This window comes from Setaria viridis, chromosome 6, assembly GCF_005286985.2.
Source record: "Setaria viridis chromosome 6, Setaria_viridis_v4.0, whole genome shotgun sequence".
NCBI lineage: Eukaryota > Viridiplantae > Streptophyta > Magnoliopsida > Poales > Poaceae > Setaria > Setaria viridis.
The window spans coordinates 7,705,134-7,826,094 of NC_048268.2; the positions used below are offsets into that span (position 1 = coordinate 7,705,134).

Below are 120,961 nucleotides of genomic sequence, written 5' to 3' on the forward strand. Positions count from 1 at the left end.
AATTCTGGCAACAACTCAACTTTCCTCTTAAGCAAGCAAGGATCCAGCTGAGATTTGAGCTGTCTGGTTAGTGGAAAACAGATACCTGTTCTTGGATTTATATAACGAGAGATGGATAATTTCTCCAGAACTTGAGATGTCAAAGACATGTGTAATAAGTTAAACTGCCGTATGCGGATCTTGTAGTAGAACAGTAAAAAAGTGTATTGGGGAATGCAAGTGCATGTGAATTCAGCACCGGACCTGATGGAGAGGGATCGGTCGGTCGGTCCACTCCGGCGTGCCGTTCTGCTGCGCCTGCTGGAGTCAGGGTACGATCAGTCATGTGTGTGAGGCCGTCCCGGGGCAGCGAGGCCAACCTGTCAGCCAGCGTTGTCGTGAACATGGACTGGGGCCACCTGTAGTTGTCTTGTTCCTTTTGGCTGCCACGTGGGCTGCTGGGCTGGGCGCGAGCGTCGGTGCCGGCTCGGAGATCGTTGGGCCGCGATTGCGACTTGGACCACCGGACGCGGGTTCGGGAATTTTTATATTTTTTTTATTTTGCAAAAATATATATCCTAATAAAATTTTTTTACAAATCTATAGCTATACCGCAGTTTGAAATGGCTATAGCCAAATGAAACGGCGGAAGGTGCACTGTAGTAACTTTTGCATTTCCCTCCTCTGGGCAGTACACTTTCAAATAATTAAATTTTAGATCCGAAACTTTTATCAATTATTTGAGCACCAACATGGATCAAATAAAAAATGTTTAAAGAGCTACAATTTTCATATAAAGCTTATCTCCATCCGAGTTCATATGAGTGTGCTGCAAAGAGAAGTACATTCCGCCGGTTCAACTGGCAGCTGTTTCGAACGGTGGTATAGTTATAGATCTGTATTTTTTTATTAGGACATATTTTTGTAAAATACTAAAATAAAAAATAAAAAATAAAAAAAATCCGGGTTCGGCCGTGTCCGATGAGCAGCGGCGTCCGAGGTCAATTGATGTGCGTGTGCCACGCCGGAGAAGATTTTACTGCTAGACTTTCAACTTTCATCACTGTGAAAAAAGAAAGGGTAGAATTCAACTCTGCTTTGACCTGTGAATTTGCTGTGTCTGTACGAACTGAACCAGTTAATCTAAAACCACAGCAAAAATATTTGTAGAATTCATAGGATTTTCCTTTTTTTGAAAAGGGACTTCATAGGTTCGTAGCAGGCCTGGCAGCTACATAACGTTCGTGGCGTTATCCAGCAATTTGTTACGCTCGTGGACCTTCCTCGTACATCTCTTTTGGCATTGGCGATGGCCCATTGTTGGGGGAACGAGAGCGAGCAGGCCCAATCTATTAAGTGAAACACGGCCTCGATGGGCCTCATGTTGAATACATATAGAATGAGGCCCACGATTTCTGAACTCTCTATCCAACCCAGATTTGCAGCGTATGACCGTGGCGACTATGGGCTTGATCGGTTTCCTTCTCTGCTGAGCCTGGCTCGTTTCCAGTAACCAGGCCCCCGCTAGCCTGGCTGAGCTGATGCGAGGGAGCTTTGATTGGATAGCAGCTTGCATGCATCCTAGCTAGACAGAGCCGCTGTTCGGTTGCTTTGATTGCAGCACGCGCATACTAGTTTTAACCGCCGTGCATGCACCCACGCCGCGGGAGCCTGGCTCCGTGGAAACGAAGGATCTGGCCGCTCCCGGGAGTCAGGCTCCAAGCGCCCTTTTGCCGCCCCGGGAGTCAAGGCTCCAAGCGCCCCTTTGCATGCTGCGGGTCAGGTCCAGCAACAAGCTCAGGAAATCATTAGCCTGCGACACATTCTGATCCTCAAAATAGGAAATCATTTCTCCCTCGACCCCGATCGCCTCTCCTGTGTGCTGCCACCCCCCGACTCCTTCTCCCATCGACTCCTCGAGCGCTGCGCCATGGCCCCCTCCTCCACTTCCTAGTGCCCCCTCCTCCGCCGCCCCCTCTTCCTCTTCGTGCTACGGAATCCTCCCTACAGCATGGCAGCTAGGGTTTCCTAGTGCCGAGCCGTTCTCCTCCTGCTGCCGGAGCCAAGGCCAGGCGCGGCGAAGAAGACAACGTCAAGCATCACCAAGGCCAGGCGCGGCGAAGAAGACAACATCAAGCATCACCAAGGCCAGGCGCAGTGAAGAAGGTGACGCTGAGGAGCTCCAGGGGCGGGCGTGGCGAGGAAGGCGGCGTCGAGGATCTCCAGAGCCAGCGGCCCCATCTACCTCGCCGCCATCCTCGAGTACCTTGACGCTGAGGTTCGTGCAACATCTATTCTCCTCCCTGATTGCACTTCGCTCTTACTATTTGTGCCTTAATCTGGTTGTAGCATGTTGTCTGATTTGAATGTCTAACAACAATGGAGACTTCATTTGAATGTCTAACAACTCCATGTGTTAGAGAGAGAGCTATGCTAGTAGCATGTTGTTCCATTTGAATTTCTAATCAACCAAACCATATTTGGAATCTAATTCTAAGAATTAGTTTCTTTGTACATCCAAATAAGAAAATTGAAATGAATCTGATTCTATGTAATTTAATTCCTATTGAATCCAATTGCTAGAATGAGATTCAATTCTGACGAAACAAACACGCCTTAGGTATATGCACTTTGAAAACAGCAAAAGCAAAATGTCTCCATTGAGAATAGACTTAGTGATACCACTAAAGCTAATTAATTTCATGGACCATCTTCAAGGATTTCTTTAATTACTTTTATTTAGGTTTCATGTGTATATAAGACGAAGAAGAGTCATGGAAGAGCTATCAACAAATGATTAAGTTGTCTTATTTTGATCTCGTTGAGAAACTAGCGGAAAATATATAACAGATAGCCGTGTTATTGTGTACATGCTAAAAGATAGTTGATTTGGCAAAGTTTGAGTGGACTTTAGTGGCGAGAAGAGAAGTTTTTTGTTCTTGGAATGCGTCCCTTAGGGCTTACAGGATGCCTAGCACGATCTCACCTTGGTTATTGAGCTGGGCCGCATGCAGGTTGGGATGTGATCAGTCGCAAGTCCCTCTGCAGTACGGTGGAGAGAAGAGGCTTGTCGGCAGGAGAAGAGGTTCCTTTTAACTTTGAGCTTCTACCTTTGAGTCACTATCATGCGAGCCTCCTTGCATTTGAGCTCACATGGCATTAACTCAAAAGCAGAGGGATCAATCGTTCCGTCAGCACAATACTCTTGAGGACAAACTGGAGGCTCATTGCGTTCTTGTCTCTCTGGTATTTGTAGTGCCTAGTCAGAGTTGAATTATCGTGCTAAGGTTACATTTATGCCGATGTATTCATAGAGCCATGTTTGAGACATCATCAAGTGCTGCATTAGTAGAATTGTGACATCCGCGGAAGGAATAACCTGAAACGTTCAACAATTTAATCTGGGGCATGGCATGGGTTGGAAGCTTTTGATTTGGTTATTGTCACGATTAATAGATGGATGAATTGAAATGATCATGCATGTCTACCAATGCAAACTGATGGTGTCTTCTATTTTCCTCAAGAAATCGTAGTTGATCTTGGTAGAAACTTTGCATCGAAGTGCCCGAGTGGAGTAGGCATTTTGACTATTGATGTGGTCGGGGGTAAGTGCCACGTTAGACTGGAGACAAAATGGAATGACGTAGGCCCAAACTGGCACTGTGTCCTTCCTTGAAACAGCTAGAAATTTAGAATTTCTCTAGTTCGTGTTCAAATCACTTCGTAGCACGGCACTAGAGCTTCTGTGAAGTATTTTTTTAGTGAACAGAAAGAATATGGTCCAGCAACTAGCAAAGAATTCATGACTTTGTAGCATGGTACTATTAGCTTGTGTGAACTATTTGGTGAAGATGTTGCGCGCGACGCCCTGGCAGCAACTAGCAAAAGGTGGTGGTTGGGTTGAGAACGAGCACGGGACGGAGCGAGCCACCTTCCGCGTACAGCGACGCCGGATTTACGATCGAGACCGTCACACCGGCGTGCCCTGCAGTGAGCCGAAGACGTCGGATCCAGTCCATGATGCTCTACCCCCAGCCTGACCAGCACCCTTTGCCCCCCAAATCAAAGCTAGGGATGACTGGGCACCGCCACATTGCCCGACGAAGCATGCCCGGAGCGGCACCTAATTAACCTGCTCTCGTCCCCCGAATGCATCCGGTACGGGACTAAAACGCCGTTGCATTGTCAAGGGGAGGAGTAGCGGGATGTGTACGCGAAGAGGTTGTCGTGACAGCTGCCGTCTCGCGTGGTCGTCCGAACGTGTGGAAGGGATCAGGGAAGCGTGGTCGCACGCGCAGAGCTGTTACGGGTTCCCCTGTGAGGCGAGCGCCCTCGTCCTAGAGCTGCCGTTTTGCCGAGCGAGGACGACCAGCTGGCAGCTGTACGGAATGGACGCTGCTAGCTGCTGGTACCACCCGCCATGGTAGCTTTCCCCCTTGGCATGCACGTACGGAATGGACGCCGCTAGCTGCTGGTACCACCCGTCGGCCGGAGACTATCCAGGCCCTTGGGGCATGCAAGTGGCCAGCACGTACTCCAACACTCGATTCTTCAGAAAATCTGTAGGCTGTATCAGCCGACACTCAAGTTGCTGATATGGCTTCATCAAATCATCATGCAACATGCATGCTGCTGTTTCTCTTGGGTGTCAAATTGGCAATGCAACTTGTTCAATCGCCGGTGGATGCAAGTGCATCAGTTTCAATAACACTTGAACCACAATCGCCACTGCTTTACTCGTGCTCTGCGTTCCAGAAAAGAAGACAGGTTCAGGCCGAGGTCAAGTTGACTACGAGCGAACTTTAAACATTTTTAAACCATCCACTTTGTTTATGGATAATTTTATTCTTTATTTTTATTTTCATACAACTGACGATATAGTGTAGCGTCATACACTCGCATGCGCTGCTCTGCTCACAGCCGGCGTACTTCTCTCATCTACGGTCTAGCTGGCACACGTACGCAGATGACGCGGCGGCGTCGTGAGCTCGATCGGTGCGGGCGGCGATGGATCCAAAGCCCGTGACGCCGCACGCCAGTTGCTACGAGCCAGCTCCCGTCCAGGCCCCCACGCGGCGCGCGCACCACTGTCTTGGCGTACCGCGCACGCACACGCACACGCCAGGACGGCACCATCTCCGACTCCAGTTCTGTTTTGCACGACAAGGGATCGACGCCGTGCGCAAGCGCCGCAGTTTGGTTAATTTTGTCCCACACCGGGCGACCTCGAGCGACAGGAACACCTCAAATGGCGTGCCGCTGCGCCGAGAGGTCGCCGGGCCTCGTCGCGGTGGCCCACGTCATTCCAAGCGGAGGCAAAGGTGATGGCTCGGCGGGGGCATTGCACCATGTACCGGAACCGACACCCACCCTGCAGGTCCAAACGATGTGACGGTCAAGGAGAAGCGGAGCTGGTGTGACGGTGACGACCGTAAATCCGGCAGCCGTGAGGGCCAAGATCGTAAATCCGTATGATCCTGCACTAAGTGGGATGGCTCGCTCCGTATCCGTGCTGTGCACTCTAAAGAACCACCACCTTTTGTTCACCGTTGCAAAATCATTATTTTGTAATTTTAACATTCTTTTATACTTACAATTATACATTTTTTAAACACAAATATTTCGGTTTCCTGGTTTGTATTCTTGGAAAAGAAGTAACCATTGATCTAAGGTGCATCGGCTATTGCTTCTACTATGTTCAGCTTTTGATCTTCCCTTATATTTACAAGCAATAATATACTTCGGATCCAGGTACTACTGCAGGAATCGTTCTTTCCTTTCTCGAACACATTCAAAATATAGCAAATTAATGTCTAATATTTGAAACTGGGATACTTTTAAAGCTAATTTGACATATTTAAAGAGAGAAAATTCCCTATATGGCACTAGATAAAAATCTGGTTCCCTATATGACACTATAAAGTTTTGCCTCCCTTATTTAACATCGGGATTTATTTTTCATTCCTTTCTTGATACTTATGTGTTGGCGCTAGAAATCGGCTGATCGAATTCCCAGCGTCGGACACACGACCCGGGAGAATCTGCTTAACTCCTGTTCGGGTGATCGCCCTGGTGCGGTTCGCGCGGCGTGCCAGCCAATCTGACCTGTTGATTGGCAAGGAAAGAAACGTGTCAGATCCCAGAGGTTGCGATCGGCTAAGGTTCCGATCTCGAGATAGCTTATCAGCGAATCGACCGATTTGCTGTAATAAAGAAATCGGCTATAATGCAGCCGATTACCGAGCAACGTTAATAAAGAAGACTGCTGGAGTAATCTAAACAACGCTACAGTAGCAACACTAGGAACAGATCTAATCGGCTATGCGTAAAACGAATAGATTAAATAACAAAGTACAGGAAAGCCGAAGGTTCCAATTCCTAGCTGGATAACTGGTGATAAAACTAGAACAACAGGTAAAACCTAGAATTCTAGTGAATATCAATAAATGGTGAATAAATCTAAACGAAACAACAGCGATGCGCCCGAAGTTAAAGCTTAGAGACTATTCGATAAGCGGAACTTACAAGATCGGCCGGAGGTCAAGTTGATGCAGCCCCGCCAACCCGTATGAACTCGTGAGAAAGAAGAAAAGTATTGGCGAAGTCGCCGGCTTGAAAGTAAGTACGAAGAAATAGTAGTTTGTTGTATTGATTTGATGATGATTACAGATCTACAAGGGTGGCTATTTATAGCCTGTTACAAACGACTTCTTATCCGACTAGAACTCGATCTCTAATTTTAACAAAAAATGAATATTTATAAGTACGACTCGTACTAGGTCGGTTATCGCGCTCTTTATGGGCTGATTCCCTCTTCATCTTCATAATCCTCTTTAAGCCCACACCGGCCCAATCGCTCCAACCTCCTAATCGGCCGATTTCTACTCACTCCATCGGCAAGGGACAGCCGATTAGGGCCCACATGTCGGGGGCTCTGACTACTTCGACCCTGGGACCTAAGGTCAGGCGAGGCGCAGATCCTCCCTCGGAGGGTCGGGCGCATCCGATCCCAGGACTCAGGGGTCGGGCGAGGCGGAACTCCAAAGGTCAATCAGCCGATCCTCGACTGTAGCACCAATCGGCCGATTTCCAACCGTCACCCCTGTGTCTCACCGCATCTTCTGATTTCTTCCTTCCCTAATGCCGATTTTACACGTGTCAAAATCTGGCGTCAACACATGCCCCCCAGTTTCGGAGTAAAACATAGTCTTTATTTCGAAATTGTTTTCAACTTCCCTTCCGAAACAAACGTATTGAAAATATCCTTCCGTTTCGCGGTCTCCAGCTTGATGATTGCAATCTTTTCGAAACGGGCGCCCACGACAACCACTCCTCCCGAAAAAATCGAAAGGCCCGCGCGGTCAAAATTCCGCTTTTACCCCTTCTCAGACCACCTTTAAATATCAGCTCGTCCCGTACTCCCCTTACGAGCTCACATCTTCCTTCTTTAGCGTACAGGCCTTCTTCTTCCTCCGGCACCTTCCTCAGCTTCCAGCTTTTTCCCCGGCGTCTCTTTCCATCCTCATTTTTCCCTACTTCTCCAATGGCGGCACCTTCAGGCACTTCGCCAACACCCAAAGCTCCGGAGATGGCTCCACCGGCGGAAGTTCCAGCGGCAACGGCAGTGGCTCCATCGACAGGAGAAGGAACTCCATCAGCGGGAGCTGGGGCTTCAACCGAAATCCCATTGGCGGCTTCATCATCTGCCGCTCCACCGGCGATCCCGCCGACTACGATGAGCTTCATCCCGGAGGTCATTACCGAAACTTTCCTTATCAGTAATGCATTTACTTTAGATCTATTCTTACTTCCGCACCCTCTTTTTCCTTCTTTAGGCGGTTAGGCATCAGATTACCATTCGCCTTACAGAAACTCCCAGCCTTATCTGCCTTGGTCCCATGGGAAACCCAGATCCAACCGACTTAATCAATTTGGAAACCCATAGGATCCCTTTTAAGCAATCAACTATGGACCTAGATCATTGGTCGGGTACCTTCAGATCATGGCCGAATGAAACCCCCGGTTGGAGAGAATGGTACCAGCGGATAGCCGTCTCTAAGAGGGTCCAATGGGATGAGCGCAAAATCGGCCAGTGCATCGATCTATCTTTGTCCCAAATGGAAAGGAACGAGCCATTAGTGATAGCAGCCTCTTACTTCTGGTCCGATGCTCTCAATGCATTCCTCTTCGGACACGGACCTATGACTCCCACTTTGGTCGATGTGGTTATGTTAACCGGCCTTGACATCTCCTCCCCGGATACCCCTTTCCGTCTCTTGGCCACGACATCTCATCGGCTGGACACAAAAGGAATCGGGGGATGGAAGGGATTCATTAGATGCAATAGGAGGGCCGGATCAGTCAAGAACAGAGAGCACACGTCTTTCCTGATGATGTGGCTAGAGAAACATTTCTTCTGTGAGAGAGCAGCCGGTCCATCCACCAACACACAGGCTCTGGCCGAGGCATTATCGACAGGGGCCTCTATTCCCCTTGGAAAGCACCTACTGGGGGCAGCCTATCACATGCTCCACCAAATCGGCGTTAAATTATCCCAAGGGGAGCCGATTGGAAACCCCGGTGGGCCCTGGTGGTTTATCAACTTATGGCTTAACCTGTACATGAGCAAGATTTCTCAGCAGCGAGTGGAGCACATGACATTCCCCAACATCGAATCGGCAGAGAACCCCACTGTCCGACGCCGATGTACATCTTTCGGTGAAGCGGCATCGGCCTTTTCTGGTTGCTCGTACTCTGCTACCAAGGTGGCCGAATACTTCAGGTGTTTTTATAATGGCTTCAGCGAAGACGCAACCAACTGGTTCCCTTATCATAGGGATGACCCAATCTTTGAGCTCCCTTCTTGTTTTGACTCAACTACTGGCCGATTCGATGAAAACCTCACAGACGAATTAATCAAACCGGGAATCTTACCGGCAAACTTCTTCTCGGGGAAGGATGCTCCTACTTATGAGTTCTACAACCCCTCCATCGCAGCATGGCAATTCGGCATGGGTCAATTGCCGATTTATGCATACTTCGCCGGCCGAGCAAAGTTCAGAGATGAACTCACCAAGGGTCTTGACTATAATCGGCTGCGAGATTGGATTCCAGACTCCAGTACCATAGATCTGAATGAATGGATAGTAGCCCCTTTCGCCGTTCAGCAATTCAAGCTATGGTGGGCCGAATGGAAATAGTACCTGTTCTGCACTTCTGCATCGATATACTGCAACCTCCTGGATCCAGCCAACATCGATCCGAACGCCGAGGTACTCTTCTTTTCCCTGGCCGATTTTCATTTCCCCTTATTATTATTATATGGGTCGGAGCATAAGGATCGACTGCAGAATATGATAGACAAACACACAGCCGATACAAGAAAAAATCGCCTAAAGAGAAAACATAATCGTCCAAATCGGCCAATTTATTATTCGGTACGGACAATGGGTTACACGGCCGACGCAGTACAAGTCGCCCTTAGAACAAAAAATAATTAACCACGCTTCTTCTTAAGTTCTCTCTCAACCCGGCCTAGTTCTATCAGAAGACGGATGTGCCGTTCTTCTATGTCTTTCATCGCAGCTTCCGCTTCAACTTGACGGGAAAGAGGATGACTCCGGTTCACTGCCGGGCATGATGTCCCTGCCACTGCATCTTCAAGAGTAACTTGACGAGGAAGCGGGTGGCTCCTGTCGGCTCGAGGTCGCTTGTGGTCGTTACCATCGAGGAAGTCCCAGATCCGTCGAACATCGGCAGGGACGTGTTCCTTGAGTTCTTCACGATGAGCCCTAATTAGATCCTTGTCTTCTTGTGACAAAGGTTCATCAGAGTACACCAGCCCGATGGCTCGTTCGAGTTCGGGGCTAAGGCGCCGCGGCTAGGAAAAGAGACAATATATAACCACCGAAGATGAGATTTTTCAGAGGAATCGAACTGAGAGAAAGGCGGAGGCGGGTTTCTTACCTGGTTAACAGAAGAAAAAGAAGATGACGAAGAAGATATGACTGCAGAACACGCCGACGGAAACAAGTCAGGGGAAGAGAGAATCAAGTTAAACGGGTGCTCTCAAAAGTGAAACCAAGGCCTGTATTTATAAGTGGAGAAAGCATGGATGTTGGGTAAGACGCGTCCCATCAGAAGTAAAAAGGGTAATAAATGAGAGAGCGCCGCAAAGGACGGTCAAAGGGGGCATTAATGTTCGTACAAAGCTACCAGTACTTTTACAGGTCGCCCAGAAGGGCGTTGATAGCCGCAATCGCTCGACGCCGGATCTGATCGGCTGAGTCCAGGACCCGTTGGTCATCCTCTGCCGATCCCGGGACTTCTGACATGCGGCGGTGGAGTCTAAGGGCTTCGTGAGCTAGATGCTGCCTCTCGCGCTTCAAATCGGTGATGACGGAAGGAAGTTCCTGAAGCCTCTTTTCTTCGGCGGCTATTTCCTTGGTCACTTGCTCCATTTCCTTGGCAAGTTCCGCTCTTCGGCGTTTGAGGCGGTCTATCGTGCCAACGATTCTAGGGCGAGAGTCCTCCAGAAAATGAATCTGTTGATGCACCTCTTGGGCCTGACGTTTGTACAAACCTTCTTCTTCACGAGTCTTGGTCAGTTTGGCGCGATCGGCCATGTGACGCAGAGCTCTGAAGATCAGAATCCGCATTGACTCAATATACGCGGCCGGCGCCAAGGCTTCTTCTGCCTCTTCTGGTACTCGCCCGCTGACATCACCAAAGAGCTGCCGAATCGGCGAGGCATCTTCTACCAATCGGCCGATGTCTTCTCGAAGAAGGGATCGTATGCTTTCAAGCTTGGCACGGACGTCAGCAGGAACAGAGCTCAAAGTGACCTGACGGGAAGGAACTTCCTCATCATCAGAAAGTGCGACCGTGAACGAGAAGAGGCTGTTATTAGGGGTGTCCTGTTCCTGTAAAATAGTAAACGAAAAGAGGACAAGTCAGCCGATGGTATTAATGAATCGGCCAATTAAGGGCGGGAGATCTGTTATACCTCTTTAAAACGGATTTCTTCCAGCTGCGTTTGCGAAATCGTCATCCTCGATTCTGGGACTGGCACCATTGGTTCGTCGGAAGAAGAGGACTCAACGACAATCGACGCTCTGCTCGGGCCAGCTTCTTGAAGGATGGCCAATGGTTGATCAGGCAATGAGCTTAGCGTGCCGGTAACCTGTGTCAAAGTTAGTAAGAGCGTCATCCAAATACTAGAAGATCGGGTTGAAGGATCGTATACCTCAACAGGAGGGAGCACTGACATTTCATTAGCTGCTTGGGTTACCGCCGATTGCTGAGGGTTCACAAGGGAAGTCTGTGCAGCCTAATATAAGAGGAGTCAGTATGGAAATAGCAATCGGGAAGATCGGACAATGAGTTTACCTGCATAGCCTCCACCAATAATGACGCGGCGGCTGCTCCGGCTTCTATGGCGACTTGAATGTCTACCTCTTCACAGAAGGGTCGGCACGGCCGAAGTCTCTGCCATTATAATCATGGGTGGATCGTCCGATTCTGTACGGGCACGCACTCGGCGACTGGTCTTCTTGACAACCTTCCTCTGCGCCTGCTTCGCTCGGCTGGCGATGTCGTCTACAGAAGGGGCATGATAGCCGATGAGGGGGAATGTTGTGTATGGATAACGGTCCTCTATCGGCCGACCACTCCGGCTGCGTTCTGGGGAACACGACTTTCAGACTGAGTCAACAGCAAGAGTTAGTATATATGTGTAAAAATAATAATAATAATAATAATAAGGGGAAATGAAAATCGGCCAGGGAAAAGAAGAGTACCTCGGCGTTCGGATCGATGTTGGCTGGATCCAGGAGGTTGCAGTATATCGATGCAGAAGTGCAGAACATGTACTATTTCCATTCGGCCCACCATAGCTTGAATTGCTGAACGGCGAAAGGGGCTACTATCCATTCATTCAGATCTATGGTACTGGAGTCTGGAATCCAATCTTGCAGCCGATTATAGTCAAGACCCTTGGTGAGTTCATCTCTGAACTTTGCTCGGCCGGCGAAGTATGCATAAATTGGCAATTGACCCATGCCGAATTGCCATGCTGCGATGGAGGGGTTGTAGAACTCATAAGTAGGAGCATCCTTCCCCGAGAAGAAGTTTGCCGGTAAGATTCCCGGTTTGATTAATTCGTCTGTGAGGTTTTCATCGAATCGGCCAGTAGTTGAATCAAAACAAGAAGGGAGCTCAAAGATTGGGTCATCCCTCTGATAAGGGAACCAGCTGGTGCGTCTTCGCTGAAGCCATTATAAAAACACCTGAAGTATTCGGCCACCTTGGTAGCAGAGTACGAGCAACCAGAAAAGGCCGATGCCGCTTCACCGAAAGATGTACATCGGCGTCGGACAGTGGGGTTCTCTGCCGATTCGATGTTGGGGAATGTCATGTGCTCCACTCGCTGCTGAGAAATCTTGCTCATGTACAGGTTAAGCCATAAGTTGATAAACCACCAGGGCCCACCGGGGTTTCCAATCGGCTCCCCTTGGGATAATTTAATGCCGATTTGGTGGAGCATGTGATAGGCTGCCCCTAGTAGGTGCTTTCCAAGGGGAATAGAGGCCCCTGTCGATAATGCCTCGGCCAAAGCCTGTGTGTTGGTGGATGGACCGGCTGCTCTCTCACAGAAGAAATGTTTCTCTAGCCACATCATCAGGAAAGACGTGTGCTCTCTGTTCTTGACTGATCCGGCCCTCCTATTGCATCTAATGAATCCCTTCCATCCGCCGATTCCCTTTGTGTCCAGCCGATGAGATGTCGTGGCCAAGAGACGGAAAGGGGTATCTGGGGAGGAGATATCAAGGCCGGTTAACATAACCACATCGACCAAAGTGGGAGTCATAGGTCCGTGTCCGAAGAGGAATGCATTGAGAGCATCGGACCAGAAGTAAGAGGCTGCTATCACTAATGGCTCGTTCCTTTCCATTTGGGACAAAGATAGATCGATGCACTGACCGATTTTGCGCTCATCCCATTGGACCCTCTTAGAGACGGCTATCCGCTGGTACCATTCTCTCCAACCGGGGGTTTCATTCGGCCATGATCTGAAGGTACCCGACCAATGATCTAGGTCCATAGTTGATTGCTTAAAAGGGATCCTATGGGTTTCCAAATTGATTAAGTCGGTTGGATCTGGGTTTCCCATGGGACCAAGGCAGATAAGGCTGGGAGTTTCTGTAAGGCGAATGGTAATCTGATGCCTAACCGCCTAAAGAAGGAAAAAGAGGGTGCGGAAGTAAGAATAGATCTAAAGTAAATGCATTACTGATAAGGAAAGTTTCGGTAATGACCTCCGGGATGAAGCTCATCGTAGTCGGCGGGATCGCCGGTGGAGCGGCAGATGATGAAGCCGCCAATGGGATTTCGGTTGAAGCCCCAGCTCCCACTGATGGAGTTCCTTCTCCTGTCGATGGAGCCACTGCCGTTGCCGCTGGAACTTCCGCCGGTGGAGCCATCTCCGGAGCTTTGGGTGTTGGCGAAGTGCCTGAAGGTGCCGCCATTGGAGAAGTAGGGAAAAATGAGGATGGAAAGAGACGCCGGGGAAAAAGCTGGAAGCTGAGGAAGGTGCCGGAGGAAGAAGAAGGCCTGTACGCTAAAGAAGGAAGATGTGAGCTCGTAAGGGGAGTACGGGACGAGCTGATATTTAAAGGTGGTCTGAGAAGGGGTAAAAGCGGAATTTTGACCGCGCCGGCCTTTCGATTTTTTCGGGAGGAGTGGTTGTCGTGGGCGCCCGTTTCGAAAAGATTGCAATCATCAAGCTGGAGACCGCGAAACGGAAGGATATTTTCAATACGTTTGTTTCGGAAGGGAAGTTGAAAACAATTTCGAAATAAAGACTATGTTTTACTCCGAAACTGGGGGGCATGTGTTGACGCCAGATTTTGACACGTGTAAAATCGGCGTTAGGGAAGGAAGAAATCAGAAGATGCGGTGAGACACAGGGGTGACGGTTGGAAATCGGCCGATTGGTGCTACAGTCGAGGATCGGCTGATTGACCTTTGGAGTTCCGCCTCGCCCGACCCCTGAGTCCTGGGATCGGATGCGCCCGACCCTCCGAGGGAGGATCTGCGCCTCGCCTGACCTTAGGTCCCAGGGTCGAAGTAGTCAGAGCCCCCGACATGTGGGCCCTAATCGGCTGTCCCTTGCCGATGGAGTGAGTAGAAATCGGCCGATTAGGAGGTTGGAGCGATTGGGCCGGTGTGGGCTTAAAGAGGATTATGAAGATGAAGAGGGAATCAGCCCATAAAGAGCGCGATAACCGACCTAGTACGAGTCGTACTTATAAATATTCATTTTTTGTTAAAATTAGAGATCGAGTTCTAGTCGGATAAGAAGTCGTTTGTAACAGGCTATAAATAGCCACCCTTGTAGATCTGTAATCATCATCAAATCAATACAACAAACTACTATTTCTTCGTACTTACTTTCAAGCCGGCGACTTCGCCAATACTTTTCTTCTTTCTCACGAGTTCATACGGGTTGGCGGGGCTGCATCAACTTGACCTCCGGCCGATCTTGTAAGTTCCGCTTATCGAATAGTCTCTAAGCTTTAACTTCGGGCGCATCGCTGTTGTTTCGTTTAGATTTATTCACCATTTATTGATATTCACTAGAATTCTAGGTTTTACCTGTTGTTCTAGTTTTATCACCAGTTATCCAGCTAGGAATTGGAACCTTCGGCTTTCCTGTACTTTGTTATTTAATCTATTCGTTTTACGCATAGCCGATTAGATCTGTTCCTAGTGTTGCTACTGTAGCGTTGTTTAGATTACTCCAGCAGTCTTCTTTATTAACGTTGCTCGGTAATCGGCTGCATTATAGCCGATTTCTTTATTACAGCAAATCGGCCGATTCGCTGATAAGCTATCTCGAGATCGGAACCTTAGCCGATCGCAACCTCTGGGATCTGACACGTTTCTTTCCTTGCCAATCAACAGGTCAGATTGGCTGGCACGCCGCGCGAACCGCACCAGGGCGATCACCCGAACAGGAGTTAAGCAGATTCTCCCGGGTCGTGTGTCCGACGCTGGGAATTCGATCAGCCGATTTCTAGCGCCAACACATAAGTATCAAGAAAGGAATGAAAAATAAATCCCGATGTTAAATAAGGGAGGCAAAACTTTATAGTGTCATATAGGGAACCAGATTTTTATCTAGTGCCATATAGGGAATTTTCTCTCTTTAAATATGTCAAATTAGCTTTAAAAGTATCCCAGTTTCAAATATTAGACATTAATTTGCTATATTTTGAATGTGTTCGAGAAAGGAAAGAACGATTCCTGCAGTAGTACCTGGATCCGAAGTATATTATTGCTTGTAAATATAAGGGAAGATCAAAAGCTGAACATAGTAGAAGCAATAGCCGATGCACCTTAGATCAATGGTTACTTCTTTTCCAAGAATACAAACCAGGAAACCGAAATATTTGTGTTTAAAAAATGTATAATTGTAAGTATAAAAGAATGTTAAAATTACAAAATAATGATTTTGCAACGGTGAACAAAAGGTGGTGGTTCTTTAGAGTGCACAGCACGGATACGGAGCGAGCCATCCCACTTAGTGCAGGATCATACGGATTTACGATCTTGGCCCTCACGGCTGCCGGATTTACGGTCGTCACCGTCACACCAGCTCCGCTTCTCCTTGACCGTCACATCGTTTGGACCTGCAGGGTGGGTGTCGGTTCCGGTACATGGTGCAATGCCCCCGCCGAGCCATCACCTTTGCCTCCGCTTGGAATGACGTGGGCCACCGCGACGAGGCCCGGCGACCTCTCGGCGCAGCGGCACGCCATTTGAGGTGTTCCTGTCGCTCGAGGTCGCCCGGTGTGGGACAAAATTAACCAAACTGCGGCGCTTGCGCACGGCGTCGATCCCTTGTCGTGCAAAACAGAACTGGAGTCGGAGATGGTGCCGTCCTGGCGTGTGCGTGTGCGTGCGCGGTACGCCAAGACAGTGGTGCGCGCGCCGCGTGGGGGCCTGGACGGGAGCTGGCTCGTAGCAACTGGCGTGCGGCGTCACGGGCTTTGGATCCATCGCCGCCCGCACCGATCGAGCTCACGACGCCGCCGCGTCATCTGCGTACGTGTGCCAGCTAGACCGTAGATGAGAGAAGTACGCCGGCTGTGAGCAGAGCAGCGCATGCGAGTGTATGACGCTACACTATATCGTCAGTTGTATGAAAATAAAAATAAAGAATAAAATTATCCATAAACAAAGTGGATGGTTTAAAAATGTTTAAAGTTCGCTCGTAGTCAACTTGACCTCGGCCTGAACCTGTCTTCTTTTCTGGAACGCAGAGCACGAGTAAAGCAGTGGCGATTGTGGTTCAAGTGTTATTGAAACTGATGCACTTGCATCCACCGGCGATTGAACAAGTTGCATTGCCAATTTGACACCCAAGAGAAACAGCAGCATGCATGTTGCATGATGATTTGATGAAGCCATATCAGCAACTTGAGTGTCGGCTGATACAGCCTACAGATTTTCTGAAGAATCGAGTGTTGGAGTACGTGCTGGCCACTTGCATGCCCCAAGGGCCTGGATAGTCTCCGGCCGACGGGTGGTACCAGCAGCTAGCGGCGTCCATTCCGTACGTGCATGCCAAGGGGGAAAGCTACCATGGCGGGTGGTACCAGCAGCTAGCAGCGTCCATTCCGTACAGCTGCCAGCTGGTCGTCCTCGCTCGGCAAAACGGCAGCTCTAGGACGAGGGCGCTCGCCTCACAGGGGAACCCGTAACAGCTCTGCGCGTGCGACCACGCTTCCCTGATCCCTTCCACACGTTCGGACGACCACGCGAGACGGCAGCTGTCACGACAACCTCTTCGCGTACACATCCCGCTACTCCTCCCCTTGACAATGCAACGGCGTTTTAGTCCCGTACCGGATGCATTCGGGGGACGAGAGCAGGTTAATTAGGTGCCGCTCCGGGCATGCTTCGTCGGGCAATGTGGCGGTGCCCAGTCATCCCTAGCTTTGATTTGGGGGGCAAAGGGTGCTGGTCAGGCTGGGGGTAGAGCATCATGGACTGGATCCGACGTCTTCGGCTCACTGCAGGGCACGCCGGTGTGACGGTCTCGATCGTAAATCCGGCGTCGCTGTACGCGGAAGGTGGCTCGCTCCGTCCCGTGCTCGTTCTCAACCCAACCACCACCTTTTGCTAGTTGCTGCCAGGGCGTCGCGCGCAACATCTTCACCAAATAGTTCACACAAGCTAATAGTACCATGCTACAAAGTCATGAATTCTTTGCTAGTTGCTGGACCATATTCTTTCTGTTCACTAAAAAAATACTTCACAGAAGCTCTAGTGCCGTGCTACGAAGTGATTTGAACACGAACTAGAGAAATTCTAAATTTCTAGCTGTTTCAAGGAAGGACACAGTGCCAGTTTGGGCCTACGTCATTCCATTTTGTCTCCAGTCTAACGTGGCACTTACCCCCGACCACATCAATAGTCAAAATGCCTACTCCACTCGGGCACTTCGATGCAAAGTTTCTACCAAGATCAACTACGATTTCTTGAGGAAAATAGAAGACACCATCAGTTTGCATTGGTAGACATGCATGATCATTTCAATTCATCCATCTATTAATCGTGACAATAACCAAATCAAAAGCTTCCAACCCATGCCATGCCCCAGATTAAATTGTTGAACGTTTCAGGTTATTCCTTCCGCGGATGTCACAATTCTACTAATGCAGCACTTGATGATGTCTCAAACATGGCTCTATGAATACATCGGCATAAATGTAACCTTAGCACGATAATTCAACTCTGACTAGGCACTACAAATACCAGAGAGACAAGAACGCAATGAGCCTCCAGTTTGTCCTCAAGAGTATTGTGCTGACGGAACGATTGATCCCTCTGCTTTTGAGTTAATGCCATGTGAGCTCAAATGCAAGGAGGCTCGCATGATAGTGACTCAAAGGTAGAAGCTCAAAGTTAAAAGGAACCTCTTCTCCTGCCGACAAGCCTCTTCTCTCCACCGTACTGCAGAGGGACTTGCGACTGATCACATCCCAACCTGCATGCGGCCCAGCTCAATAACCAAGGTGAGATCGTGCTAGGCATCCTGTAAGCCCTAAGGGACGCATTCCAAGAACAAAAAACTTCTCTTCTCGCCACTAAAGTCCACTCAAACTTTGCCAAATCAACTATCTTTTAGCATGTACACAATAACACGGCTATCTGTTATATATTTTCCGCTAGTTTCTCAACGAGATCAAAATAAGACAACTTAATCATTTGTTGATAGCTCTTCCATGACTCTTCTTCGTCTTATATACACATGAAACCTAAATAAAAGTAATTAAAGAAATCCTTGAAGATGGTCCATGAAATTAATTAGCTTTAGTGGTATCACTAAGTCTATTCTCAATGGAGACATTTTGCTTTTGTTGTTTTCAAAGTGCATATACCTAAGGCGTGTTTGTTTCGTCAGAATTGAATCTCATTCTAGCAATTGGATTCAATAGGAATTAAATTACATAGAATCAGATTCATTTCAATTTTCTTATTTGGATGTACAAAGAAACTAATTCTTAGAATTAGATTCCAAATATGGTTTGGTTGATTAGAAATTCAAATGGAACAACATGCTACTAGCATAGCTCTCTCTCTAACACATGGAGTTGTTAGACACTCAAATGAAGTCTCCATTGTTGTTAGACATTCAAATCAGACAACATGCTACAACCAGATTAAGGCACAAATAGTAAGAGCGAAGTCCAATCAGGGAGGAGAATAGATGTTGCACGAACCTCAGCGTCAAGGTACTCGAGGATGGCGGCGATGTAGACGGGGCCGCCGGATTTGGAGATCCTCGACGCCGCCTTCCTCGCCATGCCCGCCCCTGGAGCTCCTCAGCGTCACCTTCTTCACCGCGCCTGGCCCTGGTGATGCTTGACGTTGTCTTCTTCGCCGCGCTTGGCCTTGGCTCCGGCAGCAGGAGGAGAATGGCTCGGCACTAGGAAACCCTAGCTGCCATGCCGTAGGGAGGATTCCGTAGCACGAAGAGGAAGAGGGGGCGGCGGAGGAGGGGGCACTAGGAAGTGGAGGAGGGGGCCGTGGCGCAACGCTTGGGGAGTCGATGGGAGAAGGAGTCGGGGGGTGGCGGCACACAGGAGAGGCGATCGGGGTCGAGGGAGAAATGATTTCCTAGTTTGAGGGTCAGAATGTGTCGCAGGCTAATGATTCGGACGATGGAAACTTGAGGAAAGACCGTTTCCAATTCTGGTGGAGCCAAACAAGCCGACTCTAAAAACTAATTCCAATTCCGCATGATTCCAATGAAACAAACAGGCCTAAAGAGGTTTTGGTTGATGAATGAAACAGGACCCCCAATGCATAATTTCAGTTTTGTGATTTTCATATATGCTAGCGATAGCATTTAACTTTTGCATTGTGTTGTGAAACGATTTGATCACAATGAGTTTCCTTTTTCTATTTTCAAGGCATATGATGGATTTTTTTCCTCACATAGGGGTTTTACGACTGCAAACATTTTGTACAAAAGAATCTTACAAGTGCAAAATAAATTTCTTACAAAAGGTGGTGGCTCGTTAGAGTGCTGGCATTGATATGGAGCGAGCCAGCCCCCTTCGTGCAGGACCATCCAGATTTACGGTGACCAGGACCGTCATCCTTGACCATCACACCGTCGGACCCGTAGAGCCAGGGGTGTCGGTTCCAGTACATGGTGCTCTCCCACCCCGTCGAGCCAACACCTTTTCCCCCAAGCTTGGGATGACGTGGGCCACCGCTACGAGGCCCGGCGAACTATCGTCGGAGCAGCACGCCATTTCAGCTGGTCCTCTCGCTCGACGCTCGCTGGTATGGGACAAAATCAAACTGTGGCGGTTGCGTACAACATCCTCGAGGACTGGCGCGTGCGCCTGCGTGCGCGGTACGCGAAGACACGGTGGCGCGCCGCGTGGGGTGCTAGACTGGAGCTGGCGGGAAGCTGGCAACTGGCAAGCATGCATGTGGGGGCTCGGTCGATCGGAGTCGGACACAGTTGAAGATGCTCACCGCGTGTTTGGTGTCCTGCAGCTGTGTGAACCAGGCTCACTGCATGCACCCTCCGTCTGTTCGGTTGCCTGGTCCCCCCCGCGAGCCAGGTTGTGGGCGTGCAAAAGAACCCCCGCGACCAGGCTCCGCGGATACGAGAGGAGCGGCCGTTTCCGCCGGGCCTGGCTCCCGCGGTATGACGGCGGGCGCGCGGGAGGCGAAAACTTGGCTGGCGGGAGCTCGCGCCATTTTGCTGGGGTTACCTCCCCCTTTCACGCCACTCACCGCAGATATATCCCCCTCCCCGCCGCCTCCGCTCCCACTCGGTCACCATTCGTCTTCTTCGCTAGATCTGAGGTGCTCCCCTCTCCTATCTTCCTCTGGTTTTCATGGATTCGGTTCATCGATTCACGTTGTATTGATCCCCTCCCTCCTTTGTTGCTTCCTAGTTGCTCTGGATCTGAGTTCTTGCGCAGGTAATCTGGTTCGCCTCCCCCCCCCGTGTTCTTGATCTCCTAACCCTAGATGCATCTCTCACTGGTTTGTGTTCAAATTGATGCAGGGATCTCAGATCCGTGTTCCCCGCTTGGTTTGAAGGTACGAACCCATGTTCTTGGTTAGGGTTTTTTTTCCTGTTTATTTCTTTCATTTTCCTAAGGTATGAATCAATGTTGCTTAGGGTTGTAACGTATGAATCCATGTTGATGGTGCCAGGTTGCAGATCTGCTGTCGGTTGTTTGTTCGTGTGCAACATTGTTTGGGTGCTTGCCGTCCTCGTTCGGTATAAGCAATCCTCCCCTCCCTCTCCACCTTTTCTGATGGTGCTATCGATGGTGATTGTGTGCGCTACAGATCTGATAATGCTATTTCTTCTGAGCTTATGTCCAAGTCAATGATGTTTTCTCTTTTAATCTGAGCATATGTCCATGCCATGCTGATGCTTGTTTTAATCTGAGCACTTGTTCAATGCTAATGATGATATGCTATTTTTATCTGAGCACTTGTAATTGTGCCAATGATGTTATCTCATTTTCCCTTTAATCTGAGCATGTGTTGCATGGCAATGAAGTTTGTCACCGTATTGCTGCTTTGGTAGTCATGGTAATTGTCTTGTTTGCTTAGATGGCTTTGGAGGACCAGCAACGCTTGCTGTTTGCCCGAGCTGCTGCTCTTGTCACGGCTATGTATGCATTCTTTTTCACTAGGATAAGAATGCAACGTAGTTCAAGGCCACAGATCAGGTAAGGCCCTTTGAGCGCCATGGATGAGGAACGCCAAAAGAACCTGGACAAAATTTACAATTGCACTGATATAGAGTGTGTTGCTATGCTTCGCATGAGAAAAGTACCTTTTTTTGCACTGTGCAACTTGCTTAGGGAAAGGCATTTGCTGTCAGATAGCCTTCATAGTTGTGTTGAAGAGCAGCTAGCAATATTTCTACACATTGTTGGCCACAACCAACGCTTTAGAGTTATTCACCAACATTGGAGAAGGTCAATAGAAATAGTGCATAGATATTTCAAGGAGGTCTTGTATGCTATTGGGGAACTTAGGCAAGAAATGATTATAGCTCCATCTAATGAGACACCAGTTAAGATAAGCAATAGCCCAAGATGGTACCCATATTTCAAGGTAATAAATTTGTCATGTAGTTTGTAGGTTATTGCTGCATACTTGGGTGCATATCATGTAACATGCATCTATTGGGTTTTCATGTAGGACTGTGTTGGGGCAATAGATGGGACTCATGTATATGCTGGAGTACCAGCCAAGATCCAAGCAGCATTTAGGGGAAGGAAGCACTACCCCACACAAAATGTTCTTGCTGATGTTGACTTTGATCTGAAATTTACTTATGTCTTAGCTGGTTGGGAAGGGTCTGCTCATGATGCTACTGTTCTTGCTGATGCACTAGAGAGGGAGGATGGGTTAAGGGTTCCACCAGGTAATTAGCTGAATTGGGTACCTAAATAAAAATTGTAACTTCATAACAATGGACTTAATGCATTTTTGTACTTGTTATAGGAAAATTCTACTTAGTAGATGCTGGATATGCTTGTCGTCCTGGATTCCTTCCTCCTTACCGTGGCACTAGGTACCATCTGAAAGAGTATGGTGCTAGGAACTACCCAACCAACCCAAGGGAGTTGTTTAATTTGAGGCATTCAAGTCTGAGAGTATCTGTTGAAAGGGCTTTTGGTGCTTTGAAAAACCGTTTTCGCATCATTGATAATAAACCATTTCATCCCTACAAGACACAAGTCAAGTTAGTACTTGCTTGCTGCATATTGCATAATTGGATACTTGGGCATGGGGTTGATGAGGTAGTTCCTACTGAGTTCTCATGGGTGCCCAACAATAATGATAGTCCTGGTCATGGGGTCCAGATGGATGACAATGTTGTTTGGGCTCAAAGTAGGGATGAATGGGCTCAACACATGTGGTCCAATAGGGGCAACTCTCACATCTAAGATGTATATGTTTTGTATTCTATGTATGTTGAACAATGTTTGTTACTTATGTTCTGAGGCATTGAACAATTGCAATGATGATTTTACTTATTTCATTACACAATATAGCTAAGACATTGGACATGTGCAATGATGTTACACCTCTTTTGATACTACACTAGACCTGAGGCTTGAGACATTTGCAGTGATGATTTTATTTTCTCTGATACTTCATTAGAGCTGATACTTCTTTTGAACTGAGGCATGAGACATGTGCAGTGATGAATTTTTATTCCTATTTTCCTCTTGAGTGCAATGCATATTGATGACATAGGCCAGATGACACATGCAATGATGTTTCCCCAACTATGATGTTCCTGTTTCTGAGTGGGGGTGTGGCAATTGGAAATAGGAATGGCTGAGGAGATGAATGCTGAGATCCTTGCTGCTGATGAGCTTGTGTTCCCTGGTGGGGCTGTTGGGGCTGATGGGGATGATGGCCCTGTTGGGGCTGTTGGGGTTGCTCCTGGTGCTGCTCAGTAGAGACCTGCTATGAGGTGGACAGATGTGATGTCTGGATTTATTCTTCACCGCATGTGCCAGCTGATTTCAATTGGTGTTAGGACTGATAAAGGTTTCAAAGAAGTCCACCTCAATCAGGTTGCCAAGGCTCTGCATGAGTTCAGTGGCAATGAAGTCACTGGCACACAGGTGTATAACCACTTGAGGAAGTGGAGGCAGAGGTGGGTTAAAATCTTAAAGCTGAGAGAGCTGAGTGGAGCCTTGTGGAATGGGGACAGCTCCATGATTGTCCTTGAGGAGGAGCACTACAATGGCCACATCAAGGTATGTAGTACTGTTGCTGTTTTTTTATTAAATGTTTAGCAGTTTAAGTATCTAACTTCAGTTGTGCTAATGCAGGCACACCCCAAAGATGCTGAGTACCTCAACAAGCCAATTGTGTACTACCAGGAGATGATGGTCATCTTTGGTAATGGTCAGGCAATAGGTAAGTATGCTATGGGGTCAAATGAGGCTCTTGGTAGTCCTTCTGAGTTTGCCTACAGCCCAATGAAGCATGACCTGCCTGAGGAGCTTACTCCTGGAAAGCCTGAGGCAGCTTATGTGTCCAAGTCAGAACCACCTGTTGGAAGCAAGAGAAAGAGGTCCATGCTGTCAGATGATGATGTCCTTGTGTTCACTGGCATGACTGATGCAGTGAACAATGTTGCAGATGCTATACGTTCTACCAAGGTTGAGGATTCCCACCCTGACTTGTATGGTGCACTGATGTACATGCCAGAGTTCAGTGAGGAAGCTCTAATGCTTGCATGTCACCTGCTTAACAATAAGGCCCAGGGATCTGCTTTTGTGCAGATGTCTCACTCACACCGTGTTCTTTGGCTGAGTACCTACTTGGCCAAGAACAACTACATGTGAGTGACTGGGCTTGGTTGTTGAGCTGTTCTGGTTGGGCAGTGATTTTTTTGGACGACCTGGTGCAGTTGTGGCTTCTTTTGTGCATACCTGTTGCCTGATCTGATGGTCTTTTGTGCAGCTGACAACTTGATGCATTCTTTTGGGATGGGGACTTGATCTTGTCTCCTGACTATATGGCTAACTGTAGCCTTCTACTTGCCCGACTTAGATAAGCCTACTATGAAGTCATCTTATTCTGTCTGAGTTAGATATTAAACTGAGCATGTGTCTATTGTGCCTATTGTGTCTGTTGTGCCTATTGTGTTTTAATCTGAGCTCATGTCCATGCCAATGATGATATGCTTTTGATATGCTTCTTGTTGATCCTCTCTGTCCATGCCAATGATGATATCCTATTCATATGGTTCTTCTTTATCCTTTCTGTTAAGGTATTTTATGCTGTTGTGCCTACTTCCTGCCTGTTTCATAAGTTGCCTGTGCCTCATCCTCTATGTTTCATGTTGTACTTGCTGTCTGGTCTCTTGATCTTTTCTGTCTGTTTGATGAAAGAGTTCCTGATATGCTTCCTGTGGACCTTTGTAACCTTATAATGTCATCCTTTGTAACCTTCATATGAAATGCATGTTTATATTTATATATGTTACTAATGTTTCATGAATTGAAGACATCTATGGCCTGGTATGTTGTTCATGTTGGCCGACAACCTGGAGTTTACTCCAATTGGGTTGATGCCCATGCTCAGGTCAGTGGCTACAAGGGGGCCTGCCACAAGAAGTACAAGTCAAGTGATGAAGCATTTGCAGCCTTCTACAGTCTTCAAAACTCGGGTTGAAAACGGTACGGGAAATTCCCGTACCGACCGACACCGTATACCGCATTAACCGATCGGATATCGTTTTTGCAGGAAAAATAGAAAATAGGAAACCGACACCGTATTTTAGGCAGGAACAGGAACGAAATCAGTTTAGGGGTTCTCCCGACCGTATTCACGGTTCCCGTATTTAGCAGGAAAAATACCGGCGGTATTCCCGTATTTTGCACAGCAAAATCTCATTTTCAGCCCATTTCAACTTGTAGCCCAGCACACTTCGACAACCAGGCAGTCAGCCGCGCGGCCCAGCCCACCAACAATCCACAACCAGGCAGAGGCAGTCAGGCTCAGGCACTCTAGCGCGTGCGCGACTGCGCGAGGCCTAGCGCGAACCGCCGAACCCTAGCGCTAGCGCAAACCCGTCCGTCCGCCGCGGCCCGTCCGGCCGCCGCCCGTCCGTCCGGCCGCGGCCCGTCCGTCCGTCCGCCGGCGCCCGCCCGTCCGACGCCGCGCGCCCGTCCGCGGCCGGCCACCCGCCCGTCAGCCGCCGCCCATCCGGCCGCCGCCCGTGAGCCGCCGCCCGTCCGGCCGCCGCCCGTGAGCCGCCACCCGTCCGTCCGGCCGGCGCCCATCCGTCCGTCCGCCGGCGCCCGGCCGTACGACGCCGCGCGCCCGCCCGTCCGACGCCGCCCGCCCGTCCGCGGCCGGCCGGCCGCCCGTCCGCCTGCGCCCGCCTGTCCGCCGGCGCCCGCGCGTCCGCGGCCGCCCGCCCACGGCCGGCGGTCGTCCTCCATCGGCGCGTCCAGGCTCCCACGGCCGGCGGTCGTCCTCCATCGGCGGAGCAATGTCGCCACCGACTGGGGGTCCTGCCGCCTCTGCTGCTGGCTCGTCGGGATCCAAGCGACGGCTCATCCTGGAGCCGCCACTACCCGTGGTGGTGCATAGCACCATGCTTCCTACTCCAACTCCAACCTCAGGTGGTGTATTATCCTTGTAAATTGTAATTGCTTCAGGAAGTTGTATTGCTACTCATAGAATCCAAAAACTTTCATATTTTACTCAACCTAGCTATATTTTACTCAGGTGGTCTCTGGTCTATATGATCGTGTTTTCTAATTGCATAGGAATACAAGTATATTAGTGCAACCAAAGTTATTCATGTATTTATAGTCTCTGGTTCTTATTCATGTATTTCTCCTCGCAGGATGTATGATGTCAAGGTCAACAAGTGGTTTGTGTCTGTCTAGTGCAACTCCAGCATCTAGTCCAGCAACTGATGATGGGGTTTCTTTGCTAAGTGGAGGTGGCATTGGTAGTGACAGTGGTGCTGGTGCAGCTGATATAGGCGGCAGTGGTAGTGACAGTGGTGGAAATGGTGCTGGTGATGGAAATGTTGGACAGCAAGGTCTGCAAGGAACAGATACAACAAATGCCATCATTATTGAGGGTGATGAGTCTGTGCCTGCTGAAGATGATCAGCGCAGTGGGAAGAGGCAAAAGAGGTGCACATCTGATGTATGGCAGTACTTTACCAAGAAGAGGGTGGTCATTGAGGATAATGGGAAGACATATGTTCAGGTCTGGGCTCATTGCAAATGGCCAAGATGCAAGCACAAGGGCAGATGTGAGAGTAATTACGGAACAACTGGATTTTGGACCCATCTGAGGGTGGCACATAGTATAGTGAAGGGCCAGCAGCAGCTCAAAGTGGAAAAAAATGGGAAGAAAGACATCACTGCTGTGGTACCATATAGGTATGATGAAGAGGCTAGCTTGAGAAAGTTTTACCTAGCAATAGTCATGCATGAGTACCCATTTAATATATCTGAGCATGAGTATTTTGTTGAGTTCATCAAATCCCTGCGTCCTAGCTTTCCAATCAGATCTCGGGTTACCATTAGGAAGGAAATTATGAACATGTTCTTAGCTGAAAAGGAAAGGTTGTATGACTACTTCAAATCTATCTCTTGCCGATTTAGTGCCACCATGGACATGTGGACTTCAAATAAAACAAGTCATATATGTGTGTCACTGTACATTGGATAGATGACAATTGGTCTATCCAGAAAAGGATTGTTAACTTTGTGCATGTAAAGGGCCGTCATACTGGTACAAAGCTGTCGGAGACATTTACTGAACTTATGGTTAAGTGGTATATTGACAAGAGAATGTTTGCTCTGACCTTGGACAATGCATCAGCAAATGAAGTAGCAGTCAAAGACATCATCTCTGATCTAAAGGCTAATGCTAGTGCAACGTCTTTGATATGTGATGGAATATTCTTCCATGTGAGGTGTGCTTGTCACATACTGAACCTTGTTGCTAGGGATGGTTTGAGTGTAATCACACCCACAATTGACAATATTAGACAACTTGTTCTTGCTGTCAAAGGATCTCCATTGCAATGGGAGGAGCTCATGAAGCGTGCAACCGAGTGTGGATTGGATACAAACAAGGGCCTTTCACTTGATGTGTCAACCAGATGGAATTCCACATATTTGATGCTTCGAGATGCTTTGTACTACAAGAATGCATTCATGAGGCTAAAATCGTCAGATCGCTGTAGGTATGAAAAAATCACTCCTTCTCCTAGTGAATGGGTCATGGCATTTAAACTGTTCCAATGCTTGAAGAAATTCTTTGATCTCACTGAACTATTGTCTGGAACTTTATATCCCACTGCAAATCTATTCTATAGAGGGTTTTGTGAGATAAAGATTTTACTACATGAATGGTCAGTTTGTCAAGATACCACTATTAGTGCAATGGCAAGTTCTATGAGTACGAAGTTCGAAAAATATTGGAAGAAATCATCCACTACACTTGCTATTGCCTGCTTTCTAGATCCTAGATATAAGAAAAGGCTTATAGAGTTCTACATGAGAAAATTCCATGGTACCTCACCTCAAGTTTATGTTGATGAACTTGTTGATGTCATCAAGAAACTGTACCAGTTCTATACTACTGCTGAACCTTCATCCTCGAGGCCTAAACGTGGGTCAAATGATGTTAAGGATATAGATACAGCTGACCTATTAGTGGACAGTGGAGATGATGAACTAGAGAACTTCTTATATGAGTCTAGTGGGCATGATGCTAATGATATGAATGAGCTGGACAAGTATATGGCAGATCCTCCTCTGAGGCTTAGTGGTCAGTTTGATATCTTGGCATGGTGGAAGAACCAGACCGATGAGTATCCTGTTCTGTCAAAAATAGCTCGTGATTTGCTAGCTGTACAAGTCTCAACCGTCGCTTCTGAATCTGCTTTTAGCGCTGGTGGACGTGTTGTTGATCCTTTCCGTAGCCGTCTTGATCCTGAAATGGTTGAAGCTTTGATATGCATGAAAGATTGGGTTGCTGCAGGCAGAAGAGGTTAGAAAAGTATCTCAGTTTTAGTTATTGTACAATATTTTATCATAATCATGTTTTCTAATATATGTGTCTTGGCTAACTATGATTTTCAGATAGAAAGATTGCTTCAATTGTAGGTGATCTTGAAGTTATTGAGGCTCTTGCTTCGAAGCTGAAGATTGAGGTCATTTTACTGTCTAGTTTAAGTCATTTTCAACAAAGTCAATGCTACTGTAACTTTGTAAGATTGATGCCTCCTATTTGTTGTAGGATGACGATGTCGCGGACAGTGATGAAGAACATGGGCCACATGAAGATGATCTGGACCTCTTTGACATGTAGAAATGTAGAACTTGTGTTCTGTTATTTGTGTACTTTTGTTGGCTCGCCGCTTGCCTGGTGGACTGAGGACTGGTGGTGGTGGAGGTGGACGGCTCGTCACTGACTCACTGGTGCCTGCCGTTTTTTTTTATTTTGGACCTGTCAACTTGTGATTTGTGAACGTTATGATTTATGAACTTGTGAGTTGTGGTATGTGGACAGCATGTTCATCTGTCGAGTGTGGATTATGCATGTTCAACTTGTCAGCATGTTCGTCTTGTGGCTGGTATTGACGTATTGTTTACTTGTTTGCATATGGATTATGCATGGTTGCTATTGTTGCATCGAGCTCTCTGTTTCTAAGTGGTTACATATATCTATATTTCTGATTTGTGTTACCGTTTCCCGATCGTAATCGACACGTTCCCGTTCGAAATATTCCGTTCTCGATATTGTGTAATACCGGATCCGTTTTCCCGTCCGACCTTCCCGTTCCCGTTTCCGTTCCCGGCCAAAAAAAATATAGGAGAGGGAATGGTTAAGATATTTTCCCGACCGTTTTCAGGCCTATTCAAAACAAAGACGTCAAGCCAACAGTCTCACATGACCCTCCTAAGATGGAATTATGGAATGTTAAAGATGTAATTATAGTTGTTCAGTTTGTAATCATTGCTTTTTTGCTTTACAAGTTGATGTAATGTCGATCATGTTTGGAACTGTCATTGTACTTATGGTTACCTCCTTGTGCTGAACAAGGCAGTGGTATTCTTACCACTGCATGCAGGGGGTAACCTCATACAATTGCATGCGACTAACCAAACACCATTCCCTACATCTATTCTTTCAAATTTCGAGTACATTCAGTCAACCAAACAGCGTATCTGCGGAGCCTGGCTCATTCCATGCGCTCAACCAAACAAATCGGCCTTGCATGCGCGCGACCTGGCTTAGGGGAGCCTGGCTAGCTAGTACGAGCTAGGCTAGGGTCCTCCAGGACACCAAACACGCTCTAATCGCACGGAGATCGCACGCGGGGGGAGGAGGATGCAGCAAACCAATTGCACCCTATACGTCGCCTATGCGATAGGAAACATTTTGTCAACTGCACGACTAGAGACGGATTTCGAACCAATAGGCCCAACTGATTCGACTTGCCTTTTTTTTTCTTGGCCCAACTAATTCAACTCAACCAGCGCAATACACTGGTAAATATGGCAAAAATACCACTACACCATTCATTCATTTGTGACTACATGCAAATTAATGACCCATTTAACAATCTAACTTTTCTTTTTTCCTTTTTCTCTCTTTTCTTTTCATTTTTCTTTATTTATTATTATTTGTTTCCATCTCAATTTATTTTTGTTCACGTGGCATTATTCATTTATTTCTTATTAACTTAATTTATTTTGATTCTCTTTATCTTCTTCTTCCTCCTATTCTCATCTTTTATTATTTTATTTTACCCTCGTTTTCCTTTTTTATTTCCGTTTCTTGTTCCTTTCCTTTATTATTTTATTTTTTTTTCATTGTTCCTCCACTAGCTATTTTATCTCAAGTTCATAATAATTATTTATTTTCTGCCTTTTGTGTTATTTTTTATTTTTTATTTGTTTTCTCCTTGTAGATACTTATACCTTCCACTATGATTGTACTATTCATTTAGACTATATTTTTTTCTTTAATATATTTTTGTGTGTTCATGATGGTTGAACTATTCATTGGCGGAACATAATTTTTTCTTGATGTACAATATTTTGTATAACAATTGGTCTTTGTTACCATACATGTAGAATTATATATTCGCATGTTGAGTCATGTTCGAGATGCAGACTCATTTTCCTATCAATTTATTTTTGTTTGATGTATATAAATACTTGTTCTATGAGTTCATACAATTTATAAATATTTTGTTCCATGAGTTCCTACAAATTTTTATTCGGTGAGTTCATATAATTTGTTCTAGGTGTATAAATACTTGTTCTATGAGTTTCTGCAATGTTTTCAAGGTATATAAATCTTTTGTTATGTGAATTCATATAATATATTTGATGCGTATTACTATTTTGTTCTGAGAGTTCGTATAATTTGTTCCGGGTGTATTTATTTTTTGTTTCGTGAGTTTAATAACTTGATCGATTAGTATAATATTTGAGTTCATATAATTTATTCTAGGTGTACGTATCTTAAAAGAATCTTCAAACTTGATATTCATATTCTACTGTTTTATCTTACACAATCAAATTTTGAATCTTTTGTTTACTATACACTATTATATGTCTATTTTATTTGCATCATGCAATCTTTGTGATGTTTGGTATTTTTTCCTTGCTTATAATCATTTGTTCATCCTGTTTTTTTTCACATTAGATAATTATTTGTTTTGGTTATTCAAGTATTTGTTCGCTGCAATCAAATTTAATATTTTGTATTTAAAAAATATTTTTTTAAAAAAATTCATCCAAACATAGTCGAGTGTGATCTTATTTTAAAGCTCTTATAGTAAGAAACACAATGATATATCTTTATTCTGTGAGTTCGTAAAATTTGGTCGATATGTATAGTTGTTTTGTTCCGTGAATTCATATAATATGTTCAATTATAAATCTTATCCCGTGATTTAGTATAATTTATTCTAGGGGAATACATATTTATTATGCAAGTTCATATGATTTGTTCGGCAACATGAACTTATTTTCTCGTGACATTCAATATTTGCCTAACACAATAATTTCGTTCATGATTTAATTATTTGTGTTCGCAATGTATAATTATTTTATTCATCATGTTTAATTATTTGTTCGCAGAACATAATCATTTGTTCGTGATGTTCAAATTATTTGTTAGCCCAAATTAATTATTTAATATTTAAAAATATTTTTTAAAAATATATCAAAATATAGTCATGTGGGATCTTATTTTGAAGATTTTGCTGTAGTAAACATAATGATGCAATCAAAATTTAGTTTGGATGCTTGGTTTAAGATTTATAGTTTTTTATTTTTTGATTTGCATGCACGTGAGTTACATCATCATCTTGTCCCATGCATTTTTATTTTCTCTTTCTATTTTAAACTATATATGCATGCAGTGGCGTGGGATTTAAAAAAGCTGCACCATCATATGAAGAAGCAACGAACCGTGCTGAAACAGTCTAACGAAGCAACGAACCCCGCTGAAAACAGTCTAATTAATTAACCTGACCGCGGCCCACCGTGAGTGATTTCTACATCCCTGCGCGCTTCTTGAGGTGATTGTTGCACATCTGTCGCCTTCAGTGACAGTTAGCCGCGCCCGCATATGACTGCTGTTGTGAATTTCTGATACATTTTGTATTTCCCCCTGTAATGCAGGTCTCACTCACGTGTGCACATACTCCTACATCACAATCACGAGCCCTTCATCGTGCAAACTCAACGTTGCCTTTCATCCATTCATCTTATGGATGAGTGTACGTACGCGTATGTAAATGTCCGTATTTGTACTATGTGATTCGAAAAAAAAATCCTAAGAACCTAATTATCACATCTGACACGAGATTCCCAGCAGGTTAAAATACACGGTAACAGTCAAAAGGCGCAGGGAACCGTGCGTGTCCATGATGCACCTGGATCGTGTGACATGCACCTTGGATCTTGCGGTGGTGTGCATGTGAACCGTGAAAAAGCCTCGCTAGTCGCTACGTACCACATGTGCGCCTCATGTGGGGGGTTGCCACAAGCCTACACACTGTACCTGGGGACACTTGTCTCATGCCCTGAGCTGGCCATGTTACGCCTTCCCTACCCCCTCAGGCCTCCGCAGTCTCCTCTCAAAAAAATTTAACCTTTTTTATTTTTGGCCAAGAAGTACTATACACCATTAAGCGTTCAGAATTATTCAGATTTAGTACCGCAAAAGTCTCACATTTTTTACAAATTGAGAGAATCGGCACAACAAGCATCTTTGTGAGTTTGCCTCTCCTCCTCAAATGGAAAAGTCGCTTCCAAATGCTTCCTTTTTTCTATGGAAGTTTGCTGCAAGCGCAATACTGGTAGCTTGTGCTGGCACGTCTTGCCGTTTCAAGAAAAGGTTACCTTTCTGCCGTTAGCCTCACATCTGAATTAAGGCCCCGTTTGGTAGAGCTTCGGCTTCTTATAAAACGGCTTCGGCTTCGGCTTTTTCGATGGAGTGGCTTTTTTAGTGAAGCTGAAGCCGTTTTGCAAAACATTTGGTAAAACGGCTTCTCAATGGCAATATATGTAATTTTATGATCACTTAATGCTTGGAGAGGGAGGAGAAGCCGGTGAAGCCACTTTTTTCGGCTTCTCCTCTCTAGTGTAAGCCGTTTTGCGGCTTTTCCCCGGCTTTGGTGGTGAAGACGTTTTGAAATTGACCCTTTGGTAGAGCTTCACCAAAAGCCGGTGGAGAAGCACTTTGAGAAGCCCTACCAAACGGGGCCTAAGTAACCGTTCTGTTGCATTAAAAAAACTGCCAATTCAGCCGCTTCAGTTACATTTTAACAGTTTATTTAGTTGCAGCAACCAAGGTTAGTTCAGGTGTACAGCACCATCAGTAGAGGCATTACTCTTTATTATTAAAAAAATGAAGTAATTATTCACCATGCCGGATCTGTAATAAACTACTAACCTTTCGCTCTTGGCTCTGTTCTGCTCGTGAAGCTTTCTCGCTTCCCAAGTTCCAAAAACATAACCAGAGCTGGTATCTGCCTATCTGGTGTCTGCCAACAATGCCATCTCTGTATTTTTTTACTACACAGATTGGGGCAGGCAGGTTGCCATGCCATCTCTGTATTTTTTTTTACTACATACACAGATTGGAGGAGGCAGGTTGGGGCAGGGCCCAATGCATGTGTGCAAATTTCTAATCACCTGCTGACCTGCACATTGCCATGGCTACCTCTACCAACAGTCCTGAGTTCCTGACCCCTCCATTTTTGCAAGAAAACAGCAGCTACTACTCATCCCTCTCCATCATCAGGCGCATGCACCGCCCGAAATCGATCAAAGAATCTTTCCGAAAAGAAGTCTAGAAAGTGAATAACAAGCAGCAAAGGGGATGGCCAAGAAAAGAAGGGAAAGTGCATGCCATTCTTCCTTTCTCAGCTTTTCTTGGCACAAGAGTTAATTTAGCCTATTGATTTCACTTCTTTTCCTAACAATTGCCTAGGTACAAGATCCATGGATATATGCATGGATGTCCACCAAAAAATCACCTTCTACCTACCTACAAGGGTACAATAATAATAAAACAAATCGAGCAAAAAAGGAAAAAATCGATGCCCAAAATTTCCCTTTTGATTTCTTTTACGTGATTTGCAAGCTAAGATTGCATCGTGTACGTGGTGATTGGTTTGGAGAAGGAAGAATGGATGGCTACGCTAGGCGCCTAGGCGCTAGGGATGAGCAGCGGACCTCTTCTTTCGGAGGATGACCTCGGTGTCGAGCCCGAAGGCGTCAACCTTGGAGACCCTGACGACGTCGCAGCGCCGGAATAGCCCCACGAGGCCCTGGACGTCGAGCAGGTCGTTGGCGGAGTACTTGTCCCCGCGGCGGTGGACGGCGACGTGGAGCACGGCGACGCCGCCGGGCCGCAGGGTGCGCTCGATCTCGGCGGCGAATCGGTCCGGGTAGAGCGCGTGGTCGAAGACGTTGGAGAACTCGAAGTCGAAGGTGGCGTCGTCGAACGGCTGCGCGTGGAAGTCCCCCCGGACGACGAGCGGCGGGGCCGGGGCGAGGTCGATGCCGACGGCGTCCGCGACGCCGACCTGGCGCAGCGCGGCCACCTCCTGGCCGAGGCGGGCCCCGACGCAGAGCGCACGGGAGGCGTTGCGGAGGAGGCCCTGGCGCTGGAGGGACGAGAAGGCGCGCGCGAAGGCGTCCACCTTGCGGCGCCAGTCCCGGGTCGCCCACACGCGGCGGAGGCGCGGGTCCAGCGTCTTGTTGAGCTGGTGACGGAGGTAGTCGTCGTAGGAGCGGAACCGGGCCGCGCGCATGCGGATGTGCGGCGAAGGCGGGGATGGCGTGAGAGGCACCGCGGCCGTGGTGGAGGTGGAGGAGGCGATGGCGATGGTTGCCGCCGCTGCGGCGGAGGGAGAGGAGGAGGAGGTGGGGGAGGAGGAGTAGACGTAGAGGAGGAGGAGCAGGGAGAGGAAGGGGAGCGCGAGGAGGAGAGGGCGCGCGGGCAGGGCAGCCGCGCGCGGGGGCTTGGGGTCGGCGGGCATGGCTGCGGCGGCGGCGACGCGGCGGGGTGGTTAGGGAATGCGGACGCGAGCTGTCGTGAGCTGTGCGCGATGGGGATGGGTAAGGGGGATAGCGGAGTGCGGTGGGCCCAGTGGCCTGCCCAATGTAGGCAGCTCAATCGGCAACGGTGCACGCCGGAAGTGGGCCGGCCGGCCGGGCAACCCATGTTCCCTTTGTGATTATTTCATGGCTTATTACCTTAATCGCTGCCATTGGTGCTAGTTAATCATCAATTAGTATCAGTTTAATAAGAGGACTGTACTATGACTAATCAGATCGTGTCGATGTCCGAAACATTATGCTTCCAAGAAAGAGTAGCGAACTAGCGATGCGTTGTCTCGGTGCACAGTTTTATTGTACAGTTACCAAGATAGAAAACTTGATAACTGTGTCAGATGAAATTCTTCTCCCATCTGATGAAACTTCTCTCATAATAATTTTGCCAAATCAGTATTTTACTGACGTGGCAACCGTTGACATCGGATTTTAATCGATAAAATCCCATATCTAATTGAAGAGAACTCGTCAGTACAATGATTAATTTGACCTGATGGGATCGGCTAATCAAGAAGGGATAAGCAGGAAGACAGTGCATGCAGGGAGGATAGGGTCAGCACGCGCACGTGAGAGTGATCAGAATAAAGAAGTCCATGTATGGCTAATACGCGCATACAGAGGTGATTAAAAGGGAAAGGGTACACGGAAGCTTGATAGAAATAATTGAAGCACGAGAGCTCGGATATAGCCACGTGAAACCCTAATCTAATTGCCTTGGCCGAAACAAGGAAAAGGAAGCTTCGTCAGCAAGGATTCTACATAATTAGCCAGGATTCTACATAAAAAAAATTAGTATCCATATATCTTAATAATTTCTTTTGTTTAGATATTTGTTACGCAAGTTTTGTACAGTTCATTATCATAGCTAATAGCTAATCAGGAGTCTAGGTAACCTCAAGGGTATAAATATGTGCACCCGAGGCTTGTAAAAGTTTATCTCTCGATCAACATATCAATACAATCTACCTTTTTCGCCTAGCGCCACCCTTAGGAGTAGGAGTAATATAGCTTCTCGACGAGTTTCTTCTAGCAAGCGGGGTTGCATCGACTTTGATCTCTGGCAAGCTCTAATATCTGTCTCTGTCGGCATCTTCTTTGACAAACATGGCTGTGTCACCTCGACCTCCAGCTTGTCTGCAAGCGTCGTCATTACCAGGTGTTCTAGGCTTTAACTACCGGACGCATCGCTGTGGTTTCGTCTAGATTCATCTACCAGTTATCTTGCCTTGATTAAGATCTAGCGGCTAGCTTATCTTCTAGGTATGTTACATTACTTTAATTGTCATATTATTAAGAGATTAACAGAGCATAGCCGGTAGTTTCTTATTCTTGACCCCTCGTATTGCTAGCCGCCGGATCCTTAACGTTAAAACACTACCTATGAGAGCTGATGCTTCAGTTGGATCTTATCCATATGTCTTGGTAATAGGATGACGTTACCGAGTTGATAGCTGAAGCATCGAGACCTTGTTGTTGCTAGCTTGTTTGTTAGGTTAATGGGCCGAAGTTAATACCCTCTCACCGTGTTATCTTGTCTAAGTTCCATTACACTGTCATGACATTGATTAGGATTCCATTAGCTTAATTAGCTTGTAAACGGTAGGCAAGAGGTCCTTGTTTGCTGTGTTCTAATCTTTTAGGTTAATAGATTGATGTCAATGCCCTCTCATTCGTGTTACCTTGTCTAAGTTCAATTACACTTATCAAGATATTGACTAGATCTGTTAGTCTATCTGATACGCGCATGGTAAGCAAGGGCTCCTTTTATGGCTACTATTATTAATCCTTGCATTGGCCATCGACTGTCGGCTCATTGCACTTCAATACTATCATCCAGCCGACAGGCCGTCAATACATCTTACTTGACCAAGTATTGTATGGGCTAAGCATCGTTGTTCTATTAGCTGGCCGATACAATGTCATCGTACACCTTGTCAATTGATGGTCAAACTGATTGGCACACCCCAAACCTCAAGAAACTCAGGACCTGTACTGGAGTTAAGCAGATCTCCCAGGAGGCCTTCGTGTGCGATGCGCGAGAGATCGCCGGCTGATTTTTCACGTCAACAATAATAAATTTAATGCTTATGAAACTTTTATAAAACTCCCGTTGAGACTGGCCTTAGTTTCACGAAGAGTTTTATGAGCATTAAATTTTATGCCATATCAACAATTTTGCTGACTTGGCAATGTCATTTATGAGGGGAGTTTCATCAGATGTGAGAGAAGTTTCATCCCCATGACACTTCGTTGGTACAGGTATCTAGTTCTCAATTTTGGTAACTGTGCACTGGCCTTGTCATCCCTTGTGTTAGTCCAAAATTCCAAAATGGACCTGATAAAGCTAATCTTTGCTGGGCTTGTTGAAGAGCCGAGAATCGTCTTGTGTGTGTACAGGAGACACGAGACGATCCACACAGTTATGGTTCAGTACACGGACGGACCCGTGCAGCCGTAGAGTATTCACACTCCTACTAAATTTTGCGGTGCATGAGCTGTTGCATTCAAAGTAGTACCCGGTGACGTGGACTTGGTTGCCGCATGCCTCCTACACCTGCCAACAACCATTTTTCGCAGCTGACTATCAACCTGTAGGAATCCATTTTGCAGTGCCCAGAAACACTCAAATGTCACTTTGTAGCTAGGCTAAAAAGGTTTCTTTGTACACAGTCCACACCCTTCCATCGTATATTTAAAAATAGAGGGAATATAAATGAGAAAACAGACACAGACCTTCACATTCTCAATAAGTTCAACTTCTAACTAGTAAGTAGTAACAACAATCTTGAAATTTACAAAACTTCCGATTTCGAAAAAAAAAATGTTCAACTCCTAACTAGTATGGACAGCCTAGAAGATTTCGAAAAAAAATAACTCAAGGACGTGAAGAGAACGGCGTCCCTGCTAGTCATCGCGCAAGGGTTTCAGGTACGGGTAATCCTCCTTCAGCTCTCTTCTGAGAGCACGTCGTTCTCTTGCTGAGGAGTCTACAGGACATGAATACCCTGAAACCGAAACTTGTGATTTGGAGCCGGATGAACAGAAACATATTATAGCATATAATACTCTTAACGAGAGATTAATAAGCTTTCAAGGCAGGCTTGCTGATGCTGCCTTGAAATGTCAATCGTCCGTACGTACCCGAATTTCTCCTGCAGGAATAGAGTTGAGCTTTCCCACTACTGCTTCTAGATCTGCAGAGCTTCTGACTCCGGGGAACTGCAGTGCTCCTTCCGCAGCGATCAGAATGGTTAACTGCAGACTTTGGGAATGTAGCAAAATCAGTCGCCAAGTCTACATGTTTCGTCAGGATTGAAACCGAAGTTTCTGAATGTCCAAACTGAATAGTAGCATGAAATGCGAAAAAAGAGTTTTTACTGTGAAAGATTTGTACAATGCAGTATACATTACCACTGTATATTCGTTTTTGGAGACGCCTGTTTTCCTCGAGTAGCTTCTCTTGCTCTTGATCCCATCCAAGTTGCTGAATGTTTCCTCATCGAATTTGCTCCTCTCTTCTATGGAAATGTTGTTGAAATGCTCCTTCCTATAATCTTTGACATCAGCCTACAACAAATGGCACGGGAATGGAATCACAGAGTCTTTCCAGTTAATCTAGTCACAAAGGGCAAGACGATATAGCAAATCTTGGATGCGCTGTCAGTTTGCAAAAGGGTCTAATACAGGATATGATCCTTACCGACAAGCTTGAAGAGATGCAGCTATCCTTGTGGCGGCGCAAGGAATGTATGGTCTCTGCAAAATGGTAGGTCATCGGAATATGATGGTATGAATCTCTCGATGCACGGGAAAAAAAATGTAAGGAAGTACTAGATGCCAGCAAAAGTTAAGGCAGTTGTGAAATTTACTTAATTAAAATGTTATACTGACAGTAAAGATATATGAAAACAGCCATTATGCTAATTTTCAACCAACATTTCTATGAATAACTACCACATCAGGTACACACCTTTGCCCTTGATATAAACACTAGAGGAGTACATTGGGTTCTAAGAACAAATAGGCTAGTCTACATAATTTCTCTTCATGTATATGTGTCTGTCAACTACTCTGTAATCGATGGCCCAAATGCAAACGAAAAGTAATGATTCCAATGGTTCTTTTAGTTTCACAGTACTGCTACATCATTTATCTCTGAAGTTTGAACTTCACATTGTACTTTAGACACAACTATTGACCTATATTATTATCCCATAATGTACTTCGGCAACGGTTAAGTCAAGTATCATGCATAGAAATTGTGCAGAAATAAGAGCAGGACTCAGAAAATGCTATCAGAGTGTTGCTGTTGTTCAACAACGAAAGCATGGTGAAATCAAAGACCAATCAAACTCGAGGCACAAGGAATTCACAATGGGCATTACATTACCAGTCAATATGAACTCGTACCAGCGCTGGTCAGAAGCCTGAACCTTCTCAGCGATCTTGTTCAGATCCTTTTGGAACGACTTCGCCGCAGCCACACCGCGCAAGGCAACCTGAATTACGGCAGAATCCAAGGACAGTTTTAATCTGGTTGAGCGAGCACCTACCGATGAAGAAATTTAATCTACTTGTGAATTGTAACCAACTGATCAGGAGAATCAGCAGCCAGGACCTGGAGCTTGACCACTGTCGTCGTCGGCGGGTCATGGTGCAGAGCAGCCAAGACGAGGGCAGCGGACGCCAGAGCGATGCCTCCCCAGAAAACCATGTCGTGCCGCCGCTTCGCCGCGGGGGAAAGCTCCACCGGCGCGGTACCGACCGACTCGTGGGTCGCCTCCTTGCCCTCCTCCTCCCCCGAGGGCGACGACGACGGCGAGGAAGACCACCACGAATCGTCGGATGAGGAGAAGTCGCAGGTCGAGGAGGAGGAGTCAGAGGAGGAGCTCCCGCCCATGGAGCCCCCCGACGCGGCGAGCGCGGAGCGAGGGCCCGCCGCAGCCGCGGCGGCGGCGATTAGCTTGGCGAGATCCATATAGGGACTCTTGCGGCGGGGCTCCGGGTCATCGGTGGTCGCGCTTGCGCGCCGCCGCTCGAGGCGGTGTCGCTGTGGCGCACGCGCGACGGGCCGCGGTGGTCGAGTGGAGGAAGAGCGTCGTGCGTCGTGGCGTTCTCGAGAGGGGAAGGAATGGGTGGTGGTGGAAGCCGGCGGTGGCGATCGCCATGGGAAGTGTTGGCGGAGAAGGCTACTGGGAGGTTTTGGCGTGGAGATCCCGGTGGAGACGGCGCGGGCCTTTTTGGAACCGGTTCACTCCAAAAAAAAAAAAAACTCCAAAAGCAGAGGAGTTGCAGAAATTTTCTAGAGCCCCTTTACCTAGAATTTTTTTACTTTTGTGGACGAAGCGAGCATGATCAGCATTAGCTAATAGTGATCACATTTTAGCCATCCATTCGCATGTTGAGGTTTTCCATTTGTGGCGCGGTACCTTTTAACTAAGGAAATGCTTTGAAGTTAACCATATATTTAAAAGTTTTCCATCCGAGTGATTTTAACTTCTGGAGCTCAAACGAATACTCAAATTGTATTTGAATGGTTGTCAATTGAATGTATCAGTACTATTTTAACAAATATTTGCTCAACTCGAAATATATGTCCTCCTGGCAGAGCAACCCAATCGAAATTATGAAATATCCACCTTCGCTTTGCTTGACCATGCTATGATCCTTGGTGTGGATTTTAATAGGGCCCCAATAGATGATGGGATTGAAGGGTAAGTGGTTTCTAATGGGGTCGACAATAGATGGTGGAACTGAAGGTTAAAAGCACATTTGGTCTTACATTAGGAACATATTTAGTTATCAATTGGAACATTTCATCAAGCTACAGGCAGTAACTAGAGCAAATGAAGCAAGATTTTTATCATAATAGCCATAATTGTAATATCGTGTATCTATGCTCGTCTTCTCTTTTTACATATGCCATAGGGTAATTCCATTACCAAAATGGAGTATGAACCCTAAGATGAACCTTCCTTGACATCTGTAAATACAGTCAAAATTGAATTCCATGGCTAATCTCAAACCTCGACAAAAGGGGATGCGGTAAGACGCCACGAGCTATGGAGAACTGGCAGTGGCAGAGGGCGGCGGTGGAGCCAGACGGGTGAAGATGAGCGCAGGGGACTTGTGTGGCGGCAGGACTGTGGACAGGCAGAGGAAGAAGAAATGGGAAGAAATGGGAAGAAACCTTTGTATTTTAAGAACACCAGCCACCGGAATCTAAACTTGCTTGCTCGTTGAGATCCAAGAACATGAATGAAAAACCGTCCTAATCATCACACAAGGCCTTCAGATAAGGATAATCCTCTAGCAGCTTCTCTTCTGAAACAACGTCGTTCTCTTCCTGGGGAGTCCATAGAACTTGAATACCCTGAAATAACAGGCCCAGTCAGGAACCAAATTATACAGATGAATTGCAAGAGATATAGTAATACTTTGAAGCTCTGAAAAAAAATCAATGTCATTTATGACTAGTACCTGAATTTGCCTTGCGGGTATAGAGTTGAGCTTTTCCACAACTGCTTCCAGATCTGCGTAGTTTCTCACTTGAGGGAACTTCAGTGCTCCATCGGCAGCAACCAGAATGGTTAACTGAGCATTAGGAAATTATCAGAAAACAGTCTAAACAATGTGCGATATTTCAACAAAGAAACATGAGTTCAAAATAATTCTATAGATAATGAGCCTAAACAAGTTCATAGTGAAGAAAAACATAGGTAATGATGGTTTTCCTGGTAGGATTTTACCATGAGAAGTACACATACCACTATGTACTCATTTCTGAAGCCATCTGGTTTTCTAGAGTAACTTTTCTTTTTCTTGATTCCTTCCAGGTTGTAGAGGGTTTCTTCATCAAATTTGCTCCTCTCCTCGATAGAAATTTTGTCAAAATGCTGCTCCCATGAGTCACCTGTATCTTTCACATCAACCTAAAACAAATGGTATGGGAAAATTCTAAGATTTAGTGAGTTACCCTATAGGAGAGTGCATATAAACATAATCTATTCAACAGCAGGTTTTTGACACTGTACATGGTTCTTACCGATAAGCTTGAAGAGATACAGCAATTTTTGTTACGACGCAAGGAGCATGTGGTCTCTGCAAAAACGGCCATTTATCAGAATATGCTAAACAAGCTACTGCCTGGTATGATTCTATTCATGTGAAAGCTTATGGTAAACATACAGGTATTGATGGACAACTCATAGCAGTGGTTGATCTAACACGATTTAATAAGGATGATTCAATGAAAATATTTTATATGCAAGTATCTGATCAACATTATGTGGATTAGTGGATAGTCGTTTTCTATGTGTAAATTGTAGTGCATGTATCAGGGATGCTGTTCGATCACATTGGTTCTTATTGATAAACAAGATAGTTTCTACAAATAACATTTGCAATTCTTGAAATTATTTGTATTCACACATTTAAGCAGAATGTAAAAAATTATGGTCGCAGATATCTGTCAACCTCGCTGCCATCTCTGGACTAACTACAACTATGTATCAATGTGTCTAGTAATCCACCTTTGTATGCAGAAACTACAACAGATGTAGCTCTACCTCTACGGCTCCCTTTGTATTCCGGAGATACCTAATATACTATCCAAACTAAAATGTTCATGTTCTGCAGTATCAGCAGCATTGATTGAGAGTTCACAGTTCAGTATTAACTGGGAGCACGCACTTGACAAGAAAGGGTCTGTTCACCGAGTTCAAATCAAAAGGGTGACTTAAAACTAACAGCAAATAGAAACTAATCTTGCAATGAAGCGGCAGATTGTTAAATGTACATGGGCTGCAAGAACTCAGAATCTGCACTACCTGTCAATATGAACTTATACCATCGTTGATTGGAAGCCTCCACCTTCTCAGCAATCTCGTTCAGATCCCTTTGGAATGATTTTGCCAGACCCAGCAACGCAACCTGAATCATGACAAAATCATCATTACTCCATCGATTTGTATATTGAGTAGTCACGGATCAAGAAATTGATACGGGGAAAATCTGCAGGACCTGGAGTTTGACTACTGTCGTCCTCGGCTGGGTGTAGTGTCTGACGGCGAGAAACAGGGCAGCTACGCTGACGGACGCCGAAGCTAGGTAGCCCCAGAACCGCATCTCCGCGTCGCGTTGGGCGGCCGTAGCCACCGGGGGAGGCCGCGCCGTGCCGACGGATACGTGGGTCGCCTCCACCTGCTGCTCCGTCGAGGAGGAGGGCGAGGAGGAGGGCGTCAACCATGACGAGGCGGAAGTCGATGAGGAGGAGGAGGGACTCGACCATGACGACGAGGAGGAGGACGATGAGGAGGAGGGGCTGGACCGTGACGAGTAGGAAGACGATGAGGAGGAGGAGAACGAGGACGAAGAAGAGGATGTCGAGGGGGAGGAGGAGCGGGAGGACGACGAGTACGAGCGCCCTCCCATGGCGCCGCCGGACGCGGCGAGCGCGGCATGCGGGCTGACCGCCGCCGCTACGGCAGTAGCAGCGAGTAGGAGGGCGAGATCGAGCGGGCTTTTCCGGGGCTCGTCGTCGATGGGAGCCGGCGGCGCGGCCAAGGACGCGCGACAGGGGCGGAGGCGGCGCGAGTCGCCGAGACGGAGGGAGCAGGGGTGCGGGTAAGGCGACGGCAGTGGCGCGTGGCGGCGCGTCCTCGGAAGGGGAAGCGGCGAATAATCCAAGCCGCCGGTGATCGCCATTGGTGGCGCGACGACAGGGAGGGTTGAGCTGCCGAGCGAGAGGTTTAGGCGTCTTACGTCTACAAAATTCACCAGCCTAATTTTGAGTCGGGGCGCGTGGATTTGGCAACAAATTTGCTGGATTGACAAACTCAAATCACGCTAAATTTCCAAATTTGTTGCGCATAATTTTCGAGAGTGCAGACGGCCCTGATTGGAATCCGTAGCACATAATTTTTTGTAGCTTGTTCTATTTCAAAAAAAAAACAGAAATTCGTAGCACAAAAGTTTTGTAGCTTGTTTTATAGCTCGTGCTGTGCGTGCTCAGCTTTTGTGCAATTCAAGATGAATAAAACTCAAGACTAGCACGAGATCAGTAAACACCAAAATCAAGGACGAGACCAAAATCTGCCGAGCAAAAGGTCTTCGCAAAGAAGACTATTTCCAGAATGCAGCACACAGCATGCAGATGCTGAGATGCCGATGAAACAGCCCCCGCAAACATCGTGAACACGACAAATTTCTATTGACTGCGAATAGTAATATCTGCCTTCTCTGACGGACCCGTTCTTTAAACCAAAAATTTACAGCATCTCAATTTTCAAAAGCCATAGATCCCCATCAAACTACCAGTAACCTTAAGGAATGGCCCCTAGCTTGGCGATTGTACTTTTCCAGTCACAAAAGGCTTAAATCATCTCAAAAATACTTGTGTGGAACGGAGTCGAAGTCGTCGTAGTCGAATCTTCGGTTATCCCGCCCTGTCTGCATTAAATCCCAAACTTAGCAAACCAGATTGGGCAGGGACAAGAGAAAACAAATAAAAAACTCGTCTGAAACACTGAATTGAACTAACCTTCAGTAAATATGCAGGATCGCAAGCCATGTTCTCATCAATTGAAGCCAACTTCTTGGACAAAGCCGTCAACCTGGGGCAATTGTTAAATCAGTCAAAATTACAATATCAGGTGTTTCATGTCTAGTTCTAACTCAAATGGCGGCATAAACTATGTATCAACTTCTCTGAGAGGCTGCAGCAATGTGCAAGGTGCCAGAGACATGGATTTTTCACATACATATGTGACCACATGAGCTATCCAAATCATTCGTTTTTGAATCAATGGTGAGATGGATCATGGGTAGGTGAGAGGTAGTAGATCAACGGTTGAGGTAAGTCATGTGGTCACATGTACATGTGGTTTTGCATTTTCCAAGGTGCCAGGATTGGAACTACAATGCTAGCACTAGGATGGCTTTCATAAATCCGAGATTGCGATGACTGTTGATACCAACAGCAGTAGTAGGGCCTACACACCTCTGAATAGAAGTGTCGATATGATCCACCATCTCAACACTTTTATATTGTTCAGGATCTTCATGAAAGCTGACCATGCCATCCTTCTGGTTTATGGTTGCATGGATCTCTCCATCTTCAATCTGGACCATTAGGAATTAGGAAAGTAAAAATATGCCATTTTTTGGTATTCATTCAAAAAAGATGTAGAAAGAACACCTACCATGCGAAGTACATGCATTTCAGCATCCCTTGGTGTGTCAAGTTGAACAGATCTAGCAATATCTTCAAGTGACAGAGTTAAGTAGGTCTGGGTCAGCCTTTGGATGTTTCGTTTGTACATCGAGGAGAGCACTTGCTTCGCCAACCCTAGGTTGTTGTCCTGCCAGGAAAAGGGAGAAGCTGATAATTAGGGAAATCAATGCATGCATTATTTTGCTGACTTAACTTAGGAAGCATATAAATCTGACACGGTCAACAGGTAGGTAGCAACCACTGTTGCAGGTAAAAAGAAGATAATAGTACGGAGAATGGCAGCCAAAGTGTACAGAGAAATACTCACGGATTGAAACACTGCTGCATTTGATTCGACAAATGTCTCTAAGTCAGTGTAGCGACCGTTGCCATAGCATGTAGAAAGCTCAACATAAATCTGAAAATATTAACAGAAGGAGAATAACATCATAACAGTTCTAGACTACCTAAAATGTATGTCCAGGCAGTCAAAAGGTTGAGATTCTATCACCAATAAGAGCAAAATCTACCATATATGTTAGATTTAGAGCATGAAAAGTGGTAGAACCTAAAAGAAATGGCAGCACCTGATTATCTCTATAACTTACGAAATATCAGTTCATTATTAAAAGTAATAAAAAGATGCTAAAGATATCACCAGTGTCCTAAGTTAGGCCAAGAAACTGGAATGTATCAATGTAGCAAAATTAAACTAACAGTAACGAAAACTAGGCAGGGCTACTGCATTCAACATTGAATTCTAATATTATGATACCATAGCATATTTCATTCAAATGATGCTTTTGAAATTAAAATCGGGTGGAATGAGACCTGGGCATGATTTTTCATATTTCTTTGAGCAGTGGCAGATGTATACTTCGGAAATGATGGGACCTGTTACACAAATTAAATTACAGTCAATTTAACTTCAAACTTCTTCCTTGGAGTGCACAGAGACAAGTTGCAAAAAAAATTCAAATCAGATATCAGATCTATCAACACAGTTATTCAGAACATCCAATTCACCGAGTCAGTGATCTTTAGGTGTTTCTCTCACATACAGGTAAAACCACACCAACAAAACAAAGACAGACATTGAGTAGACTAGAAGATAAAAAAACAAATACAAATGTTGGTACCCTAAACTCAAATTATCAAGACTACCATGATTGGGAGAGAAAAAAATCAACTTGAATTCAGATATGAAGAGATATTCATTAAATTGCGAAGTGTATCTGAATAAACCAAGACAGAAATTTATTGATCACAAAAATCCTTGCCAATCCTGTCTGCTTTATGCATCAATTTGATATTTCTTTGTGTGTGAACAATAGATCTAATTTATAACTTAATCTAGCAAGGGGTGAAGGAACACTATAAGCTTAATATGCCCATAAAAACTTGGTTTCAAGACTTTTTAAGCTGTTCAAAATCTTGAAAAGAGTATAGAATTTGTAATATGAAATTGTGAATTGACCATATTTCTAATTGGCATAAAAGACCTACAATAAGTGACACAGAATGTTAGTTGAATGGCATCACTTCACCTTTTCACCTTAAAACTGATATGCTATTCACAACAGCTGGGAGGAAAATACTTGTTACATCAACAAATACAGGTAGTAATGGTGTCAAATTTACGTCTTATCGAGCCATTGCTACCGCACACAATCCTAGTGGGGAATAAACTTGCTATAACTGAAAATCAGGTTGGATTTTCCTGAAAATTGTGTCTTGTAGGTCTGCACTAGACATACAGCAGTAGAGAATGCAAAGCGGAAGCTTACCTGTCCATTCTGAATGAGCGAAACAAGGATGTACTTCTTGTAGGCTTCCACAGCAATCGCATTCAACGATGACATTGGGGCAGTAACAGCCTGAAAAACACCTCAGTAAGCATCAGATACAATCCAAGCATCTAACAGGGAACTGGCATAGGTCAAGGCCTCACATTGTGAAGAAGCTCCGAAGCTTTAGGAAACTTCTTGAGCCCAATGTATATCATCCCTCTGCAACAGAAGGCAAACTAGTAAGCAAAAGCCACATGAACTCCAAAACCATAAACAAAGCACATAGCGGTTCCAGTTCAGACCCGTAGTAGCAGTAGAGGAACAGGTCCTTTGGCTGATCGACTTCGAATATGTCATCCTCCAGGACGCTCAGGCCAGCCTTGTACTGCTTCGCCAGCAGGCACAGGAGAAGGTACTCGGCGTGGACCGGGGTCAGCTGCTCGGGCGAAGCCTGGATCTTACGGACTGCCGCACGCAGTGGGGCGATCCCCCTGATCGGGGTGTTGAGCAGCATGACCTGATCCTTGAACACCCTGCACACATTCAGGACTGCGCAAAAAGAACGATCAGGACTGCACAAAAAGAACGATGGTTAAATTTTGTGGCATTTCAACCCGTTGAAAAGCGATTCATAACGGGAGTTAGAGCATTGCGATTGGGAATCGATCTGGAGATGAGAACAGCACGCACATTTGTCGGGCGCCAGGCGTATCTGGTCCGCCGAGCACGCGGTGAGGAAATCGGCCACGGTGACGAGGAAGTCCGCGCCGAGATTGGCTCCCGAGGTCGCGCACGCCTCCCTGCAGTTGAAACAGGGGGGAAAGTTAGGAGAGCAGAGTTTGGGGGAGAGAGATGGCGATGGGTTCGAAGGTGGGGTTAGGGTTCGGCGAGGGGCGGAGGGAGGGAGGGAGAGAGGCAGCGTACAGGAGGTAGAGGTAGCCGAGGGAGTGGGCCTCGGGGCTGAGGTGCGCGAGGAAGGGGACGAGCGCGGCGGCGTGGGAGCGCAGGGAGTCGCCGTCCGCCTGCTTGAGGAGGCTGTGGAGGTGGGCCACCTCCTCGGGGCTGCCGGAGAGCCCCTGGATGTGCGCCACGAGGGCCTCCAGGGATTCCATCAGCGTCGTCGTCGCCGCCGCCGCCGCCGTTGTGCCCGCCCTCGCCGTCGCCGCGGCCGCCGCCGAGGGGTGGTGGTGGGGTGGGGGTGGGGTTTCGCGTTCGCCTTCCGCCTCGTTGGGGTTTCGGGGTTTGGTTTGCGTTTGCGCTGCGGCGATTTGCCTTTGGCTATGCGGTTTGTTTGGGTTGGGAGTTTTTTTTTTTAATCTTTTCTGATCTAAGAGCAATTTCAAGTACTTTGAAAAATTCTTCCCTAAAATTATGTATTAGGGTTCTTAAAAAAAATTCCCTCAAATACATATCAATCCACAGTAAATCACTAATAAATAGCCTACAATATTTTAAAACAGGCTACGCGCGAGTGTGCGGGAATCAGGATTGGGGAGAAATACCAATGCTAAAATATACGTGGTGGTATGCTGTTTTTTAACGTTGCTAAAAAATTGGGGAAGATTTGGGTGGACTATTGGAGTTCGTTTTTTCTCTTTTTTTTCCTAAAAAGAGTATTAGGGTAAGATTAGCAGCCTATTAGGGTTGCTCTTGAGTTTTTGGACTCTTTTCGTTTTCTCTCTAGGGGTCTCCGTGGGATCCAGGCCGTCCATTGGCTTGGGATTTAAGCTGCCCCGTCTATAAATTCACCTGATCCCTACCTTAGGGGGTGTTTGGGAGCACTCCACTCCACAAAAAATTGCTTCACTCCACCCACTCCGAAAATTTCGCAGCCAAACACGTCTAGCTCCAGCAACTCCGGCTCCAGGAAAAAAGGTGGAGCAGGGGGTAGATCCACGTTTTTTGTGGAGTACCTCAAGAGGTGCTCCAAAAACCCACTTTACAGACCTCCTCGTGAAGTTGGTGGGTATTTACCCACCATTGCCACTCGTTACACAAGTTACCGGTTCGCAAAACAAAAAAAGCCTCCCGTCCGTGCCTTTCCACCTCGCCGCCCGCCGGCCGCGCCGGCCACCCGCCGCGCCGGCCGCACCGTCCGCTCGCCACGCCGCGCCGTCCGCCCGCCCGCCCGCCGCGCCGCCCGCCACGCGGCCCGCCCTGCCTACCGCGCCTGCCCCCGCCTGCCGCCCCCCGCGCCGCCCATGCCGCGCCGCCCGCCGTGCGGCCACCCCTGCCGCGCCGGATGCCCGCCGCGCGGCCCGCCCCTGCTCGTACGGGAATAATGGAGAAGAAAGGGAGAACTAAAGAGACTGACAAGTGGGACCCATTCACATGGGTATAATGGACTTTACACAGCAAGATCTTCTGTTTTTGGAGCTGGATCTGTGCATTTTGCCAAACATGTGGACAGCTCTGGTATTTTTTTAGAGTTGGTGGAGTGGAGCTGCAATGTGGTGGAGTTGGTGAAGTGGAGCTCAAAAATTTGGAGTGGAGTGCTCCCAAACACCCCCTTATACGATCAGCTTGTTCTGAATCTGTTCGTGTTTTCTGAATCTCTCAACATTGATTTAACATTACAAAGTCCAACATTGATACAAAAAAAATGATCATGCTTAGACATCGCTCCTCACCGTTTCATCAACCGACTGACCTCTCCGTGATTGAGCCACCGATCGCTGATAGACTGAAGTTTGTCCTGACTGGCCCTTGCTTTCGCATCTGTTGCCAATCAAGGACTCTTGGAGCTTCAGAAAACCGTCCAGTTAAACTCCAACAAAATCCTCCTTCATTTTATCATCACATTGTCATCTTTCGCGTTCGAAATAGGCAATAAATATTAACATCGCGCACAGACCAAGACATCCGATCAAATGATGTGGACAAACCACAATAGAGCAAGAGAAGATAGCACAGGTGCAGAGCGAGTACACTTGCAATTGCAAGTCCAAAACTCTCGGTTACAACCATATAAGCGCGTCTGCAAAATCGCTTACATTTTATCTATATAGCAACAACAACGAACAAAAACGACATAGCCGACTGACTCTCTCACGAATCAGAACCCACAAACATAGGGATATAAGATATGCTGCAGGCAGGATGAACCCACAAACATAGGGATATTAGATATGCTGCAGGCAGGATCGAAACTCAGATCCTTAAGGCTCTACTCAGACATAGCATGAATTACTATTTACACGGTGAGTTTGTGCGGTGTTGGGGGTGCGTCCAGATGCTGGAGATGCAGTGCGGCTACAAGCCCCTGCCATGTTTCCCCAGGGCGAGCTGATGTCTTCAGTTCCACAATTTTTCTCTGTTGCTTGTAGTAGTCTTCCAGCAGCTTGGTCTGCATGATGAAAACTCCACATCAGAGATGGCCAAAAATCAAAATCTCATATTGAGACCATAATATGTTTCCAGAGTCAGAACAATAATAATGCAATACCCTCACATCATAAGTTGAAGAATTGTGGTTTTTTTGTTTTTGTGCAAGTTTGGAAGGGACAACAATAGAATCACTAGTCTGGTCACTTGGCCAGTATGGATATAGCTCTGGGCATTCTTCGGCATATAAAGCAAGGCTGAGACAAACGTTAACCATTACCTGCTTAGCATAAGTACGCATCCTCTCCAACCTTGAGTCTTCGAGGCCAAGAACACTAGCAGGCTCTACCTGAGAATGCCATGTATAACTCCTGACACAGGGGCTACTGTTTGTAGATGCTGAATTGCGGACATCAAAGAGCTGCCCACAGTGGGAACAGATGTCACCCCTTGACCGCGTCTTCATGAAACAGTCATCAGCACATTTGAAATTCAGAACCAAATCAACATCCACAATCTCATCAAGAATCTCCTGAAACATATGAAGTTATGAACATATCAGGTATGACTCTAGTCACACCATGCTGGAAGCAATTAGGCATCTCATCATCCGTGCTTGTCAGATGGTAAACAGGTACTTACAGCTTGCATTCGGGTGCGTGGTATCCCATCAAGAATGAATCCGGTTTCACCCTTGTTGTATCCCTCCTCAAGCCGCTTCGTCAGCAGTCCAAATATGATGTCCTCAGGCACAAGCCTCCCTTCGTTTACCGAATTTGCAATCTGTGCCATAAGAAACAAAGACCTAGCTCAGCCCATTTCAAAAACCCTCAAGCATTTCTTTTGATAATTTTAGTATTCAGGTAAATATATGCCTGTTTCTGGAATGATTCTAGTTCCTAAGTGTGGGAATTGTACACTACCGCATAGTCTGTTTAAGCGGTTGAGCCGTTCAAAGAGAAGCAAGAAAGAGACATATGCACAGTACAACAGGGGGGCAAAACGGGAAGGCTGCCTATGCAAGCTGCAGCCACCACAAGACGGCAGGATGGAATCTTCCACACGTCCAATGTGGAACCCTAGCTACACTAAATCCCCAAATTGCCCCCAACAACGTGTGGACAGAGACAAATTACGGGGCTGCCCCCGCAGCCGTCCAAATGTCCAAGAAGGCGAGGACGTGGGGAAAGACATGGCCGGCACGCTCCTCTCGGCACCATGGGATTCAATCATCCAATACTTGCCCCAGAAAAAAAAAACGTGGCCTTTATACAAAGACTGAGGAATGATGGAAACGAATGAAGTGCTTGTGCTTTGTAAGAAACATTGAAATTTTCGGTAAAATTGGCTGGTCCGAAAGAGAAATCGTGGCTTTGCACAACCTGAGGCAAATATCGCGGGGATCATAGGAATCTACAGGTATGTAACGAGAAATTTCCAGAAGCGCCCCAAAAAGCGGCCAGGAGACTACGAATTCAGACTACCTTTTGATCAATCAGGAAAATGATGCGTGAAATGGCTTCCGTAAACAGCCCAACACGCCTAAAGGGGGGAAAATCCCAAAATTGATGGAGGAAAGAGATCCTCCTACTGTGCTGGAGGAAAGCGCGACTTGGATCACTCGAATCGATCAAACCACGCGATCCAGCCATGCAGGCATAGTGCCCGCGAGCAGGACCCCGGGATCGCGAAATCACTCGAGGACTCAACGCAGAGCAACCTGATTTCGCACCAAATTGGACGGCAAAGACGCCACCGGACGAGAGCAATTTTCGAGAGAGGGAACGGGGCTGCAATAAAAATCCGACGAACCTTCCTGTAGAGCTGGGAGGCGGGGTTGAGCTCCTGCCTGACGAGCGTCCCCATGGAGATGTACGGGACGTCGAGCACCTCCGCGAGGCGCGCGGCGTGGGCGTGCTTCTGCGGGCCGGGACGGCCCATCACGACCCACTGCACGCCCCGGGGGCCCCCGCCGGCGGGGTCGGTCCCGGGGATCGGGGCCGAGGCCCGCGCGCGGCGCGCCTCCTCCTCCTCGTCCTCCCAGTCGGACCAGTAGTCGTCCTCCGCCAGGGCCGCCGCGGAGGACGCGAGGCCCCGGGCGGGGGCGGGCGCGGGCGCGCGGCGGGAGAGGGATCGGGCGGCGAGCCGCAGGAGGCCGGCCATTGCTGGCGGCGGCGGCTAGGGTTTGCGGGTGCGGAAGGGTTTTGGGGGAGGGCGGGCGGAGTGGTGGGGGCGGAGGCGGAGGTCGTGGCGGAGTTTTTATTCGGAGATGGGAAAAGGTGGAGGCGAGGTCGCGGCCGTTGCGGCTGGCTGGCTGGCGGGGCCGGGCCGTGGCCGGGCTGGTGGTGGCTCCTCTCCTAGCCGCGGATACGAGGACGAGGGAAAATGGGAAACGGGAGGACTCGATGGGCTCTCGGGATCCGCAACCTCGAGGCGGTAAACCGCGTCGCTGTGCTTTGAGATGACGGTACTCCCTCCGTTCCAAATGAGAGGGGAGAGTGGAAGTATCTCAAGTTTGACTAAAATTATAGAGAAAATTATAAAGATTTATGACATCAAATATGTATACTATGAAAATATAATTGATGAAGAATCTAATGATACTTAGTTGACATCATAAATGTTATTATATTATCATATAAATTTAGTCAAACTTGAGATACTTTGATTCTCCAAGATTCTTATAATGACTTATAATTTAGGATGGAGGGAGTAGCAGCGACTGGTATGTGTTGGGCGAGTCACGCAATCACGCGAAGGCTGAACTATTTTCATGCGAATTTGTTTTGTGTATCTTTACGGTTAGGTCCCAAAGATATACATTTGTCGAGCTTTTGTAGATGTGGAAGGGAGAGAACAGAGAATTTGATCCGTGTATATGCCACTACAGTTAGTCTGATAGACATAAGATACCTCATACATTTGTCGAAACCGATAGCTTTTGTATAACGTGGAAGAGAGAATGGAGAAAAAGAAGACGCTCCTTGAGCAAGTGGAGAGCTCGCACTTCTCCTAATTTATTCTTGAAGTTCTCACTCACATACAAGATACTTGCATGCATACGAGATAATGATATGGTTCGATTCGCTTATTGTCTCGTGCTAGAATGGTTGACGCTTTTTCGGAGGAATCTTTCTTTTCCCTCCGAATAATATTGCTGTGTGTTTTCCTTTTGCCGCATGTTTATTTAGATCAGCAGAGTTGGAGAGTTTACTTGCTTTGCACTAGCAAAATCTCCAAATTGGCAGCCCAGTCCAGCGAGGTTTTTTCAATGGTACGCTTTTGGTGGTTTGGGACGGCGAGAGCCCAGTCCAGCCCATACGAACCGACTGTGTGGACCGAGACGAGTCGGTAAGACGCTGGGCCGGAACCACGGGCCGGGGGCTGCTGTTTTGCGGCCTTCTTTTTTTTTAGACCAGCTGCTATTCCGCGGCCTGATGGGCTGCGCAACGTGAACATCCATATTATTACCTTGGCCGGCCTGTCAAAATCAACACATTTTTTTTGCTCGCACGAGCAAAGTTGAGTGAGACGTCAAAAGGTGCTTGGATCCCTTTTCCTTTTCTTTTTCTTTTTATAAAAAGTGCACGCATTTCCCTGCCAGCTCAGCTCGTGGCCTCGCTTCATTGACCATCGTATCAGTTCGCCAAGTTTGTTGCAATCACGTTCAGCTGTTCAAGTTCAACAACACACACATGATCAATGTAAATTGCAAGATGGTCACGAACAGTACAGTACGCATCGGCATGCAGCTACATCGGTCACCTACATTACTGCACACACTGAGCTACTACGGAACGGCCCGGCGACGAGCCAATCGGTGCCAGCCGGCCCGGCTGCCACCACGGCGGCGGCGGCGGCGGCGAGCATTGATCACTTTCTTAATTAGCCGAAGCTCCGTACGAGCGTTGCGAAGTCCCGCTCGGAGCAGGAGGGGATGGTGAGTCCGCCGGGGTGGCAGTGGTGGTCGAGGCCGAAGTAGTCCTCCTCCGCGCTCTCCAGCAGCGCCACGAACGCCGGCTGCTTCAGGTACGCCGTCGGCACCACGAACCGCGCCCGCGCCTCCCCCACGTACACCACGAAGTGGCCCCGCGGCACCACCCCTCCCTGCTGCCTCGCCAGGTGCAGCCGCGCCATCAGCTGCTGCAGCTTCTTCCCGCCGCCGCCCATCTCTCTTGTCTTGCAGACTTGCAGTTGCAGTTGCAGGCTTGCAGCACGTGTGCTCACCGTCACTGATCGATCGAGTGCAGAGGGAACTGTGAGCTGATGAGAGGCGTGGCCGTTTGATGTTGCTGCAGCTCAGCAAAGGGTCGTGCGCTTTATATACTGCTCGACCGGTTAGTTGATCTTTTGGCGATGAGCGCGTCGTAAAAGCCTGAAAGGGAAGACATGCAGGGGTTGTGTTATTGATGGCGTTTCTCTGCTCCAGGGTGTGTGAGGATGGCCGGGGAGAGGTCGATGGACATGCTCACATGACGGTCCTATGATGCGTTGCTTTCCCATGTTAGGTCAGGATAAGCCTAGTAGATTTCCATGCATGCTTTGTTCATATTTCGTTCAGCTCACAGCCTCACACCAGTGCTTGGGATTATCGGATAATGCATGCCACCCCAGCCAAGATTTCCCATATCGTCGCAAAGTTTCCTCATCAAAGTTCAGAGCTCAGTTGTTCTGCATTGTCGAGGTAACGAACCCCGATGAAAAGTGTATCCTGAAAGTTCAGTAATCTGCTGAGAGTTCAGTGCACGATCGAACTCCGCGGAATGGCGTAGCTAGCGCTGTCTAGCTCGCTGACCCGCGCGCCGGCGAATTGAATTAAACCGGCCGGCCGGGCAAAAATATCTGGAAAAGAACTGGTGAGAACTGGTGGTTGCCGAGAGCTCCGCATCAAGCAAGACTGGCAGGCTTTGTCACACACTGAAGAAACCACTTGTTCTTTCAGACAACTTGCTGCCGCAACTGTACACAGCCGCTGGACCACCCCGCCCCAGGTGCTCGTCGAGATTTATTCAGCTCGTGTGCGAATGGAGCGGGGACACGGCCGCATGGGCAATAGGCCTCATGCGCCTCGAGATAATTCCAGAGCGCTCAGCATTCAGCAATGGCGCCAACAACAAGAACAGCAGCTAGCTAGTTGCATCACTTGCGAGCAGGAAGCCTCAATCATTCGATGGATCGCGCCAGCGATATGATGGAGTCAGTGGCGGATCAGATGTGCTAGCCATGGTACGGGCCCGAGAAATTAAAAGATAAGGAGGGGTCGTTTGGGAGGAAAAGTTCAGACAGGGGAGGGCCCAAAGGACACCTGATGGATGCGCGCGTCAGGGATTCATGCAGAGCTGCTCGACGACGAGTCGACGACAACCCACAGGCCACAGCATGCAGGGATCCATCGGGAGCCTGGACCATGGCATTCCCCGATCGATCGATCTGTGGCAGGGGATTGTCTCAGGATGTGCGTGCGGCCTCATCCGGAACGGTGAGGTTTTTCGCGGCGTGCCGACGACCCGCCGGTGATGCGTAGATCGAGTACGTACACCTGGTCTCTCCGGCAAGACCACGCGGCGTTCCGGCCAATTTGCTAGGATGCCTCATCCTGATCGGGGTCTTCGCCTCCTCCGGCAAGGCCACGTGGCGTGCCGGCGAGATCGAGTGCATTGCGATCTAGCGCTTCTGGTTCTGGCCGGCCAACTTGTTCATCACCTGCGCTCGTGAAATGGGTGCGGACATGGAGAATGGGGGACGTCAAGTGGGCGCAGTTGCATTATTGAACTAGTAAGTAAGTCTAGTACTGAAACGCTTTAGTAGCTAGTGCATTAGCATTTCGTTTTTGGGTGTGTTTGGTTGGTTGTATCATTTGATTCATGTATGAAATGATTTAAAATAATAATAATCCTTTTGTTTGGTGGGGTGAATTGAACCAACTTATCCAGGATGAGGCCATCCCACTTAATACATTATTCTACTAATTAGAGGGTGTGTTTGGTTGGTTGTATCATTTGATTCATGTATGAAATGATTCAAAATAATAATGATCCTTTTGTTTGGTTGGGTGAATTGGACCAACTTATCCAGGATGAGGCCATCCCACTTAATACATTATTCTACTAATTAGAGTGAACCATATGGTACAAGCAAATTGGTTGAACCACCCCATTCAGGATCATCCATGCATGCATCATGTAATGCATGCAACCAAACACACCCAGAGTGAACCATATGGTACAAGCAAATTAGTTGAACCATCCCATCCAGGATCATCCATCCATGCATCATGTGATGCATGCAACCAAACACACCCTTTCTAAAAAATGATTCGCTGCATTAAGCTGCTGAGCGGACGTCGTTAGAGAAGGAAAACTAGCATATTTTGAATAATCAGTTTTGAGTACACTGACCTTTCCCCCCCAGAAGGGTTAGCAGTGAAGCCAATGCATTCATCCAGCGTAAATCGTCGGTACAAGCGGCAAAAGTCCAGTTTCTTTGGGGGTTAAGTAGGGGTGACCTCTAAATCCCGAGTTTCAGCATAGATTCAAGCTAATTGTTTGACCAAAAGATTTGTGACAGAAAGTTTTGAGTAAAAGGCAATCAGAAATATTATCAAGAGATGAAGAGGAGGAAAATGACAAGTAAAAAATAAAAAACGGCATGCGTCTGCCGGGAGTCGAACCCGGGTCTATTGCTTGGAAGGCAATTATCCTAACCGTTGGACTACAAACGCTTGCATGCACGGATGTTGCAGGGAAGCTATATAATTAAATAGAGTCTATACTAAACCACAGCTCAACTATAATATCAAATTTATTAGCGATGTTTACTGCGTTCTTGACGGCCGTGGCAAAACCAACCAATTGTTCAGTGTCTCCTCGAGTTTATATCCAACCTCTTGGTGTTCTACATTTTATATCTATAAAAGTTCATGACCGTGAAGAATATGGCCAAAATTTTACAACATCACTCTCATACGTCAAATAGCAGTACTAAACTCAATGCTTAAAATTGGTAACAAAAAAGAAGAAGAATGATGCCCAAAAGGCAATTTGTAAACTGTTCATTCCGTCATAAATTACTATTCGTTTTGACTTTAATAAATACATAACTTAGATATACGCTATGTCTAGATACACTAGAAAAGTCAAAACAAGTAGTAATTTGTAACAGATGAAGTAGAAGGGAAGATAAGCATTTGGATTGGGAGAGGAGCTATGGCACTAGATCAAAATCGAGAGGAGTAATGCCACTAGAGTGGCTGTATCAATAGAGCAAAATTGGTACAGGAGAAATCGTACCTGGAGCAAATTTCACGCGTCTGCAGAAGACGTGCATACGTGTATGCGTGTGGAGCAGCAGGGTATAGTGTTTACATATTTTTAATTACTATAATCTTAAAAATAAATTCTTCAGAGCTTTTTAAAACCGTGAGATGGCTAATTTAGAGCCTGTTTGGTTCATGGGACTAAAGTTTAGTTCCTCTCACATCGAATATTTAGATACTAAAGTTTAGTCCCTATCACAATTCTGGTAGCAAGAATTCAAGCCACGTGGTTGCTCAAGTCTTACCATTGCTGCTCCAAGAAATAGCCTGACAGAACAAACAAGAACTGATGTATCGAGTAAACGAAAACTCAACAACTGCTTTTCTTCCACATTTTCTTTACGGAACACTTGATGTGGGCAGAGCCGGCACCATTCAATCCTCCATAGTTTCTGAACTTGCGTAAGAATCTTAGTCAGTTGCAATAGGATCACCTGTAGTTGGGAAGTTTCAGTTGTACTTCTAGTATGCTTTGCAATCATAGACTTGAGGTCACACTCAACCAACAGATATCTTGGAAGCACTTGAGCATGAAAATGCCATGTCATGAACATCTCACCATATTTTTTCTGCTTTTGATATAGAATTGTTCCACGGTCACCAATAAAATTCAGCACATAGCACCAGATCGCAGTAGAAGATTGTAGCAATTTTTCAGAGCAGAAATAGAGAGTGTGCTGTTTAGATGGGATGGTGAAACAAGGAGAGATGTCTGAGAGCTCACAAATCAAATGTAACACTTTCTGATCTCCTCTAGCAAACACTATGTTCCATAACTTGAATTGTATCCATTGCATAAACAAGTGCAGCACAGCGGAATGTATCTGAGGAGGTGGCCATGGCTTCAAGTCAAACAGTCTTTGAGACAACAACACCAGTTGTTCAAATAGTCTTCCATAGAAGCAAAACTGCACTGATTCTTTAACCTCCAAAGAAGCAAACACGTCAGCCTCAACAATACATCCTTGATCAAAGAATACCACCATCACACCTCCACTATTCTGAATGTTTATGCGAATAGCTTGGAGAATTAATCTGACACCCATAGTAAGATTAGCACACCTCAGACTCATGGCCAACACCATCATGATTTCTGCGGATAATACCAATTTAGCAGGCATACATCTGAATATGTGAAAATTTTGGGGCAGACATGGAGGTTTCTTTTGAAAACTGAAACACCACTCAACAATAAGTCCCTCAGCTAAGTTCAAAGACGGCCACGGCGATGGTCGAAGCTCAGTATCCTCATTAGTAGGTTCAAGTTCTGCAGGTGGCGGTGGCGACCATGGTTGCTGCTCGACCAACTTCCTCAGAATCACTGTACTCTCCCTATGCATGTCAAGTGGCACACATCCCCTCAGCAACTTATAGCTATTGATATCGCAGCCACTAAGAAAGTACTTGCAGGGAGGCTTCACCAACATCTCTAATCCAATGCCAGAGTTGAACAAGGTATTAGAGACAGACAACATTTCCTCAACATCACTGCACGGGTAGGCGGCCGCCGTCCGGCATCGCCAAGAGATCAACGGCTCCTGCCCCGCCGCCGCCGTCGAGCTCCGTCGCTGCACGGGCGAAGAAGAGGCGTGACATGTCGATGCGGCGCAAGGAGTAGCAGCCGCCGTCGTTCGCCACCAAGTGCAGGAACCGCCGCCGGAGACTCATCTTCGGTTCGTCCCAATCTCTCTTCTCGATGCATAAGCCTATGCACGATGTTCGTTTCCCACCCACCTGATGATATCGTACGTGCAACTACAATAATGTAGTTTGATTTTTGTAAGTAAAAGATATCGTATTGTCAAAATTCTAATCATCGTGTGCCTACACGGAAATGATACATGCGGGCATGATTGAAGCTCTCAACGGGTAGAGGGCACACAATATGCCATAGAAATGTATAGAGTGCACTTGGGTGGATGTAGGAGCTAGCCCTTCTACAAATGTGCTTGCCTCCTAAAATCTTTTAACCAGAAGTTTAGCTTTATCTTTGCCTTGAAACTATTCCTATTCCCTTGATCTTCTAGCTATCCTTTTTCTTCCACTGCACGTAGGTATTTTTCTTGTTTATCTTCCAGTACATGGCTCTATGAAAGCACAAGGGAGCAACATCTTCCCGGCCTGGTCTCATGCGCGCGTTTCATTATTTCCCTCCGTTCCAAATTGTAGATCGTTTTAGTTTTTTCTAAATTCATAGATATTATTATGCATCTAGATATAGACTATATCTAGATGTACCTACAAATGTCAAAACGAACTAAAATTTGGAATGGGAAGAGTAGGCGGCATGAACCTAATTAAAGACCTGGTCGTCTTGCTCGCCGAGCTGCAACACAGGGCTGCCTACGTAAGCACCGCCCCTTGTCCTCCTGACTGACTTGGCCCGCCGCGCGACGACCCCGGACATGGAAATGCTGCTTCGAAATCAGCTGGCAGAGTCAGTGAACGAAGCTCCTTCGACTGCTGAATCCATTGGCAGTCAGTCTCTCTGCCGAGAAGGAAATTGGTGAAGCATAAGATGGAAGCATGAATTTGTTTTACTCATGGGCGAATAAGTGATTACAGATTAGCCATGTATAAGATTATTGATGGAAATAGCAAAAGTTACTTTTAGGCAGCACTTATTTTTCCAGAAAGAATGCACTTGTTGGTGAATAAAGATACTCGATCAGTATGATCAATATCGAGTTATAGTTATCTACTTATATTCACATTCAGACCAGGGGAAAAAATTAAAAAAAACATGCGTCTGCCGGGAGTCGAACCCGGGTCTATTGCTTGGAAGGCAATTATCCTGACCGTTGGACTACAAACGCCTGCACGTAGGTTTTGAACACAGTTACTTTACAATCGTAACTGGCAGCCAAATTTGGAATATCATACCATAGCTCAAGATAAGTTATGTTTAAAACATAGTGCCAGTAGTCCAGCACACTTACTTCCGATTCAATGCCATGTTAACAGGACAGCACATGTAGTTGTGGTTAGCTGCTACTCCTAAGAGATTCTCTAGTGGTCAATGCATGGACCGCGGTAGCATGCCTCATCATCACTAGAGAAGGCGACTCAAGCAGAGAAGAGAGGAGAACCAATTCATATTTGGACCTGAGTTGGTTGGTAGCCCTACTTGGTGACCAACCACCACACTAGTGAGTTTTTACACTTTTGTTGTTGAGTGATAAAAGCAATAATAACATAGATTTAAACTAATTCTCCATTAGTTGAGGAGTAGTTTTTGCATAGAGAGCAGGTTTTACATATATATTTGACTTTCCGTTGAACGATTTATTGTGAAGGTCACTGGCTAATACAATAACAATTATTTTTCCATCATACCAATTTACAAAAAAATCCCTCTATTTTCTTGAATCAATCCTAGTCCTGTCACCCTCACCCATCTTTATTTTGCAAAAAAAAAAAACTCATTCATCCTTGAATCAGGTCGCGGTCCTGTCGCGACCTGATGCAAAACTTACAGGATCCACTTGATTTGGAGAAAACTCCATTTATTATCTAGTAATAATCTTATTGGTAAAATATTAACTCAACACCAAAGTACTACAATTAATGTAATGCTAAAGTAAATGTTTGACTTAATAGCATGGTATATACCTGTCATAGTTCAGTGCTACTCACAGACAATACAAGAATTTTCATGTCTTAACATAATTGCAATAAAACATAAAGATAATTACATATGGATGCTGCAAAAGAAACCGAGTTATGCCACTTCTAGGAAAAAAGATACAAAAAAACTATATGCGTTCAAGTTACATAGGCATGGTATGTGGAGCTCCACCCTCAATATCATTTGCTACTCATATCATATTAAACTGACAAAATATATTGGTCAAAATTAATGAACACAACAAGAGAATACTCCTTTCTTTTTTTTGAATATATGACATTTATGACAAATTAAATAGTCCAAAAATAAAGTAATTAGCTTGTCCTAAATGTTATATATTTTAAAAAGGAGGGAGTATGTGAGTATAGTATTAAATGAAAAAGGACAAGAAACTTAGACACAAAAGTAATAACTAAAGAAGTACACTCTCAATCAAAACTTCAAATAGAAATTGAAGTGAGGCTGGCACGCAACAAATAGGATACATGTCCCTTTTTATGACCTACTACGATTCGAAGGAAAAAGTTCAGTGCAAAAGGGAGGTCTATCTTCATGGGGTCATGAGACTGTTGACTCAATATTTTACCTTTTCAAATAGTTTACACATCGTTCTCAACTTTATCAAGAATTAACTACAGATTTAACCTACGTGCTGCTTCACCTCACAAACAACATTTGTCCTAGTCAATGGTAGGCTGCAGGCCACGATGGTGGCTATTGGGATCCCTATGTTTTAAATTACTTTGAAAAAAACTTTGAAGCAAATTATTAGCATCTCAATCCAACTCTGACCATCCTTTGACTTATTTTATGTTTCTGTCCCTCCACCAGGTTCGATATTTGAACTTGTTTGCAAATTGTTTTTCTACACATACATGTATGATCGAAAGTTCAACAATAGTGTTATATATGGCTAGTGACTATTACCCGCGGTTTAAAGTATTGACCCACATAAAAACTCGGTGAGTACATGAAGATGTAGCTATAAAGCGAGGGTAATAATTTGGATCGTTTATGTTGGTGGATGTAGGGTGCAAAAATTATAGTAATATGATCTCTATTGTCAGATCATTAGTCCATGATTTGTACGATCATTTATTTACATGACAGTTACATATTTTATATCCTCATTTAATCAAAGTCATACAATCATTTTTGAACCAACCGTAGAGGCTCTTTCTGGCATAGTGGATTAAAATAACATTATTTGTGCAAATAACTTCAGCTCTAAAGAGAAGATCATCATCAATATAAAAAAAATCATCATTGCTCAGGTCCTCTTATGCCATTATCATAGACTCTAAAGCCATGCTACCTTTTCAAATAAATATTTCCCTAGGCAATATTATACCACTGATTTATATCTTTGATGTCTCCACACAAGATTTAATAAATTTCAATATTGTCTCTGTATCAACTGAATATGAGCCCAATAGCATTGACCATGCATTGTGCATTGTTAGAAAGGGGAATAAAGAATGCGTGAGTATAGATCTGATGCCCATTTACAATGCAATTATTTCAACCTTGAAATACATCAATCCAGTCCATAAAGCCCTAGTTTTTCTTTATAAGAATATTCTATCTATGATATACACATCCACTAGTAGTGTGCTAATGTTTTTTATATATCTTCTACATTCATTGAAATAAAAGGGAAATAATCCATTACCGTACTTGTCAAACAAAATATTCTAGCTCTAGTGATAACCAAATTCTATGATAGCCTTAGGTGGCATACCTCGAATCTCATTAAAGAAAAAATTACATAAAATTTAGCATTTATAATATCTTTGATAATAACATAAAATTGACAATATGAATTGCTATAAATCTTAAGTGGGGACCCATGCCTTTGTTTATCATCCTTTGCAATTTCATATGGGCATATTTCACTTTTATTTTTTTAATTTTGTTCCCTAATTTCTCCTTGGTCCCATGAATGCCACTAACATGCTTTCTATGTTGTGTGCCTCTATTTTGAGAAACTGTAGAATGGTTCTCTTGTGTAATTACAAGTCCACAAAGGGGAGCAATGATATTTTTTTTCATATATAAGTTTTCCATATCAGCACCAATTTTAATATCATGATCACCATCCTAGATATTTTTAATTAGAACTTCATCTTTGCCTTGAAATTACTTGTCCTTTGATCTTCGAGCCTTTTGCTTCTACATAAGCATCTCTTATTCTTTATCTTATTATTCCACGTGTCTTTTCTTGATCATCTTCTCATTATTTGTACCACTCTCCTAATCCTTCTCTTGATCAATTTTAGCTTGCCCACCCTGTTCCATATCATTTTCTTCTCTTCTAATGTACTGCAAACATCCCATCACCCATATGAACTCATGCTTACCTCCACAAACATTTTGTTGTGGTGCCTTTTTGCTAGCTAGTAGGGCTCATTAAGAAAAATCTTGGCCTGAGGTGGGTACTAGCGCACACGCATAGTGGCGCTCCTCCGATTCGCCCACTGGGTCAAGCAGTAGGCCTAGTCCTTTGTCATTACTGAGACTGTAAGCCTCAAGTATGTACCTAGCAGCTAGGCCCGAGACCCTGATTTGGGGCCATGTGCTATAGGATATATAGAGAGAGGGAGGATCGAGTGGCACTAGTGAACCGTAGTTGTCTTACATTGCACGGGCCACATCTAGGAGTTATAGCCTTAAGGGGGTGTGTGGTAGGATGCGGGGGATGGAGGGATGTATAAGGGGGTGTGTGGTAGGATGCGGGGGATGGAGGAAGGTATGTATTACCTTCGAAATGCTTAATGAAAAAATGTTTTTAATAAATTTGTTTTGGCCTCAACAATTCAAAATATCAACATTTGTAATTTGCTAGAACCTAATTCTACAATGTTTTTTTTAAAGAAACTGAACTTATAACATGAGGCAACAATTGAGCAACACAGCAAAACGAGCAGCACGGCGACCATGCGTTTGCCCGGAGTCAAACCCGGGTCTATTGCTTGGAATGCAATTATCCTAACCGTTGGACAACAAACGCTTGGTTGTGAAAATTTATTCTATTAGTTAGCTTAATATCTCATGCCAAATTTGGAACTGAAAGATCGTTGTTGCTCTGCAAGTCTTCAAGGATGTGTGTTTCGCCAAATTTCAGTTGCTGACTTGCTGTGCGTGCAACTGAAAAACATGCAGTCTTTGTTTCCTCACTTCCCCCCTGCAATGAAGAACTATTACCCCAAGTTTTAGCCACCAAGCAGATCTGAAAGCATGCGTCGGTCGCAGCGCTTGCGATTTCAGGGTTCCAGAGTTGCGACGCTTTCCTCTCCGGCGCCGGTTTCGCCAAAACCGAAGTGTTGCGGACTTGCAGGTCTGCCGCGTGCTTCACGGACTGATGATAATTCGAAATTCTCTGGGACCTCAGTTGCAGGGATATCCAGTGCCAGAGCTCCGAGAGGTACGGACGTACGTTATACCCTAGAATTGTCGTTACGAATTGCATTAATACCTCTGCTTTGCGCAATCGCGCGGGGATCATACATAGCTCCCAACAATCAACATGCTGCTCAACTCTTCCCTATTCTGCTAGAGTTTCATTGGCTGCTGTATGCGTTCCAACATAGTTTTTAGTGTCTGCTTGACGTCTTTGTTGTATGTGCAAACAGGAGGAGAATGTTGAAAGACTGCATTATGTTGATGCTCCTCCTTCCTTCTCTTGAGTTACATCAGGTTTGCAATCCTTGCACAATTCAGTCAGGTAAAGTTTTTGCTAGAGACTCAAATCCAATCAGTTACTCCCATTGCAGAGGACACAGAAACCATGGCGTGGCTAGCATGATCTTTACAGGGTCCAAGCAGACCCAATTGCAAGTACATTATTAGTCTGAGTTCATCCCACACGAAGAATCAATAACCCTCAACCCAAAAAAAATGGGGCACTTGAGGGAGAAGAAAGAATTTGAGCAAACAGCTAGAGAGAGAAGAAAGAATTTGAGCAGCATGGTTTATTAACCAATGAAAACGGGGAAGAAGGATTGATAAATCACTTGAGCAACATAGCAAAACGAGCAGCACGGGGACCATGGGTTAGCCTGAGATGAAAAGCTGGAAAAAAAAATCAATTATGCGTTTGCCGGGAGTCGAACCCGGGTCTATTGCTTGGAAGGCAATTATCCTAACCGTTGGACTACAAACGCATGATTGTGATATTTTTAAGCAAAGTTTATATTCATTTTAGATTTGTATGCAACTGAAAGATCATGCGTTGCTCTGCAAGTCGATCTTCATGGATGTGTGTTTCGCCAATTTTTCAGTTGCTGTTCACGCAACTGAAAAATGCAGCCTTTCTTTTTCTTTTCTTTTTTTGCTTCAATCAATCAAGAAACAGTACTCAAGTTTTAGCCACCAAGCACAACCGAAAGCATGTATCCGTTGCTCTGCTTGCACTGTGGATAATCTTATTCCGTTGATGCCTATGTAATGTGCTGCACAATTCAGTCAGGTTCACTTTTTGCTACAGACTCAAATCGAATTAGTTACTCCCATTGCAAAGGACACAGAAACCATGGCGCGGCTAGCATGATCTTTACAGGGTCCAAGCGGACCCAATCGCTAGTACATTTTAGCAAGAACAATCAATAACCCCCAACTTTAGCTCAGAAAGAAAAGCAAAACTGTCCAAGAAGTGGACGATCATCGTCGTCAGTGGTGCTCGTCCACGCCGCCGACGATGTCGGCGAAGTCGCCCTCGTCGGCGCAGGGGATGGTGAGGCCGCCGCACCGGTGGTCGAAGCCGAACTCGTCCTCCACCCGCTTTAGCATCGTCACGAACGCCGGGTGGCTCAGGCACGCCGTCGGAACCACCAGCCGCTTCCGCCCCTCCCCGACGTACACCGCCAGGTGGCCCCTCGGTACGTCCGCCGGCGACGACCGGCTCCTCGCCAGGTGCAGCCTCGTCAGCAGATGCCCCAGCTTCCCCGCCATCGATCTCTGCCTCTCTCTCTGGATCTTTCTCTACACAAAGAATCACTGAACAAGAAGAATGCACTGGCTACTGAGCACTGAGCTAGCTCTGAGCTGTTGCTGTTCTTAGTTTTTCTCACTCGACGACAGTGAGTGAACTGAAGCAGCCAAGGCAGCGTACTTATAGCTGACTGAGTACCGGCATGGAGCCAACCATTTTAGGGATTCAGTGCCACTCCAGAAAAGGAAAACAAAACAAAAGCTTTAGCTAGCCAATCAAGAATGATTGAGAGCTTTAGCTAAGCCTGTGAAGTGTCCAAGTGAGGTGAGGGCTCGTTCTCAGCACCCGCCGCCGACTAGAGCGAGCGAATTGAAGAGTGGTGATGATAGCCATGGATGCATACTTAAGCTGAGCCTCGGCATGGAGACACCCTTTAGGAATTCAGTGCTCTCCGAAAAAAGAAAAGAAAGAGAAAATTTCCAATTTAACACCGTTAAAATGAAGGATTTTCCTTTTTAACCCTATAAATTTTGAACCTACACCGAATCAAACTTTCATTTCCTATTCGACACTTCCGTCCAATCCATTAGATGATTCCGTTAAGTTCCCTTAGGGGCCTGATTGAATGGACGAAAATGCCCTCCGCAGCAGCTCTTATCCGAGGCGTTCGTTTATCCCGTGAAAAAAAAAACTGCCTGGCTCTTTCTCCTGTATCCTGTGTTGAGTGCGTTCTCCCCGAGACCCCACCCATCCCCAGATCGAAACAACGGCGGCGGCGGCTCCATGGGCGTTGAGGATGGCGCGAAGGCGGTCGCGGCTCCAGGCACCGCAGCGCGTTCGGCTCCAAGCGCGGAGCACGCGTCGCGCGGCACAAGGGCGACGATGGCCGCGGGTGGCCGGGGAGGCCGATCTCTGCGCGGGGACAGGGATGACTCAGGTGACCGTGAGCAGCGTGTTGGTGGTGACCCGCGTGCTCGATGCCGTGAACCTGCAGCTCGGCTGGGTGCGCTACCTGGTGGGGTTGGCGTGCTCGAGCCCAGAGCCAGCGCTGCGGTTTGGAATGCGCGCAGCGCAGATGCTGAGTGGCGAGGCAGACCGTCCATATGAGTTTCAGCGCCAACCACCAGCTGTTGCTGTGCTGAGCCTGCACGGACTTGCTGAGCTCGTCGTTGACGACCAGAATGCTGCAGAGGGGCGGCAGGACATCGGGTTCAGCAGTGAGAGAGGCAATCGAGTGTTTTATACGTACATCATGCACGTCGGTCAGTAACGGACGTCGCCGAAAGATTAGACCAAGATCAAACTGACCGAACTACAATGCTAACAAGCAGCACCAGCTCCTATGGCTAACTAGAGTTCCTCTTCCTTGTCGTTGACGACCTTCTATGTGTATCGAGTACATAGATTAGCAGCAACGGACTCCAAAGTCGATCCAAATCGAAAGCCTCCATTTGTAATATTTATCTCTTGACAATAGTTCAGACTAGAATCAATTGGGATGATTTTTTTCTCCAATTCATTTCAGTTCACAAGCGACGTTAGTCGTGGTTGCCGGATCCAATTAAAGTTTTTTTTTTCTGAAAATTAAATTGCTTGGCAAATGTAAAAATGATATGAAGAATTATATAAATACACACACATTATTTCTGAAATATGGATGGCAAAACTGCCTTGATCTTGTGCATATAGTTTTGGTCATGCGGGGCAAAATAGTCTATTTACCTTCCACTTAACACTGTTAATGCTAAAAAGAGACGGTAGTGTCGAATAAGGAAGCAAAGTTAGACACGGTGTCAAATAAGAAAGTTGAAAATTTTCAGGTCAAAAAAGGAAGCTATCGTTTTAGCAGTGTCAAATAGGGAATTTTATCAAGGTCTAGGCAATCGAGAAGGAGAACATCTATTTTTGCAGCAACTTCTTCGTCTTGGTAAGCTGGGCATGTCACACGCTGCACTGTGCACATGCCTAGCAGCCATCTACCAATCCAATCTTTCAGCTACATGCAGTAGTAGAAGGAGAGCATCCCTGCCACTCATCCAAAGGACACACACAGACACAGGGAAGAGCTCATACAGATGCCATGCTCTACGGCCTGGTTGTTGTTTACGGCTGCCTCTGCCTGAATGATTGCAGAGAGGCCGAACAGCCAAGGGAGAATTACTTGCTCATGCAAGTGTGCTCGCTAGATACACATCCACCTCATCCTTGTTATATCATGGCCTCATGTGCAGTGCAGGAGATTGAAGGCCGCCATCAAGCATGTGTGCAAATTGTCCGAATTGTTTATAGCCCTGATGCTGATGCAGGAACAGCACTACAAGTCTACAACAGCAAGTGTAGCAGGGACCATCAAGGTCGGAGCAGACCACATGGCGTCTTGGATTATTGGAGCTCCGGAGTTCTTGAGCAATACCGTCCCGGGATGACGGAAACCAGGGGCTGCGAGATCATCAGGGCCACCGTTTCATTTCAGAACCATGTGCGCCTTTGTGATCTCTGGGTATACATGGGGTGTACCACTTCCCTTGTAGATGAAGGACCTGCATGCTGCGTCTTTTCTAACAATAATTTTTTCCCTTATTACTTTCGCTAGCGATATTTGTCTTGAATGGCTAGCTCTCGATCGCCAACTTGGCACCATCCGCAGCCTGCTCTACGTTGATCTACCGTCTATACCAATGTCATAGCTCGCTTTATCAGCGTCTCATGCCAAAGGTCAGGGTGTGTTTAGTTGGGTGGCTATCCCCCAACCAGGCCAGCCCAATGCACAATGCACTAATTTGGTTGCTTGGTTAGAGGACTTAGCCAGCCCAGCCCAAGCCACCCGAGGGGCATAGCCAGGTCCAGCTAATACGGCTGATTCGGTCGTTTCCAGTTGGCTAGGCTCGAGTTGTACAGGTCGATGGCCAGCTCCTTGACACGAGTGGCCTGACTTGTGCAAGCTTGATCTCCCAACCCCGCTAGGGTTACCGTTTGCCCTCCACATTTGTGCCGCAACCGGGGTTCTGCGCTCATCCCCTCTCGTCTCGCCATCGCCTCCTCCCCTTCGTCTTCCTCCTCCCATTCGTCTTCCTCCTCCCATAGCAAGGTTGAAAGTTTCTTCGATCCGGTAAGATCGCTTTCCTAGCGACTACTTGGACGGGTTTGTGAGCGAGTTCACCTCTCAAGACTTGTCACTCCCGCATGATTTCCCTTCTGCGTGTGATGCTTTCCTATGAGATGCATTTGATTTGCTTATTATTGCGAGTGAGTTCAGCTTACTGGTATCTTGATTTGTGAATTTGTGTGCTCATCTTCTTGAGAAATACTAGATCTACTTAATGAAATGGTACAATACTAGACTGATTTTGTAGATCCGGCAGTAATGCTTAAATTGGTACCTTGTTACCTACGTATGAGCGGTGCAGCAAGGTCAATGATGACAAATTTCATGTCTGGCCGATTGTTTTAGTTAAACTGTGAGTAGCAGTGTACAGTTCTTGATGCTTGTTACTGGTGTCTTGATTTGTGAATTTGTGCGCTCATCTTCTTGAGAAATATTAGATCTACTTGATGAAATGGTACAATACTAGACTGATTTTATAGATCTGGCAGTAATGCTTAAATTGTTACCTTGTTACCTACATATGAGCGGTGCAGCAAGGTCAATGATGACAAATTTCTAATTTTTCATGTCTGGCCGATTGTTTTAGTTAAACTGTGAGTAGCAGTGCACGGTTCTTGATGCTTGTCATTGGGAGGCGCATCTTTCTAGGTGTTGCAGCCGTGACTTGCATCCATTTCTTTTCAAATGTTGTAGCACAACTGATGAAATAGTAGTACATAATTCTGATATATGTGATGCTTTGTTCTAGAGGATAGATGGTGCTGAAAGACGTTGATGGCTGATTTTGAGGGGTGCATCACTTGTTGTTGTTGTTGTTGTCACAACTTGGATGTTTGTTAGGTTCAGGCGCCGTTGTCTCACTAGACCATCCATCACATATGCCCCCATGAGTGCTAGAGAAGAACAGAGGCAACACAATCTCAGTTACATTTATCAAGCCGATGACACTAGGTGTGATGACAGCGACACCAACTGAAGGAACAAATGATGCTGAAAGCTTTGGAGGCAAGGTTGGCGGGGGGAAGAGGAAGAGGATGGTAAGCGAAGACGATGCTTCACTGATGCATGCAATGACTGATGCTATCTGGGGTTTTGCAGCTGCTGTGCAAGATGCTGCTCATGCTGAAGTGTACCCTGGAACATATGAAGATGCACGAACACTCCAGGTTTCCCAAGATCTCTCTTGATGAAAGTTTTGAACCACATGACCGCAAACAAAGCAACTGCTCTTCAGTTTGTGAAGATGTCACCAGAAGATAGAGACCTGTGGATGAGAACCTACCTGGAAGACAACAACCTTCTATAAATGTCATGTGGACATAAGAAAAGCTACTTGAAAGATGTGATCATCAATTTTGCATGCTTAAGTAGGAATTGCAGACTATCCTAGCTTAAGTAGGAAAATTGTAGGAGATGAACTCCTTTGATGATACTCCTTTGCTTGAACACAGGTTTTGCAGCTTAAGTAGGCAAATTGTGTTGTGCTGAATCTGTTACTTGTGAGATCAATCTTGTCTGTGCTGTGCTTGAACACAGGTTTTTGAGATGAACTTGTCTGTGCTGAAGCTGTGCTGAAATTGTGTTGTGCTGTCTGTGTGTTCTGTGCTATTCTGTGCTGAATCTGTGCTGGAATTCTGTTTGTCTGTGTGTTCTGTGCTGTGCGAACGTGTGCTGTGCGAACTATATTCTATGTTGTAGGTAAGGTCACCCATTTGAGGCATTGGTCACCGACTGGGCTTGGCCAGCCCAACCAAACACGATGCAAAGCCCACAGTTATGCAGGCCAGACTGTTAGCCAATCAACCACACACGAATTCATCTTGACCTGACCCAGGTTAGCCACCCAACCAAACAGATAGCTTCTAGCTACACTAACACAGGCTACATTGGACCATGCATAGTTATTAGCCCGGCTGCAACTAACCTAAGCAACCAAAAACACCCATAGCTTTTATAGTCTATACTGTTGTTTTGCGACCTATGTCTTGCCATTTTCTCTTTTGCTAATCGACGGCTTTATCGAGGTCCCTCTCATCAATATCAATGTGTGTGTGTGTGTGTGTATTCTTGTAGCCTCCTGTTTCTTGTACATATGAACCTTCTCTAATAGGAGATGAATCTCAATGTGGGGAACTCACTCGTAGTTTTTCGGTAAAAAAGAATGCATATCATTGTTTCATCAAGTGCATGTCTCGAGCTTACTTCAATGGCTTCTTCGCACTAACCTTTAAATTTGAAGTTCAAGATCACCGATTTCCTCTCGTATCTTATCTTACCAATTCATAGTTTCCTCATTCTCCCTTGGCGCAACCAATGACCATGTTGCCCTAAGAAAAAGCCGGTGCCCGATGTTGCATTTAAGCTTTTGAGCTACACTATTGAAGCCTCATGTTGTGATCGTGTGTTTACTTGTGTAGAAGATAGATCAGGCCATTAGCCTAATAATACTTTTTTTCGGCTGGCTATATCAGTAACAAAATCAAGGGTGCCACTTGTAGCATGGAATAGACATAATTAACCGTCATAAAACTTTTAGGTATACTCACTTGACTCCTTTTGTACCTCTATCAGTTTCTTTTCTATTTTGTGCAGATGGTCACAGGTGAGAAGCTGAAACATAACAAAGGTGGGTTAAGTTGCAGGAAATGAATAATTAGGGAGGAGGGGGCTTTATTTTTCTCCATTGATTTGCATGTTAAATATTCATGTACACAAGTGGTATGCATCTGGCATATGGGCTATGGGGGCCTAGGCCCCCATCAGCCTCACTCCCTGGACCCAGTTTGGTCAACAAAGTGTTGATACTTTGACTCTAATAGAGTGAACTAAATGTTGTTTATAAGAGAAGAGTAATTATAAGGGTTCGTCAAAAAATCCTTAAATCTTCTAATATTTTAGTTTATTTCATATAGCTTCTATGATTTCTGAAAGTTGTATTATGCTTAGATTACAAGAATTTCAATTCCTTAAGGATAGGATATTTAATAGATAGAGAACTGTTATTATCAGGAAGCATACCCATGAACAATTCATAATCACAGACAAATAATGGTCTTCTATTGACATAATGTGCAAAATCATGACCATATTGATCGTGTGTAAGTCGTGTAGAAGATAGATCATGCCATTAGCCTAATAATTCTATCTTTTGGCAGGCTATATCAATAACAAGATCGGGATGCCACTTGTAGCTTGCCATTCTTAATTTGAGGCTCCTTTTAGAGCCCTTACATTAATTCTCACAAGATGTGCTAGAAAAAAGATTAATTCTGAAAATTCTCATAAAAATCAGAAATATCCCGCCATTAATCATTAAATTCTAATCATCATAGCAATTAGATCTGTTTTGTTTTTTAAAAAATTACCTATAAACCTATTGAGTGGCTCATAAAGTTTATGCTTTCCAAAGGGACCTATAAAGCATAAATATTTTAGCCCATAAAGTTGAGTGGCAACATGACAACATGTGTTTTTTAGATCGACAACATGTGGGTTATGCTGATACAACACAACTAACTTCTTTTCTCCCTTTCTTTTTCAACTCTTGTTTGTTGTTTCCCTTAACAAGAACTTCATTTTTCTCAGAATGTTTTGGAGGGTTGAAGATCTGCGGACAGCTTGCACAAATTGCACGCTCTCCAGCGGATTCTTTGCTGCTGGCTATCTCAACACCAACATGACAACGTGATAAGCTGGTTATCCCAGTAGCTGAACACCTGCACCTAATGCACTGGAAAATTGGAGAAACATCGAGGAGACTACACATGCAATGATCAAGCAATAGAGAGCCAAGACGTGACATGATGCAGTGGTTCTAATCTTGACGCTCTTCACGCGTGCAGGCGATTTTGCCACCAATAATGCAGAGTTGCAGACATGACAGCCTCAGAATCATGCTCAATCTGGGATGCCTCTTGGGCTGTGTGTCTTCTGTTGTAGCTCACAACCTTATGACAATTGACAAATGAGAATGATTCCTATTGTCTGCCGGTTCAGCTGTTCAATTGCTTCACCATCTCTCAGTTATATAAAGAAGAAACCCAAGGCCAAAAAGACACCATTGCAGCAACAGCAGTAGCAGCTTGCCTTCTCTTCTGTTCCCAGTGAAAAGACTCATCACAGCTTCCATTGCAACCATGGCCTACCATCAGAGGTTCGCGAGTGTGCCTTTGAGCCCTCGCTCCAGCGAAACCAGTGTTGAGGAATAGCTACAGAGCCTGAAGGCAACCATCGCTCTGCCTTCCGTGAGTGTCCAAACCATGAGCGACAACTTGATGAAGCTGGGGAGCATCTACAGCTGCATCGACAAGCTCACATGCTTACCTAGCAGCAGACAGAGGAAGGCAGCTGAGGAGGAGCTTGAGCGCTCTCTCGTCCTACTCGATCTCTGCAGTGCCATGCAAGAGAGCTTTGCAGAGCTCAAGACTATTGTCCAGGAGATGATTGGCTCTCAGGCCAAGGTTCAGTCTTATGCTGTCACACCCGGTTTCTGGATAAAACCGAATGCATCGCATATGTGTGCCAGGATCCGTTCTCACACATATGTTGACGTCATCAGTGAATACATCAAAGACAGTGCTCAAAAACGTACATAAACCAGTAGGAACTTTATTACACTCAGCGTGATAGACACGAAGGTCTTTAATCGTTCACCGATAACTTAACACGCACGCACACACAGCGCAGCTTCTCCACAGGCTTGACTGGTGGACCGCCTGCCTAGAACTCCTCGAAGTCGTCGAAGAACTCCCCGTCATCACAAGCTTCTGAACAGCGTTTGGGCAAGGGTGAGTACACTTATGGTTGGTACTCAGCAGGTGGGGGAAACATGCAAGGCTCACAAGGAATGGCTCAAGGCTTTTAAGCGGTTAGCGTTTTAATTGGTCAAATTTTTATTAGCAGCACCTAATTACTAGATGTAAATTTATACCAACCCAATTAAGCATATAACATTAACATAACCCAAAGGTAAAGGTAACACAGATTAATCTCATCTTTAAGTTCAATTATCATGTGAGGGTCCAAGCCGCTCTTAACCGTGAGCACGGCTGATATATCAGTTTTCACTCTGCAGAGGTCGTACACTTTACCCACAACTCGTGGTCCCCCGTGTCGCCCGGGTTTGCAAAGCCCTTAAACACTTCCTTTGGTGAGTGGCTGGGGGGTCCACTACGAAGCCTTTACAAAGACACGCAGATAACTGGTAGCCCGCTAGAGTTTCAGTAGCGATGCGGACCACAACCCGTTAATGAGACAGCACCTTAGCAAAGGCTACTGCTCCGGATCGTGCACCCAACACCTTCCCCCTCCTTGCCCTTTCGGTAAAGCCACCAGCTAACTACATGCCTAATTATTCGGCTAAGATCAGAGCCATGTGATGTTGTGGTTGTACTGTTTTCTTGGGTGGTTCTCCATGTTCCGATTAAAACAAGTGTTCTTGCAATTAAACATGTATAGCAACATAAATAAAGCATGATTAACATGTTTCATGATTAACACATTACCAACCCAATTTAAGCGACTAGCAAGTTTACCCAACATGATTAAACAGGTTTTCAAGGAATAAGGATTAAAACTAGGTAAGTCCTTAATAGGCATTCCCGTCAAATTTATGCACATACAAGAAATAAGTAAAGTGCTTAATCATGATATTATTGGGACAAAAAGAACATGCAGGGGAAGAAGGCCACTTGCCTTCCTCGGCAAACTGGGAGAACTCTTCTTCGAACGGTGGCTGCTCTTGGACTTGCTCCTCCGCGAACGTCACGTCGTCTACACGATCACACAAGGCAAACAAACAAAGAATAATTAAAACAGTACAACAAACATATGCAAAGGCTTACAACAAACTCCTAAATCTAACGTTCATGCAGAGACGATCGCGTGAGCGCGAGAATCGCTGAAATCGGATTTAAAACGAAGAAGATATGAGATAAACAAGTTTCAGGGGCTAAAACAGAATTAACTATATACTTTAGGGGCTAGCATGGAATTTTAGAAATATATACTGAACAGAACATGCAAAAATAGAGAAAGATAGGGTTAGATCTACAAAATGACATGGCTCGGGTTAAAATAAAAGAATGCAGGAACTTCAGGGACTTCTCTGGAAAATTTACAAGACACAAGAATTAAGAAAGAAGAATAACAGAGAGGTCAGGGACTAGATCGCAAAAACTCCATCTTCTTCCTCCAACAGGCAACCAAGCGCACAGGGGCATGGCCGACGGGGAGGGGGTCTCGCCGGCGTGGGAGGGAGGCCTCGCCGGCGGCGAGCTCGCCGGCGCGCGGGCGGCGGCGCCTCGGTGGGGGAGAGGAGGGAGAGAGGGAAGGGAAGGGGAGGGCCTCACCGGAGAAGAACAGAAGCTTCACCGGTGACAGAACGGGCGACGGCGTGGCTTGGGCGGCGGCGCGGCGGTGCGAGAGAGTGGCGGGTGAGTAGCAAAACGGAAAGGGAAACTCCGGGCGAGGTCGATGGTGACCTTTATAGGCCCCGGGGAGGAGCGGAAGGGGCTCCCGGGAGAGATCAAGAGCCGGCCGGCCATTAATGGCCTTCAAGCTTGTGCGGCCGTTTCCGGGGAGAGGAAAGGATGGGGCGACGATTTGAGGCCGGGAGTGGGGGAGGGAAGTCGTCGCGAGTTCGTGGAGGGGCTCGGGAGGCCAAGGGACACCGGGAGGCGAGGGGGCCCCGGTTGGCGGCGCACCGGGGGCGCACGGCACCCGTGCGTGCGTCCCTGGAGCTTCTGGCGCCTGGAGGTAGAAGAAGCAGGCCGGCTGGGCCGATTTGGGCCGGTCGGTGGGGAAGAAAGGAGAGGGAGGTGGCAGCCCAAAGAGAAAAGGAGAGTTGGGCCGGCGCAAGAAAGAGAGGGGGAAAAAGGAAAATGGGCCGGCTGATGGAAAGGGCCCATTCGGTTGGGAGGGGGAGAGGGAAGGTGGCGGCCCAAGAGAAAAGAGAAGGGGAGATGGGCCTGCGCAAGGAAAAAGAGAGGGGGAAGGAGATGGGCCGGCGGATAGGCCCATCCGGTTTGAAGAAGGAAGGAAAGGAAGAGAGGAGGGATTTCGGCCCAAGGAGAGGAAAGAGAGGTGGAGGGTTTTTGAGAATTTAAATAGAGTTAAAGTTTTCAAAATTCAATTCAAATTCTTTTGAAATTCAAAAGCAAGCATTCAAACAAAAGCCAAAAGAAAAGAGAAAAGAAAAACTCTACCAAGCACTTATTGCTTCTAAAATTATTTCAAGTGCTCTTTAATTATTTAAAGACCGTAATTTAAATAAAGTAATTTATTTAATCCTTAGAGCACGAAAAAAAACTAGACCGAGTTGCTTACATTATTTTCATGATGGAATTTTGGGTGTTACAAATCCTACCCCCTTAAAGAGAATCTCGTCCTCGAGATTCGGAGAGATTGGAAAACAACTGGGGAAACTCTTCAATAAGCTCATCTTCTCTTTCCCAGGTGGCCTCATCTTCGGAGTGGTGACTCCACTGTACTTTGCACATTTTGATCACTTTACTCCGAGTGACTCTCTGAGATGTTTCTAATATCTTGACAGGATACTCTGAGTAGGTCAAATCATCCTTCACATTAAGATCTTCTAGTGGTAGCTGTTCTTCGGGTACTCTAAGACACTTCTTTAACTGAGACACATGAAACACATCATGAACATCCGATAACTGAGCAGGTAGGTCTAACTGATATGCCACTTCTCCTTTTCTTTCCAGAATTTGAAACGGACCAATGTATCGGGGTGATAGTTTCCCTTTAACCTTGAATCGTCGAAGACCTCTCATAGGCGATACCTTAAGATACACATAATCTCCGACTTCAAATGTTAGTTCCCTTCTCCGAGTATCAGCATAACTCTTTTGTCGTGATTGTGCAGTCTTGAGATTATCTCGAATTATTTGAACTTGCCTTTCAGCTTCTTTAAGAACTTCTGGTCCAAAAACCTGACTTTCTCCTGTCTGACTCCAGTATAATGGTGTTCTACACTTTCTTCCGTATAACGCTTCGAACGGGGCCATCTTAAGACTAGCTTGATAACTGTTGTTATAAGAGAATTCTGCGTACGGCAAACTCTTATCCCAACTACCTCCATGCTTTAAAGCACAAGCTCTTAACATATCCTCTAAGATTTGATTGATTCTCTCAGTTTGACCGTCTGTTTGCGGATGATATGCGGAACTGAAATTAAGCTTCGTATCCATTGATTCATGCAACTTCTGCCAGAAACGTGATGTGAATTGAGTACCTCGATCAGATACTATTTTCTTCGGAACACCATGTAAACATACAATCCTTGACATATACAACTCCGCTAACTTAGCTCCATTATAGGTTGTCTTAACTGGTATGAAATGAGCAACTTTAGTCAATCTGTCCACAACAACCCATATAGAATCATAACCATCGCGAGTGCGAGGTAACCCAACAATGAAATCCATTCCGATCTCTTCCCATTTCCACTCTGGTACCTTCAGTGGTTGGAGTAAACCTGCTGGTCTTTGGTGCTCTGCTTTTACTCTTTGACATACATCACACAAAGCAACGTGGGTTGCTACATCCCTTTTTAAACCATACCACCAATATTTCTCCTTCAAATCCTGATACATCTTAGTACTACCAGGGTGTATGGAATAAGCTGAATCATGTGCTTCCTTCAATATACGCTCACGAAGATGGTCGGCCTCCGGTACACAGATCCTTTTCCTGAACCAAATAGTCCCTTGATCATCTTCAGTGAAATCTGGGGCTTTTCCTAACCCAATTAGAGTCTTGATTTCCTTGATTTTAGCATCTATCAATTGCCCTTTTCTTATCTCTTGTTCCAGTGTAGGCTCAATTTCCATAGTCACGGCTTCTGTATGTGTAACGATTCCTAAGTTGAGTCGCTCCATTTCCCAACATAACTCTTGAGATATCAACCGTGCTATAGTCATATTAGCTTGACCTTTTCGACTTAAAGCATCTGCTACGACATTTGCTTTGCCGGGATGATACTGAATATCCAAGTCATAGTCCTTGATCAACTCTAACCATCTGCGCTGCCTTAGATTAAGATCTCTCTGAGTGAAGATGTACTTTAGGCTTTTGTGGTCGGTGAATATCTGACACTTGTTCCCGATCATGTAATGTCTCCAAATTTTTAATGCATGCACAACAGCAGCTAATTCCAAGTCATGAGTCGGATAATTTTGCTCGTGCTTTCTCAGTTGTCTTGAAGCATAAGCCACTACTCGACCTTCTTGCATCAATACACATCCAAGTCCTTGACGCGAAGCATCACAATAAACATCGAAGCCTTTGTGTATATCCGGCATTATCAGTACAGGAGCTGTAGTCAATTTTTCCTTCAGTTCTTCAAAACTTGCTTGGCACTTGTCGTCCCATTTAAACTCTTTTCCCTTTTCTAACAATGACGTGAGAGGTTTGACAATCTTTGAGAAACCTTCAATAAATCTGCGGTAATAACCTGCTAATCCAAGAAAACTTCTGATTTCGGACACATTCTTGGGCGGATTCCAATTCAGCACATCTTGAACTTTGCTTGGGTCTACTGTGATTCCTCCGTCAGTGATAACATGTCCAAGGAAGGAAACTTCCTTCAACCAAAACTCACACTTACTTAACTTGGCATATAGTTGATTCTCCCGAAGCTTCTGTAACACTAATCTTAAGTGCTCTTCATGCTCTTCTTCATTTCGAGAAAATACCAAGATATCATCGATGAACACTACCACAAACTTGTCTAGGTACTCCATAAACACCTTGTTCATCAAGTACATGAAGTATGCTGGCGCGTTCGTCAATCCAAATGACATCACGGTATACTCATATAGGCCGTATCTGGATGTAAATGCTGTCTTGGGAATGTCCTCTGCTCGGATCTTCAACTGGTGATAACCTGATCGCAGATCAATTTTGGAAAATACTTTTGCTCCTCTCATCTGATCAAACAGATCTTCAATCCTAGGGAGTGGATACTTATTTTTAATGGTCACATCATTAAGAGCTCTGTAATCCACGCACATTCTTCTGGTGCCATCCTTTTTATCAACAAAAAGTACGGGTGCTCCCCAAGGCGAAGAGCTAGGTCGGATATACCCTTTACTTTCTAATTCTTCTATTTGTTTCTTTAACTCAACCAAGTCTTTAACATCCATTCTATAAGGTCTTTTAGATATGGGTGATGTGCCGGGTAAAAGATCAATAGAGAACTCAATATCTCGGTCAGGTGGCATACCTGGTAAATCTTTAGGAAAGACGTCGGGGTATTCACTTGTAACCTTGATATCTTCCAAGGACTTTCCTTTTATCTGATTCACTAAACACTTCTCTTCTGATGGGGCGCTAGCTGTAAACTCAATTCTATCTCCTTGAGGGCTAGTTAACAGCACTGACCTCTTAGCACACAGAATAATTCCATCACATCCTTTTAACCAGTCCATTCCAAGAATTACATCAACACCATTGGACTTTAGAACCACTAGGTTAGCTAGGAAATCTATTCCCATGATTTTCAGATTGACTCGTGGGCATATTTGCCTAGTTTCCATATCACCTCCTGGTGAGCTAACTAGCAAGGTTTTCTTCATAGAATGCTTAGGTATGTTATGCTTTACCACGAATTGATCAGTTATAAAGGAATGAGTTGCTCCAGAGTCAAATAAAACTGATGCAGGTTCAGAATTGACGAGGAACATACCGAAAACAACATCTGGAGCTTCCTGGGCCGTCTCAGCTGTCACGTGGTTCACCCTACCACGCATGAAATTTTGTTGGCCCTTGTTGCCCTGAGAGTTTTGATTTCCATTGCGTGCTTGCGACTGCTGCTGTGACTTCTGACCATTAGTCTTCTGAGGGATCTGTGTGTTGTTCTTGGGACAGGCGTTGGCGTAATGTCCCACCTCACCACACTTGAAGCACCCATTGGGTCGAACTGGAGTTACTTGATTAGTGCGCGCTGGTGTTCCTGTGGCATGGTTGGCCCGGTTGTGCTGAGAATTTGAGTTGCGCTGGGCTTGTTGATTGAAACGTTGCGGCGGTTGAGCTGTGCGTTGAAACTGCTGATTCTGTTGATAACTCCCACCCTGTCCTCCTGAGCGGAACTGGGATCCCTGCGGTGAGTTGAAGCGGGGACGGGTGTTGCTACTAGATTGGCCTTGAGACTGAAATTTCCTCTTTTGTTCCCCGAGCTCCTTACGTTTACTTTCCAAACCAATGGCTTTGTCCAACAAAGTTTGGAAGTTAGGAAATGTGTGACTCTGCAGCTGATAATTGAGTGGCCCTATCAGACCATCCAGGAAACGTTCCTGCCGCTTCTCATCTGTGTCCACCTCATTGGGCGCGTAACGAGACAGCTGTGTGAACTTGTCCCGATACTCGCTAACTGTCATATTGCCTTGCTTTAAAGCTAGAAATTCCTTCTGCTTGAGCTTCATCACACCGGCTGGTATATGGTGTGTGCGAAAACTGTTTCTGAATTCTTCCCAAGTAATTGCATTGGCATTGGCGTGGGCAGTAGTGTAAGCATCCCACCAGTCAGCTGCGGCTCCTTCCAAACGTCCCGCAGCGTACAAGACTTTCTCACGGTCATTGCACTGAGTAATATCCAGCTTCTTGTTAATGACCTTCAGCCAGTCATCGGCGTCCAACGGATCCACCGAGTGTGAGTAGGTAGGGGGGTGGTGGCTCATGAATTCCCTGTGCTTGTCCCTTGGTGCCTGAGGTGCTTGGGGTGGTTGCTGATTCTGTTGAGCTTGTAGATTCTGAACAGCTGTAGTGAGGTTCTGGAGCAGTTGCATCTGGGCAGCCAAAAATGGTTCCATTGTTGAAGGTGGTAGGGATGGTGCTTGATTCTGTTGGTTAACCACGTGAGCACGCCTCGTACTTGGAATATCTTGTCCTCCTCCTGACCTGGTGTTTACCATCTGAGTGTTAGAGGAATAAATCTTGTATAAGAAAGATGATTTGATAAGGTAGATAAAAGGAACAACGAACCAAGATTGAGACCCAAAGCTATTAACTTTATTTTATTAGTTGATGCAGTTGTGGCCATCACTCCACAAAAACATCCCAGACATTACAAAGATCCAAAACAAGCATGTTTTCAACCAACAAACATTATTACATCGCACGTCCTCGCAGGAACGGTTCTATCGAAAGACACTGGTAGGCATCCTATAAGAAGGGGGAAAAAAAACCTAGTCTAGAAGACCGGTGACAGAACCAGACGTGCCATAGCGAAGCCTCTTGCGGGGTGGTGAAAGAGTGGGGTAGTAGGGCTCGGCTGCCTCCTCAGGTGGTTCCTGTCCTGCAAGCTGTGCCTCAAGCTGTGCGATCCTGGCGTGAGCGTCCTGCAGCTCCTCATGTGTCTTGGCAAGCTCTGCTGTAGCTCCGTCGAGGTCGGTGTTGAGAGCAGCGGTGACTCGAGCAAGGACGTTGATGCGGTCTTCTCCAGCTTCTCCCAACGGTACAGCTGTGTCCTCAGTACCACTGACTCGGCGAGGAAGGTGTCGATAGACGGTGGTGCTCAACTCCTCGCGGTGAGCGAATCAGAGGGCTGACAGAGCTCTCCTGGCGGCGTCGCTGACGGCTGCGGCGTAGGTGGCGTGAGGCGTAGTGGAGTCGTGCGCCCTGTAAGTCTTCAAGCCTCTGGAAGTCGCCAAACGCTCCCTGATGTGGACCTGAGTGGAGTAGTAGTCATCCATGGTGGCATGGGTGATACGGTGAGTGACGTACAGGGGCTTCACAGAGTTTCCCAGAGTCTCTAGTACTTCCCGGAGCAGTGTGGGAAAGTATCCAGGCTCATCATCTGAAGTCTGGTAGTCACAAATTGGTGTCACATCCTGCTGTCCACCATCTTCATCTCCACCATTGTTGTCACCCTGGCTGTTGGTATTGTCGTTGCCGCTGCTATCATTGTTGTAATCTTCATCGTCTTCATCATTATCTTCTTCACCATCGCTATCATCCCCTGAGTCGTCCGGGTCTCCACCATCAGCAGCAGGTGCCGGAGCGAGATCAGCTGGTGCTGAAGCGTCTGATGCAGAAATAGCTGGTGCAGGAGCATCTGAAGCAGGGGCAGCTGGTGATGCTGTCGGGGTCACCAGATTCCCATCCGAGTCGACCTCCATGACACTGCCATCTTCCATCTCGACGTAGAAGTAAACCTCCTCCGGATCCTCTTCAACCTCCTCCACAGGCTGAACCGGAGTAGCTGGCTGAGCGGGGGCAATGCGAGCCTGGTATCCTGCAGTGCTTTTGCGAGCGGTCAACCTGGTCCTGACCATCTGACAAAAGAAAGAACAGATACTCAGAAAAAAAATGAACAAATTTTAACAAGAATGAAAATAAAATAGATTTTTATGAGAAATTAAGACATTTTGAGAGCAGACATGGCTTGCTAGAAAATGAGTCCTTATTCACGTCCATTTCTATCTAGGCTTGCGTCCTACAGTCAACACAGCTCTGGTACCACTTCTGTCACACCCGGTTTCTGGATAAAACCGAATGCATCGCATATGTGTGCCAGGATCCGTTCTCACACATATGTTGACGTCATCAGTGAATACATCAAAGACAGTGCTCAAAAACGTACATAAACCAGTAGGAACTTTATTACACTCAGCGTGATAGACACGAAGGTCTTTAATCGTTCACCGATAACTTAACACGCACGCACACACAGCGCAGCTTCTCCACAGGCTTGACTGGTGGACCGCCTGCCTAGAACTCCTCGAAGTCGTCGAAGAACTCCCCGTCATCACAAGCTTCTGAACAGCGTTTGGGCAAGGGTGAGTACACTTATGGTTGGTACTCAGCAGGTGGGGGAAACATGCAAGGCTCACAAGGAATGGCTCAAGGCTTTTAAGCGGTTAGCGTTTTAATTGGTCAAATTTTTATTAGCAGCACCTAATTACTAGATGTAAATTTATACCAACCCAATTAAGCATATAACATTAACATAACCCAAAGGTAAAGGTAACACAGATTAATCTCATCTTTAAGTTCAATTATCATGTGAGGGTCCAAGCCGCTCTTAACCGTGAGCACGGCTGATATATCAGTTTTCACTCTGCAGAGGTCGTACACTTTACCCACAACTCGTGGTCCCCCGTGTCGCCCGGGTTTGCAAAGCCCTTAAACACTTCCTTTGGTGAGTGGCTGGGGGGTCCACTACGAAGCCTTTACAAAGACACGCAGATAACTGGTAGCCCGCTAGAGTTTCAGTAGCGATGCGGACCACAACCCGTTAATGAGACAGCACCTTAGCAAAGGCTACTGCTCCGGATCGTGCACCCAACACCTTCCCCCTCCTTGCCCTTTCGGTAAAGCCACCAGCTAACTACATGCCTAATTATTCGGCTAAGATCAGAGCCATGTGATGTTGTGGTTGTACTGTTTTCTTGGGTGGTTCTCCATGTTCCGATTAAAACAAGTGTTCTTGCAATTAAACATGTATAGCAACATAAATAAAGCATGATTAACATGTTTCATGATTAACACATTACCAACCCAATTTAAGCGACTAGCAAGTTTACCCAACATGATTAAACAGGTTTTCAAGGAATAAGGATTAAAACTAGGTAAGTCCTTAATAGGCATTCCCGTCAAATTTATGCACATACAAGAAATAAGTAAAGTGCTTAATCATGATATTATTGGGACAAAAAGAACATGCAGGGGAAGAAGGCCACTTGCCTTCCTCGGCAAACTGGGAGAACTCTTCTTCGAACGGTGGCTGCTCTTGGACTTGCTCCTCCGCGAACGTCACGTCGTCTACACGATCACACAAGGCAAACAAACAAAGAATAATTAAAACAGTACAACAAACATATGCAAAGGCTTACAACAAACTCCTAAATCTAACGTTCATGCAGAGACGATCGCGTGAGCGCGAGAATCGCTGAAATCGGATTTAAAACGAAGAAGATATGAGATAAACAAGTTTCAGGGGCTAAAACAGAATTAACTATATACTTTAGGGGCTAGCATGGAATTTTAGAAATATATACTGAACAGAACATGCAAAAATAGAGAAAGATAGGGTTAGATCTACAAAATGACATGGCTCGGGTTAAAATAAAAGAATGCAGGAACTTCAGGGACTTCTCTGGAAAATTTACAAGACACAAGAATTAAGAAAGAAGAATAACAGAGAGGTCAGGGACTAGATCGCAAAAACTCCATCTTCTTCCTCCAACAGGCAACCAAGCGCACAGGGGCATGGCCGACGGGGAGGGGGTCTCGCCGGCGTGGGAGGGAGGCCTCGCCGGCGGCGAGCTCGCCGGCGCGCGGGCGGCGGCGCCTCGGTGGGGGAGAGGAGGGAGAGAGGGAAGGGAAGGGGAGGGCCTCACCGGAGAAGAACAGAAGCTTCACCGGTGACAGAACGGGCGACGGCGTGGCTTGGGCGGCGGCGCGGCGGTGCGAGAGAGTGGCGGGTGAGTAGCAAAACGGAAAGGGAAACTCCGGGCGAGGTCGATGGTGACCTTTATAGGCCCCGGGGAGGAGCGGAAGGGGCTCCCGGGAGAGATCAAGAGCCGGCCGGCCATTAATGGCCTTCAAGCTTGTGCGGCCGTTTCCGGGGAGAGGAAAGGATGGGGCGACGATTTGAGGCCGGGAGTGGGGGAGGGAAGTCGTCGCGAGTTCGTGGAGGGGCTCGGGAGGCCAAGGGACACCGGGAGGCGAGGGGGCCCCGGTTGGCGGCGCACCGGGGGCGCACGGCACCCGTGCGTGCGTCCCTGGAGCTTCTGGCGCCTGGAGGTAGAAGAAGCAGGCCGGCTGGGCCGATTTGGGCCGGTCGGTGGGGAAGAAAGGAGAGGGAGGTGGCAGCCCAAAGAGAAAAGGAGAGTTGGGCCGGCGCAAGAAAGAGAGGGGGAAAAAGGAAAATGGGCCGGCTGATGGAAAGGGCCCATTCGGTTGGGAGGGGGAGAGGGAAGGTGGCGGCCCAAGAGAAAAGAGAAGGGGAGATGGGCCTGCGCAAGGAAAAAGAGAGGGGGAAGGAGATGGGCCGGCGGATAGGCCCATCCGGTTTGAAGAAGGAAGGAAAGGAAGAGAGGAGGGATTTCGGCCCAAGGAGAGGAAAGAGAGGTGGAGGGTTTTTGAGAATTTAAATAGAGTTAAAGTTTTCAAAATTCAATTCAAATTCTTTTGAAATTCAAAAGCAAGCATTCAAACAAAAGCCAAAAGAAAAGAGAAAAGAAAAACTCTACCAAGCACTTATTGCTTCTAAAATTATTTCAAGTGCTCTTTAATTATTTAAAGACCGTAATTTAAATAAAGTAATTTATTTAATCCTTAGAGCACGAAAAAAAACTAGACCGAGTTGCTTACATTATTTTCATGATGGAATTTTGGGTGTTACATATGCCCGCTTAGCCAAGAAGGCGCAGAAGCAGTTCAAGAAGATCAATAGCAAGGCTGCTTCTTACATTGAAGGAGGCAGGGTGGTCATGCTGTTGTCTGAAGCAAGAGAGATTGCTGTAGCGATCTTGGAATTGACACTGCAACTCCTGTCAAAGCAAGTTGCGATACCGAGTTCTGGCAAGCGGTCTCTTGTATCCAAGCCATTCCAGAAGAAGAGAGTTGTCTGTGAGGAGGAGCAGTTGCAGATGTTGAAGTTGGACATTGTCGATCTTGAGAGCGGAGTTGAGACTTTGTTTAAGAGGTTGATCCAGAGCAGAGTCTCTCTTCTTAATGCTCTGAGCCTGTAGATCCATCATGAACCAACCCTAACCCTGCGATTAGCGTCCGACTTTTAGAGGATTTGCTGATCATGCAAACAATTTTGGTTGTGTATATATGTATGAGAGAAAGTGTACAAAAAAATTACTTGACTGAGAAGCAAAGTTTTTGGTCTATTTCCTGTTGAAGATTTTCACTGTTCTTCTTTCTCTCGTGAAGAATTTTACTTTGTTTATGGTAGCCCAAATGTTTATGCTGCCTAAACGTTTTGTTTTAAAGCATACAAAGGAAGCTAAACAATAGAAATAATTTCGAGGGATTCACTCAAGATGATTGCACTATTTTAGAAATACACATCATTAGTAGACAAAATGAGTTGGTCGCGATATTCTTGTTCACATGAGATGTACCTCAACAGCAAGCACAGGGTGTACCTCAAATGGAGAGGTAAAAATGGATAGTCTGTTAGAGATGCTCAAGGTAGATCTTACCCTCCATAGCTAATACATGCAACTTCCAAGAAACCGGTGCCTAAGCAATTACAAACGTGTGTTGAATCCTGCACAACAAAGCAATAATTCTCTTAGAGGTGTATTTCTCAGGAAATTACAATCTTAGAAAACAACCTCCATTAAACAAGTGTTAGAGCAACTCCAAGAGAGTTGCTATTCAACTTGCTAAGCTAAAATTTAGCAAGTCATTAAGAAAATCATGATCTAACAGAGTTGCTATCTAGCTCTCTATCACATCCAACTTGCCAAACTTTCCCTCACACTTACCAAACTTGGCAAGCCTCTGGCAAGTCAATTTATCTTGCCAAAGTGTGGTCCCACGTACAGTAATTGCTAGAATGGAGAGCGCAAAATGGAGAGATTGTTGTAGTACGAAATGGAGAGGCTGTTAGAGTGGAGGAGAGTGTATATTTTTAGAGAGGAACCTAGGTATCTAGATTTGGAGAGTGGGAAATGGATAGTCCGTTGGAATGAGCAACTCAATATGGAAGGAATCTTTTTGACTACTTGGATAGAGAGTCAAATGGAGAGGCAAAATGTATAGTAACAACGATGCAAGGTATAAAAATATTACGGCCATGCACGTACGCACTAGACTAAATTTTCATGATGATTCCTGTTGCTGGTTAATCAAACCTGACAATGTGATAATCTTGATTAGGATTACAAAATCACCAGCAAATTTGGCATGTTGCATGTGGATTCTCTTGAGATTGCCAAAGGTGCCACATGATGATTCAGCAGGCAAGAACTCAAGTCAACTGTTGCCTCCACTAGCATCGCCATAGCTCATCATCTCCTATTGCTTAGCTTACTCATCGATGTCCTGATCTGGATCCAACATTAAACTAGTCTCCCGTGCACATCATTTTGCTGCTTACCTGAACAACAATAAAAGAAAATGCATCAGCTTGTCGTGCAAATAGATAGTTTTGTTGCAGCAGCACAACACCTCATTATTAATGGGATTCTTTCTGTCTACAAGGTCAGATATGCCACTTCTTTGGCTTGTTTCATTATATATAGAGGCAACCACAGCCAAGGAGACACCATCACAATAGTTTCTCTTCTTCTCCGTTCTTAGAGGAAAACAAAGCACAACATCTTCTGCTACAGCCATGGCTTACCACCTCAGATCTGCTAGTGTGCCTTCCATCCCTCGCTCCAACGAAATCGATGTTGATGAGAAGCTACAGAACATGAAGACCATGTTCTCCTCATCATTTGTGACCATTGAAACCATGTGTGATGGTTTCGGAAAGCTTGGAGAAGTCTACAACTACATCGGTGAGCTTGCGTGCTTACCTAGCAGCCAAGTTACGCGACAGAAGGGAGTAGTGGAGCAAGAGCTGGAGCGCTCACTTGTCTTGCTCAATCTCTGCAACACCATGCAAGAGAGCTTTGGAGACCTCAAGAGGAGCATCATGGACATGCAGATGGCTCTCAAGAGAGGAGAAGATGCAACTGTCTAAGTCATGATCCAGTCCAACATCCGATTGGCCAAGAAAAAGCAGAAACAGTCTAGGAAGATCAGCAAGAAGTCCATTGCAGCTGATCAGGAAAACTGCAGGATCATCAAGCTATTGTCTGAAGCCAGAGAGATTGCCATCTCCATGCTAGAAATGTCATTGCATCTCTTGATCAAGCAAATTGAGGTGCCGAGTGCTAGCAAGTGGTCTCTTGTCTCCAAGACGTTCCAAAAGAAGAGAGTTGTGTGCGAGGCGGAGCAATTGCAGGAGTTAGAGTTGGACATTGTTGATCTTGAGAGTGGAGTTGAGGCTCTGTTCAAGACATTGATCCAGAGCAGGGTCTCTCTTCTGAATACTCTTAGTTTGTAGATAGATCATACAAAGTCCGACTGCCTGTGATTAGCATCCAACTTTTTGAGGACCTGTTGATCATCGAAACAATTTTGATGTACATATGAGATAAAGTATATAGAAAGAAATTGGTTATAGAAAGCAAAGTTTTGATCCATATCATGCTGTCAAATTGTGTGCTCTCTTCATTAATTTTCCCATGACTTGACAAGGATAACAGATAAACAATTAAACAGTTAAAGAATCACCTGGAATTGGGAGCACATTTGAAGCTTGGTCATGTCAAAAGTAATTTACTCTAAAGATGTTATCATTATTGGCATCATGAAAACAATTAGTAGCAGCTCATGTCTGTATTTGAAAATAAGAGGTGAGATGGTCACTGTTAATGTTCACATGGGATGTAGCTCAACAGCAGGCACAAGATCTTTATAAACCGGATCTTGCTCTCAACAACAGATAGCATGCCAGTTTCAGGAAGGTGGAATAGCATGCAAGGAATATGACAATAACCAACACCAGAGTAAGCTGCCATGTTGATTCTTGTAGCCAATACTTGGAACATGATGATACGATTCGGTTAGACCCAATGCATAATTAATTTAAACATCATGTGGATCATCTTGAAATCACAATATTCAGATTCTAAATGCTGTAAGTATAGCAAGCAGGCCAAACATGCCAGCAATGCAATCCCACATGAAGAATCTCTTTTTAAGCAGGTTCTTTTTAGAAAAATAAGTGAACACATGTAGAATTGTGAATTCTTAAGTCAACTGTTCGTCTAATTTATGTCTCTTTTACTATAGAGGTTAGATGCAAATCTAACTCACTGGTCTTGCAATCTGAATTAAACATTAAAGTACACACTCGTGCAATGAGTTTTCCACTTCTGATCGAGACATGATACTGATTATAAGCTCAACTACAGTTAGAGATGCCTCTCAAGATGAACAAACAAAAAAAGGTCAACTACAGTTAGAGATGCCTCTCAAGATGAACAAACAAAAAAAGGGCATCAGCCTGTCAGGGAAATAGCTGACTTCGTTGCAGCAACATGACATCTTATTGTCAATTTGATTCTTGCTGTTTACAAGGTCAGGGATGCCACTTCTTTGGCTTGTTTTGTTATATATAGAGGCAAATCCATAACCAAGAAGACACCATAGGATTAGTTCTCTTCTCTTCTGTTTTCAGGGAAAAACAAAGCACTAGAGTTTCCTCTACAAATATGGCTTGTGAAGGACTGGGACTGACGACCAGAGGGGGGTAAATGGGAGTTTTTTTAATTCTCTCCAAGAACAAGGCCTATATCTCGATTGCCACCCAAACACACCTTGCTCCTAATCACCAAGATGAAACAATTTAACTCATGACAAGCTCACCTTAGAAACGACTAGAAAAGCTCAAAGCATAGCGGAAGCAAAGCAAAGCGAGGCACCAAAAAACTTGCACAAGAGGAAAGCAAAGCTACTACTAAACCTTCACTTGTCTAAGCATGCAAAGAATTAGGTACTGCACTCTCATCGCAAAGCTACAAGAAGCAACTTGCAAAGCTAACTGGCTATTGATCAAGAAATGATTGCCTAATCATTTCTCCCATAGCATGAAAGTGATGGTTAAACATTCACAAGTAAAGAAGCCAAGCAGATGCTGCCGAACCTACGCAAGCTGCTGGTCCGCGGGCGACTTCCCAATAACAAGGTCAATTTCCAAAATAAGTAAGATGCAAAAATCGAAACTTCCTATTTTCCAAAACTGGAACTTCCGATTTTTCCCGCGCGGATCAAGATTCAAAGAAAATGGAAACTTGATCAAATGACGTCCAAACTTCACGAAATTTTAGCCAAAGGTTCGCCCAGAAGAAGTAAGTCTTTGCCCGAAAGATCTCCTTAAAAAGATCAATACTTCACCTTGAATTTCATGATTTTCATCAAGAACACAAAAGAACATGAATTTCGGGGAAATCCAAATCTGGACCAAATTAGTAAGGGATTTGAGGGGAAATCACAACAAGGTTGCTCATAAGGATCCCAACAACAAAAACCCCCAATAGATCTCATGGGATTTGAAGCCAAATGCGAAGAACAAGAAATCCCCAAAAAATATCTCCAAAAATACCAAAAAGATAAATTTCAAATTCAAAGAGGATAGAATATGTGAGCACAAAAGTGATCTTTGGATTACACCACCATATTCGGTTACAAGCCACTCCTAGTCTACTCAAGCTTTGGATGACAAAAAGATCAAATCAAAGATCCTCTCATCTATCTCACTCTCTCTCACCCAAAGACTCTCACAAATAAATGAGAAGCCCACCACCAAAGAGCCAAGAGATGTAGCTACCCCAACAGCCCACTCCACAAATATATAGGTATTTGGCAAATGTCCAAAATGCTCTTACATGAACCATACAACCCAAATACCCCATAGGGGTAAAATCGTCCAACTTTTTCTCGGTACATCGAACGGACCCGGCGCCTTCACGACTTCGCTTCGCCTCGACACAAGCTTCGTGATGGTGTCACTCGTCCTCCAACTCGACACCGTCCGGCTGCACCGGACTTGCCTCCGGTTTTAAGGCCAAATCGGTTAAACCCTCTTGCACACCCCATATGCGTGACTCACCCCCGGTTTTGAGGCCAAACCGATCAAACCCTCTTGCACGCCATGATTCACCGATGTTGACGCGTGTCCAGCCTCCGCCAAGCCTTCGACGCCTCCAAGTCTTTCGCTCCCGCTCTCAGGCCGCCTACTCGACGAGCCTCCGTCCCGCTGGACTCGACCGACGTTGTCTCCATCTCGTGTACTCTTGCTTTTCCGTGTACCATGTGGATCGCCCATGACTTCGCCCGGACTCCTTGTGTCCCTCGGTCCAAGCCTACTCGTGTCCACCCTTCACGACCCTAGTACATCGGCATGAACCTTTCGCTTGACCTTCACCTCATGCCATCGACTGCCATGTCGCATCCAAGACCTGCACATCCAAGCCAACAGACACAAACACATAAGATATGTTTTACACACACCACAACACAACTTACACAACACCACACCTCCGGTTAGTCGTTAGCATAATCATGCACATATGAAATATGGACTCAACCACAAAAACCTCAAATCATCTAGTCAATCACTCATCACAAATAGACTAAGGTACATCTCAACTTGATCTCTCAGTATATATAGAGGCAAACCCATAACCAAGAAGACATCATTGAGCAGCTTCTCTTCTCTTCTGTTTCCAGGGAAAAACAAAGCAGTAGCGTTTCCTCTACAAACATGGTTTGCCATCTCAGATCTGCTAGTGGCCTTCCAGCCCTCACTCCAATGAGATTGATGTTGAGGAACAGCTGCAAAGCTTGAAGATAATCATCTCCTCATCTTCAACGACCATTGGAACCATAAGCAATGGTTTAAGAAACCTTGGAGAAGTCTACAACACCATCAGCGAGCTTGTGCGCTTACCCAGCAGCCAGCTTACACAGCAGAGGAAAGCAGTGGAGCAAGAGCTCGAGCAATCGCTTGTCGTGCTCGATCTCTGCAACACTATGCAAGAGAGCTTCTCTGAGCTCAAGGAAACCATCCTCGACATGCAGTTGGCACTCAAGAGAGGAGATCATACAGCTGTCCAAGCCAAGATCCACTCGTACATTCGTGTCACCAAGAAGGCACAGAAACAATTCAAGAAAACCAACAAGAAGTCCACTGCAACAGATCAAGAAAGTCGTAGGGTGATCAAGATGTTGTCTGAAGCCAGAGAGATTGCTGCTTCCAAGCTGGAATCCTCATCGCATCTCTTGTCAAAGAAAATTGTGGTGCCAAGTTCCAGTAGGTGGTCTCTTGCCTCCAATACATTCCAGAAGAAGAGAGGTGTTTGTGAGGAGGAGCAATTGCAGGAGTTGGAGCTGGACGTTGCTAATCTTGAGAGTGGAGTTGAGTCTTTGTTCAGGACATTGATCCAGAGCAGAGTTTTTCTTCTGAATGCTCTTAGTTTGTAGATAGATCATGCAACAAGTCTGATCCCCTTGCGATTAGCATCCGCCTTTTAGAGGATCTGCTGATCATGAAAACAAATTTTGATGTGTATATGATACAAAGTGTACAGAAAAAATTACTCAATTTTGAAGCAAAGTTTTTGGTTGTCATATTCGATTCGTCTTCTTTTCTGGCAAAGAATTATTACACTTAAGAAAGCACTTTGCCATTTTTCCTCCAATGAAGTAAGTTGAGTAAATGGAGTGAAAATAACTACCATCTGCAACAATCTCCCAAACAAATATAACCTGAATCATGTCACAAGATGCAAGCAGCAGTAAGTAAAAGATGCAGAATACATCTAAATCCTAGTAATCCGAACCGTGTAACCTTTACCTCCAGTCCTGGAGGAGCTCCATGGCGTGGCTCCGGTTTCAGACGGCCGGTGAAGTAGAGCGCGGTGGGACCGGAGCCTCCCGTCGAGCGTCCACACCAAGGCGCACGGCTCCTGCCCGAACATGGATGCAATGATACATGATTTGGCGGAGGAAAACACAAGGAAGGCCATGAGAAGGGGCAGATGCGACCGGGATATCTCTTCCTAAGATCGAATGCAGCTCTCAGATCGAATGCAGCCCTCCGACAGGTCCATGTCGTCGTCAGCGGGGTTGGCGGCCGTCGGCGAACGGGAATGTGGGCGACGGCGAGGCAAGAAAGAGCGTGGAGGATTGCAGGCGCAAAAGATGACTCATTTGGAAAATGCCGGACCCGATTTGGGGTTTTATGTAATTATTTGGATCACGATTAATAGTCGCCTTCGCGATCAAATATGTGGCCGAGGTTCCGATTGAGATGCACATTTTTGTGGCAGCGGCGCTCCCCCTCCGGTCGCCGGCTGCGGGAGTGGCGGAGACGGAGGCGGCTTCCACTACCCCTGTTCTGGATGGAGAGAGTTCGCCACCTCCGGCAGGACACCCCCTGGCCACCGAGGCGCGAGGGCATCGGCGGCAAGACCCCCAGGGTCGCCGCCGCTGCCGTGGCGTGTTCGCCGCAAAAATCATGGGGTGGTTACCGCCATTCCCAGTCGCCGCAACCGAGCATTACGCTACGGCGACGATCTGGTGAGCCTCGACTCTCCCATTCCCAGATTCTCTCTCTTATTTTTTTTTATCTTTTCCCCTCCGAAAAAGAATTTTTTATCCATGGTAAGCGTGCGCACCTTACACGTTCGAGCAAATTCGTTGCTGCTGCTAATTGCGAACATGACAGCGTGAAAACAACCTGAAACGAGGGCACGATGCTGCGAGCGAGCACACGATGCAGAGCTGAACAGCTAGGACATGGCATCAGGTGATGGAATGCGGCTTGCTTGGGAACCTGCAAAGTCAACTAGATGTTCGTTCCTCCACCGGCAACTTGCAGGTTAATTAATCCATCTCACGATCTGGATCAGATGCTAATCTCAGACGGCCCTTCACCCGTGCAGGCGAGTTTGCTACCCATAATGCAGACATGACAGCTTTGTAATCGATGAGGTTCTTGGGTGGCTTCGGTTGCAGCGCATCAGCACTTGATCACACATGAGGATGATTCTTGCTGTCTGCTGGTTCAACCCACCAATTGCCTCCACCTCCTTCGCTATATAAAGAAGGAAACTGAAGCCTGGAAGACACAATCGCAATTTGCAGCAGCTTGCCTTCTCCTCCATTTGCAGCTTGTTTCCCCATACAAGCATGGCTTACCACCAGAGATCCACAAGCGTACCCTCGAGCCCTTGCTCCAACAAAGTCAGCATTGAGGAACAGCTTCAGGGCCTCAAGTCAATCGTCTGCTCACCGTCAGCGACCATCGAAACCATGGTTGATTGTCTCAGCAAGATTGGGAGCATCTACAACCGCATCAACGAGGTCACATGCTTGCCTAGCAGCCAGAGGAATGCAGTGGAGGAGGAGCTCGACCGCTCTCTCGTCCTGCTTGACCTCTGCAACGCAATGCAAGAGAGCTTTGCGGAACTCAAGACCAGTGCCCAGGAGATGCAGTCGGCTCTTAAAAGGGGAGACGATGCGTCCGTTCAGATCAAGGTCCAATCTTACGCCCGCTCTGCCAAGAAGGCACAGAAGCAGTGCAAGAAGATCAGCAACAATGCTTCTTCTGACAAGGAAGGATACAGGGTGATCAAGCTGATTGCTGAAGCAAGAGAAATTGTCATGGCAACGCTTGAATCGACATTGAACCTCCTGTCGAAGCAACTTGTGATGCCAAGTTCTAGCAAGTGGTCACTCGTCTCCAAGGCCTTCCAAAAGAAGACAGTTGTGTGCGAGGAGCAATTGCAGGAGTTGGAGTTGGACATTGTTGATCTTGAGAGCGGAGTTGGGACTTTGTTCAGGACATTGATCCAGAGCAGAGTTTCTCTTCTGAATGCTCTTAGCCTGTAGACAGATCATACAACTCTAACCCCCTGCGATTAGCATCCGCCTTTTAGAGGATCTGCTGATCAGCAAACAATTTTGTTGTGTACATATATATGTGACACGAAGTGTAGAGAAAATGATTGAATTGAGAGGCAAAGATTTTGGTCCATTTCCTGTTGTCAGTTCATATTTCTCTTGTGATAAATTTTATGGTGCTCATTCTTGCATAATACTTATAAAGGAACCCAAACAATAAACAAAATTTGGATGGCTTTGCTCACAACTATTACAGAAATACAGGTTTGTTCAGTGTTACCTAATGAGTTGGTCATGATATTCTTGTTCACATGAGGATGTACCTCAGTAGTAAGCACAAGATCCTTATACAGTGGATCTTGCTTTCCAGAGCTAAAACATGCCAGCTCCAAACCACGAGAGGGTATATTGTAGTTACCAATGAGTATCGATTCCTTTGGAAAATAAAAGTGTATGGTTCTCTTAATGCTTTATTTTATCAAGAAACTATACTATCTGCTTTAGTCTATTTATGAATATGGCTAACCTGTGTATGTATAACCAGACCTACCAAAATAAATCGATGGTTCTTTACATTTCCTTTTCTTATTACTATGGTTCTTTCAGACAAAACTATCTACTTTCAGACATGGTAAATTAGTATAGGCGAGTGTAAAAAAATAGAAACCAGATAACTTAAAAGACACCGATACAGATAATGTATGCATGACTGTGTGATAAGCTCAATTTTTGGCACAACATGCACTAGCAAATCCAAAAACTTCTACAGCAGATACGTGGATCATCTTCAGGTTGCCAAGGGTGCTTGATACTACAATGCCTTTTTTCTTAGGAACAAAAAACTAAAGATGCCAGATATTTGAGGATTCATCAGAACCAGGCAACAGAGCAGCAGCCCTGAACAATGAAGTCAACTGTTCCACCAGCACGGCACAGCTCTTCATATCCCATTGCATATTTGCTCAATAACGTCATGATCTGGACCCAACATTGAACTAGGCACCCGACCACTCGTGCGCACCATTTTGCTGCTTACCTGAACAACAAAGGAGGAAAAAGGCATCAGCTTGTCATGCATATAGGTGGTTTTGTTGCAGCAGCACAGCACGTTCTATCGATTCTTGCTGTCGGTACTGTTAACGACGCCATTTGTTCAGTAAATGCAGTTAAATAGTCTGGTATTCCAACTTAAGATGTCACTGCCGTCTACATTTTGTATCGTTGACATTTAACAAGATTTAAATCTTCATGCGTCCATCCAATAGGCAAGCCAGAGGCACCTACATACATCACATAAAACTAATCTTAGAAACACTTCGTTGGCTTTGGAGGTAAGTAATTAAGATTTTTTTTTACCAAACATCTTGACTTATGCTGCAGAACAACCCATGTTTCCAGAGTATATAACAGGTTACCAAGCGTTTGCAGAACTAATTGCAGAGCTGAACAGCTAGCACATGGCAGTGGCAAACCTAATATCCGGATCGGGATCAGGTGATGAAACACGGCTTGCTTGGGAACCTGGAGCTGGAGGTGAGCAAAGTCAACTAGCTGTTCGTTCCTCCACCGGCAACTTGCAGTTCAATTAATCCATATCAGTATCTCACGATCTGAATCAGATGCTAATCTCGACGCCACCTTCGCCCGTGCAGGCGAGTTTGCCATCTATAATGCAGACATGACAGCCTCCTAATCAAGTTTAATGAGCGATGAGGTTCTTGCGAGCCTTCGATTGCAGTGCATAAGCACTTGATCACACATGAGAATGATTCTTGCTGTCTGCTGGTTCAGCAGACCAATTGGCTCCACCCCCTTCGCTATATAAAGAAGGAAACCGAAGCCTGGAAGACACCATTGCAGCAGCTTGCCTTCTCTTCCATTTCCAGCGAAAAGAGGCTTCGCCTCCGTAGCTTCTCCCATACCAAGCATGGCTTGCCACCAGAGATCCGTGAGTTTACCCTCAAGCCCTCGCTCCAATGAAGCCAGCATTGAGGAACAACTGCAGGGCCTCAAGTCAATCGTCTGCTCACCGTCAGCGACCATCGAAACCATGGTTGATGGTCTGAGCAAGATCGGGAGCATCTACAGCCGCATCAACGAGGTCACATGCCTGCCCAGTAGCCAGAGGAAGGCGGTGGAGGAGGAGCTCGACCGCTCTCTTGTCCTGCTTGACCTCTGCAATGCCATGCAAGAGAGCTTTGCGGAGCTCAAGACCAACGTCCAGGAGATGCAATTGGCTCTTAAAAGGGGAGATGCTGCGTCTGTTCAGACCAGGGTCCAGTCTTATGCCCGCTCTGCCAAGAAGGCACAGAAGCAGTGCAAGAAGATCAGCAACAAGGCTTCTTTTGACAAGGAAGGATGCAGGGTGATCAAGCTGATTGCTGAAGCGAGAGAGATTGCCGTGTCAATCATTGAATCGGCATTGCATCTCCTGTCGAAGCAAATTGCGATGCCGAGTTCTAGCAAGTGGTCACTCGTGTCCAAGTCATTCCAAAAGAAGAGAGTTGTGTGTGAGGAGGAGCAATTGCAAGGGTTGGAGCTGGACATTGTTGATCTCGAGAGCAGAGTTGGTACTTTGTTCAGGACATTGATCCAGAATAGAGTTTCCCTTCTGAATACTCTTAGCTTGTAGAGAGATCATACAACTCTGACCCCTGCGATCATCATCCGCCTTTTAGAGGATTAGCTGATCATCCAAACAAATTTTTGATGTACATATATATGATACAAAGTGTACAGAAAATTATTCAACCGAGAGGCAAAGTTTTTGGTCCATTTACTGTTGTCAGCTCATATTTCTCGTGTGACTACTTTTATGATGTTCATTCTTGCCTGTGATTCCTATATGTTTTACATCATATAAAGAGAATCCAAATAATAAATAAAACTTTTGATGGCTTTGCTCACCACTATTTTAGAAATACAGGTTGTTCAGTGTTACCTAATGAGTTGGTCTTGATATTCTTGTTCACATGAGGATGTGCCTCAACAGCAAGCACAAGATCCTGATACAGTGGATCTTGCTTTCCAGAGCTAAAACATGCCAGCTCCAAACCATGAGAGGTTCTATTGTAGTTACCAATGAGTAGGGATGAAAGTGGTATGGATATTATCTATCCGTTCGTCCGACCGAAAGGGTTCAGACACTCAAATGGTAAGTTCGTATCCGAATCCGGACATTCAATATCCGTACCATATTCGAATCCGGATACTCAAAGTTGCATTCCTAAGATCCGAATAGGATGAATATCAATATTCGATACATCTTGTCACTATTCGTATCCGAATTCGATCCAAAAAAATAACTATCTGTATTTATATCCGCAATATCCGTTCGTATCCGATCCGTTTTCATCCCTACCAATGAGTGTTGATTCCCTTGGAAAATAAAAATGTATGGTTCTCTTAATGCTTTATTTTCTCAAGAAAATAACTAGACCTACCAAAATAAATTGACGGATCTTTACATTCTTCTTTTCTATTATTTTGGTTCTTTCCAGCAAAACTATATTTGACTTATGCATGGTAAATTAGTATAGGCAAGTGTTTAGCAACCCGATAACTTACAAGACACCAATACAGAAAACACATGCACTAGACCGAATTTCATGGTGAATTTTTTTTTTTTTGTGACAACTGGAGCATGACAATGTGATAAGCTTAATTTGGAACACAAAATGCAGTAGCAAATCCAAAAACTTCTACAGCAGATACGTGGATCATCTTCAGGGAGACAGATGCTTGATGCTGCAACACTTTTTGTTTAGGAATAAAGAAACTAAAGATGCCAGCTATTATGCATGTGTATGCATCAGAACCAGGCAACAGAGCAGCAGCCATGAACACTTGAACTGCGAAGTCAACTGCTCCACCAGCACGGCAGCACGTAGCAACCAGCATCGGCAAAGCTCTCCTTATCCCATTTCATAGCTTGCTCACAGACGTCGTGATCTGGACCCAAACATTGAACTAGGCACTCGTGCACATCATTTTGCCGCTGACCTGAACAACAACAAAGGAAAAGGCATCGGCCTGTCATGCCGATAGGTGGTTTTGTTGCAGCAGCACAGCACCTTCTATTCTCGCTATGGATACTGCCAACGACGCCATTTCTTCAGTAAATGCAGTTAAATAGCCAGGCATTCCAACTGAAGATGTCACTGCCGTCTACATTTTGTATCATTGCCATTTAACACGATTCAAATCTCCATAGAGTCCATCAATAGGCAAGCCAGAAGCCCCCTGCATACAGCACATAAAACATTCTGGGTAAGTAAATAAGAAAAGTTTTTGCCAAGCATCTTAACTTATGCAGAACAACTCATGTTTCCAGTGTAGTATAACAGGTTAATCACCATTTGCCAAGCGATTGCAGAACTAATTTCACAAGAAAGCTTACAAATCCTTACAGGTTCAGCTCCGCCAAAACCAAAGGTGTAGTTCCTGAGATGAATGCGCGACGAGAACGACAGGAGAACCTCACCGTTGAGCTCCGACCAGGGTCCACGGCTTCACGCCAAGGCACCTCGCCGCCGCCGGAACATGGATGCATGATTTGGCCGAGGAAAGCACGAGGAGACGCAGATGCGACCGGAAGATCCCCTCCCAAGACCGGCCGCAGCTCTCCGGCAAGACCATGACGATGGCGGCGAGGGCGGCGGTTGTCGGCGGATGTGAAGGGGGCAACGGCCATGGGGGAAGAGCGACTGAAAGATGGCAGGCACAAAAATAGGGAGGAATTTGCAAAATGCCAGGTCCGGTATTGGGGGGTTTATTGTAAATAATCGGATCGCGATTAATAATTGCGATCCAAATAAGGGTTGTTTATGTAAATAATCGGATCGCGATCATTAATCGCGATCCGAATCAGGGGGTTCTATGCAAAAGTGTTCCGATAAGGTGCCATGTTCCACGGCCGCATCGATCCCCTTCCGGTCGCCGGCGGCGGGAGGAGTCGCGCGGGTGGAGGCTTGTGGAGACGCTTGTGGGAGGCAGCAGCGAGATACGCGAGGGCACCGGCGGGGCGGCACACCCGCCGCTGACTGCGGGCTTGCGGCGATGCCGCCGCTCTCAATCGCCGCAACAGAAGACTCCGGCGACGATCTGGTCAGCGTCGCCTCCCTCCCCTTTCCATCACCAACCCCTCCTGTTCCCCCTTCCGAGAAATTATCCGCGGCAAGCGTGTGCATCCGCGGCAGCTGCTAATGGCGACATGACAGCGCGATTGCAAGTTCAATCATTCAGGACCTACATATTTGCAGGAACACGTGGTGATCGAGGACGCTTCGCTGCGAGCGAGCACCCAATGCAAAGGTCCACGGCTGGGAGACACGGCACGCCTCTCAATTGATCCACCGGATCGGAATGCTTGGGAACCTGGAGCTGGAGGTGAGCCAAGTCAACTATCTGTTCGTTTCTCCACCGGCAACTTGCAGCCTTGCAGGTTTGATTAACACATCTCACGATCTGGACCAGATGCTAGTCTCGACGGCCCTTCACCCGTGCAGGCGAGATTGCTACCCATAATGCAGACATGACAGCCTCGTAATCAAGATCGATGAGCGATGAGATTCTTGGGAGGTGGCTTCGGTTGCAGCGCATGAGCACTTGAGTACACATGAGAATTATTCTTGTTGTCTGCTGGTTCAGCTGGGCAATTGCCTCCACCTCTTTTTCGCTATATAAACAAGGAAGCCGAAGCCCGGAAGACACCATTGCAGCAGCTTGCCTTCGATCTGTTTTCTCTCATACTCCCAGTAGCTTCAGAGCATCAATTCCAAGGATGGCCTGCCACCTGAGATCTGTGAGTGTGCCTTCGAGCCCTCGCTCCAATGAAACCAGTGTTGAGGAACAGCTACAGAGCTTGAAGGCAACCGTCTCTTCGCCTTCAGCGACCATCGAAACCATGGTTGGTGGTCTGAGCAAGCTCGGGAGCATCTATGACCGCATCGATGAGCTGCTCACATGCTTACCCAGCAGCCAGAGGAAGGCGGTGGAGGAGGAGCTCGAGCGCTCCCTCGTCCTGCTCGACCTCTGCAGCGCCGTGCAAGAGAGCTTTGTGGAGCTCAAGACCAGCGTCCAAGAGATGCAATTGGCTCTCAAAAGAGGAGATGATGCTGCTCTTCAGACCAGGGTTCAGTGTTACTCACGCTCAGCCAAGAAGGCACAGAAGCTGTTCAAGAAGATCAACAAGAAGACTGCTTCTGACATGGAAGGCTGCAGGGTGATCAAGCTGATTGCTGAAGCGAGAGAGACTGCCGTGTCAATCCTTGAATCGACATTGAATCTCCTCTCGAAGCAAATCACGATGCCAAGTTCCAGCAAGTGGTCACTCGTCTCCAAGTCGTTCCAAAAGAAGAGAGTTGTGTGCGAGGAGGAGCAATTGCAAGGGTTGGAGCTGGACATTGTTGATCTTGAGAGTGGAGTTGGGGCTTTGTTCAGGACATTGATCCAGAGCAGAGTTTCTCTTCTCAATACTCTTAGCTTGTAGACAGATCATACAACAATTCTGACCCCTTGCGATTAGCATCCGCCTTTTAGAGGATCTGCTGATCTAGAAGCAAATTTTTGATGTACATATATATGAAAGGAAGTGTACAGAAAATTAGATAATGAAGAAGCAAAGTTTTTGATCCATTTCCTGTGACCTTTCTCTTGTGAAGAATTTTATGGGAGTTTCTGTTTGCCTAATTTTTTGTGCATCATATAAAGGGAATCAAGACAATACATAAAATTTATACTGTTTTTCTCACCATTATTACATAGTTATAGAAATACAGGTTGTTCAGTCAGTGCTCACAATTAGTTGAGTCGGTCATGATATTCTTATTCACATGAGCTGTGCCTCAACAGCAAGCACAAGATCCTTTATAGTGGATCTTGCTCTCCATGCATAAACATGCCAGCTCCAAACCACCAGTGCTGATCTCTTAGTTACTGATGAGTGTTAATCCCTAGGAAAATAAATACATATGGATTTCTTAATGTTGTATATCTCAGGAAATTATACTCGCTATGTACTTCAGTCTATTTATGAATAACCTGATCATCCAAAATAAATTATCTAACAATTTTTATGAATGATGCATAGTAAATTCGTATAGGCAACTGTTTAGCAACCAGATAAGAGATAATGTATCCAGTAGACTGAACTTTTAATTTTTTATGATGATTATTGCTGCTGCCACAGGAGCACAAAATACACTAGTGATGCCACAATATTATACGACACGTATGAGGATCATCTTGAGAATTGAGATTGCCAAAGATGCTACACGCTGCAATTAAACAAAAAAAAACACGGCAGCAATACTGCATGAGGGTTCTTAAGAACCAGGAGACAGTCTAGCAGGCATGACCACATGAGCAATGAAGTCAACTGCTGCCTCCAACACTCACCAGCATTCAGCAACAAGCATCGGAGACAGCTCTTCAGCTCCTATTTCATAGCTTGCCTCAACCATGTCATGATCTGGATGTAACATAAACTACTCACTCGTGCACACCAAATTGCCTCTTGCCTAAACAAACAGGCAAACATAAAGCATCAGCCTGTCATGCAGATCGGTGGTTTTGTTGCAGCTGCAAAGCACCTCCCATACATGAGATTCCTGTTGTCGATACCATCAACGGTGCCATCTCTTCATGTTGTTTGGTTATATAAAGAGGCGAACTATAGCCTAGTTGTCACCATGGAAGCAATTCTAGAGAACAAGAGAGCACCACAATTTCCACTACTACCATGGCTTACCACCTCAGGTCTGCTAGCGTACCTTCCAGCCCTTGCTCCAACGAAATCGACGTTGATGAGCAGCTCCAGAGCATGAAGGCAACAATTTCCTCATCATCTAGCACCAATGGAACCATGTGCGATGGTTTCAGAAAGCTTGGAGACATCTACAACTACATCGGAGAGCTTGCATGCTCACCCAGCAGCCAAGTTACACGGCAGAGGAAAGCAGTGGAGCAGGAGCTGGAACGCTCGCTTGTGTTGCTCGATCCCTGCAACACCATGCAAGAGAGCTTTGGAGAGCTCAAAGAAAACATCCTGGACATGCAGCTGGTTCTCAAGAGAGGAGATGATGCAGCTGTCCAAGTCATGATCCAGTCCCACATCCGATTGGCAAAGAAGGCACAGAAACAGTTCAAGAGGATCAGCAAGAAATTTGATATATTTGATCAGGAAAGCTACAAGGTGGTCAAGCTGTTGTCTAAAGCCAGGGAGATTGCTGTCTCCATGCTAGAGTCCTCGCTGTATCTGTTGACGAGGCAAATTGCAACGCCAAGTTCTAGCAAGTGGTCTCTGGTCTCCAAGACATTCCAGAAGAGAAGAGTTGTTTGTGGAGAGGAGCAATTGCCGGAGTTGGAGTTGGACATTGTTGATCTTGAGAGCGGAGTTGAGGCTTCTTTGTTCAGGACATTGATCCAGAGCAGAGTTTCTCTTCTGAATGCTCTTTGCTTGTAGATAGATCATACAACAAGTCTGATCCCCTGCAATCAGCATCCGCCTTTTAGAGGATCTGCTGGTTACGAAACAATCTTGATGTATATAATAGTGTACAGAAAATACTCAACAAAATGAAAGGAAGTTTTGATTCATTTCAAGTTGTCAGTCCTACACTTATCCTTAATCCTTCATTTGAAGTTTGATCGGTAAAAGGAAGTAAATTTACTCAAAAGATGCTCACTATTATTGGCAACCATAAAAATTTAGTAGAAAGTTCATGTCTGTAAATGAGATGATCACTGCTAATTCACATGGGATGTGGCTCAACAACAGGCACAAGATCCTTGTAAAGTGGATCATGCTCCCATAACTCATAGCATGCCAGTTTTATCCATGAGATTTGAGCTAACAATTCTTAATTGTTCAAAAGTCAAATGGAATGACACGAAGGGCATATATGACAGCAGCAAGCATACTAGAGTAAGCTGCCATGCTGCTTCATGCTGCCAATACTTGAAACATGACAATGTGATTCAGTTAGACCTAATGGGAAAAAATAAAAAAATAACCTAGTGTGTTCATCATCTTGAGATTGCAAAACTCACATTCCAGCGATGCCAACAGGACAGCTCTTATTCTCCCATTTCGTTTCATGCTCAGCAATACCTTGGCTCATGTGCACAAGTTTGCTACCAGTAACTAGGACATGATAGCCTGATATGGTTGTCTAGATGCCTTGCACGCTTGGTTGGGATATGATAGAAGAGCATCGCATTTTGTTGCATCAACAGAGTACCTCATTATCAGTAAGATCATATCTGTCCACAAGGCCAACAATGACACTTCTTCTCCTTGTTTCAATATATATAGAGGCAAGCCATACCTGGTCGGCACCATTGCAGTGTAGGTCCTCTTCTTCCTTGCACTTCTAGGTAAAGGAAATAACTAAAACTTCCCATACAACCATGGCTGCAACCTCAGATCCGCTAATGTGCCTTCCAGACCTTGCTCCAATGAAATCAATGTTGAAAAACAGCTGCAGAGCTTGAAGGCAGTAATCATCTAATCCTCTGCAACAATTAAAACCATGTGTCACGATTTGAGAAAGCATGGAAAAGTATATAATTACAATGGCAAGTTCGTGTATTGACCTATTAGCCAGATTACACAACAAAGGAAAGTAGTGGAAGAAGAGCTGAAGTGATCTCTGATCTTGCTTAACATCTGCAATGCATTGCAAGATAGCTTCTCCGAGCTCAAGGCAAGCATCATGGACATGCTGCTGGCTCTCAAGAGAATTTCAGGCCAACAGTCCTACACCTGTGTCACAGTCAAGAAGATCAATAAGAAGTCCCCTGTAGCTGATCAGGAAAGCTGCAGGATCATAAAAATCTTGTGTGAAGCCAGAGAGATTGCCATCTTTGTTCTAGCAACTTTTGCTGAAACAAATTGTGATTCCATGTTCTAGCATATGGTCTGTGGTCTCCAAGATATATCCCATAAGAGATGCATTGTCTGTGAAGATGAGAAATTGCAGGAGTTGGAATTGCACATTTGTTGCTCTTGAGAGTGGAATTGAGAATTGAGGCTATGTTCATGACATTTGATCCAAACAGTCAAGCAATTCTTTTTTTTTTCGAAAGACCCCAAACAGTCAAGCATTCATTCATACTGAAGATGCTGCTACTAGTAGTACTACTACCGCCTACATTTTGTTGTTTAAATTGCCAAGCATCTTTATATGCAAAGTAAGTAGGTGATTTTGATGTTTCCAGCCGATTCACACAACCAAACAACTATGCACTACATCTCCTTTTTTTTTCAAGAGGCTAACTATCAACTGAAGTCCGAATGCAAGACTCGAGCAACAGCAGGCAAAAGCTGCACGACGACATTCAGATCCAAGCGATTTCTGCTGCGCCAAACCAATTGAAGATGCAGCCTTTTACATTGGTCCAGACGTCCGGAGGCGCAGAGCGTCGGGGTCGGGGAAGCCACAGGAACGCTCGCCTGTGAGCCTCCTCCGCATCGAGGCCTCGGCGGTCGGCACCGCCGGGAGGCGGGGGAGAGGGAGGAGAGGAGAAGACGAGGAAGGGCAGGTGCGGGTGAAAGGTCCGCTGCCGCGGCTACAGCACTCCGACTCCGGCAAGCCTATAACACCGCCGCCGCAGCTGCTGCCGCCGGTGGACGGGAGTTTAGCGGGGCTTAATGCAAAAATCGGGATCGCGATTGTTATCCACGATCCATCTTATGGGGTCTTTTGAAACAATGTGCTGACTAAGGCCCTCTCAGAGTTGACCATGGCAGTCTTCGTGTTGACCGTCGGTGAGCTCCTCCCGCTCCCGCCACCGCTCGACGACGTGCTGCGCCCGCCGCTTTTCTCGCCGATCTCCTCCCCTTCCAGAGAGCGCTGCCGGACTCGGCCGGGCCCCTGCTCGACGTCCAGCTGCTCCACCTCGCGCCACTCGAAGTCGATCCGCCCCTACTATCAGAGCTCCAGCTCCGAGGACAACGGTCACAATTCACAAGGATCGTAGACGACTGCGATTTCTTGCCGCGAGAAGAGCGCCGCCCTCAGGAGAACCGGAGCTTGTACTTGCAGTTTCAGCTGCTTGGTCGATCGAGTGGTCGGTTGACGAGGAGTTCTCCAGGGATTGACACCATGACCCGCCTAGCTACTTGGAACCACGCCTGACGCCGCCGATGCCCCACAAGCCGGCGGAGAGACCGCCGGCGGAAACTCCAGCGGCGCCGTCGCCGTGCCGCGCGATCCATGCCGTCGAGGCAGGGAAACGACCAGGTCAAAGCGCAGCAAGTTGAAATTTGGACCGTACGTGCCCGATCTGACGGCTGGCAGGGCCCCAGGGTGGACGGTAAATGAAATACCGTCCACCCCCGGAAGGAGGCCGCAGGCGCTCTGCCTCGTCAGAAACAGAGTCGACGCCGGACGCCGTGGCGCGGTGCTCCACCGGCCGATCGAGTGGTCGGTCGACGAGGAGCTCTCCAGGGATGACACCATGACCCGTGCCCTTTGCCTGGGATCGGCGCGCTTGGACGCCTCAAGCAATCCTTCTTCGGAGGAGCTGCGCTAGACGAAGCCTCGTCGGCAGGCGTCCGGGGCGCACCGCAACGTCGTCGCCAGGTGCCTCGAGCCGAGCGAGCAGGTCCTCGTCCACCGACGCCGCGCGCGCCTCGGGAGGCCTCGACGCTGGCGACGACGCTCGTCGGAGCATCACCGGCAGCTAGCCAGCGCCAGCGTTCTGCCTTCAGCTCGTGCTGTTGGCTTTTGAATCCATGGGCCGCGGTGAACGGGGCGAGCAGTAGCGGCGGAGACGTGGCGGCACTCCGGCGGCGAGGCGACGCGCAGAGCGCAGGTCACAGACGGAGTCCCTGGCTCCCTGGCGGGTCGGGGACTCGGGGCCTCGCGGTTCGGTCAATCGGGACTCGCTTGCGGTTCGGTCATTGTGGGTCGCACGAGCTCCATCTGACGGTTGGTAGGCACCCAGGGGGTGGACGGTACCGTCCACCCGGTCGGTATCTGAAACACCGTCCGCCCCCCGTGGGGTCGCCAGGACGCCGTCTCCGCCGCACGCCGGGGCTCACCGGAGCGCCGCCGAGTTGGGCCGCCTCTTGCTTCCCTCACTCTCCTCCCAGCCGCCCAAGCTTGCACCACTCACGCCTCTCGGCTTCAGCTTTGCCCAGCAGCTCTGCTGCAACTGCCGTAGATGTTCTTACGAAAAGGGTCATGCTCTTACTACTAGTCACGAAAAGGGTCGTGTTCTTACTAGTCAGATCATGGCTGCAAGTCCAGTAGATGTTACTTCATGGCGCGAGAAAAGTGCCGCCCGAGGAGAAGAAGCTGAGCTTGTACTTGCAGCAGGAGTGTAGGACAGAGTGATGGTGCTTGGCTGAAGAATGCTCTCCGTTCGTTGTCTGAACGATGCTGGCTGTCAGCAACCCAGTTCATGGAGGCTGGACCGTGAGAGATCTCATTCCAATCATGATCTTTACAGAATTACAGGGTTCAAGCAGGCCCAATCTGCCTAGTACTAGTACATTAGTACTACTACTGCATTCCTAGAGGAATAAGCTATTCCTCAACGACAAAAAGATCCGTCCTCATTGGAAGTGGAATCCAACGATCAATGCACGCCCGTGCCGCCGACGATGTCGGCGAAGTCACCCTCGTCAGCGCAGGGGATGGTGAGGCCGCCGCATCGGTGGTCAAAGCCGAACTCATCCTCCACCCGCTTCAGCATCGTTACGAACGCCGGGTGGCTCAGGCACGCCGTCGGGATAACCAGCCGCTTCCTCCCCTCGCCGACGTACACCGCCAGGTGGCCCCTCGGCACGTCCGCCGCCGCCGACGGCGACCGGCTCCGGGCCAGGTGCAACCTCGTCAGCAGATGCCCCAGCTTCCCCGCCATTTCTAGCTTCTACCTTGATGATGGCCACACGAGTCGAAGTTCACTGGCTATTGAAGGGTGAGAACTGAGCTTGCTAGTTTATCCGATTGTTCAAGAGTGAGTTGGAAGAGTTGTGAGAGCCAAGGCTTCGTTTTTATAGGTCAGATCATCATGGAGCCAACCTTTCAGCGATCAATGCTTAGCAATAAACAAAAACAACTTTAGGCAATCAAGAATGGAAGCAGTGTAGTGGCACCACTTGCAGTATGTGCCGTAGCAGTTTCTTGTTGGCAATCAAGCTGGGGGCACGTCACATGGTCCACTGCACGCATGCCTAAAAGTGTCTTCTCGCAGCATCTATCATCGACATGATCTTGCTGCAAGTAGCCGCCTGCCTTAGTCGAGTAGACGCATGCTGGGCAACAGTACGGATGCATTGTACCTTGCACCAAAGGAGGAGGGCGCCGACCACGACCATGACCAGCTCAAGATCAGGCAGCTCTGGCCCAGCCGGCCGGTCCATTCTTGGGCAAGAGCGTCCCACTCATCTGAAGGTCATACAGGTACTCTCTGATCTGAGTAGGTGAGGAGATGAACTGAAGAGGTAGGACTCATTTGGAGGAAGAATCTCACGCTGATTTTGCATCGAAACTGTTCTTCCAGGCGGACCCGAGATAATAAGTTATCGGCTGCATGATTGCAGGGACACAGGGAATTCTTTGTTCATGTTCTTGCTGTATCTGCTACCGTCGATTATACATTATACTATATATGGTATGATATCATCATCATCTGCACTGCACAGAGATTGGAAGGCGTGTCGTGAGCAAACTGTCTGAATTTTTTAGAGCCTGCATGAATGGCTGCATGGAGCAAGGAGCTGATTGAGCACATGGGCTGCGTGCATCTTCGAGCTCCAAAGTTGTCGAGGCACACTGTGGCTCCATACCGGGCTGATGGAAACCAGCGGCAACGAGATCAAACTTCACATGGATCGTTCTGGATGGGGTCCTCTGGAATTCTGAGGCATCAACCCCACAAAGGTAGGTGGTGGAAAAGAAGAATTTGGATGCGTTGGCATCCAGTGTTGGTGCTCGGCAAGTTTAAGCATCCAAGGCACCAGAATTGGCTTAAACACGAATGAAAATCAAATGGTAAAAAGGAGTCTACTATCAGATGACCTCTCGTTGTGATGCAGTGTGTGCGTGCGTGGTGACAGACCGGAGGACGCCCTCGCCCTGTCCTCCTCACCGCCGGACCTCACCCCGCCGCCCTGTGCGCCTATGCGCGAGCAGCTGCAGCGGGCCGTCCGGGATGCAACGAGGGCGGGAGCGGCGGCAGTCCCGAGCGGCGCGGCGTTGGCGAGCCCCGAGCAGCTGTCTTGGTGCTCGGCAGCCACGCGTGGGCGGGCCTAGCCCCGCAGAAGCGGACGGCGGCGGATAGGCGGCCGAGGCCGAGGCCCAGCACGAGCGGATGGCAGCGCCCCGGCAGGAGCGGATGGTGGCTGAGGCCGCGTACCAGCATGAGCAAACGGCGCCCACGACCATTCACGCAGCACAGGCGGCCGGTGCCCGGAGAACTTGAGGCGGCGCGGGTGGATGGCTACGGGCCTACGGACAATGTTTTTATTTTTTTAGTTATAAAACATGGGTCATGAGTTGGAGGAGAGAGATCGGACTGCCACGCGGGTCCCACATGCTAGGTTCACATCAGCGTCCCAATCAACCTGCCACGTATGGAGTTTAGTATAGGTTATAGAGATTTTGGACGAATCGATTAAGAAGTTTAGGAATTCAAATGTGCATTTTGGAAGTTTAGGGATCTAAATGACGCCTGCCGCCAAGTTTGTGTACCGCGGGTGCAATTTTTAAAAATCAAATTTGATCGATTGAAAACGGATGCAAAATCGATAAGAACATTGAAGGATAACAGGATTTTTTGAATTGACCATTCATGCTGATCGATCGTCGGCCCAATAGTAGAAAGAAAGAAGCTCGGTCTGCAGGCCCAAAGAAAACGGGCCGAACCAACCTAGCCAGTGGTGGTGGTGGTGGTGTCGTTTTCGGGCCATTATTGATTGAGGCTTGGTTGAGTTGGTACGAACGCGAGCCGAATGCTACCGTGCCGCTGACGCCATGCACGACGTTCGCAGCAGGGCAAAGCAGATGTCCAGACCAGCATCATCCCACCGGCCTGGCCTGAAACAGCCTTGCCCCAACCTTCTTGGTTTTGGTAATGCTTGATGGTGCCGAGGCAGGCAGAGGTGACGTGCCGCTGTACATGTGAAACCCCACCTTGTTTCTGCCGGGCCTCCAGAACGTTTCCTGCGTGGGGCGTTTGGAGGGGGTTAAATTTTAGCCCCTGTGACATCGAAGGTTTGGACACTAATTAGGAGTATTAAATATAGGTTAATTATAAAATCAATTTCACAACCCTAGGCTAAATCGCGAGATGAATCTATTAAACCTAATTAGTCCATGATTTGACAATATGGTGCTACAGTAAATATTCACTAATGATGGATTAATTAGGCTTAATATATTCGTCTCGCGATTTAGCCTAGGGATTCTGCAATTAGTTTTGTAATTAGCTCATGTTTAGCCCTCTAATTAGCATCCGAATATTCGATATGACATGGACTAAACAGTAGCTCGGATCTCCGTCCCCAGCATGCATGGAGATTGACGACGACAACAGGACGTGGCGGAGTACATGAGTAAATGCGTGGCCGGAGCCCGCGTTGTTTGATGGCTCAACCGGGACGCAGCGCAGGGATATGATTTTTGTGTTGCCGTACGTAGTGGTACTAGCACACACTGCTCTATGGTCCCGCGCGCACTGCGGCCACCCTCGCCGGGGCGTCAGCCGCGACGCGAGCGTGCGTGCGTCACGTTGGTACGCGAATGGACCCGTAGCTGTAATCCATCCCCAAGTCGTAACACAACTTGTCTCCCCCGCTTGCATTGGGTGACCAAACAAAACTGCAAAGTGCAAACCAGACCGGCCGTCGTGCAACTGTAAGCAGGCCGGCAAAGCAGCACTGCCTGACCTCGCTGGTGCTGCTGAAGCTGAACTTGCCCCCCCACGTACTACTGCACCATCGGCAGCCGATGCATGCGTGACGTGTCGGTCCATCGTGGCATCGTCGACCCCACTGGTCCGCGGCCACTTGGCAGACAGACAGAAAGAGGGCGCCGGTCGCCTCCAGTCCCGACCTGGGTGCCGACCAGGGGTCCCAGGGGAGATGGAAAGCGCAAGCGCTACACGCGCTGCTGGTGCTTGTCCAAGCAAAGAAAACGAAGCAAGCAATCTGCTGCTGCCGACCGGGACCGGGACCGGGCACGGCACATGCCGTCGGCGTGCGGCAGCTTCCCTACAGCAGCCGCCTTGCTGGTTGCTGTTGCACCAGGCATCAGCTGACGACCACCACCTCTCCCTCCGTCCCTCGGCTCTCGCGACGAAAAGCGGCCGGGACCGGGAGGGGAGCGCACGCCTCCATGCCTGGGCCGCTGGGCGCGCCTTGCCTCTGCGTGCCTGCCCCCGGAACCCGAGTGCTGCCTGCCTTGCCCGCCCTCCCGGCCAGCCGGCAGCAAAGGCTTCCAAAGCGGAGCAATGGAGCAGAGCCCAACGACCAACCACCCCCACCCGGGAATTCATGGGGTTGCCGCTCATGAGGCCATCGATTGCGACCTGATTGATGCCACCCGACGGCACCGGCGGATCGCCGGATCGGAACACGGAGCACGGGGCACGGCACGCCACCCTAGGCGGGAGGCTAGCAGGTAGCAGCTCACATGCCAAAGCCTGCGTGCGCGCATGCACGGCTGCACGCTGACGACGACGCTCCTAGTGGTAGCCTCTAGCCGCCCAAGCCAAAGCCTGCAAGCCACACCCCCTGCCCCTGTCTCCCTCCCATCCCGTCGCATGCCACTTTGGTTGGACATGCATGAACACTGTAGCACCGCTTGCAGCTGTAGCCTCCTAGGATGCCTGTGGACACGCCGGCCGGCCGGCGTGGCACTGGCCCAGCAGTCAGCCACTGGGATCTTCGATAACTGTAGTGAGCTGTCTGTCCTCCGCCGGGATTCCAATCTCACAGCCCCCCTCGTGACCTCCTCTGCTCGGTTCACGCAGTAGCATACACTACTGCAGCTCGTGCTCCCGTCGATGGGGATGTGGGCCACCGGCCACGTCGTATCCCGACCAAGTACGGTATCGGCAGCAGTAGGATCCGTTCCTGGAGCATCCTCCACTCGATCTGGAATTCTGGATTGTGGGTGGAGGTGGACCAACCAAACCAAGCAAAGCAAGGTGTACTCTGTACTGGAGGCCAGGCCGTTGGGTTTTGGCGCCAAAAGAAGGGGTGGTCGATCGCGTGGACAGGACGGGCCTGCGCCTGCGATTTGAACTAGCCCTGGTGGGGCTGGGGGGCCCCGGCCCGTTCGTTCCCGCTCCCGCCGTCGTCTAGTACGCGTCTCGGGCTCCGCGGCGGTTTTGGCGCCAACGCCGCGCGACACCTGAGAGGCTGAGACGTTTTGGCGCCAAGAAACAGCAGCAGGCGCGCGGCGGGGTCAAAGGTGGGGGGACTGTGGATCCTGCTGCTCCTAGTCCTACCCGCGCCCGGCGCCCGTCCTGTCTTTTCCAGGAGGAGACGGTCCAGGACCGCACCACATGGAAACATTCTATTCTCCTTTTTCTTTTCTTTTTTCTGTACTAAATAAAAATAAAAAAGATATATATAGAGACTATACTGATAAAAAAAAATATGCGTTGCGTGGTTACCCCTCCGGCTGAGGGAGCAAGCAGCCATTGAGCGCTCCAGGAGGCACATCCGCACGCGCACGTCACGTACGTGCGGCTTCTGCATATCGCTGCTGGCTCCAACCTGACTCGAGTCGTCGTGCTTATGACCTTAGCATGGAAGGATGAACACTGATCCCCACATTCCATTCTTTTAGTGGGAAAAAGAAAATAAATTTGAAATGATTTGTCAACAAGTTTAAAGTAGTGGGATCATTGGTCTGGAGAGTTGAAACCAGGGGCAGGTCAAACGATAAAAGAAGCGTGATTCCCCCAGGTCAACTGCGATTTGCTAGGTTCCCCGCATGCTTGTCCAACAAAACGGGGTTTTGGCCCTCTTACAAATACTACTACTCCTCAACGGGACGCGCCAATAGCACAGCCGCACTGGACTCCGTCCATATTTTTTTTTTAAGAAGAATACATGGTTACAACGCCATACGTGAATTCCGTTGTATGTTACGGTCTTTTTTTTTCAAAAAAAAGAAAGAAGCTCGACGCTCGAAAAGAGGTCCAACTAAAGAGCCCTCGTTGCGCGTTAGGGGAGTTAAAAAAATGTTGTTAACTAATGTATTTTTAAACACTAACGTGTTCTTATTAATAATATATCTTCTTGTTGTTCTGATTAAAATTCCCACATTCCAAACACCTCTTCTTACACAATTATGTGTTTTTTTCTATCCTCTATTTTACTACTACGCACATTTCTGCATTTGTTTTTCTATCCTCTATTTTGCTACTACGCTGTTATCGCATTTCTGCGTTTTTTCCCCTCTGCTTTTTATTCCTTTGTCCCTTGTCCTTTAAAAAAAATGTAGCTTTCATTTGATCGCGCAGTGGTAAACCAAATGCTACTAGACGTCCTCGAAATGGTGCCTGTCCTCGAAATGGTAACGATGGTTGAGCAAAGTTGTCGGCGAAAAAGGGGGAAAAATACTATTCTGTTTTTTTTTTAAAAAAGAAAGAACACTAATGTGAATCTTCCCATACTCCGCCGCGCACCTTCGGGCGCTCGCAGCCTCGCACGATCACACGGCACGGTCGGGCTCGCTCCATTTGCTCCAAAGCCGCAGCCCGTTGAATTTCCAGTATGAACATAACCCGCACGTTCCTCCACGGCTTGACATGGCGCCGGTGAGGGTTAGGTTTGACTCGCGCAGGTCCCGAGGCGGCGGCCTGGCGCCGGCACGTCGCCCCGACTGACGCGGCCCTCGAGGCTCGCAAAAGGGCCCAGCATCATGTTCACCTACTGCCAGTAGCAGCATACAGTACCCACTCCACGTCCCGGGGGGGCAGAGACAGACCGGGCCAGACAGACGGCGGGATCACGGGACGGCGCGTGCACGTCGTCGCCTCGCCGGTCACGCGCGGGTGGTGCGCGGCACGTCGCCGCGGGCATCCGCGCCCCCCACGACGCCAGCCCCGGCCGGAATCGTGCGCCCGGTCTCCTGCCCCTCCTGCCCCCTGCGCCAACGGACGGGCAGGCGCCGCCGTGCCGGATCGAACCGGCCACGTCGTCGCAGGGAAGCTAGCTACAGCTGGCTAGCTTGCGCCCGCCCGCCGGGATGGCCGCGTCGTGCCTGCGCACGAACCCCACGCACGGCCGCACGTTCCGCAGCGGCGGAGCAGTGCACGCACGCACCCACCATTATTCCAAAGATACCGGTACGTGCGCGCGTACGATCCGATCCAATCCGGCGGATCCCCGGCACGCCCCCGCCGATTCCCGACGGCGGGCACCGGCGCCACCACACCGCGTGCCCTGCTCGACTGCTCTGCTCTGCCCGTCGTCGCCTCTACTCCGGTCACGTGACCGATCAGCGCCCTGCCGCCATGGATCCAGGACCCACTCGGCGCACACTAGCCCGCCGCCACGCCCATCGGGATCCCGACATTAATGGCCGTCACGGCGCGAGCGTGGCGCCGATGCGCATGTATGAGCGCGCGCGCGCGTCGCATTAATGGATCATCATGGGGTGTGCGTGTGGGCCACACGTCCGGGACGGTACGGTACGGTGTCGCATGATCTCCTCCGCGCCATAAGGCATCCGCCGATGTCGGGGGTGGTTGGATTCACGTACTGGTTTGGTTTGTTTTGGTTCCAGTCATATTGGAATATCAATTAGAAAGATTAAAAGTGAACTAATTGTAAAACTATTGTATAAGTTGTGGCTAATTTGCAAGATGAATCTATTAAACCTAATTAATTTATAATTAGCGCATATTTACGGTATCACTACATGGTTAAATCATGGATTAATTAGGCTTAATAGATTCGTCTCGCGAATTAATCTTTATTTATACAATTGATTTTGTAATTAACCTATATTTAATACTTCTAATTATTATCTATACATTCGTCCTTGTCTTCAAATGGGACTAGCTGCTCATAGAATAATTTCTTATATTTTAATTAAGAAGAGAAGAGCTATCTTTTAATAATCTTATACAACTATTTCAAGATTAAATGACCTGTGAGCTACCTGCTGGCTCGCACTGTTGGAGTCGTCCTGAATCCACCACCGGATCCGTGGAAATCCAGCGCCTGGGGACGGACGCCTCATTGAACTCGTTCCGCGGGGCCCCTCGCCCACGGTGCACCACCACCCGATTCGTACCAGTACTACGGAGCACGTACGTGCCACCGTCCTCGAATCACAGATCTCGCTGCCATTCATCCTCACATCAGCTCTGCATCGTGCAAAATTTCATCTGAGATCACAAAAAGGCACTCCCTCGGATTTTGACTTCAAATGATACTTTGACTTGCACTTTGTTTTATCAAAACAAACTTTTTCAAAATTGTGAACACTGCTAAAGTACGTGTATTCCCCGTGACGAATGCAGTGTCATCTAGTGTCATGCATTGTGAATTTAAACCGTTTATTGTCGGATCAAATTTGTGGAAGCAAGTTTGGCCGCGCGAAATCCTAAAATGAATCTGATCTTCATCGCTCGATCGGGCGGTCGTGAGCGCAATTGACACTAGTGCCCTTTTTATCTTAAGCCGTCATTTGGCTACTACTTGGCTGTCGTATTGACAGGTTGCATTCGTGCGGACTCACACGGCAGCTCCAAAACAAACCTCGGTCGGCAGCTCGATTCGGAATATCTACGAAATATTCGAGCTCAACCCAGCTCTCGCTTCTCTAACTCTTGTCCGTTTATTCCCCGACGTGTGCTTCTCTGCTTACCCAAAAAATCACTCCTTTGGAACTACTAGTAGGGCACCTCTCCTAAATCCGGCAAGATGCCCTGCTTTGTCCTCACCGCCGTCTCCTTCCATCCGATCAAAATCCCAACTTGCCAACTAGTAGAGCCGACTGATAGGCATATCTCCACTTCAAATCACAATTCGAAATTTAAGCAGAGGCAGCGGAGCCCGAAGCACGATCGATTTTAAATTCGAACAGCAAGCAAAAACTAAATTCGAACAGCGAAAAACTAAGAGGGGGGGGGGGGGGGGGGGGGGGCTTTGGGAAGCTCCAACAGAAAGGAAAAGATGCCCCGGCCCATGTTTGCCGGTGCTCCCCGGGGGTGGCGGACACGGCCGCGGCAGCACGGGTGCAATGACCGAACCGCCCTCGCCGGTCGCCGCCGCACCGCCGGCGGGCGGGGGCGTTTCCGTCAATGCGCGGGGGCAGTTTGGGCTTCGCTTTGCTGGCGCCGCGCGCAGCAGCGAGACCCGGCAGCAGCGTCCGTAACGACGACGGAAAAGGGCGCGCGGCAGCCGGAACCGGGCCCACCGATCCCCCCGACAGCTAGCGGAGCGCAGGGACAACTGCGCGAGGCCGCCCTGCTGGGCCCCGCAAGCCAGCTGCCGTGCTGTACTACGCGGTCTGCCTGCCGGATAGCTGTAAAAACAAAAGAATTCCTGCTACCGCTTGCGCGAGGAGCGGTCGTCATGTACGTTCCGTTAAAAAAAAACAAAGATTTTTTTTTACTATAGTACCCCAGGTACTACTGGTAGCTCAGTAAAATACTAGTTTTGTCCTACCGGTGTCCACTTTGTTACTTGCATGGTAAATGAACATTTTTTCTCTTCTCAATGACGTTGCCATTCCCATTTGAACTTCAAACCATTCAAATTTTAAAATATACTTTCCTTTTGAGAGAGAGAAGCTTTAAAACATTCCTCCAACTGCATTAGGTTGGTCGATACGGTATAACAACAACCAGAAATGCCGTCCGGACATTTTCTTTTCTATAAGAAAAATAAAAACCAAGATGTTCATTGAGCCGGACGCAAAGGGCGGGAAATATGCAAGTGCAAGGCAAGGAACAGCCACGCACCGTCTCCACGTGGCGACCCACCTGGCTCCCACACGAGAGCCGCTGCGACAGCATGTGCCCCGCGGGACCCACCACCCTCCTCCTACCCCCTCCGGCCTCCGCGTCTTAAATTCCAGCGCCCCGTCAATTCCTTTCCCACCCCCCGCATCCCAATTCCAAATTCCAGCTCAGTTTCTCAGAACAAGGCGAGCTGGGCGAGCAGAGCCAAGCCAAATCCGGGGAAGCCTCCAAGCCGCGGGCGATTCGGCCGAAGCGCCCCCTCGTCGCCGTCGTCCTCGTTACCTTCGTCCGCCCCTTGCTTTTATATACTGCGCCGGGGTTGGCCGGGCTCGCTCCGTGCGCGGAAGCGGCGGCAGCGGCGGAGCACACGGTGGGTGTCGAGGTGCTTGTGAGGAGGAGGAAGAGGAGGCCGGTGCGGAGATGGAGTGGCTCGACGAGTACGAGAAGCTGGTGATCCGGATGAACACGCCCCGGGTGGTCATTGACAATGCGGTCTGCCCCACGGCGACGCTCGTGCAGGTGGACAGCGCGAGGAAGCGAGGGGTGCTGCTCGAGGCCGTGCAGGTGCTCGCCGACCTCGACCTGTCCATCAACAAGGCCTACATCTCCTCCGACGGCCGGTGGTTCATGGACGTCTTCCACGTCACCGACCGACTCGGCCGCAAGCTCACCGACGACAGCGTCATCTCCTACATCGAGCAGGTAGGCTTGCCGCTGTCCTCGGTTTGGTTCTTGGCGCCGTGTGGTTGCCTCGCCGGCGCGGGCAAGGGAGAAAGTAGCGGCGTTTATGCTGATGCGCGTCGCGCGGTTTTTTGCAGTCGCTGGGAACGTGGAACGGGCCGGCGCGGCCGGCGGCTCTGGAGGGCCTGACGGCGCTGGAGCTCACTGGCGCCGACCGCACGGGGCTCCTCTCCGAGGTCTTCGCCGTGCTCGCCGACATGGAGTGCAGCGTCGTGGAGGCCCGCGCGTGGACGCACCGCGGCCGCCTTGCCTGCGTCGTCTTCCTCCGCGGGGAGGACGCGGACGCCGCCCGCGTGGCGCGCATCCTCGCCCGCCTCGGCCACCTCCTCCGCGGGGACCCAGCGGAGGCGCCCGGCGCCGTGGCAGCCGTCCCCGCCGCGGGCGTCGCGCACGCCGACCGCCGCCTCCACCAGCTCATGGCCGCGGACCGCGACCAGGACCTCCGCGCGTTCCCGACGCCGGCCGTGTCCGTCGACAGCTGGGCGGAGCGCGGGTACTCCGTGGTCACCGTGCAGTGCCGCGACCGCCCCAAGCTACTCTTCGACGTGGTGTGCACGCTCCACGACATGGACTACGTCGTCTTCCACGGCACCGTCGACACCACCGGCGACCAGGCGCGCCAGGAGTTCTACATCCGGCACGCCGACGGGAGCCCCATCCGCTCCGAGGCCGAGAGGGAGAGGGTCAGCCAGTGCCTCCAAGCCGCCATTGAACGGAGATCGCTCGAGGTAATTACAGGATCATTCGATTCAAATGCTGGTTTCAAAATTGCAATGTTTTTGTAATGAAAGAAGAAGAAACTAATGTGTTTGGTTTTTTAATTTGCAGGGGGTGAGACTAGAGCTGTGCACGCCGGACCGGCCAGGGCTGCTGTCCGACGTGACGCGAACGTTCCGGGAGAACGGGCTGCTCGTAGCTCGGGCGGAGGTGTCGACCAAGGGCGACGTGGCCTCGAACGTGTTCTACGTGACCGACGCCGCCGGCGACGCCGTGGAGCAGTGCGCCATCGACGCCGTCAGGGAGAGGGTCGGCACGGACTGCCTCGTCGTGGGGGAGGAGCCCCGGCCGCAGCTCTACCGGAAGCCCGCGCCGGCCGACCGGGACCACGGCGTCGGCGGCGGCCTTGGGCTGGTCTACCTCGGCAACCTCGTCAAGAGGAACCTCTACAACCTCGGCCTCATCAAGTCCTGCTCGTGAGATACAGCGGACACGATCAAAATCCAAGAACACACCATTCATTTCGGCCATGAGCTGTGGCCGTGCACTTGGAGACATCTCGCTTGCTTCTGCAATCGTTGCCATGCCATTGCTGTGCATACAAGATTCAGGACGACAGTGAGATGCTGCGAAAAGGGATGTGTGGTGGCTGAAAGCTCAAGCAGGGTGAAAGCTCAGGCATGTCCCGATTCAGTGGTTCATCAGAGATCCAGGAGCTGCGACCGACGCCATGCCATTGGGAGATGCAGGATGATGGTAGATGCTGATAGCAGTAGGAATTTCTGTAGCCATGTACATAGACAAATTCGTTGCTGTGAGTACTAGCAGTAGCGCGTAGTAGCAGTTGGTGTGTGCATTCATCATGTCTTCGGGCACAGGGGCCGGCCGGACGATTTGTGATCTGTAAAATTCTGTACCCGCGCCGCCGCCTCTGGCGAAACAGCATTCTTTGCCTCTTTTTGTCTGTCCTTGTTTGCCAGTAACTGAGGCTTTTCCTGCTGATCTGCCGGATCCATCATGCCCAAATGTGGCTAATCTCACCTTTGTCAGTTTAGGATCTGAAAGGAAAATGTGTGTGATGTAGGATTTTGTTGTGCCCTAAGCCCCTAGCAGGTGTAGGACTGAGCCCAAATGTGGCTAATCTTGCTTTAGCAATTTAGGATCTGGAAAGGGAGGAGAAGATGGTGCTTTTGTTCTGGTTGATTAGGGGTGGCTTGCAAGGGAAACAAGGTGCCTGGGTTGGGCCAGGAAGGGAGTGATTTGTAATCACAGAGCAAAGGACTCTTAGACTGGAGTGGGGGCAGGCAAAGCTAGGCTGCTGCTCCTTGGTCTTTTCCTCTTGTGGAATGTCTGAGGTTGTAATGCAAGTGATTCATTCACGGCAATAAAGCTGTGGTCATGCTAACTTATAGCAAGTGTGGTGGGGGCACACTACTCATAAGTCACAGAGCTCGGCTGCTGAGACTGATAAAATGGGGAGAAAAATACAGTAGGAAATCAGAAGGTGAAAAACAGTTACATGCAATCTGAGTCACCTGCTAGGCTGCTACTCTCCTAGATAGAGGTCAATTGGACTATTCAAACACCAAATTCTCACCAGAAATGAACCAAATTTTGTCCATACAGCCGCCCGTATATTCCTAGTCTTTGCAAGGCCTGCAGCTCGTCCCCTTTCTTCAGAATTCACTTGCCTTGGAACACACTTCCGACGAGCACGGCCATGCATGCGCGGCTGAACTCGGTTCATGTCTAGTGCCTTTCTGCACTTCCGATACACAACAACAGCCACTCGATCGAGATTTGGTGAGCTAAAGCAGCTGGCTTTACTCCGCCTCAAAGTGTACGAACATTCTGGATCGGAGCGGCGGCCTGCCCTGCCAAGTGCCAAAGATTCCACTAGTCAAAATGCTGATGCCTCAAAAAAGCAGGGGTTTGGCCTTTTGCCCAGGGACGAGCAGCATGGTTCGTGCAATCGTGCAGCTAGCAGCTTGCTCTGAATAAAAATCCCTGCAGGCGGTTTTTGATTTGCCTGGAACTAGAGTCACCAGCTCCAACAGCGACAAAACAAAGAGCTCTCGACAACTAACCGAGATGATGATGATGACGATGATGAGTGCAGCTGATGTGCATGTCCTGTCCATGTTATACTTTGCGGTTCAAGTTGGCTTAAACAAACACCGTGGTTCCGCGTCTCTAATGATATAGGTCAGCTGCTAGCTCAAATTTGATATGGATCCCGTGAATAAGGAAGCTTTGAAGGTTGTGTTTGAAAGAAAGCTACATCGAAAAACGAGTGAGACTAGCTCTTCACTCCACGCTAGTCTCATACATTTTGCACTATTTCTAGACTAAAAAATTGATTCATCTAGCTCTAAGCTTACATTTTTTATGGTGTTAGGATGAGGATTTGGAATGTTAGCACCTCCATGATATGGCAGTTTCTAGCGCTCTTAAAACAAAAAGCTAAAGCTGCCCTTAGGCCTCCTCTAACAGTGCCAACTTAGCTAGTTCATAAGTATACCACATCAGATTTTTACCCATGTGGAAGAGAAAGAATGATGAGCTAACCTGTTTGGATCAAGTGCTAATGGGTGAAAGTGTTAAAGTTTAGTACCTTATGCATTAGCCCATTCAAACGGGAGGGCTAAACTTTAGCCTACTCCAAAAGGTGCAAAAAGTATTAGCTAGTGGGTAGGAGCTAATGGGTGCTAATGGCTTGTGAAAAGGCCAGGGGGGGAGAAAGGGAGGAGGTGAGGTGATAAATGGGCAAAAGTGACATTTCATGGATTTTAGCTCTATCCATTAGCTATGTCCCCAAACAGGAGTGCTAACGGCTGGAAGTGCTAAATTTTAGATGGGCTAAACTTTAACACGTGCTAAACTTTAGCAATAGTACATCCAAACAACCCTTTGTTCAAGAGATAGTCTCATGCACACATCCCTAAATCATGTGGGACTGACGTGTGAGGTGATGTAGACATAAGAGCCAGGTCTTGACTCTAATTATTGGAAGACTCATCTCTTATTCAACGTACGAGCTAATAGTTGACTTTAACCATTGGAGGAGGTCTTAGAGGCTATTGAAAAAGGCAAAAGTCCAAAAAAAAATTTCAAG

The 120,961-nt window shown here is 47.2% G+C and overlaps 14 protein-coding genes, 3 non-coding genes and 3 pseudogenes across 20 annotated transcripts; 10 read left to right on the forward strand and 10 right to left on the reverse strand.

Annotated features, from left to right (window-relative positions):
• Positions 1-21,579: 21,579 nt before the first annotated feature.
• Positions 21,580-23,012, forward strand: LOC117861713 (protein ALP1-like). The gene is made up of 4 exons (XM_034745265.1): positions 21,580-21,651; positions 21,739-21,964; positions 22,045-22,434; positions 22,882-23,012. Exons 1-4 carry the CDS (start codon positions 21,580-21,582, stop codon positions 23,010-23,012), a joined length of 819 nt encoding a protein of 272 aa, XP_034601156.1.
• Positions 23,013-23,021: 9 nt separating this feature from the next.
• On the forward strand, positions 23,022-23,909 carry LOC117861714 (uncharacterized). Its single transcript, XM_034745266.1, has 2 exons — positions 23,022-23,315; positions 23,391-23,909. The coding sequence occupies exons 1-2, from the start codon at positions 23,022-23,024 to the stop codon at positions 23,907-23,909; spliced, it is 813 nt and encodes a 270-aa protein (XP_034601157.1).
• A 9,522-nt stretch (positions 23,910-33,431) lies between these two features.
• On the reverse strand, positions 33,432-34,686 carry LOC117859959 (uncharacterized). Its single transcript, XM_034743164.2, has one exon. The coding sequence runs from the start codon at positions 34,616-34,618 to the stop codon at positions 33,791-33,793; it is 828 nt and encodes a 275-aa protein (XP_034599055.1). The 5' UTR covers positions 34,619-34,686; the 3' UTR covers positions 33,432-33,790.
• Positions 34,687-37,296: 2,610 nt separating this feature from the next.
• LOC117861328 (FLUCTUATING-LIGHT-ACCLIMATION protein 1, chloroplastic) lies at positions 37,297-40,402 on the reverse strand. 2 transcript variants are annotated; one of them, XM_034744866.2, is made up of 6 exons: positions 39,313-40,402; positions 39,085-39,193; positions 38,395-38,450; positions 38,106-38,261; positions 37,836-37,949; positions 37,297-37,699 (listed from the first exon to the last, which is right to left on the reverse strand). In XM_034744866.2, the coding sequence occupies exons 1-6, from the start codon at positions 39,670-39,672 to the stop codon at positions 37,682-37,684; spliced, it is 813 nt and encodes a 270-aa protein (XP_034600757.1). In that variant the 5' UTR covers positions 39,673-40,402; the 3' UTR covers positions 37,297-37,681. The 2 variants fall into 2 exon arrangements, with proteins under 2 accessions (XP_034600757.1, XP_034600755.1); XM_034744864.2 differs by having other exon boundaries at positions 37,836-37,956.
• A 130-nt stretch (positions 40,403-40,532) lies between these two features.
• LOC117861327 (COP9 signalosome complex subunit 3) lies at positions 40,533-47,939 on the reverse strand. 3 transcript variants are annotated; one of them, XM_034744863.2, is made up of 13 exons: positions 47,622-47,939; positions 47,388-47,497; positions 47,000-47,246; positions 46,859-46,916; positions 46,695-46,784; positions 45,739-45,801; positions 45,236-45,325; positions 44,897-45,055; positions 44,695-44,816; positions 44,236-44,308; positions 41,462-41,626; positions 41,175-41,288; positions 40,533-41,067 (listed from the first exon to the last, which is right to left on the reverse strand). In XM_034744863.2, exons 1-13 carry the CDS (start codon positions 47,807-47,809, stop codon positions 40,966-40,968), a joined length of 1,581 nt encoding a protein of 526 aa, XP_034600754.1. In that variant the 5' UTR covers positions 47,810-47,939; the 3' UTR covers positions 40,533-40,965. The 3 variants fall into 3 exon arrangements, with proteins under 3 accessions (XP_034600754.1, XP_034600752.1, XP_034600753.1); XM_034744861.2 differs by lacking the exons at positions 40,533-41,067; positions 41,175-41,288; positions 41,462-41,626 and adding an exon at positions 43,884-44,140 and having other exon boundaries at positions 47,622-47,933; XM_034744862.2 differs by lacking the exons at positions 40,533-41,067; positions 41,175-41,288; positions 41,462-41,626 and adding an exon at positions 43,884-44,144 and having other exon boundaries at positions 47,622-47,930.
• A 1,619-nt stretch (positions 47,940-49,558) lies between these two features.
• LOC117859541 (probable adenylate kinase 7, mitochondrial) lies at positions 49,559-52,235 on the reverse strand. Its single transcript, XM_034742667.2, has 4 exons — positions 51,834-52,235; positions 50,664-50,804; positions 50,302-50,553; positions 49,559-50,043 (listed from the first exon to the last, which is right to left on the reverse strand). Exons 1-4 carry the CDS (start codon positions 52,182-52,184, stop codon positions 49,891-49,893), a joined length of 897 nt encoding a protein of 298 aa, XP_034598558.1. The 5' UTR covers positions 52,185-52,235; the 3' UTR covers positions 49,559-49,890.
• A 1,466-nt stretch (positions 52,236-53,701) lies between these two features.
• Positions 53,702-54,840, reverse strand: LOC117861591 (auxin-induced protein 15A). Its single transcript, XM_034745167.2, has one exon. The coding sequence runs from the start codon at positions 54,189-54,191 to the stop codon at positions 53,907-53,909; it is 285 nt and encodes a 94-aa protein (XP_034601058.1). The 5' UTR covers positions 54,192-54,840; the 3' UTR covers positions 53,702-53,906.
• A 1,830-nt stretch (positions 54,841-56,670) lies between these two features.
• Positions 56,671-56,742, reverse strand: TRNAG-UCC (transfer RNA glycine (anticodon UCC)). The gene has a single exon. It is a non-coding gene; the product is annotated as a tRNA-Gly (tRNA).
• Positions 56,743-60,080: 3,338 nt separating this feature from the next.
• Positions 60,081-60,152, reverse strand: TRNAG-UCC (transfer RNA glycine (anticodon UCC)). Its single transcript has one exon. It is a non-coding gene; the product is annotated as a tRNA-Gly (tRNA).
• A 4,903-nt stretch (positions 60,153-65,055) lies between these two features.
• On the reverse strand, positions 65,056-65,127 carry TRNAG-UCC (transfer RNA glycine (anticodon UCC)). The gene has a single exon. It is a non-coding gene; the product is annotated as a tRNA-Gly (tRNA).
• Positions 65,128-65,562: 435 nt separating this feature from the next.
• Positions 65,563-66,440, reverse strand: LOC117862085 (auxin-induced protein 15A). The gene has a single exon (XM_034745597.2). It carries the CDS (start codon positions 65,912-65,914, stop codon positions 65,633-65,635), a length of 282 nt encoding a protein of 93 aa, XP_034601488.1. The 5' UTR covers positions 65,915-66,440; the 3' UTR covers positions 65,563-65,632.
• Positions 66,441-73,136: 6,696 nt separating this feature from the next.
• LOC117861506 (uncharacterized) lies at positions 73,137-85,845 on the forward strand (annotated as a pseudogene).
• Positions 85,846-87,183: 1,338 nt separating this feature from the next.
• LOC117859761 (uncharacterized) lies at positions 87,184-88,036 on the forward strand (annotated as a pseudogene).
• Positions 88,037-91,300: 3,264 nt separating this feature from the next.
• Positions 91,301-92,019, forward strand: LOC117860015 (uncharacterized; annotated as a pseudogene).
• Positions 92,020-92,828: 809 nt separating this feature from the next.
• LOC117860007 (uncharacterized) lies at positions 92,829-94,576 on the forward strand. Its single transcript, XM_034743213.2, has 3 exons — positions 92,829-93,117; positions 93,266-93,391; positions 93,483-94,576. The coding sequence occupies exon 3, from the start codon at positions 93,730-93,732 to the stop codon at positions 94,429-94,431; it is 702 nt and encodes a 233-aa protein (XP_034599104.1). The 5' UTR covers positions 92,829-93,117; positions 93,266-93,391; positions 93,483-93,729; the 3' UTR covers positions 94,432-94,576.
• Positions 94,577-96,142: 1,566 nt separating this feature from the next.
• Positions 96,143-97,222, forward strand: LOC117859937 (uncharacterized). The gene has a single exon (XM_034743134.2). It carries the CDS (start codon positions 96,371-96,373, stop codon positions 97,073-97,075), a length of 705 nt encoding a protein of 234 aa, XP_034599025.1. The 5' UTR covers positions 96,143-96,370; the 3' UTR covers positions 97,076-97,222.
• A 2,838-nt stretch (positions 97,223-100,060) lies between these two features.
• On the forward strand, positions 100,061-101,079 carry LOC117859936 (uncharacterized). The gene has a single exon (XM_034743132.2). It carries the CDS (start codon positions 100,061-100,063, stop codon positions 100,931-100,933), a length of 873 nt encoding a protein of 290 aa, XP_034599023.1. The 3' UTR covers positions 100,934-101,079.
• A 1,000-nt stretch (positions 101,080-102,079) lies between these two features.
• LOC117860430 (uncharacterized) lies at positions 102,080-103,047 on the forward strand. Its single transcript, XM_034743719.1, has one exon. It carries the CDS (start codon positions 102,185-102,187, stop codon positions 102,905-102,907), a length of 723 nt encoding a protein of 240 aa, XP_034599610.1. The 5' UTR covers positions 102,080-102,184; the 3' UTR covers positions 102,908-103,047.
• A 3,771-nt stretch (positions 103,048-106,818) lies between these two features.
• On the reverse strand, positions 106,819-108,267 carry LOC117861401 (auxin-induced protein 15A). Its single transcript, XM_034744951.2, has one exon. It carries the CDS (start codon positions 107,314-107,316, stop codon positions 107,032-107,034), a length of 285 nt encoding a protein of 94 aa, XP_034600842.1. The 5' UTR covers positions 107,317-108,267; the 3' UTR covers positions 106,819-107,031.
• Positions 108,268-116,523: 8,256 nt separating this feature from the next.
• On the forward strand, positions 116,524-118,810 carry LOC117859738 (ACT domain-containing protein ACR8). Its single transcript, XM_034742923.2, has 3 exons — positions 116,524-117,090; positions 117,207-117,857; positions 117,958-118,810. Exons 1-3 carry the CDS (start codon positions 116,809-116,811, stop codon positions 118,324-118,326), a joined length of 1,302 nt encoding a protein of 433 aa, XP_034598814.1. The 5' UTR covers positions 116,524-116,808; the 3' UTR covers positions 118,327-118,810.
• The last annotated feature ends 2,151 nt before the right edge of the window (positions 118,811-120,961 follow it).

What these genes read in the sequence shown, in the direction of transcription:
- LOC117860007 (XM_034743213.2), top strand. Translation starts at nt 93,730, where the DNA reads ATGGCTTACCACCAGAGATCCACAAGCGTACCCTCGAGCCCTTGCTCC.
- LOC117861401 (XM_034744951.2), bottom strand. Translation starts at nt 107,316, where the DNA reads ATGGCGGGGAAGCTGGGGCATCTGCTGACGAGGTTGCACCTGGCCCGG.
- LOC117861591 (XM_034745167.2), bottom strand. Translation starts at nt 54,191, where the DNA reads ATGGGCGGCGGCGGGAAGAAGCTGCAGCAGCTGATGGCGCGGCTGCAC.
- LOC117859738 (XM_034742923.2), top strand. Translation starts at nt 116,809, where the DNA reads ATGGAGTGGCTCGACGAGTACGAGAAGCTGGTGATCCGGATGAACACG. An exon ending in TCATCTCCTACATCGAGCAG is followed by an intron (nt 117,091 to 117,206) that starts GTAGGCTTGCCG and finishes GGTTTTTTGCAG; the next exon opens with TCGCTGGGAACGTGGAACGG. An exon ending in TTGAACGGAGATCGCTCGAG is followed by an intron (nt 117,858 to 117,957) that starts GTAATTACAGGA and finishes TTTAATTTGCAG; the next exon opens with GGGGTGAGACTAGAGCTGTG.
- LOC117860430 (XM_034743719.1), top strand. Translation starts at nt 102,185, where the DNA reads ATGGCTTACCACCTCAGGTCTGCTAGCGTACCTTCCAGCCCTTGCTCC.
- LOC117859937 (XM_034743134.2), top strand. Translation starts at nt 96,371, where the DNA reads ATGGCTTGCCACCAGAGATCCGTGAGTTTACCCTCAAGCCCTCGCTCC.
- LOC117862085 (XM_034745597.2), bottom strand. Translation starts at nt 65,914, where the DNA reads ATGGCGGGGAAGCTGGGGCATCTGCTGACGAGGCTGCACCTGGCGAGG.
- LOC117861713 (XM_034745265.1), top strand. Translation starts at nt 21,580, where the DNA reads ATGATTATAGCTCCATCTAATGAGACACCAGTTAAGATAAGCAATAGC. An exon ending in TGGGTTAAGGGTTCCACCAG is followed by an intron (nt 21,965 to 22,044) that starts GTAATTAGCTGA and finishes TACTTGTTATAG; the next exon opens with GAAAATTCTACTTAGTAGAT. An exon ending in CAATGTTGTTTGGGCTCAAA is followed by an intron (nt 22,435 to 22,881) that starts GTAGGGATGAAT and finishes AATTGGAAATAG; the next exon opens with GAATGGCTGAGGAGATGAAT.
- LOC117861714 (XM_034745266.1), top strand. Translation starts at nt 23,022, where the DNA reads ATGAGGTGGACAGATGTGATGTCTGGATTTATTCTTCACCGCATGTGC. An exon ending in ACTACAATGGCCACATCAAG is followed by an intron (nt 23,316 to 23,390) that starts GTATGTAGTACT and finishes GTGCTAATGCAG; the next exon opens with GCACACCCCAAAGATGCTGA.
- LOC117861328 (XM_034744864.2), bottom strand. Translation starts at nt 39,672, where the DNA reads ATGGATCTCGCCAAGCTAATCGCCGCCGCCGCGGCTGCGGCGGGCCCT. An exon ending in GTACGAGTTCATATTGACTG is followed by an intron (nt 38,451 to 39,084) that starts GTAATGTAATGC and finishes ACCATTTTGCAG; the next exon opens with AGACCATACATTCCTTGCGC. An exon ending in CCAAAAACGAATATACAGTG is followed by an intron (nt 37,957 to 38,105) that starts GTAATGTATACT and finishes ACATTCCCAAAG; the next exon opens with TCTGCAGTTAACCATTCTGA.
- LOC117859541 (XM_034742667.2), bottom strand. Translation starts at nt 52,184, where the DNA reads ATGGCCGGCCTCCTGCGGCTCGCCGCCCGATCCCTCTCCCGCCGCGCG. An exon ending in CACGCACCCGAATGCAAGCT is followed by an intron (nt 50,554 to 50,663) that starts GTAAGTACCTGT and finishes CATATGTTTCAG; the next exon opens with GAGATTCTTGATGAGATTGT. An exon ending in TGCGTACTTATGCTAAGCAG is followed by an intron (nt 50,044 to 50,301) that starts GTAATGGTTAAC and finishes TTCATCATGCAG; the next exon opens with ACCAAGCTGCTGGAAGACTA.
- LOC117861327 (XM_034744863.2), bottom strand. Translation starts at nt 47,809, where the DNA reads ATGGAATCCCTGGAGGCCCTCGTGGCGCACATCCAGGGGCTCTCCGGC. An exon ending in ACGCCTGGCGCCCGACAAAT is followed by an intron (nt 47,247 to 47,387) that starts GTGCGTGCTGTT and finishes CTTTTTGCGCAG; the next exon opens with TCCTGAATGTGTGCAGGGTG. An exon ending in TACCCGCAAGGCAAATTCAG is followed by an intron (nt 41,068 to 41,174) that starts GTACTAGTCATA and finishes CTGTTATTTCAG; the next exon opens with GGTATTCAAGTTCTATGGAC.
- LOC117859936 (XM_034743132.2), top strand. Translation starts at nt 100,061, where the DNA reads ATGAGAATTATTCTTGTTGTCTGCTGGTTCAGCTGGGCAATTGCCTCC.
- LOC117859959 (XM_034743164.2), bottom strand. Translation starts at nt 34,618, where the DNA reads ATGCCCGCCGACCCCAAGCCCCCGCGCGCGGCTGCCCTGCCCGCGCGC.